The sequence below is a fragment of the Sturnira hondurensis genome, unplaced genomic scaffold, assembly GCF_014824575.4.
Source record: "Sturnira hondurensis isolate 20B ecotype Veracruz unplaced genomic scaffold, ASM1482457v3 Scaffold0014854, whole genome shotgun sequence".
NCBI classification, from domain to species: Eukaryota; Metazoa; Chordata; class Mammalia; order Chiroptera; family Phyllostomidae; genus Sturnira; species Sturnira hondurensis.
Window position 1 is genome coordinate 11,250,457 of NW_028087485.1, and position 128,286 is coordinate 11,378,742.

The following is a 128,286-nucleotide window of genomic DNA, read 5'->3' on the forward strand; positions in this document are numbered from 1 at the left end:
GATGAACAAAATGTGGTCTATACATACAATTAGGTATTATTCAGCCTTTAAAAGGAGTGAAATTCTGATGCCTGCCACAACGTGGATGAACCCTAAAGACATTATGTGAAGTGGAATAAACCAGACATGAAAAGACAAATGTGTGATTCCACTTGTACGGGGGACCTAGAGTAGTCAAATTCACAGAGACAGACAGTAGGACGGCAGTTCCCAGGGCTGGGGCCCAGGGGAGCTGGGGGGTTGCTGTGTAACGGCGCAGAGAGTCGGTTTGGAAAGATGAAAAAGTTCTGCAGAGGATGGTAAGGGTAGTTGCACAACAGCGTGAATGTGCTTAAGCCACTGAACTTAACATGATTAAGATGGTAAATTTCGTTATGTATATTTTAGTGCAATACATTTTTTTTAAGAAAAGTATATATACAAAAGACTATCCAGAAGCCTAGGTAGTAGATTATGGGTGATTTTCTTTTCTTCTTAGTCATCTTCTATTTGGTTTTAAACATCATTTAAAATATGCTTTTAATTACATAAGAATGAGAAAAATACATTCTCCATGGAAAAGAATAAAACATTTCACACAAAGTTAAAATCCCCTTAGACCACCTCCCTCAGTCCCAGATAGATATATATATTTGAACCCACTAAAATTATATAGGATTGTTTTATACATAACACTTTTCAACTTTTATTTTCAGTCGACACTATTTCTTAGACCTGCCTTCATGTCACGCTTTTTCACTTCTGCTCTGTTTAATTATTATTATATATCATTCTATGGCTGGAGGTGCTGTAGTTTATTCAGCCAGTTGCCCACTGATGAACAGTTAGGTGTTTTAATTGCAGGTTTTTGCAGTTAACAACAATGCTGCATGAGCACAATTTGTGTTTTTTTACATTGCTTCTAATCAAATATTTGACATTTATAAAGAGAAAAACTCTTTTATTTTTTTATTTTTTTCACCCCAACCCCCGACAAAAAGTATTTTAAAATATCTGTTGTTTGAATTTGGGCTGGAACAAAGGCGGTGACTTTAATTCACTGTGTGTCCCCAGTTTCCTAGAGGCCAAGGGGGCCCGAGACACACATGTGCCCTCACACCGTGGGTGTGTTCGGGACCAAGTGATAACACTTGGCCTCTATTATTTTTTCCCTCACAGAATTCAGAGCAGTATAATCCATCAACCTACCCTCTCTCCAATTTTCATGATCCATTTGAAAATTGAAAAGACCAAAGCTGCTACAGATAAGAGATTGAATCCATTCCTAAAACCTCAAATCAAAAGAATTGAAACCTGGGGCGAGAGTTTTCAGCCCCTAGCGGGGAGGAGGTGATAAGATAGATATCTCAACCCCTATGGTACATCAAAATTCGTAGGTAGAAATGATATAATTTGGTCCCTTGGATATGTAACCACACTAGCTCCTGTCACCATCTGATCTTCAACTCCTAACCTTGCACTTGGGATGCTGGAGATGCTGGAATTAATGAGGAAATCAGCTAATTCTGAGCACCCCCTACTTAGTCCCATGTCATCTTTAACTGAAGGTGCAACTGAGTGTAAAATAAGCAAAGTTCTTGCTTTTGCTAAATTGAGTTACAACACAAAGGCTCTCTGGTTTAAAAAAAAAAAAAGAAAGAGAAAGAAAAAGGAAAAACTCCCTTTTCTGCAGCCCCCGCCCCCCAAGCCTCTAATCTCATCTGTGAAAAAGAACTGTACTTTACTGTCCACAAAACAGTCTGTTTTCAAAGTGAGGGGAGAATCGCCGGGTGAGGACAGCCATCAGTCACTGTGGTTCACGAATTCCTGCTTGTTTATAGAAAGCAGTGGCTAAGGACAGACACTTTGAAACCACCTGTGAAAGAATTAAAGACCGAGGGGGGCAAAACCCCCATCACAAACAGAATCTCACTGATCAAGTGTGAAAGAAAAGGAAGAAAGAAAAAGCCAAGTAGATCTTTGCAGGCAACCACTAGATGGACATAGAATTCAAAAACATTCTTTAGTGAGATCAAGGATGGCAGGCTTTGAAGCCTGGAGGGCTGGCGAGTCTCAGAAACGGCCTGGCCGTGGCAATCCCCACACTGAAGCATCCACAGTCTTGCACTTGCTGGAGGAAGGCATTTAAATGGGAACAATGTCAAATTTCACAGCTATCTTATGTCCAGTGACCTTACAGGACCCTAAGGGAGAGACAGATAAAAAATGATTGTTCTCAACAAGGTCCTGAAAGCGAAGAAGTCACATAGGCAACCTCGAGAAACAACTTCGAAATGAAAACAAGCACAAATGATTGAAGGCAGGGTGGTAAGCCAACAGCGCTTATTTATTTATTCCTCTATTTATTCTTTTTACTGAGGACTCACAGTGAGGCTTATTCCTTACAGAACACACACAAAGGTAAAGCTCCATCACCACACTATATTAATTCCTGAGGATAAAGTTATTGTGGAAAAGCAGGAGGTCACAACTATCTTAAATTATTTAATCAAACTGTTGTTCTAAGTTGTTGTTCCAAATTGTTGCTCTCATTGTTGTTATAAAGAAAGTGAGACATATCTATTGTCTGACAAAACAGTATCTGCACTTTATGCGAGAGAATAATTTGAGGACAAAGATGAGGTCTCAAACCTCTGCTGCGTTGCTCAGACAAGAATTTCAGTGGCACTTCACATGCCCTAACTACGACTGAGTGAATCATCTTAGCTGAATGTTTCCATCCCCCCTTTTAAAACAAATGAACATTATAGACGCAGCTAAAATTCCCTTTCACCCCAATCTCATTGTCCATCTTCCTTCCCGGAGGCAGCCACCTACTACCATGAGTTGAGATGTATAATTCTGTAAATGTTTGTATTTCTACAGACATGTACATGATCGCTAAAGAATTGATACTGATTTATGTGCTAATTTTTCCTAAATTGTGTCGTGCTATATGTATTGTTCTGAATGTATTTATTTTGTATATTATACTTAACTTTATGTTTTGCCATCTATCCAGATATATGCCATTCCTTTTTTTGGACTTAATGTTTTTAAAGATTTTATTTATTTATTTTTAGAGAGAGGGGAAGGGAGGGAGAAAGAGAAGGAGAGAAATATCATTGCATGGTTGCCTCTCAAGTACAAGCCCCACTGGGGACCTGTCCTGCAACCCAGGCCTGTGCCCTGGCTGGGAATCGAACCGGTGGCCCTTTGGTTCACAGGCTGGTACTCAATCCACTGAGCCACACCAGTCAGTGTGGATTTAATGTTTATTTTTTAAAATCATTCAAAAGTTTTTCAGTTATAGTTGACATAGATTATTATATTAGTTTCAGGCACACCCCCCAGGATTTAATGTTTTAAAGGAAGAAACCTAGGAGGAAGGAAAAGTTTATTCCTACCTGAACAGTTGCATGTTCAGGTACCTGAAACAATACCTAATGTTTCTGCCTGCCTTTGATTGGGAGACTAAAGACAGGAGGCCTTCTTGGAAGAAGGGAGGCCCACATTAAGTTTTTGAAGGAGATGAAGAATGCTTAGTGACAAAGGATGTCACACCTAGGGCATTTCAGAGATACCCCTTCAAGTAATTTCCCAAACTAGATATTGCGAGACTTGCTGTATGATTTTTCCTTCACTGTTTAGAATATAGGTTTTATGGCTAATTAAAAAATCATCTTGGCTAGATGAAGATTTTGACTGTTGAAGATACGTTTAAAAAGGGATGCTATACTAATTAAGTCAAGATCTACTAAAACCAAACCCCAGCAACTGTATAGAACGGTATCATTTAAGTGCAACAGGTGGACACAAACCAATTACAGATGAAGGAATCTTTGATCCGTGGAGTCGTTGGCGTGTGCTGAATAAAACACATTCAAAATGTATTTGCAGAGTGAGATAAAGACACGGAGGTCACAAGAGGTGCTGCTTATGTTAGTCGTTTTAATTTCACCTTGTCAGCACGCCTGTGCACAAAACTTGAGACAGCAAGACTTTGATTTGTTCAGGTTTCCTTAAGGAGGAGTCACAGAATCCTTGAAGCATGATTTGAAAAAGATGGATAAGATATTCCACCCAAAATTCAACATCACCTTTAATCTTGCCCTCTCCTCCTCTAATCCCTAGGTAATGTTTTGTGCTTCTTTTGCAGGAAAGCAATTTTGTTAATCACTTTAGCGCCAATTCTTGCATCCCTGGCAATACTCAGAACTGCTTCTATCCAAGTCTTTGATGTGGGAAAGAAACACACACACTCTTTCGCATGTAATCTGAAAACAATTCACCTCTTGCCAATGAATGCACAGCACTCCACTTTAATAGAGAGCGAGTTCTGTGGAGGTTTCTAATCCTTTCTGCCAAAGAAGAGAAGAGAGAGAATCACTCAGGTAGCCCAACCTCATTCAGGAGTTAAAATCACTTGGAATGTTTTGTGGTGTGTTTGGGGCTTTTAAAAAATATCACTTGTGGAAGATTACGGCTCTCAGGGGAAATCAAAACAACTCAAGATTTTAAAAAATAAATAAATAAAAAATAAAAAGTAAGAAAGCCTCCCCATCCGCAACTCAAACAGGATATTCTTCTCAACTCAGATAACTCTTGATCTGAGTGTATTACAAGAAACCTGCTTTAATCCCTCAAAGCATTGGTGTTACAGATAAGTAGCGGTAACTGAGGTGGCTTAAATTCCAGAAATGTACAAAAGCTTTGGTTGAGAACAAAACTAAGAAAGAAAGAAAGCTCAATCTGCATTGCGGTGACTTGGAGAGGTAAATTTAGAGCAGTAAAAATGCAAAGAATGACCCCTAAAAAAGAAATAGCCATAAAAGTCCAGAATTGTCTGCATAGCCTTACAGGCTTCTCACAGCGTGTGTCTGAAGTTGTATGTGTGCTTTAGGGATGTGTTTGTGTAAGCATTTTAAGAAAGTGAAATTGCTTTACTGATTTTTGGATCTGATGGAGTTCATTTGAAAGTTTACTTATATATTTCACTGTTATATTACAACATTCTGAAGCTTCAGCACACAAATGATTTTTTCCTTTTGCAATTTTTGAGTTCTAGTATTTTCTCCTTTTCACTCTCTTCCCTAACATATCACTACTTACTTAAATGCAATGAGACAGACTTTATTCTTTCTCCCTCTGTCAGTAATGATCATGTTTTCACAGTTTGGGTATCATTTTGATCTGTCTTCTGACACCCTTGCTTGCATATTGTGGAGTTCCCCAGCCCCCTTCCCCACCACACCTCTTTACTGGCAGGTAAGGCAATTTATTTCATGATGGCCTCTTCCATTTACTAAAAATGTGCTCGAAATGCTCTTTTATTTTTCAGAGAGTCCATACTCCTTAAGAAAAAAAAGATAAAGCTTTTTATTTGATAGGTAGTATACACAAATACTTAATAGAAATTCAAAATGAAAAGAAACACTGTCCATCACCCACTCCTTAGAAGCAAACACTGGTACCACCTTTTCATGTGTTTTTCCAGAGATATTCGGCATACAAAAGTCAAAGCACATAAATATAGTTCCCCCTAACAAATGGCAATGTGTTATATGCAGTTATGCATTTTGCTTTGTTCACTTAATGTGTATTAGAGGTCCCTCTATAACAATGTATATGATCTTCCTTGTTTTTTCATAGCTGTTTATTATTGCCTTCTATGGATGTTCCATGACTTGTTTAAACAGTTTAGAATATATTTGTTTCAAACACTTCCATTCTCTTATTTCTTCTCAGGTTGTTTCTATGACTCCACCTTGGATGCTATTGAAGAAGTGTAACATAGAAGGCCCTCAAACAAATTAAAAATTTTTATTTTATAAACTTTAAACATTTAAAAAAATTTTACCCAAAGAACTATGGGTCTATAGCTTTCAAAAGACCAGCATTATGGAAGTTGTGTGATGCCAAGACTTTCAGGTACTTCCCCTTAACCTCATTGTGGATCCCACTGACATGGTGTCATGACCTAATGGCTTAGACATTTAAAATGCCGTTGTTCATTGATTTCTCTATGGGGGTTAGCATAGGGTACTGAACTGATCATTTTCTTTATGAACTTTAATTCTCTTAACCTACGAAATAGCAAGTATTAAATATTGCTTTATACCCCTTTAATTGAACACCAATTCGACATGCCATTGCATACATGACTAAAGACTCAAATCAGGGAAACTGGAACTTCTAGGTGACCCTAGTCTTTTGGAAGAGTGGCGCAAGCCGTGGGCCCTGACCGTTGTGATTTGTGCCCTATGGTCGAGTGGGCCAAGAGATGGAGCTCTTGAGAGACTGTAGATGAAAACTCTGGGGTTATGCCTCACATTCCACCAAGAGTGGTCATGCTTAAGGGATGCATGAGCACCTGGGCAAAATTTCTTTCTGCTTCTTGGAGGCTCCATAGCACTTGGAGGCCCAGGCCCTTGCCAAGTGAGGATTTCAACTTTTAATTCTGTCTTGCCAGGGCTGATATCTGTGCAAGTATTGTTTGGTTCTCCTATTAGACTGATTTTAGTTTAGCTTTCTGATCCATTCATTGTGCTCCTAATTTATGAGTGCCCATCATAGATAGGACATTTAACTTTTCTTTGCTCATTATTTTACTGGGAAACTCTTCTAGTGTAAAGCCTGTATTCTGGGTTTTTAAATATATATTTTATTGATTATTCTATTACAGTTGTCCCATTTCCCGCCCCGTATTCTCCTCCGCTCTGCACACTCCCTCCCAACTGCATTCCCCCACTTTAGTCCATGTCCATGGGTCATACATGTAAGTTCTTTGGCTTCTATATTTCCTATACTATTTTAACCAACCCCCTGTCTATCATCTACCTACCATTCATGCTACTTATTTTCTGTACCTTTTCTGGCTCTTTTCCCACCCACTCCCCCATTGATAACCCTCCATGCAATCTCCATTTCTGTGATTCTGTTCCTGTTCTAGTTGTTTGCTTAGTTTTTGTTTTAGTTTTAGATTTGGTTGTTAATAAATGTGACTTTGTTGTCATTTTACTGTTCATTTTTTTTCTTCTTCTTAGGGAAGTCCTTTTAACATTTTATATAATAAGGGCTTGGTAATGGTGAACTCCTTTAACTTGACCTTATATGGAAAGCACTTGATCTGCCCTTCCATTCTAAATTATAGCTTTGCTGGACAGAGTAATCTTGGAGGTAGATCCTTGCCTTTCATGACTTTGAATGCTTCTTTCCAGCCCCTTCTTGCCTGCAAGGTTTCTTTTGAGAAATCAGCTGATAGTCTTATGGGAACTCCTTTGTAGGTAACTGTCTCCTTTTCTCTTTCTGCTTTTCAGATTCTCTCCTTATCTTTCATCTTGGCTAATGTAATTATGATGTGCCTTGGTGTGTGCTTCCTGGGTCCAACTTGTTTGGGACTCTCTGAGCTTCCTGGACTTCCTGGAATTCTATTTCCTTTGCCAGATTGGGGAAGTTCTCCTTCATTATTTTTTCAAATAAGTTTTCAATTTCTTGCTCTTCCTCTTCTTTTGGCACCCCTATGATTTGGATGTTGGGATGTTTAAAGATGTCCTGGAGGTTCCTAAGCCTCTCCTCATGTTTTTGAATTCTTGTTTCTTCATTCTGTCCTGGTTGAATGTTTCTTTCTTCCTTCTGGTCCACTCTGTTGATTTGAGTCCCAGTTTCCTTCCTTTCACTGTTGTTTCCCTGTATATTTTCCTACATTTCACTTAACATGGCCTTCATTTTTTTCTCTAATTTGAGACCATATTCAACTAATTCTGTGAGCATCCTGATTACCAGTGTTTTGAACTGTGCATCTGATAAGTTGGCTATCTCTCTGTCACTTAATTTTTTGGGGGAGCTCTGATCTGTTCTTTCATTTGGTCCTTTTTTTTTTTTTTTGTCTCAGCACACGTGTTATGTAGTAAGGGGCGGAGCCTTAGGTTTTCCCCAGGGTGGGGTAACCCATGTGGCTGAGTTGTGATGATGTGTGTGGGGGAGGACAGTGCTGCTTCATCTGCTTTCTGCTGGTCTTCAGTCACTTCCCCCACTTTCCACAATCAAATTGGGCCCTTCTGGTGCTGATTTCCGTGTGGATGGGCTTGTGTACATTCTAGCATCTGTGGGTCTCTCCAACAAACTCTCCTGTGAGGCTGGGAGTTTCTCCCGCTGCCTTAACCCCCACAGTTTTCAGTTGGAGGTTTGAGACTTATAGCCCCACTGGAGCCCTGGGTTGTGTGGTCTATCCCAATGCCCAGTCATTCCTCACAGTTTATCTGCACGTGAATGTGGGACCACCTGGTCCTCCAGATGCCGCCTTGCCTCGAGTCCTCTCTGCTGGGCTGCGTGACTCTGCCCCTCCTACTGGTCTGAATGAATATTTCTTCTTTAACTCCTTGGTTGTCAGACGTCCATACAGTTCGATTTTCTGTCAGTTCTGGTTGCTTCTTGTTTCTAAATTGTTGTTGTCCTTCTTTAGGTTGTGTGAGAAGGCACGATGGTTCTACCTGCGCCTCCATCTTTAAAGCCTGTGTGCTGTTGTGAAGGAGAGCTGGTGCGGAAGCAACAGAGTTGGTGGTCCAGTGGTCATTGCCCTACATCAGGAGCAGGTGGCGTCACTAAGCTCCACGTGTTTGAAAACCTTTCTAACCAGTACCTGCCTGTGAAAGGAAGGCGAGCCCAAGCTGTACTCCTTGTTTTCAAGTCAATCTACTGACCCTGGGAAGATCCCCAGGGGCTAGTTTGGACTAACCCCTGCTTTTCTTTACATGGTGGATTTTTAAATGTAGGGAATTTTTCTCATTAATTTCTGCATTTGTGTTTGAAGTAGCTGCTATAAGGGAAGAGAAAGGCACGTTACACTGAATATGTCATTTTTTTTTAGAACCAATGACACAGGTTCTTAAAGGATAACACATTTTGGTCCAAAAGCAATATTGAGCTTTCCTTAGTATATGACTGTGTAGTGGATTAGTGTTTTTTAACTGAGGTAAAACCCCCCCAAACTAAATAAGACTTACCCTTACCCCATTCATACCCAAACTTTTATATTTAACAACTAAACACAACCCCCCCCCATCTGTTCAAAAGAAAGTATTTGAATAATTGAATGATACTCCAGGAAAGTTGCCTTTTGTGTTTTTCACATTTTTAACAGGACTCAAAACCTAGCACAAGAGAAATACATTATACCCTGCAGTTCATTTGGTGTGTAATGAATGTCTTGAAATAAAGATGCACCTGAAGTTAGGCATTCTTAAGTGGCAATATTCATTATAGAATCAGAAATAAGAATTTCATATTTGACCTAGCACTTTCTTCCAGAAGAACTGAAGATAATTAAAGAAATTTTTAACAAGAACAAATCATTCTTTTCTTAGGAAAAAAACTCATTAAGGTTATATTTGCATATAATCCATCTCAGTGGCAACCTTATTTTTATGTATGCATTCATTTAAAGAAATCCTCAGGTAATCATAAAAATTCCATATAATATTGGGGTTCCATTCATCTCCACATTTTATAGCTTCCATCATCTGTTGCTAAATGACTCAGTCTCCTGACAGAGATCAGAAAAATCTGATGCCAATTCATATGCCAGACGGCAACACAGGAATTTATCTTAGATCCCAGGGCTGGTGGCATGCTCTACATTTTGTTCGGAGTCTCTTTGACCACCACCCATTGACATGCAGAAGCCTATTTTAGACTAATAATTGCATCCCTTTGTTGGCAAATCTGGAAATCTGTTTTCTGTACAAACTTACATTTTATATTTTTATCCTGCCCACCCCCTTTCTTGCTGTTCTATCCCTATATCCATAGGATCCTTAAATTTTGAATACATGTGTATATATTTATTGTACTACACATAAATACATATATAATTTATTTAAAAGTGTGCTTGAAAACATCTGTTTCCTCACAGTTGTGAAGTCAGGACAGAATCTGGGGATGATGTCTGACCTCTTGGAAAAAGAATCTTTCTAGTACAGCTGTTAATGTGGGTAACTGGAATCTTACGTGGTGGTGTGCTTTTTGTTGGAGATGACGAGGGTACATTATTTTAACTTTTTTTTTTTGCATCTGGGGAGACAGGACAGAGTTTCAAGATACCATAAATCTTTATGACTCAGGAAACACACTGCCTTCTTTTGCAAAGATTTTCTGTAAAAGTCACAAAAGGCCAAAGTGAACTTTTATAAAAACTTCATTTTGTAGAGCAGATTTAGACTTACAGGAAGAGTGTGAAGCTGCTATAGAGAGGTCCCGCATGTTCCCCGTATCAGCATCTTACATTAGTGCAGTTCATTCATGTCGATCAATAATGGACGGGTCAGGTTTGCTGAGTTTTTACCTGAAGTCCTTTTTCTTTCCTGTTCCAGGATACCACATTGCATGGACTTGTCATGTTTCCTTTGGCTCTTCTTGGCTGTGACAATTTCTCAGACCTTCTTGGTTTTTGATGACCTTGGCCTTTTGGAGGAGGACTAGTCAGGGAGTTCTGTAAAACATGCCTCAGTTGGGATCTGTCTGATGTTTTTCTCATTATCAGGCTGGAATTAAGAGTTTTAGGGAGGAAGACCACAGAGGTAAAGTACCATTTTCATCACTATACCAAGGGTAGATGTTGAACTTGATCACCTGGCTGAACTAGTGTTTGTCAGCCTTCTCCACTGTAAAGTTACTCTCTTCCCCTCTCTGTCCATATTGTACTCTTTGAAAGGAAGTCACTATATTTGCCCTGTTAAGAGTGTGTGGCCCTGGCTGGTGTAGCTCAGCGGATTGAGCGCGGGCCTGTGAACCACACAATTTTGGTTCGATTCCCAGTCAGGGCACATGCCTGGGTTGCAGGCCAGTTCCCAGCAGGGGACTCACAAGAAGCAACCATACATTGATATTTCTTTCCTTCTCTCCTTCCCTTCCTCTCTAAAGATAAATAAAATCTAAAAAAAAAAAAAAGAGTGTGTGGTGGAGTTATGCTCCACCTCCTTGAAGGTGAAGTATAACATGAGTAAATTGGAATTCTTCTGCATGGGAGATTTGTAAAATGAACTTTTAAAATATTAAAATAAACTAGATTAATTACATTAAATTATTTCTTATTTTCTCTAATACTCTAATTTAGGTGTAAACACCTCTTAGGCTTTTTTTTCTTTTTTCAAAACAATGATTATCTATATAATACATGATCACTGCAAAAAATGCAGACAAGTGTAAAGCAATGGCCAAAAGAACTACCCATAATTCCACCTATGATAAGTGTCCATTTCTAACTTTCCATGATATTTCCTTCTAGTCTTTTCAGCATAAAGTAACTATTTTCAAACAGGACATACTTTAAATTGTTTCATACGAAAGAAAAATATTTTATATTTTCAATGTAACAAAGATAGTGGATTCACAGAAAAACAGAGATCTTGATGGTGTTTCTAAGAGATATAACTTCTGAAAATAGCAGTTTAGATCCCCACCATTTATGACTTGCTCAAATGTTTACAGACATGGCGTTCACTGTTGGGCCCCCTATTTCTTCTAATATGCTAACTTGTTCTTTGTTTTACTGTTACATGATACACATTTTAAATGCAGTAAATACAGTGTGAAGAAACTCAGGTGGTTAGGTAAAAACCTTGACAATGGCCTAGGCTGCAGATCTCAAGCTCTCTGTTGCATGGCGTGTTTGGACTGAGGACGATATTATTTTCCTTTTTGAGAGATTTTATTAATTTATAAAGGTGATGTATGCTTCTTACCAAAAAATCAAGCAATGCAAAGCATTACAAAGTAAATCCCAAAATTCTATGACCTGGAAATAGCCATCAAATAATGCACACACAGTAACCATGTGTGCACACACACACACATACAGGCTGGGACAGTGATAAAAAGGGTCACATAATACACACCCTACATTGTTATTTAAATTTAACAGAAGAAACTGAAGCTTAAGCAAAATGAAGGAATTCCTACACTTTAGTTAAATGTTCTTTTGCAAGATAGTTTCTACAAATCTGTGTAAAGATTATGAAAAGCATTAAGAGGTTATAAGTCTACATGGTTTCTGTAAATGTTTAAAGATGGTCAAAAGCATTAAAAGATTATAAGTCGACATGGTTAACTCCTAAAAAGCAATCGAAACAAGAACAGGAGCTAATTTAATTGCTTAGAAACAGCTTTTATTTAGCTACTAGACTGCATGATAGAGGTATAGTATTATTAGGTGTGTCTTTATTATTATAAGGAGTCTTAGAGAACCTGAATTCAACACCTCACTCCATTTTCTGCTGTGTATGACGAAGGCATGGTTTGGAGCACAAGCTTTGGGGTAAGGTTGGAATGAACACCTGCTCTGCATTCCAGAACCATGTGATCATAGGCCACAGTTTTACCTTCTACAAAAAGGTTAACAGTATCTTCCTCACGTGAGTGTTGATAGGAATCAGTGAGACAACACAATGAAAAGCTCTTTATGATAGTGCCTGATATACAGTAAGTGCTCAATGAACATAAGCTATTATTAAAAGAAGAATAACAGTGAGCATCAGAACCAATGTACAATACTGAAAACTGTAGGTCTCAAAATAATCTTTCACTTCATAATAATTCCCGTTAAATCTGAGTATTTTTAAAGGCTGGGGCCTGAGGGCTTAATCACTGGGCATGTGGACGATGGAGTACTAGATATGGGAACGGCTCATATCTGAGATTGTCACCTATGTTTGTAAGAATGGACAGAATACAAAATTCTAGCCTCTTTACAATCCTAGACATATATATATATACTAGAACAGTAATATTCACTACTATGCATGTCATTTATAGGGACATAAACAACAAACTTTGTACTTAAAAATTCTCATTACAAGTATGCTAATACAGTATGTGTTTCTAAATACTCAGTATGAAAACTCACATTGTCTCTAGGTTGGGGCAAAATTAGTTTATTCATATATTATGTATTATTTTATTATTTTCCATATAATTGTGAACCTAATTTTGCTCCATTCTGTATATTATAAATTCCATGTTTTGGGCATCCTAAATTTAAAGTAGTCCAATGTTTTCAGTTTACTTATTAACATGCAAATTTAGAAAACTTTTTAATAAGCCCTGACTGGTGTGGCTCAGTTGTTTGGGCATCATACAGCAAAGAAAACGGTCACTGGTTGGCTTCCAGGTCAGGGCACCTGTCTGGGTTGCGGGCCTGGTCTGCAGCTGGGGGTGTGCGGGAGGCAACCAACTGATGTTTCTCGCCCTCTCTTTCTCCCTCCTTACCCCTCTAAAAATAAATAAATAAAATCTTCAAAAAAATTGTCAAACAGTAGGAAATTACAAATTGTCCAATACAAATCTGAACACAAAATGTAGAAACCGCATACTGTATCTCTGTCTTCCTTCCAGCGTTGTTCACAGTACACACAGGCAGCAAAATCAATAAACGTTGAGTGGATGATGACAGGACCTCAATTTGCAGTTCCTACCTCAACAGTGTTCTAACGGTATGAATAATAAGCGAATTTCTTTACAGTGATCTCAAAGAGATGGTGTAAACTCTTTAGGTGTACTTAAGTGTTGTATCAAGTATTGCTTTTAATAAGTAAACCACTGGCTGAAGTTTGGAACTCTTTTTCTACACAGTGTCTTTTGAGGGGGGGCGGCAGGTAAAGGTATTTTTTTTGTAACAGGATTTGACCTGTAACTATTATTGAGAATTTTCTTAGCGGAGTTCAAAGCATTTTACAGGGATCATCTCATTTATCCCTCGAAAGTAAGGCAGAGGCATTATCTCCGCTACAGACTGAGAACACTAAAAAGCCAAGATAGGCGGGGCTTTTGTTGTTGTTTTGCTAAGATCAAAAAGTAATTCTAGGGCAAAGCCAGATTCCGGTCTGACCTTGTTACATGATGCTTCTGCAGTGCAATGTAGTTGCTTCCTGGGTGTCTCTCTGACTATGCTAAAGTGTTGAATAATTTCCAGAGTTGATTTTTTGTTCACTGTTGCTACTTAAAAACGAGTCTTAAGATGTAAATACAAAATAAAACCCTCAAATCCGTCCTATCAGTATTTGGGGTTCAGGATACACAGACAGGACTAGGTGTTTTCTTCCCTTCCCTCTAAATTTTACTGTCTAGCCTAGTGCTGTACAATGGAAAAATGTGGGCCACAAATGTAAGTCACATGTATAAATTTCAAATTTCCTTAGTCCAATGTATCAAAAATCTTATCACTTCAACATGTAATTAATACAACATTATCGAGATAGTTCACATTCTTTTTTTGCATAAGTTTTCAAAATCCGGTGTGTATTTCACATTTATGGCCCACCTCATTTTGGATTAGCCACATTTCAAATGTCCAGTAGCCACGTGTGACTGGGGGTAGGTGAGTGGGGCACGCCAGCACGTCTGGACTTCAGGTTTTACTTAGCTCTCCCTTCAGACTGGTGCCCTTGTGAATGGAAGGAGTGCTGTGGGGAAGGACTTTTGGGTGATCTTGGAGAAATCACTTGCGTGTGTGTCGTGACTAATAAGTCCTAGCTTTGCCATTTACTGATCCATTGGGGAGTTAGGGATTCAGGATCTGGAGGACTGCAAACCTCCCCAAATACCAGCTCACTGCCAGGACGATGGTTCATACCCTGTACGAGAATCCCGGGCATGCCACCTTAAGGGGGGATGCAATTTGTGGGGCGCTGGTGTGTGGCTTGTGGAAAGGAGGCATCACCCGAAGAAGAGAACACTCAAGCCATCCAAGTGGGTGCTTCTTGAGGGCAGGGGCTCCAACTAGCCGTTCTTGAAGGCGAAAGCTCCCTTTGCGTGCGGCCTGTGGCCAGGCTCTCCGTGGGCCTCACGTGCTAGACGAATGACTGCATGTGCTTGCACCAAACGCTGCGGGAGGTCTAAGGGCTGGGGACCGAGGTCCGCTCTCCCAACAGAACCCCGAAGCTGCTCCGCCGCCGTGGATGTGAGGGGCGGGCCCAGGTTTCGGCCCGCTCCGCCCATGTGACCCGGTCCGACACGGTATCGCCTCCTCCCCGGGCAACGGCGGCCGCTCTGGCTCGCTAGCGTGTCGGGCCGGCCCCGCGGCCGCTCATGAGCGGCCAGGGCCGCTTGGGACCCCCCGGGAACGGCGGGCCGGGCGAGGGCGAGAGCGGGGAGGCGAGGAAACTGCAGGAAGGGAGGGTCGCGAGGAGGAAGCGAAGGAAGGGGAAGGGAAAAGCAGAAGCGAGGCAAGGCGGAAGAGGAAGCGGGGCGGAAGGGCAGCCGGAGCCGCAGCGGGCGAAGGAGTCAGCCGGGCTGGGAGCCGAGGCGGGAGTGAGGGCAGGCCCGGGGGAGGAAGGAGAGGGAGGCGGAAGCGTGGAGGAAGGGGCGAGAAGGATCGTCAGGGGAGATGAGGGGAGCGCAGAGGCAGGGAAGGAGGCCAAAGGAGGAAACGATGGCAACGAGGAATGGAGGGCTAGGACTGGGCGGCGGGAGGATGCAAGGCCCAGCAGAGCACAGGAAGGAGAGGGTGAGGCTTGGGGCCGCTTCGCCCGGACCGGGGCGGCCCTGGCAGTGGAGGTCGAGGGGGAGGCGGCGGCGGCCCGGGAGCCGGCGGGCCGCCCAGCCGCTGGGTCGGCGCTCTGGCGCCTGCCGGAGGAGCTGCTGCTGCTCATCTGCTCCTACCTGGACATGCGGGCCCTCGGCCGCCTGGCTCAGGTGTGCCGCTGGCTGCGGCGCTTCACCAGCTGCGACCTGCTCTGGCGCCGGATAGCGCGGGCCTCGCTCAACTCCGGCTTCACGCGGCTCGGCACCGACCTGTAAGCGCCCGCTCGCCCGCTCGCCCGCCCGCTCCCCGCCCCGGGCCGGCCCGCGTCCCGGGAAAGGGCGGGGCGCCGCGGCCTGGTCAGCCTGGGGCCGTGTCGCACCCCGAATTCTGTGGCCCCGGGCCGGCCTCCGTCGAGACCCCTACCCGAGCACCCGTGTCTTCTCGGAGGTCCCCATCCGAGGAAGCCTCCCAAGAGCATCCCTCAGTCTGCACTGTCCCGTGGGCGGCTCCTCACAATTAGCCATCTTAAGCACTCCCTTCAGCTTTTAATTGTCTTTTCACAGACCTTGACTCGCCGAGCTCCTCAGTCCCAGAGAGCCCGGCTGGTCTGTGGCTTTGGAGGCCTCCTCTGGTCGGGGTCTAGGACTTGCATTCACTGTATTGTCTGTTTGAACGTTCGGGGACCTTCGTCCATTCACCCTCTCTAACAGTTGTTAGGCTTCAGAGCTCAGATCAAGTCGAATATGGAGAAAAGGGCTCAGACCCGAAAAGGAGGCCCTTGGTCCAAGTGTCAACTCTAGTTTATGACTTGATATAGGCTGAACGACACACAGAAGGGTGCCTGCTTGTGGCAGGAGGTTGGGTTAGGTTTAGGCTGTATGGAAGGTGATGGTATTGCAGGTTGGCTTGTTCTTAGCAACTTTTTGAATTACTTAAAGCTATTAAATAAAAGGGAAAAAGTTGTATGGAATTGGAGGAGAAAAAACTTTCAGGTTGCACTCAACTCCATCCGGTTTGAGTTAAAAAAAAAGTAGTTCCAATATAGTGTAACAACATTAAAGAAAGTTGTTTGAAAACATAATGAGATATAATGAAAACTAGAGATATAATGCCACCACCTCTAGACACCAATGGATTTTTAAAAATTTCAGTCTCCCGCTTCTGAGTTGCTATCTTAACTGATCCTAACAGAATAGGTACATAATTAATGTTTGTGAGCTGTACCATAATGAGAGTAAATGTTTATGTTATATCCAGCTTTTTGCTATTACAGATAACAATGAAATGAGTAATCATTTTTGGTAGCAGCTTATTGAAACATAAGTCAAATAGCACCTAATACATATCTCTTTTTGAATTAGTTACTTAGGATAAATTCTCAACATTGGCATTATTGGGTCAAAGGTTATGGCTTGTAAAGGTGTACCAACTCACCGTGGCACCAGCAATGAATGTGAAATTTTTTTAAATCTTTGCTATATTGGGGCATATAATGCTATCTCAAGATTTTGTTATTTTGCATTTTGTTTTACCATTGATCAGGGTAAATATTTTCCCATATGTGTGTTTCACCTGTGAGATTGTCTGTTCTTAGTCTTTGCCCATTTATTATTGGGGTCTTGATGTTTTTCTTGTAAATTTGGAATCCTTGAGGGTTATAGGTATTAGGCTATAGTTAGTAGGCTATAATGCGTCGTGTTTGATAGCAATTATTTTTCCCCAGTTCTTTTTACTTTACTGTTTTTAGCGTATAGAAGTTTTATACTTACATACAGGTGAGCAAAAGTAGGTTTACAGTTGTATGGAAAAATGATACTGTAATTAATGAATAATAATACAAGAATAAACTCTGTGTTGCCTACTCACAACTGTAAACCTACTTTTGAATCTGTCAGTCTTTTGTGATTCATTTATTTTTCCCCCTAAATGTAAGACATTTATAGTTCCTCCATAGGCCTGAAAAATCTTCTCTTTGAATAGCTGCTGGTTTTCTTATTATTTGATTTTTTAGAATAGTTAACACTTTAATCAATATCACATATGTGCAAAGGGTGAGTTCAACTCCTGTTTTCTAAATGGCTACTTGGTTATCACTATACATTTTGTTAAATAACTCCTGTCTTTCCCTTTATTTTAGAAAGCTTATTTTGTCCATTATTAATGAACTCCCTATTTTGTTTTTTTTTAAGTGGAAAACAATTATTTTAAAACTAAATAATCAAAGTATTTTTATAAGAGAAATTTGCTAAGTGTACTCTAGATTTTTAAGCTGCATTAAATAACAAGATGTAGCAGCTAGTCTAATGACTCCCAGAATTTCTTTTTTTTTAAATTTCTTATTCAAGAACAGTTTTCTGTTTTATATTCCCTGCCCTGCCCCCCTCACGTGCTCCCCACCTCCCTCCCATTTCTGCCCCCCACCTTAATTATTGTCCATGTGTCCTTTATACTTATTCATGAGTCCCTCTCCTTTTCCCCTATGATTCTCTCCCCTCTCCTCTCTGGACCCTGTCAGCCTGTTCCATATTTGAATGTCATTGGTCATGTTTTGTTTGCTTGTCTGTTTTGTTATTTAGATTCCTGTTGTGAACTCCCTATTTTGTTCCACTGATATAGTTTTCCATTTCCATACTGTTTTAAATACTGCTTTTTAAAAAATACTGCTTTTTTAAATACTTAGGGTCTAATATCTGTTAGGGTTAGGTGATCCTTGTTGGATTTGTGTGTGTGTGTGTGTATGAGAGAGAAAGAGACAGACAGACAGACATCTCTACTTCCACTTAACCACCCAAGCAAGAAAAAATTCTGTCTGTGCCTTTTCAAAAGTTTTTGTGGTTTTCATGATAAAGTTCCCACATACCTATTGTTTTCCTTATTCTTAAATATGTTATGCATTTTGTTTTTATTATGAATGCAATCTTTTTTAAGTATGTTTTCCAGTTGGGTATTACTGGTATACAAGATTAATTTTTTTTGTGAATTTTGAACCTGATCATTTTGTTTAACTGTGATTAATTCTAATACAATTTTGTTGTCAGTGACAGTGATTCTCTGGGATTTTGGGTGTATGTAGTCCTGTTATCTTTATTTCTTAGAAGAAAAACTTTCAGGGAATATACCAGTTGACTTATAAGAGAAGTTGGCTAAAATGACTGGATTCCAAGCCAGCCAATGAATAGTTTGGCTTTCTCTCTCTCCTGATAGAGATTGAATGGATGAGTGAAAGAATTGGTGTTTATTTTTCTTTTCTTTTTAAGTGCTCTAAAAGAGAGCTAATGGGAATGAGTGTGTGTTCTACAGGCAATAATAACAGTAAAATAAAAATGAGTTTACATGTATAGTATACTCATTTATAGTGCTTTGAGACTGCAAAGTGACATGGCTTTATTATTTATTTGCCACGTGTGTTTTGATTTTTTTGCTTGTGTCCTAGGGTGAGTTGTGTCCAAACTTACTAGGGAAGTTGTTTTATCACAGCACTTGATAAAGAGCAAAGTCACTGTTTGTGTTTTCTGAGTTGAGGGGAGAAGTTATGTGGGTTAGAGCAGGTGGAGACGTGTTTACCAGTGTGGTCTCTTTCTGGACAGCTGCAGAGACGTGATAAGCCATCAAGAGAGGTGGCTGTCAACCCTGGAGGGAGATGGCATGCACCCCATTCCTCTTATAGCATGAGGGTGCCAGGGCCCAAACTTCAGTGAGTGTATGGCTGCTTGGGTAGTGGCAGGGCTGCAGTTCATGCTTTGGGCTAATTAATTGCAGACCGGACAGTGGGATAAGTTTTTGTAAGTATGACACAAAACTCCATTTTATCAGAAGACACACATCTTCACTGCACCAGAGTTTTATCCCCTATAAAGAATAGGAATAACATGTCTCGTAAAATGAGCCTTAAATGTGTAAGTGCTGGCAGAGTGTCCAGCACATAGTAGGCACTCGCTAAATTATAAAACGGAACTTCTTAATTGCTTGGCTTCTCCTGTAGTCTGTCTGCATATAGCAAAAGTGGAGGTGGTTTGACTTGGAGATGCTGCCTAAAGATAGCAGCAGGTGAGGGAAAACACACACCCTGCTTGGTTTCCCTCACCTGCCCAAATGTTTTCAGAAACTTGACAGCAGAACCTGTGAGCTTAGGGTCTGCCCTCCCTGCCGAAGAGCCTCTTGATTCTCAGAAACACAAACTGCTACGGTTTACTGACCTTCCGGCCCAGGGCAAGTCCCATTCAGTTTGGCTGTTCCTAACTGATCATAGCTTTGTTGAGTAAGATGAACTGCTTTGGTTCCTTGTGATTTGCTAATGGTCTTATACTTGTGCTTGAAGGCATTTTGGCCACTTTAAAACCACAAACAAATAATTTGCTTCCCTTTAGGCCTTTTGCTCAAACAGTGAACGCTGGTTGATATCCTGAGGTTTTTGGGTTTTTTTAAAGCAGACACGGAGAGAGTTTGAGTCAGTCACCTGGTTTGGAATCAGTTTTGTTTGAAGGTTTTATAAAGCCTGGGAGAATGGAAATATCTGTAATATAAAAATCAAGGAAATGTTTCATATAGCAACCTTTTAAGTTTTCCCTAGAGTATGGGGAAAACTAACCTAGTTCAGTCTTCAAAGCCAAGACAGTGACATTTGACTCTGGCAGTTTATAATGGAGGCTACATGCAGCAGTTAGTGTGGTAGGCGGAAGAGTGAAGGTGCTATCTGCAAATGTCCTGATACTGGGAATTAACAAGAGCAGAGAATGGAAAGAGAGAAGTGTATCTGTGCTTTTAAAAAAGACTTCTGCCAGTCTTATGTTAAAGAAAGCTTATTACTTCATCCCCTTCCTTCCAAATTAAGTCCTACATGTTTTCAAACTTGAATTTGATTTTAAATATCCTCTGAGCATTACCCGGGTGCCCTTGTGTTTGCCTGTGGTAGATTTGCCTAGAACTCACCATAGGCGTTTAGGGAGTAAGGCGCTTGAAGTGTTTGCCCTGGCATGTACATTCATTCCTCAGACAGGGTCTTGTGGGCTGGGAGCACTTTGAGGCTGGGGAGCTGGGGTATCTATTTCAGTGATGATTAACGTCCAGAGTGGTGAGATGGACACAGATAAGCAGAGTGTGTTTGTTTGTTTTAAAATGATTGCACCTAAGAGCATTTTTTTTTGGCCCAGAAAGCATAAAGTTTCCTTTCCTAGCCCTGAACAGAGAAGGCATCGCTGACTGGTACATTTAAGGTCTAAACAGTGATTTTCCAGAAACAGTGATCAGCTTAAAGTAGCTTTGGCTTTCCCCTTCACCTTTCTGCCTCACCTAGGGAGGAGAGTCACTTGTTCCCCAGTTCACTGCAAGGTTTCATGTATGGATCTTTTTTATCTTCAGTCGTTTTGGAAAGGCTTTATTTTTAATGGTTCTGTGAGTTAGTGCAAGTTGAGTTCAGTTTACATGCTTCAAATAAACAAAACAATAGACCTGTGGGAGCAGGAAATGGTCTAGTGCAGTCAGTACCTCCAAATGCAAACTGGGAGAACGGAAGAGGCCTTTTCCTCCAGGACGGCGAGAGTAGAGAAGCTGCTTGTATACTTCCCAGTCTTGTGCCATTTGACGAGTAGGGGATGCATTCGCCAGCTTTCAAGGCAGAAACAAGGGGAAACCCAAAGTCCTCACAGTCTGGAAGATGAGCAGTTCTTACCGGGATGAGATCTCTGACAATATTTCAGCATGCCATACTTCCTGTTTTCTGTGTCTTGTACCTTCTCCTGGAGTAAAAATCGTGTTTGACCTGCTGGAATCAAACTGATAGTGAGGTTATTGAAGAAACATGCAGATTTAAAAAACCCAAAACTATTTTTGAGTGGTTGACAAGGAAAAGAATTACCTTTGTGTGACAACTTAACCTTAACTCTGGGTCGACTCTGGCACTGGATCAGTTTCTGGTCCATACTTGTAACAACGGGGCAGGGAGAAGTTCAGGTAGACTCTTCCTGAGGCCAGGCCCCAGGAAGTTTTGAAAATTTAAGATGAGCTAAACTATTTGAAAAGATGAGAAAGTTGAGTTTTGAATTTTCAGTGAAAATTGGCATACTCCCCACTTTGATTCTTAGAAACCATTTTTTGCTAAGCTCCAGATTTCACCTCAGGTGTGTGGACCAAATTCAAAGATTTGGTTTTTTCTCCCTACTCAGCAGTCCTGTTCAGAAATGACCAGGATTCGGATGGAGCTTCAGTTGTAACTCTCAGAAGCTAGATGGTTGGGCTAATCGGGAATCCACTTACAAATGCAGACTCATGTGTATGCTTGAACTGCATCTAAAACTGTGAGACTGTCTGGAGAAAAATTTATCTGTTACAGGTTTGCTGCCTTGTCTCAGCTTTGAGTCCGTTCTTCATCATATCCAAACCGTCCACACGGCCCTCCCTGGAAGTCCGGGCCACCCAATGGGCCCCCGTGCCTGCCCCTCTTTAGCCCACAATTAATTGCCAGTACATTCTTTCTTCTTCTCCTTCTTTTTGGTATTTGACATGAGCTCAAATTGCTGAGAAAGGTGACAACTGTGAAATGAAGACAGGGCTTGGAGACACCTTAAAAAATACATGCGAAGGCCACTAAATGACAAGAGCAGACTGCCAGGCTCTTTCAAAACATCACCACGTCTGTTGACTTTCCATTCCTTGTCCGCAGCACAAAATTGGAGGTCAAAGAATCATAGGAGTTAGAGATGGAAAAGACATTTGGGGTCACCCAGTTCAGCCCTCCGCCTTCCCCTGCCCCTGATTCCGAATCATTCCTTACATTATATTTTCTCCCCCAGCTCCAGTACAGTTTTCACGGTCTTCACTCAACCCCGGCTGTCACCTTTGGGGAATGATGCTGGAGGCTCTGTCCAGTTTCTCCTCAGCAAAGAGAGATATTGCTTCTGCCCCCAGTTGACATTTGTGAACTTCTTTGTTGGTGGTCTCAGCTGAGAGGCTGCAGGCTAACTGGAAGTCTCGCTGCTGCCTGGTGATGGGGTTTTTCTGGACGGAAAAGCGCAGTTGGGGTGTGACGATGCTGGAAGCAGGAAAAGGGCTAGGGTGCGGTGTAGCCATTGCTGACTTTGTTCCTAGACTTTCGTTTTTCAAGACTCTTGACCTGAAAAGAGATGTGTGTGTGTGTGTGTCTATAGGAGGTATTGGGAGGTGCATGGAGGTAAGGAAATTACACTGACTAGGAGTTTGATAAGAACCCTACCTTGCAAATGAGTAGGTTAAACAAACAAGTGCTAGTTTGGTGAAGTAGTAGAGGATTGTTTCAAGAAAACACGTTGGGGAAGAAGGAGTGGTGGCTTACTATATAGAAGTTTCACCTTATAGTCAAGTTGAGAGGAATAGATGGGCTGGGGATGAGGATTCTGGACAAGGGTACAGTGTTGCTTTGGGGGGCATCTCTCCTGGTTTAAGTAGTAGAGAAAGAAGTCCTGTTTACTGGCTGCACGGTTTGGCGGGGAGAATGGCCATTTTTAGAGGCAGCTCTGGAAGGTTACCCCCGCTCCCCCTCTTGCTCAGCAGCTGTTGGGAGCAGTCCGAAGGGGGTATTATATTTCTTCTGGTAACTCTGCCAAGAATGAGAGGAAATCCACAATCTGTGGGCTTTTGGGGGAGGGGGAGCGGGGATGGTGGGGTGGTAGGTGATGGGACAGGGAAATTAAATTGTTTTATAGTAAATAGGTTGAAATACTTTTCCTGGAAAGCTATTTCCCTGAAAGGAATGATGTTTCCCCTGCTGACTAGATCTGTAATGGGCTCTTCTAGGACTTTGTTTTCTTTCTTTCCTGTAGCTCCCACATTTCTTTGATTCTTTCCTTTCGAAAGCCCACATTGAAAAGATGAGTCAGTGTTCACATACAGGTGGTGTACATGCTTACACGGCCTTCCTCTAGGAATGAGTTACTAATGGAGAACCTCTCATTCATTACTTGTCTTGGTTGCAGTTTGGCTTCATCATAATGCCTAGGAACTGGAGACATGAAACTCTGGGTGGCGCCTGGTTCCTGTTCTCGCCGGCCCATCATCCAGGCTGGAAGGGCACCAGGGATTTTGGCCACCAGGGCTGAGAATCTGCTTTGGTGATGAATATGGAATGCAGTTATAAGATTAAAAACTGTGAAATAACCCTGAGGAGTAGAGTAGTGTATTCCTCACATTTTGTATGGGGAGCCCAGGGGAAAGTCATTTTGAAGGTATGAGAACAAAGTCCACTTCTGAGTCTGTTAGATGCCAGTTCATGCCTCAGTTAGAAGATGGCCTGTCCTCAAAAAATAGTGGCATCTTTCTTGCTGCTGTTTGTTCTCAGGTAAAGTGCTAGATTAGTCTTGTACTGGGCAACTTTGGAAAAACTGATTCTGACCCAATAAGTGTGGGAAATGCTGCGCTGTACACCCCCTTACCAATGGGGACTCACCATTGATAAACTAAAGGCACTGAGACGTCCTGTGATAGAGAGGCCCATTTAATTCTGTTGCATCCAGCACTGCACAGAATGGTTTGATGATAAAATTCTTTTTTTCACTGCTTAACATTTCTTGACATCTTGTAGAACATGCACACTGGTCAAGTGCCCTGCAAATACAGGACTTGACCAACGGGTGGAAATGAATGTGAATGTGAACGTGACCGAAATTCTAAGCTCACCTCAGGAATCAGGGTTATGCCCAGCTCTTCTGAAACTGCTTTGCACAGCTTTGACGTGTGGGTGCCACCTTAAGATACTTTACCTGCTCGGATTTCTTCCCTGGAGCTTCTCTAGCATAAGAATTTGGAAGTCTTGGTTGAATTCCTGAAGATGTACTGAATTATACATTTTTAGGAAGGGCTGTACATTTTGGGGGCTTGAAGATAGTGTGTCCAGCCTCCTGAAAACCTACAGACATTGTTGAAAGTGTGGCTTGCTAAAGGGAGAACTGTACTTCGAGTGCTCACTTAAGCAGTGTCTATCAAAATACCTGTTCTCCTAGGACCATGGTTCCCACCTTTTGTGTCCAAGGCGTACTTTTGGGTGGTGTTAGAATTTTTGATAGTACGTTAAAGGATTAAAAGCTGAATGTCTTTTTTATTTTTTAAAGCAAATTTCAGAAAGTTGAAAAGCTTGTGCTTATTTACCATCTGCTGTGTTCCTGTTTGGGTAGAACTATTATTGCCCTGGCCTTGTTCTCTTACAACCTACTTTGAGGTAAAGTTTACGTCTGCTCCTCCGAACACCCAGCCTTCCTCTTATTTTGCAGCGACTGTGTCATGAGTCATACCGAGGCTCAGTATCGTGTCTGACAGAAAGCTTTATAAAAGTATGGCTCTTTAGTTGAATGGAAATAAATGCTGTACATTGATTAAAATGTGATGGCATACTTATTCAGGTTTCCTGTTATGCCACTGGTCGAGATCCACTTTTAGAAGTGCTAAGAGGTTGAAGACTTGCCCCTGTGGAATTTATGACTGTATTCGACAAACAAGACATACAGCTGTGAAAAGCTAACAAGCCTAGGTTTATGATAGGTTCTGTCTGCGGGTTCACAAGAGAAGGCAAGGAATGTTTGGAGGAATCAGGGAAGTAGAGGTTTAAGCTGGATCTTGAAGAATGGGTGAGGTTGACCAGGGCCCAGAAGAGGGAAGGAGGCTTTTGTCAAAGACAGTGGTAGGTCAGTGCTGGCATTGTAGGAGAAGGTATGGGTATAGTTATAAATGTAGAAGAGGTGGATTTGGCTGGAGCTCAGTTGCGTAGTGTGGAGTGATAGGAGGTGAGGCTGGATGAATAAGGTGAGTTGTCATTTGGAGGCCTTTCAAAGGAGATGCGGGTCTGCTCCATGCTCCCCTTGTACATGATTCTGTCTTCATGCTGACGTGTTCCCTACAATCTCACTTCCCCCTGCATATTGGTGTTACTTTCTGTTCCCTGGCGGAAAGGGTAAGCAGTGTAACACAATATAATGATTTTTCGTTGATTTTTTTGAACCTTAATTATGGACCTCTGCTGCTGAGGGCCATTGGAGGATTTAGACTAATGCCAAGTATAAACGAAGAGATAGAAGTTTCTGACCTTAGGCTATCTAAGTGCTTGTTCCTAAAGCCAAATTCTTAGTAGTTTTAGTAGAAGAGCTAGTGGGTAGGACACTCTGCAGGGAAATCTGCTTTCTGGAGAGCAAGCAGATCAAAGAAATCAAGAGACAGTATTAATTAAAAATTCCAAGCCCCCAAGCATCCTTTTGCATAGCCCTGTCCCCCTCCTCAGCCCGTTGCCCCTGAGATGGCCTTGATTGTCACTTGTGGACAGACACCCTTCTTTTCTGAATTTCCAAGTCAGCAGGAAGTTGTGCTTACGGTAATCATGCCAATCACACAGGTAGGCAGCTTGGGTGGCATCAGGGGGAATCGAACTACAAGATGAAGCAGGGAGGGACATTGATTTGTGATCCAGGAGTTTTCTGATCTTAGGGACTGTGCAGGTTAAGACCTCTTGATGTATCCATACCTCCCCTTCCCTCACCCCCCAGCCATTTTTCTTCTGACTAGGTTTATTTATTTGCTTTTGGTTTGGGGTGCAGTGAGGAGAGGTGAAATGAAAGGGGAATCTAGATAACTGCCTAGATTAATTTCTGTCCCTCTGGACTGACTTGTTGCCAAGGTTTTAAGGGACTCGATAGCTTACTGTGGGTGCATGTTGTATTGTTTTTGTTTAAAATAGGTCATGTGTCCAAGAATGCAGTCAAACTGTAATGGGGACTAAGTGCCGGAAAGCTGAGAAGGTGGGGGCCCAAGTGGAAAAATGAGCCTGAGGCAAGAGAAGGAAGGCTGGGAAAATGGAAGTTCTAGTAGGCCCACAGGCCGGGTTAGGGATCCCTCCGTGCAAGAGGTTTATTTTCAGGGCGCCAGTCGTTTTTGGAGGGAGTACCCCCACCTTACACTAGTAATCATGCTGGAGAAACAGCCAACCAAACAGCATTTCAAGGGTGGGTTCAAGGGTCCTTATTGGATCCCCACTTCTGCCGCTTTGTTTTACTGACCCCCATTGACTGGGCCATGACAGGTCCCCACAGGGAAGGAGGGATGTCTACTTTCAGAGAAGGAAGGGTTTTTTTTTTATTCCTTCTGATTTTTCAGGTCCTGAAGCTAGTAAAGATATGTTTATGATTTGACCACCGGAGATGACTGAACCAACAAAAGGAATGAAAAAGCCTAGTTGTTTCTTTTAACAAAGTGGTACTCTTCTCAAGTGAAAGCCAAATGGACTGGCTTTAAAGAGATGGAATTTGATGAGAAGGACCAGAGCCCGTATTTTGATTACGGTGTCATCGTGGGAGAGGGGGCCTGCACCTGCTCTTTGGTAGCCGCTTCTAAAGTTCAACTTTGAAAGTTTCTTGCTGCTGTGATCAGGCCCTCAGGGCAGTGCTTTGACCCTTAGTAAAGTGTCACCAAATTGCAGTTAAGTGACCAGGGAGATGAGAGAAGTGTTGTCCTTCTCCCAATTCAGGAAATATATTGATTCTTTCCCTCCTTGTTTCAGTTTTGGTTTCATCTCCACCTATGAACTTAGACCGAACTGAAGAGGAAAGAGGAGAGGTTAGCTGCAGACAATCTCTCCCTTTGTATCTGGGGGGATGTGCAAGTAAGATTTCCCAGGGAGTCTGATCTCTTTCATTGAGAGTGCAGTTCTTGGGCCATCCTGTGGGCTACCTTTTACTGTCCTCAGCTCTCTGTCTTTGGTTTCAGCTCTCTTAATATGCGTACACCCAAAACCTAATCATTCAACCTGAAGGGGACTAAGTTTGACGTGAGAAGTACAGTTTCTACTAGTTATAATTGAGTTAGAAGAAAAACAAATGATTATTGAGTTTGCTTTAAAGATGACACCATTAATGGACATTGATTACTATGTATATTTATGTAATAATAACCATTTTGTAGAGATTAATAACATGCTGTACTTTTAGTTGTCATCTCTAAAACATCACAGTTGTGTGAATACTATCCTCATTTCATAGATGAAGAAATTGACAATTAGAAAAGTTGAATAACCAGCTTTGAATCCCAGTTTCCTCAGTCTGCATTCTGTGCTTTCCCCATAACTTCATTTAATCTACAATTTAGATGTAAATTGAAAGACCTAACTCTTCATGATTATGTGATATATTTTAAAAAATTGCTCACTTCCAAAACTAGCATCTATTTACCTCTTCTGTTATTTATGGAGACGTAATTTGGTGTAGTCTCCTCACCTTCATTTTATAAATTTGGCTTATTTAAAGTTTTTTTATCCTCACCTGAGGACATTTTTTCATTGCTTTTTTAGAGAGAGGGAGGGAGAGAAACATTGATGCAAGAGAGAAGCATCAATTGATTGCCTTCTGTACTGTGTGCGCCCGCACCAGAGATTGTGCCCGTCAGGACCAGGGACCTGGTCTGGTCCCTCAACCCAGACATGTTCCCTGACCAGGAATCGAACCTGCAGCCCTTTGATTACAGGATGATGCTTCAACCAACTGAGCCACACAGGCCCAGGGCTAATTTGACTTAGTTTTAAAATTACTATCCCTTGCCACAGCCATTTGCAGTCCTCACATTTATCATTTCTAGTGGCAATATATTCTTGTGGATTAGTACACCATTCTCCCCCATAGACAGACATTTGGACTATTGCCAGATTTTAGCGCTAATATATAGCTGTAACTGTAAATATCTTTATAAAAATATATTTTTCTTTTGAATTATTTCTTTGTGATGGAGTGCCCAAAGTGGGAATGCTGGGTCAGAGGCTGTCATTTAACAGCTTTTCTCAACAGAATTCTTTTCTGAGCGTCTGCTCCAGCATGCTGCTAGCAGTGTGTAACCAACCCAAACCCTTCTGTCAAACCAAAGCTAGAGCAGATTTCCATCTAATAGATGTGAGGTGGTACTTCAGTAATTGTTTCAGGGTGTTTGTCTGTAAACTGGGGTCATGGGGTGTTCCCCCCCGTGTTTTATCATGCGAGCGCCGGAGGGAGGGGGGGAAGGAGGCCTGTTCTTGTCTGCCGTTGGATGTGGGTGACAGGGTCTTGCAGTCTGGGTGTGTCATCCTGGTAGATCTCCATCAGTCCTTGAAAAATTTTAAGTATGAAACTTGTACCTATGGTATTAATTGTTCATTTTCCCCATTCTGTTGGGGAAATTGCAATCTCTTTTTTTCTCTATGCGGTATTTAAAATTTAAATACTTTAAACTCTTTTGGTTAAAGAGACTATTTTAAATTAATTCTTTCATTTTGGGGGAGTGTATTATATTGTGCTGTGAGATGATAATCTAAATCAGCTTTTTCTTTAGGGACAGCCTGTGGTTCCAGCACTGTTTGTCATCTCTTCTCTGTTAGATTGCTTTGGCTTGACTAGAGACACTTTAAAGGAAAGACTATTCTCCTCGAATTTCTTAGTTATCCTAGTATGGAGAGTAGAGTTTTTCCTTTCTTGTCTCCTAGCCCCTTCACTTATATCCAGAAATGTTCTGGACATTCCCGAGCCCTAATTTGTAAGCCTTTCTCTGGCATTTTCTGTAAGGCATTTTCTCTGGCTGGCAGTGCGTTGTAGTGACTGGACTATCTGTTCTGTCTCGATGCAGGATGGCCAGTGTGCCAGTGAAGGAACGAGTGAAGGTGTCTCAAAACTGGAGGTTGGGGCGCTGCCGAGAGGGAATTCTGCTGAAGTGGAGGTGCAGGTAAGGAGCCTCTTGACTCTGAAAGCTCCCTGGGACAGAAAAGCATGCTGGGAAGTGAAAAATCCGGTCCTAGTTGGGATGCAAATAGCCTGTCTTAGGTGTTATGGTCCTGGTGATCCTTTAAACACCACAAAGGGGGCATTAGAGGGACAACTTTTTTTCACATTACCAAGAGGATTACAGAAACTGTATTTCACTTTAATGAGTTTCATATTTTTTATGATTTTAAAAGTAACAAATGTTTGTTGTAGAAATTTGGAAAAATAGAAAAGTTTAAAGAAGAAAATAAAACTTAACTTGTAAGTTACCACTCAGAGGTAACCACTGTTAATGTATCTCATCAAAAGACATAAATGAAGCCAATATTTCAATGCATCTTGTTTTACAATTATTTTTCTTTAATTCTTCCAGTGTAGGAAGTTAAACCTTCACTCCTGGCTTCCTGTAGTTCTTTCCCTCTGCTTTATTAAAGGGCAGAGTAGAATATAAAGGTTTGGATATATATACGTTCTAGGAGGCAGAGCTTAGGAAAAGTGCCAGCAGATTTAGGTAATGGCTTTGGGGGTGCTCATGCCACAGATTTTATGCTTCACCAATGCTAAATTATTTCAGTCACTGTGTGACTCCCTACAAAAAGAGTGCTCCTTGTTGATTGGTTGGAATGGATAGTGAACGCCATGATTCCTCATTCTTGGTTTACCTGTACCTGTACTGACAGATATAGGCAGGCTTCTTCTTCTGGTGGCCCTTTCTCTCCTGCTTGTGTCCAGTCTGCTGTTTTACTGACATCAGTTGCTGTGAATGATGTGGTGGTGGTGATGGAGAAATGTGGGCTCTTATGATGCAGGACTTTACCCGTAGCTTCCCACTTTTGTCTTTTAATACCAGAAAGTAGAGTTTATTTCTCTATCAAGGTTTTGTCCCTGGCATTTTTTTTTTGGCTGGTTTAAAGCAGTTTGGCAAATAAACACACAAAATAGTTAGCAGGCTGCCCTGGGATTCTCCACTGTTCACCTGGCATGAACCGAGTTTCTTGTCCTAGGCAATGGCTGCCTACCAGGTGGCTCTAAACATGAATTCCAAACCCCTCTGTTTGCTGCCCACTTGGGTGTGCCACGAACTTGTGCAAAGGGATGTTGAAGAGGAATGTGTATAATGAGTGGGAATGAAGGCATCTATACACACTCTACACATGTTGCACATAATATATGCACACACTTGTAAAACCTCATGAGCAGAATGTCGGTTACTACAAAGTCCAAGCTGCATTTAATGGCCCGTCAAGTCAATTTGCAGAACTTTTCCACATTCCCATGACGCTTATATTAAGAAGTCTGGGGAAGAAACACAGCCCAGTTTGCTCAGACGGGCTTGGCAATGAGAGCTGGTGTCTCCATAAATGGGGTAAATCAACTGTCCCTGTGCTTTGCTTGGGCCTGGTAGCTCCAGAATCCCTAGGCAGAGTTGGGCAGGCTGCTGGGATGTCTACCTTAGAGAAAGGGCTTAGTCCCCACCAGAGACCCTTGTGTCTGGCAGAATCTTCTTTCTTAATGCTCACTTCATGCCATGGGACTGGTTTGTGGCTTTTAACCTCTCTTCTTGCTGCCAGATTGTAAAGGGGAATCTTTTACTAAGTGTGGATTTCTTTTATCAGCTACCAATGAGAGCTCTTTCTCTTTAGCCCCTGAATTGTAGTAAACTGCCCTAGGGGCTGTGTTTTTCCATTGCCACTCTTACCCTGTACCTTCTAAGAGAGAAATGCAGGTATCCCTTGTGAAGATCTAGGCATCTAATCAGTACGCTATTAGCATCCCTTCCTAAATGGCTTTATTCCTTTTACTTATAAATGGCCCCTTTTCTCTAGTAGGACAAGGGAATGGAGCTTCCCTGGGACCACTCTTGTCTTTTCTCTATCATACCTAACCAATCTATTAGAAAAGAGGCATGTAAGAGAGTCTTGGAGCCTTGAAATTTGAGCACACACACTTCAAATTAGTGAGGATACAGAATGAAAAAAGATTAGCCCATCAGGGTAGGAGGTTTCTTTTTGGCCCTTCCCACCCTTCAATCGTTGCATTTTCTAAGCTCTGCCTACTCAGTAATTCAAGTCTTAAGCATTCTCCAATTAAAAGTGCTATTTAATTGGCTTTTTAATTCTCACTTTCTCTTGGATAGTCCAGAGATGATAAGGTCACCACAAAGTTCTTTGAAGAAGGGGAGAGTGAGGCATATATAGACTTAGTCTTGCAGGTCATCCTTGCTAAGTTGGGGATCAGTCGGCCTCTCCAAAGATTGAAGTCAGGTTTTCATTTTGTATCTTGATGATCCTTAACTTTTGTGTTTCATCCCTGCAGTCAGATGCCCTGGATGCAGCTAGAGGGTGATTCTCTGTACATATCCCAAGCTAATTTCATCCTGGCCTATCAGTTCCGCCCAGATGGTGCCAGCTTGAACCGTCGGCCCCTGGGAGTCTTTGCTGGGCATGATGAGGACGTTTGCCACTTTGTATTGGCCAACTCACATATTATCAGTGCAGGAGGGTAAGTGCTACAGGTTTCTCCTTCCACCCTCTTTCTTAGGACTCTTCAGGGGCCATCTGCCAGTGTATGACTGTTCTGTCTTACCTCCAAAGGGATGAGGATGGAGACTAGAAGAAGGAGTAATTATTTTGTCTCCACCTGCTTCCGCCCTGCTCCCTCCCCCAATTTAAAGTACAGAGATTTACCAAAGGCTCTTAATAGGGTTAGCTGGGGAAGGAAAACAGGAAGAGCCTGTAATGAAAAGCGAAGCTGGTCTCGATACTCCCAAGGGGGAAATTTGTTGTCTCACAGCTCTGTTCAGTCCAAGTCTGCTGAAGAACTAAAGGTATCTGGAAGGTCAGAACCTTGTTGGACTAAACTGCCTCAAGCTTAGCAAATATGGACATCATTCCAGGCTTGGGCTATTTCTGTGACTTTTTCTCCTCTTACAGAGAGAATAATTGGCTGTTCGGGGTGGGCTCCTTATTTCTCTCCTAGAGATGGAAAGATTGGCGTTCATAAGATTCATAGCACCTTCGCTGTCAAGTACTCGGCTCACGAACAGGAGGTGAACTGTGTGGACTGCAAAGGGGGCATCATTGTGAGTGGCTCCAGGGACAGGACGGCCAAGGTGAGGTGGTCACCCCCTTACATACCGTATTCCCTTCTGTCTATAGGGAGTGGGGTGGAAGAGGGTGGATAGGGCTGCAGTCTTGGGATTGGCTGAAAACATTGGGTGGGGGCGGAGGAAACAACACAATAAAGGACTCACTTATGTGCCTCTGGCATGCAGCTTGCCATGCCAGGTTGTGTCCTTGCCAGCTGGCCTGGGAGAGGAGTGGACAGTGGCTGGGAAGCTTGCCACTCACTTGAAATGTGGCGTGAACTCAAAAACAGAGGGCCTGGCCAGCTTTTCCTCCCTGAGCTGAATTTCCTCAAGTTTGTGGGTTGAGTTCTGACCCCAATATTTTATTTTAAAATCTCCCTCTTTTTACTTGCTCTCTGTTTAGGGAGGTTAATTTTTCACCACCTTGTTTATAAGCAATCAGGCTGATAATTAAAATGTGTTTTTACTGCTTCTCTGGAGAGTGATGTGGTCAGTAAGCAGTAGAAAAATGACAAGAGAAGGGTGTTATTTGTTGCATCACTGCCAAATTGTCTGGTCTACAGTCAGACCCCTGCCAAGACCCAGCAGAATGAGCCTGATAAGTAGTGTGACCCCTGCTTTACGGACTCGGCTCCTCCCATTGGAGTCAAATAGGCTCCCGCCCATGAGAGAGAGAACTTTCTCCTTTTGAGTGTCCAGCTGCCCTAGGCAGGGCCCACATGGGCCTGGTCCTTTCGGGCTGCTGTGGGAACTTTGCTGACAATTCATTTGATGGTGCAGGAGGCTTGATGGCATCTTGCCTGTCTGTTTCTCAGCATCTGGAGACTTTGTAGTGCTAACAGGAGCAAACTCCGTTTTCATGTCTGCAAACAGGCATCTAAGACATGTAGGGAGAGAGGGAGGACTCAGGAGAGGGACGTCTCAGTCTCTACTCACTAACTTTTCTGACTCCATGCACTCTCTGGTGACTACTCCATCATGGAAAAGTGTCACTCATTTATATAAAAAGAGCTAAGTATGTTCTTTTTTGTTTGTGGAAGTTTTTCCTTCCTTTGCTGTCTTCTTCCTCATACTTTGTATTCTGTCGGAGACATGCACACCCACAAACAAATTTTCTGAGAAATCCAGAAAACCTTTGAATGGACGTGGAAACTGAATTTCCTATCTGCTTCCCACTCTCACACCCTATACTTCAGGTTTCTGATCGGCCACTATCTCTGTACCATTCCTTGCAAAGAGACTGGACTTAAGTTTCTCTACCGCTCAGAAGTCAATTTGCACAGAAATCTTTGGTGGCAAAACTAAAACATTTTCTTTGTAAGACTGCTGAGCAAGTGACTTCCCCGAAAGCCCTCTTCCTTCCCCTTCCGGAACCTTAGTTTTAAACTTACTGCAACTTAGCTGGAGTTGCTTCTCTGGGTTTCAGTGGTGCCAGCCGTATTCTGAGATGTGGCAGAATGGTAACTTATGTTCTTGATGGGCCTGGGCTGGAACTGTCCATCCCTTTGTTTCTTCCTCTTTCTCTGTTTCATTCATTGTGATATGTGCCTACACAAGGCACCCAGGGCTCTTCAAAGGGGAGGAAGATACAGCCTCACTCCTTAAGGGGAGCCGAGACCTGCATGCACTGTGAAGGGGATTGGAAACGGCCAGAGACGGAGGTGTAAAGCTCTCGGGAAAGGGCCAGAAGGTTCGGAGGGTGGAGGGATCACATCTGGCTCGGAAGGGGAGAGTTTCTGTAGAGGGTACATTTGAACTTATTTTTTTTCTTTCAGTTATTTTTCAGTGCATATATTTCCTTGTTTGATTTATAACCGTATAGAATGTAACCAGGCACTATGCTAAGCCCTTTGCATTTATTTATCTTTTTCATTTTATCTTTTAGGATAATTTTATGCTGCATAATATGCTTACAATATATTTTAGCTATCCAGTGTACACGGCTGTATTGACTTTATAAGGTTTTCTAGTGTTATTACAAATTATTTGTTAGTGTCATTTTTAATGGCTTCACAATGGACTTGCCATAATTTAGTCACTGTTTTTCCTCTTGGTAATGTTTGTATGTAGTTTTTTTCCTATGGTATTAAGAACCATTATTATTGATGCCTAATACCTACCAAATTCTGTTGCCTACTGTGCTGGGTAATTTATAGGTATGTATCCTCACTTTTCCGCACTGTGACCCTGAAAGATAGGTATTCCTTCCCATTTTACACATGAGGAATCTGAGGCTAAGGAGTTATGAAACATCAGTAAGACCAGGGACGATACATAACAAAGAGGGTTCAGCCCGGATTTGTCTGGTTCTAAAGCCCTTTCTGTGACTGCAGCCTTTTGGGAATATTTTCATCATGTAGTTTTTTTGTTTTAGGTTTATATTCTCAAACTAGGGTCTCAGCAATAGAACGACTAAGTCAAAGGCTTTGATAATTTAATTTTCTTTTTCTTTTATTGATTCTAGAGAGAGGGAAGGGAGGGAGAGAGAGAGGGAAGAAACATCGGTTATCTCTTGCACATGCCCCAACTGGGGACCTGGCCCACAACTCGGGCATGTGCCCTGGCAGGGAATTAAACCCGTGACCTTCGGTTTTCAGGCTGACACCCAACCAATGGAGCCACAGCAGCCAGGGCAAAGACTTTGGTGATTTTAGAGGTCTTGGTACATACAGCCAGTTGCTTTTTAGAAGGACTGTATAAAAGTCTACTCCCCCTGGGTTACATCTCCAGGGATGGGTCTTCTTTGTATTTGACCACTAAAGGTGAAGGTGTCTTCAGCAGACTCATGTTTCTGTAGATGGGGCGCTGCTGGGGAGGGTTAGGAGGCCCACATTCCCGAAATGATGCTCGGAATTGGCCGCATGCTCCCCAAGCCACTCCTGGAGACCAGGAACCTTGTTCTGTGGCTTGTACGATCTGGGAATCCACTGGCCTGTGTCCTGGAGGCACCAGTGAATTCAGGCCTAGGCTGTCCCAAAAGATTTTGTAATCAGAGTCCTTAGCGACTTCCTACCACCCGTGCAAGAACATGTCTTCTGGGGGCTTGCTTGCGTCAGGGAGGAGGCAAACCTCCCTTCCCATATGGGGCCATCTAAGAGGACATTGGAAGTGCATCTAGTTACTACCCAAGTGGCCTGACTGTAGATCCAGAAGAGTGGGCTGGAATCGTGGCGCGCCGAGAAATTTGTGGTATTGACCTTTGTTTTCTGCCCCTCCTCATTCAGGATCTTCTTGTTAGATTTGTTTCTTTTCCCTATGTTGAGAGAAGTAACTCATGCCCACTGCCCCACCACACACACAAAATCTGAAACACTTTCTCCTTTTATAGGGAAGAGATATCATGTGACCCCAAGGAGACTGGACTACCCCCACTCCATTACTTACCCCTTAAACTCAAGGAATGTTTCCTGAAAGTTCTTCCATCTAAGGTGCTGACTGACCTGTGTGTTCCCCTTATAGCACTGCAGGGACCTCGAGAGGTCATTGACCCATCGGCCGTCCCAGGGTCCCTCCTTGGCTGCTGTCTGGGGACAGCCCTGTATATTCGAGGTTTCCTTTCTGTTTAGTTAGAGGCTTCTATCCCTGTGTGTGTCATCTAGGGTAGGGTGAGGTGGGGGGCCTCGTGCTTAATGGGAGATTGCTAAATGCACTGACTGCTGAGAGGGCTCCATGAGTGTTGATTAGAGTTAAGCCCAGAGTGGCTGCTAATGTACATTCCTGACTGATAGGGACCAGATAATGTGCTCCAGGCAATATTTTTAACCTGTAGGAGATATGGGAGCTTAAAAGAGTTAAGCTTTTCTGCTACTTTTGGTGACACTAGGTGCTAAATTCCGTGTCGACAACGTGAATAGCATTGGATCCTGGGCGTTGTCAACAAACAAACAACAACACACCATCTTGCTACTTAGAGTTTTCTCTTCTTCTTCCATTCTTTCCTTCTCTTGTATCTCTCTTTTTACTCCTCTCTCTAATTCTGTCTCTTTCCTCCTGCACTGTGCCTTGATCTTCCTCCCTCCCCCCTACCTCCCCAAAGTGAAATCTTGGTGAGAGATAGGAGAAAGGAAAATCCACAAACAGGGGAGGTTGCTAAGAGAGGTGAGCCCCACGGCTCACTTGTCTTAGTCAGGCCTCAGCTGAGGAATGTGAAACTTCTGATTCCCTGGTAGAAAATCAGCTGGGAAGTAAGAGCCATTGGGTAGAGGTGAAAGGGTGGTTAGGACTGGGAGCCAGGGTCTATTTGGGTGGTAGGCTGTCTGGAAGCTGAGAGGCCCCTCTGCCAGCACCCTGTGCTCTGTGTATACAGGATGGAAAGGGTCTCCACCACCACCACCACCACCACCACCATCACCATCACCACCCCCTGGACAGTCACCCCCACCCTGTGCATCTTTCTGTTACCCCACGTCCATCCAGGCACTGCCAACGAGAGCATCTCCTCTCCTGTTTCCAGGTTTGGTCTTTGGCCTCAGGCCGGCTTGGGCAGTGCTTACACACCATCCAGACTGAAGACCGAGTCTGGTCCATTGCTATCAGTCCGTTACTCAGGTAAGGGAGATATTTTTGGATATGCTTATGTCCCATGTGATAATGCTTTTATTTTACAAGGTCAGGTGGGCTAGAAAATCTTCTACCTGTATATTCTAGGTTGCTTGCTTTAAGTTACTCTCCTGGAGGTTTTGGGAATCCTCCAGAGACTTGAGGTCTGCAGCCCACTGCCTATATGCATAGGCTTGAGATTATCTTCCAGGAACCAGCTTCCTAAGCACCAGACCCAGGAATGTGATGGAAAAGGTGCTATGTTAGAATATAACTGAGTCCAGCTATGACAACAGTGTCCTGTCTGAAATAGATGCCCTTCGGGCTGTTATTAAAGCAGAGGCCTCTCAGCACCCTGGGGAGGGGACAGTACCAGCGAGCCTGCTCCCACAGCTTTCACGTCAGTGGTGTGTTCCCTTGGAAAATGTCTCCCGGAGAAGCCCCTACAGAGTTGAGGCGTCAGGAGAGGCATGAGGCCTGTGGGCCATTGGGCTTTCATCCAAAGACGTGTACGTGGAGTAGATCTATTGACCATTGTAGCAGAAGTGCCAGACTTTTGATGATGGCTCTACCCTACCCTTTGGCCTGACTGGTATTTCTCTAGCTTTCTCCATCCTGACTTCTGCTTTCTAGGCTCTCGTGGACTAAGGCAGAGCCTCTCTCCTCCCCAGCAGCGTACAATGATGCCCTCTCCTATACCTGCTCTGTCACAGTGTTTGCCTTGGGTCTTCCCCACTTCCTCTGTCCCTCCCTCCCGATCCAGATGATCAGTAGGAAAGCGGTAGGGCCGCCACCCTCCAAAACTGAGTTTGAGTCAGTCGTTTGTTTTATGGGAGAGTCAGTTCCCCCCTTTGCTCAGCCCCCTTTCCTCCTCTTCACCCCAAGGAGCTTGCACCCCTCCTCCTGCCCCCTTCCACAATTCCCTTTCAAATTTTTTTCTTCCTAAAGAATTAGAGCCGATTAGCCACGTCATTAATTCTTCAATTTGACGGCTGATATAGCAGGACCTGAAACACATTGCTGACCCCAGAGAATGGAGACCCCATTCCTTAGCATATTGACGATGGGAGAAGTTAATTAAAATTCCACAGAGCGGAGGTGTCGGCTAACCTATAAACCTGTCGCTGTTTGGAACAAATCATTCTAGCCATCCTAGGGAAGAGGGAAGGAAAGATCAGCAGGGAGTAGAGAGGCCTAAGTGTGTGGGAGCGGAGGGTGGAAAATGGAGCCAGTGAGCTTCGGCCCCTGCTCAGTTTCTTCCTCATGCTACCCCTGTTTCAGCCAGCGAGCCAGGGTTCAGGGTCTGTGGGCTGGATCTGTGTGAGGATCGAAGGAAGGTGGGACAGTCTGTGGGGGATGACAGGTATGCTGGTGACTGTCTTGGTGGTTCCCTGTGGACGTCTGCTGGCTTCAGGGGACTAGGGTGGGTTGGGGTGGGTGGTAGAGGGAAGTTCTTCTGGGCTGGAGATAGTCCACGTGCTTCCTGCCCGTGGGTTTAGACCAAAGAACACAGACAGACCCTCCCAGCACCCCCACGCCATATTCTTCTACTCCCGCCGCCTCTTCTGGACTGTGCCAGGCCCCCTGTTAACAGGATGGAGCGCAGCAGCTGTTGAAGATGGTGCCAATAAGAAGTTGAGGACAGAGTCTGCCCTCACCGCTAGGTAGCAGTTTAGATTACAACTAAGAGAGTTTGCGGGGTTTGGCTACAACTTGGAGACCGGCTTTGAGGAAGGACCTAGCTTTCTGTTACGAGTATGCCCTCCGACTGCTACCGCTGCTGGCAGCCAGCCCTGGTTAGTCATGAGCTCCTTGCCAGACCCTCTGCTGTGGCCTTGATGTGCTTCATCTTTGGTGAAAACCTGAGTCTTACGTTCTCTTCACATTCTCCTTCAGAGACTTCTTGGTGTACTTTCTTGACCCTGGGATGAGTCTTTCACTCACTGTTGGCTGGCTGTTCAGCTCCTGACCCAGAGTTATTTGAGATGACCTTTCCCCTAACTCCACAGGTGGCATATCTTAGTCTCTAAAAATAGTTTGCGGCTTTATTCCAGAAGTATCTTTTTGAGGTAGTGCATGGGTTAGTGGTCTCTTTTTTTTAAAGATTTTATTTATTTACTTGTAGGGAGAGGGGAAGGGAGGCAGAAGAGAGCGAGAGAAACATCGCTGTGTGGTTGCCTCTGGAACGCCCCCTACTGGGGAACTGGCCCACAACCTAGGTATGTGTCCCAGGCATGTGGAAATCAGACTGGTGACCCCCTGGTTCATGGGCCCACACTCAATCCACTGAGCCACACCAGCCAGGGCAGTTAGTGTGGGCTTTTGTCAGCTTCCACCATGGCATACTGTGGCCAAGGCCAAAGAGTGCAGAAGGTGATGGTGCAGCCCATCAGCAACCTTATCTTCAGGTACTTGCAGGACAGATCTTGGATTCAGGTGTGGCTTTATGAGCAGGGGAATGTGTGAATAGAGGGCTGTGTCATTGGTTTTGATGAATACATGAACCTCGTACCAGATGGTGCAGAAGAGATGCACTCTAAAACAAAGTCAAGAAGACAACTAGGTCGGAGCATGCTCAAAGGAGGTACTACTCTGCTCCACAGGGTCTCTAACTAGAAATGACGGACAAAGTGAGAAGCTGTTGAGAAGCAGTACCGTTTGTGTTCTTTGTTGTAGGTCGTCCTTGAACATTTATTCATATTATTTTGATTACCTTTTTGTTATTATTAGATGACAATAAATGCTATGTGATTGTTTTTATTTTAAAGAAATTGTTTGCTTTTGGAATTCTGTCATTGCACTAGGAGACCAGGGTGTGTGCCGGTGTTATCTCTGCCCCTTTTCTCGTACCCAGAACTATTCTGGGATAGGGGCCTTTTCGTCTTGTCGTTAGATCAGTTTCATCTCTCTCTGTCCATGGGTTTGAACTTTTCAACAAACTTATCCATTTATCCCAATCTGGGAGACACTGCCTCCCAGCCTTGGGGTCTGTTCTGGGAGACCGGAGTTCTGCTTTGCCACCAGCCAACAGAATGGTCTCAGGTAAGTAGTTCCCTTCTCTGAGCCTCATTTTCCTCATCTATTCAATATAAATATTTTTCCCTTTATAGACCTTTCTAGATTATCATGACTATGACCTGCAGTAATGAATAAGAAAACACTCAGCAAAGCTAGAAGGGCTGTAATGTGATGTCCACCAGAATCTCTCCTCTCTGGTGTAGCGTTCGTTCCATGGCCTCGTGTCTCCACTCTTGCCCTGGGCTTTGGCTGGCCCTGGTGGAGTTCATTGCTCTTTTGCAGTCTTCTTGAGGTGGGCACTCAGCAGGAATCTCTCTTTCCTTTCCTTTTCCTCCTGTAATGTTCCGGCTGCCTTCTGTTCCCCTTCCTGCCACCTTCCTATGAACTATGGTCAGCAGTGTCACTAATGTGATGAGACCCTGAATTCCTCATGAGGAACATGGTGGGGATGGAGGGGCAGCTGTCCTCCTCTAGGGCAGGTACTCCTGGTTTTACCTGATTTCTTCTTTTTTAAAAGATTTTATTTATTTTTAGAGAGAGGGGAAGGGAGGGAGAAAGAGAGGGAAATATCAATCTGGTTGCCTCTCCTGCACCCCCCACCGGGGACCTGGCCCACAACCCAGGCACGTGCCCTGACTGGGATTTGAACTGGCAACCGTTTCGTTCACAGGCCAACACTCAATTCATTGAGCCACACCAGCCAGGGTGGTTTACCTGGCAATTTCTCAGGCCCCCACAGCTCCCTTACACAGAAGGAACCTGGACAGTTAGGAGATCTGGCACATTGTTTCTCTTAATCTCTTTCTTCAATTTCAAATAATATGTCAGAGCTATTTATCATATTTATCTGATGCTGGGGCTTTTCTGCTTTTTTTGCTTATGTGTTAACTTAGACACTTATAGTGTGAAACCTGAAACCTCAAGCCCTAGGCTTGTTTTGAGGTGCTCATGACTGAAAGAAAGCAGGTACTCTTTCCTGTGTCCAGATGTCACCTTTCCTTCCTTCCATGACCTTGAGTTCTTGATTCGTAAACAGGCATGGAAGATGATACTTCACACCAGTTACGTGCTTCGAGCACTCAGAAAACACAGGAGGGAAACCAGTTGTCTCCACAGCAGGGTGGCAGGCAAGGACCTTTCACTCTGCGTCTTACCCTCTTCTTGCCCTAATAGCGATAGTTCTGTTTTTAAGATTCTTGGCTTGTGGATGAGGCCCTCCCCCCGTAGAGGAGGCCCAGCCTGGCGCTGTTAATGAGCGGTGGGTTCAGGTGGAATAGCAGTGAGATACTAAGGCCTGCCGGGGTGGCAGGCAGTGTCTGGGTGCATTTGTGGGGCTGGGTGTGTTCAGCCCAGCTGGTCTCACAGATCCAACCTCCTGAGGTCGTGTTGGATTCCAAGCACTTTTCCATGAGTAACATGGAAAAGCAGAGTTTTTAAAATGTGAAATACGTTTTGTTGCCATCTAAAATTGTTGACAGCTGAATAAAGTTAGGAAATGCTCAAGAATGAGGAAATGCAGAACCGTTGAAGACTTACTTTCATTCCCGTCTGCTTTTCACCTTTTCCTTTCCCACCCCCTTTCTCCTCCTTCCCGTGTACTGACCGAACACGTGCTATGAGGCAGCTCCCCCAGAAGTCCTATTCATAGGTGGGGATAAGATGGGTGCATAATTGTGATGGTCACCACGTGATACTAAGTGCCTGAAAGTAGGCTGTCTTTGAGGGGGAAGAGGGGTGCCATTCGGGCAGAGGGAGAAATCGAGGCTTAGAGAACCTCAAGGTGGGGCGCATGTGGGGTGGAGTAGAAGAGGCAGCAGTTGGTGCTCCGGTCTTCAGCCTGTTGCCACATCCTGTGGGCTCAGGGAGGACCACGAGGCAGGCCCCAGGTCTTCGCTATGCTTCTACCACTGGCGTCTTGGATAGTAGCTGTGGCCCTTGAAGGACTCTGTGGGGACTGGGGCCAGAGTAGAGAGAGAGAGGTGTGGCAGAAGGCAGTGTGTAGTCGAGGCCTGGGCTCACTCAGGTAGCTGTAAATGCCTGCCCCAGTCTGGGAGTGCGGGTCCTTGTAGATCTTCAGTCTGCAGGACCCCCTCCGAGCCAGCCAGCCAGCCAGCCAGCCATGGGGGCCCTGATGGTGGAATCAATTTGTAGGCCTGCTTGCCCTGTTTTCCTGGGAGGGGAAGAGAGAGAAACCCACAGCTCCTCCTTCCTCTTCATACACCATAGTTATTACCCTCAGGAGAAAGGAGGTGCCCGAAAGAATCCATCCCCCATCCCAGAACAACGCTTGCTATCATGAGAGTGCTTGTGGTCAGGACGGCTTCCCAGGACACTTGGGTTTTAATCCCTTCTCTCTTGTTTCTGTCATTAGGGAAATATATGAGCGGTATAGGTGCAGAAACTTGACTTACCCGTGTTATTAAATATACAATATAATTTTGTGTTACTTTGCTCACTGTGGTGGCCTGTTTGTTTTTTGGGGGATTAGTCCAAGTCTGCATGAAATGTACCGATTCAAATTTGTAAAGTGAGTTGTGGCCTCTGGGGGGTTTTGACAGAGCAGCTGCCCCTTCTTGCTTCACTCCTCCCAGAGGTGAGGGGGAGTCTGGAAGGGAAGCAGGCACTGTGTACTGTTTGGTAAGGGGGTGGGTTTCTTGGGAGAGCAGGGTGTTTGTTCCAGTGGCTACAGGGTTTACTGTGTGTTGCGTGGGGGGGTAGATGCATATTCACTAGCCTCTTGAAATGCACCTTTCTTTAGTGAAAAGTAATTGCATGTGGAGTTTTCCCTGACGGAGAGGTTTGAAAGATTGGAAAAAGGAGCAGCCAACTTTTGGTTTGGATTCTTTTGGTTCCCAGTGGTTCAGCAATCCTTTGGCCCTAGGCTTCATAACTCGCTTGGTGCTTTGAGGAGGAGCCGAATCAAAAGGAAAGGTTGTGCCTCTGAGTTTTGCCTTTTCTGGTTGGCAGTGGAGAGCTGGTTCTTGAAGAGGATCCCTAAGCTTGATAACCTGAAAGAATATTCCAATGGATGGCTTGGTCAGGCCTCCCATTGTAGCTGGTTCTCCTGGTGGCTTGGCCCCTGGCCAACTCGACGACCTCTCTGTTCTCCCTTCCCAGGCCTAAGGCAAGAGGGCAGCTTCCTCTCGGGCCTGTCTAGGGAAAAGATACCTTGCTAAGGCAAGAACTGGCCCGGCATTCCCCTTTGCCAGGCTGCAGAGCACACAGAAGGGAGCTTCCTGCATGTGGTGCCCCTAGATGAGAGGATCAGAGGCACAGAGGCACCATGGAGGGACCAGGGGCTGGTATGGCCGGAAGGGGAGGCATGATACCTGGAGAAAGAAGGAAGCTCTGGGTAATGCTAGGTGGGCCCCTCGGTCTAGCCTGAAACGACCGAAAATTGGAAAAGGATTAGGGTAAGGATACAGCTGAATCAGAGTCTGGTCCTGCTGAGTCTCAGGGCAGTGCCCGCCACCCTAGAGTTCATTGCCTGTGTAAGCCAAGCCTCTCTGGCGGGTACGTCCATCAGTAGCAAGGATGAAATGCCACAGGGACAGGGGTGGGTTTCATTTCCTCAAGACTCTGGCTATCTGCCACTAGCCAGGGCAGGATGGGCACAGGGAGGCTCATGTGCTAAGCTGCTGGCCTGAGACCAGTAACCCAACCAGTCCGGGCTGGCCCAGAACCCATTTGTGGGAGCGACTCTTTCCCTGGCCAGCAAGGTTGGCTCTGTTGTCAAGAGCTGACAAATAAAATACCACAGAGAGAAACAGAGGCCACTGTAGAAGGCTAGAGACAGAGCCCATGCATGGAGACCCTGCCCCTGCTGATGGGTACCTTTCGGCCCCTCAGTCGCAGTGTCTCAATTCTTCATCCATCTTTGTCTCTCCCGCTTGCCATCTGCCCCCCGTTCTCTCTCTGTCTCTGTCCAGGTACTTAAGCATTACAGTACCATGTGCTAGACCCTGGGGAAACAGCAGTGAACTAGGCAGCGGGTCTGGTGGAGAGACAGACCAATCAAATGGGTGACCTGCATGCTGAGTTCTCAGGTGGGGGAACGAAGCACTTTGGAGGGGTCAGAGTTTTCTCTCCCCTCTTTCCGCTCCGGTCCCCGCCTGCACTACCGTGTCTTCTCTTCCTCTACCGTGTAGGGGAGAGAGAAGATCATTTTCCTGCCACAGCTGTGGCTGACTTTTCTGGGTTGTGTGTGCGCCGTGCCTGTGTTTTTCCACCTTTGATCACTGTTCTGCCCACAGATAATTTAGCAATCACATCCCAAGGTGGAAGCATGGAGTTAATGTTAAAATTAGTTGTTTTTTTTTACTCTTTAAACTTCAGTGGGTGATGAGGCAGAGAGGGAGGCGGGAGGGTGAAGGGGAGCCATAAATTCTGTGGCTGGTGTAGCTGTTCTCTGAGCAGCCGGGAAGCCTCTGATGTCTCCACAGCACTTTCATTAACATTTAAATTAAGGGTTTGTTTTCCAGTCTGTTTTATAGGCAGGGACCTTTCATGGCCTGTCACATGTGGCACCCCCCCACGCCCCTTCTTCCAAGCAAGTGTGTGATTGTAGCCACTGCTCTGCCCTAACTCTGGTTGCAGCTGGAGTTCAAAGGGGACTCCTGGAGATGGAGCTCTGGAGGTACAAGGGGCAGCCGTCAGGATGTGGGTGTTCCTCCCCGAATGAAGGCACCGTGCAGGAGTTCCTTGTGCTCTTACCTGGCCTGTGCTTTTCTCAGCTCTTTCAAGGGACACCCTGACCCCTCCCCACCCTCCCTCCCCTGGGGCCACAGGGCCTGCCGGGGCGGGGTGGGCGGTGCATCCACGAGTGGCTTCTCCTTGTAGCGCAGGTTAGGGCCTGGGACAGGTTGTTCTAAGGTACGGTCTTCATGTTTATCTTCCTCCTTTAGATTTTTTTTCTTTTTTGAGCCTCAAGAGTACTTCCTTCTACTCCACTTACAGAAGCAACAATATAAACGAGATTACCGTCTGTGAGGAATTTGTAATATAATAGGGTCCTTTGGTTCTGAAAAGTGCATTCTAGACCGGATAGATGTGTGCCCACACACCATACCTAGTTGCCAGCTCTGAGTGGATGGAGTCTGAAGTAGCGTGCTGATGTAGGTGGTCACTGAAGAAACTCTTTTCCAAGGACTTGGTGTTCCTAGGGGGCTCTCCCACACCCCACAGAATGGACCCGTTTCTAAGCTTCCTTTTGTACTAGCATATCTAGCAGCATTTGGGGGTGTTTTGAAAAGGTACGCCTGCCCTGCTCTCTCTCCTCATCAGCTTCCTGAAGATCCATGGATGGTGGGAAAGTATACCAGACACTCACAGAGCGCCTCATTAGTTCATGACCTCTGAGGGCTTAGTTCCCCCACTGCTGGTCTAGAGCTAGCTTTTCTTTCCAGAGCGGGGCTTCGGGCCTTTTCCTCCTTTTCTTCAGAGGCTCAGAATAGTTTTTCTCTTGGAGCCTCGACTTTACTGCTTGAGTCACCGCCTTTCCTCCTTCCTTCGCTGTCCACTCAACAGTTTCTGACTTATCTGCAGAATTGGAAATGGCTGAGTGTCCTGCCCTCCCATTCCAGCAGGTGGACACCCTCATGCCCTAGAGTCCCGCTCAAGGGGCGTGCAGGAGGGGCCAGGGTGACCCGGGTGCAGGTGCTGCTGGGCTCAGATTGCAGCCCAGTGTCCAGGCCCTGCCTGGTGGTGATTAATCTGGGACACAGGCCGGCAGAGGCCCGGCCAGGGCAGCTTTGGTCCCTCACTGTGAAGACCTTTGGCTCAGAGACTGAACTGATCTCTGCTGCCTGCATCGGCTTGAGTTTGATCTGTCAAGGCTGAAGAGGAACCTGGTGGCGGGGCGGAAACTTCTAGTCCTGTCTGACTTACAGCACTGATCCGTCCCAGTGGCCCTGTCATGACAGTGCTCGTATATTTAAGGCTTCCCCACCTGTTAGCTGTGGTACTCAGACCAATCAGAAGAGGGGTTTTCATGAAGTGTCTGTGGTTTTAGTTTCTTGAGCCAACGGAGCTTATTCTTGTAAGTTGACTGGGGGTTGAGTAGACCTGAGTGAAAAAGGCAGTGATGGGGATGTGGCTGATCAGTAGCATGAATATACGTTTGTGTACTGGGGGGTCATGTCTGAGGTAGGAGGGTCACGCTACCCTCCTGCAAATAGGTAGCTGTCAGGCAGTTTGGGGCAGATTTCAGTATTTTATTTTGGAGTCATCTTAAATTCCTTGTTTTTCTATTTATTTCAAGCCAGATTTTTTGAAAATGTGCTTCCCGCCCTGGCTGGTGTGGCTCAGTGAATTGAGTGACGCCACGTGAACTAGGGCGTCATGGGTTCAGTTCCTGGTTGGGGTGTGTGCCTGGGTTGTGGGCTGGGTCCCCAGTAAGGGGCACTCAGGGGGCAGCCGCACATTGATGTTTCTCTCCCTTTCTTTCTCCTCACCTCCTTTCTCTAAAAATAAAATCAGATCTTTAAAAAAGAAAGAAAGGAAGGAAGGAAGGAAGGAAGGAAGGAAGGAAGGAAGGAAATGTACCTCCCCCTTTCCATCTATGAGCATCCTCGTCCCCGAATCACTAGGTGGCAGTCCATCGTGTCAGCTGTATTTTGTCTCCACATTCGGGACAGTCATGTGTGGCTCTACTCAGTCATGGGCTTAAGACCTAAGGACAGGAATTCTGCTGCCCATGACCCCTGTTTCAGTGAGTTTCAGTAAGTTTCTTTATTATAGTTCCATTTTGGGGGTTAGGAGATTGGAACCCAAGAGCTGGAACGGCCCTGGCTGGTTTAGTGCAGTGGATTGAGCAGGGGGTCACTGGTTCAGTTCCCAGTCGGGGCACGTGCCTGGGTTGCAGGCCAGGTCCCCAGTGGGGGACACATTAGAGGCAACCACGCATTGATGTTTCTCTCCCACTCTTTCTCCTTCCCTTTCCCTCTGTCTAAAAATAAATAAAAAAATATTTTTAAAAAAAAGCTGGAACGTTTTCCTCACACCAGGAAAGAGCATAGACGTTGTGTGTGCCACCAGCAGTAGCGCATGTTGGCACTGTTGTTGGTGTGGGAGGCTGGCTGTACAAATGCTGTGATTCACAAAGGTCAGCGCCGACTCTGAATTCTGCTGTGCTGATTAGAGTTTCTATGTATGATGGCCATAGAGGATGCATTTATGCTTAAGCAAGCCAGCAAATGTATTTTGCTCTTCCTTCAGACCAGAAGATCTCTGGCTTTGTGGATTGGACAGGGGCTAACCCTTGTGCCTCTCTTAACAGCTTTTTGAACAGGACTCTTAAAGTTGAAGATCCAGAACTTTGGGAGCAGGGTTTTTATTTGCCGTCTTCTGTGAGAGTTGTGTACCTGGGTGCTACCCCCATGTCCCTGGGGTGGCCTATTAAGCTGACTACCCAGGATCCTTGCCCCTTTTCCCAACTGGCTCTTGCTCCTCTCTCTGGCCAGGGCGCTTTCACAGCAAGTAGTTTGTGACATGGTCTGTAGCGCCCTGTCAGATGGACTCGGCTTAAGCAGAAGTTGCTGGCACAGGAGGGAGGATTGGAGAGAGGAAGGAGGCGAGGACGTGCATGCAGAAGCCATGGTAATTGCAAAGGGAATATTAGTCCAAGAGCTGCTGGCCCAGGAAATTGCTTTCTGCAGAAGCTTTCCTTTTTCATAGTTTGCAATGCAAATTTAAAACATGGATGGGGAACAAAAAAAGTATAGGAGGGGCAGGGGGAGTGTTGGGATATGATAACATCCAAAATCTTCAGCAGGGTCTTAATTTGCAAATGGGAATTACAATAATGAGAGTGAACCTTTTAGGAGATTTAAATAATTATAAATCATATTTGGCTGTGACCCGCATCCCACATGCACTCTTTCTATATTCCTGTGTTCAGATTTGTCTCTGGCCCTGCTCAGCTGGCCCTGCTGTCTTCTCTGCTGCTCCTTCCTACAGCAAAGCCATAATCCAGCTTCTGGAACAAGGGCCATGGTGGTCATGGTGTAGGATTTTGATTTTCACAGCAGGCTGGAAATAGCAGTCCCCTCCAAAGTCAGTACACTTTAGAAAATGTGCACAGTGGCCCTGGGGGCTGGAGCCTCTGTGTACAGGCTGGAGAGCTTGCATCTGGAGGCAGGAGCTTGCTTGCCTACCGAAGGCATGAAAGCCAAGGTTCTCATTGTATGCTCTCTCCGATCCTCTCAACACCGTAGGTAGGCTTGATGAAGCAGAATGTGGGGCCAGCAGGCCTTTTTCCATTCTCAATTTCCCAGGCTTCACCGGTCCCATCTAGAGAGGTGTCGCTTTCTGCTCACAGGCTGGACACATGTCTGTGTTGCCTCTGGTGGTGATAGAGGTGGGGATACGTAGGGGAAGGCCACTGCTTTCATTATGCTGGCATAGTAAGTAGTCAGGTGAGGAGCTTCTGACCGGCTTCTTTGTAGGAGCTGAACTAGATAGGAAGACACAAAGGCTAGAAGGAAGAGCTTTTCAAGCATAAATGTGCCTCAGTAGTAGAGGCCCTGGGCAGCTGTGAGGACTATATCTGCTCTTTTAGTGTGGCTCTGTTGCACATGTGATGTGCACTGACTGAACACACAGGGAAGGAAAGGCTTGAGATGTACGGGGTAAACTGATATGAACCCTTGCTGCCCCTGGCCACCGTGCGTGTCCCTCCCTTCCTTCTTCACTGATTGGGGCATTTTGAAAGAGAGATTAGTGTGAGTCCTGCCTTGGGGTAGTCCTGTGGTGCATAGTCCAAACTCTGGAGACTCAGGAGCACAGTCTCCCTCTTAGGATGCTGTCCACATTCGATGGCCATCACTTAGCACGTGCTTCACATCCAGAACTCACTGCGCAGTGGCCTGCAGGGCTGCAGGGAGGGTACAGCTCAGAGTACATGACCTGCTGTCTCTTTCTCCTGAGGACTCTACTCTTATAGGCCAGTGCTTTCTCTAGTCATTTTCTGTCTTGTTGCAGCTGTAGCGTTAGCTGTCCTGGCAAAGCCTAGGCCCCTTCCCTCCTGGGCCTGAATGGGAGGAGACCGAGTGAGTGATTGGGGTGGGGTCCCGTGGTAAATAAGCCACAGGAAGGGTCAGATGGGCATGAGGGTGAGACTTGTAACATTTGGCAAAGAGAGAGGGACATGTCAGTTGATGTGTTTGGAGCACTCTACTTTCTTGACCAGTTTGAATCTCCCTAGTATCCAGGGTGAGCTGCGGTTGAGAATCAAAACCAAAAAAATAACATGAAAATGTAAGTTGTTCAAAGGGTTCTTCCACTTGTTAGAGGTCAGTGGGCAGGGAAATCCTTCTTTGTGGGCAGTAACGGTGGGCTATCTGCAGGAAGGAAGGGAGAAGTTAGGGGTTTACACTTGCGTTAGTTTGGTAGTGAGTATCAAAATGAAAGTGTGAAAACTTCTTGATACATAAATTTTATTTCTAGGGATTTATCCTAAGGCAATAACCAGACAAGTGTACAAGATGTACATATAAAGACTTGTATTAAGAACACATATATGTCCATTAATAGGGGTCTGGTTAAATATTTTATGGTATGTTCATTCAACAGAGTTCTACATAGTCATTAAAGGGATGATATAGATGTGTGCTAATTGATCCCAAAAGATGTCATAATTTCATGAAGTGAAAAAAGGTCACAGAACAGTGAGAGTCACTTATCTGACTCTAATAACTCATTAGAGTTATTTCTTATATGGTGGATTTCTCTGACATTTACTTTCTTTTTACTTTTGTTGTATTTAAATTTTTTATAATGAGCCTATTTTTATAATTAGAAAAAACATAAATTGTATTTAAATGTCTATTTTAGTATCAGGCAGCTATATAGAGAATCCTTCCTCTTTACAGTTAGTTAAATTAAGGGTGCATGCACCTACATTTACTTTTTTATTTTAAACAGTTTTATTGAAGTATAATTTATATATCATAAAATTCACCCACTTTAAGTGTACACTTTAAGTGCACAATTCTATGATTTTTAGCAAATTTACAGAGCTGTGCAACCATCACCACAATCCACTTTAGCATATTTCTGTCACCCTGAAAAGATCCTTCCTTATGTTTACTTTTATAGCATTAAACACAGTTTCGCACTTGGGACCTTTTGTGGGCAAAGAACTCAGTTAAAATATTGGAATTTGTTTAAAAAGACAATGTACACTCAGAAACATTTTTCTGTGTGTAATGCATATTCCTGAGCACCTGCCTTACAGATGTGTTGAGAATGCTATAATGTGTAAGGTCACACGTGGGGAATATGAAGTAACACAAGAGACAGTTTTTACCATCCAGGGGCTTATAGTCTAATCAGTCTGCACGTCCTCAGATTTACTCCACTATATATGCAGTGTGAGAGCCATCAACTATCAGGGTTATTGACAGGGAATCAGAGGAAAGCAGTAACCTTTTTTTATTAAATCAGAGGAGCTTCTGGGTGACATGGAATTTGAAGTAGGACTTCAAGAATGGCACTCCTTAAGTTGCGTGAGAAAATTTGAGGTAAGGGGACAGATATGAACAAAGATATAAGGGATGTCTAAATGTAGGTTTGGGCATTCAAAGCAGACAAGTTTGGCTGCCTGGGGAGGAAGGTTTGTGTAAAGATGTGGTGGGCAAGGAGGCTGGAGTGGAAGTTTGGGGCCTGGTTTAGAAAGGGCTTTGAAGAGCAGAGTTTGAATTTAACTTGAGGATAATAGGAAACCATAGAATATTTTTGGCCAGATTGAAGCCACTAAATGATTTACCGGGTGGTACAGTGTATGGGATACTTTGGAGGAAGATAGAGTGAGGCTGTTTGTGGGCTCTTCTGGGAGTACACTTTGTTAGCAGTGAGGGGCTAGATTCCTTGGACTGTGGGAAGGTACCCTGGGTTCAGGAGAAGCAGAGGACACGACCTGTGGGCAGTCATGACTGAACTTGGGGCAGAGGGGCGGAGACCTGCGTGAGTTCCTCCAGGAGCCTGAAGGTTAAAGGGGACCCTGGTTTTGAGAAGGCGGAGTTCTGTTTGAGACGTGTTGACTTGAGTAGGGGATGGCAAAGTCAGGTAACCATGGCCAGAGACAGCCAGGGAGGTGGTCTGGAGCTCGGACCTGGGGTCAGGATGCAGAAGGCATCAGTACAGAGATAATAGTTGAAATAACATGAGGGATTAGCACCAGAGGAAAGCTCAGAAAGACATAGACATCTGGGCAAGGAGAAACCAAGAGGCAGAAAGTACCATCAGAAAGAGCAGAGCATCCAGTAAGGCTAGACTTTGGGCAATTTCCTTGCATTCACTTATCACTAGCTTGCTTTGTTAGGTCTCCTCCTTATCTAAGTGATGGTAAGAGATAAAATCGAAGACACAGCCTTGATAATGATGCGTGGAAATTTTCAAGCATTTTATTCTCCTTGCTTGATTTAAACATTGTGTACTTTTCAAACTACAATAAATTCCAAGTTTTGCTCTCTCTCAAGTTCTTTCCTCTGGCTCTTGTTCTTTATTGTTCTACCCTATGGTTATTTTTTTCCCAAGTGTTGCCCACTTTGGGCTTGGTAATTTTTTTCTCCTCTGCTCACAAAATCACTTAGGGTACACTGGGTTGTGGAGGGTCAGCCGCTGAACTGGAGATGCCAAGTGACTTAGAAGCATTAACCCTTGTACTTTTCTCCATGCACAGTGGCATCGGGGAAATGAAGAGAGGCCGGTTTAGGTAAGAGAAAAAAGCCAACTGACCACTTGGCTGTTTGGAGAGATGCGGCCCCAGGGGCCGCTCAGGTTCTGGGCTTGCTTGGGCAACTGTCCCTGTCTGAGAACTTTTTATTTAAAGAGAATTAAATAGAAACTTTCAAACCTCCTTGGGTTTTGGGGGTAGTAATTCCATGAGCCTGTCATTTGTGTTTGAAGCTAGTGGTGAGGAGGGCGGAGTAAGGAGAAGCGAGGGGGTGGAGATGGGAAGTGGAGAAGGAATCAGAGAGAGAAATTTTATTGAGGGAGAGTTTGCTGGGTTTATGGGAGGGAATCTCTCCCCTCCTCCCCATTCGGATTTGAAAGGGCCGGTGAATCTTTGATTAGGTGCAGGTCAAAAGAATTTACACATTGTGACCTTAATAACTAGAGGTGATTGGCAGGCGGGCTCTGGGGAGGGGGCCGCGGGCCCCTTTCATCTCACTTAGCACAGAGGAGAGACAATGGGCCAGCCGATTTTCCTTGTTGTCCCTTGTTTGAAAAGGTCTGGTGTCTCTACTAGGTACCTGTGACATGGGGGTCTTGATTGGGGTCTCATAAAGGCCCCTGTCAGTATGTCCAAAGGCCAAGAGTACAAAGGCAAGCAGTGGGTGGGGGTCTCAGCTGACCACTGAAGAAGGGAGGGGAGGGTCCCGGAGGCAGTGGAGGGAGAAGCAACCCCCTATGGGAGCCCTTACAGAAGGAGGGGAGGAGGGGGGCAGAAAGGGGCCATTTTTGTCCCTAACTCATCAAGCACATCTGCAGAATTGTCCAAGCTGCTGCCTCCTGGTTTCAAAAGAAAAAAATGATTGTTTGATAAACCGTCCCCGATTCACCACTTTCTCACAAGGGTGGGAGACCCAGCCCTGACCTCTGTATGATTTCACATCAGGACCAGGCTTTCTCTCCTCCACCCCCAAATTGCTAGAGAAACTTTGAAATGTATCCTGTGGCTTTCTCTCTCCCTTCTTCACCCCCCCCCATTTCCCACCCTCTCCACCCCACTGGCCTCTGTTTTTTTCCCTGGCTGGGCGCTCCAGAGTGTAGGCGAGTAATTAGTCCCCTCTTTCTGGGGCACAATGAAGCCAGGGTGTTTGGCGGGCCCCTTCCCACCACTCATGGAGCCGGGGGCCTAGGGGGAAGGACCAGGTGGCATGTGCAGTGTGCTGCAGGCCTGCACAATCGCTGGGGCATGGGGCTGGGGGCTCAGGGACTGGTGTGCTGCTTCTTCTCGAAGGAATGTGCAGAGGCGCATGCATTAATGGTCCCCACACAATGCTCGCATTTTTTTCCAGGCAGAGGCATCTTCCTTGTGAAAAGGCTGCCGAACCTGGAGCCCAGGCGGGAGCTTTGGCCTCCACGATGGCGTTATTTCCCACCCTGCGCTTAGTCACTTGGAGCTAACATGGGAGACCGACAGGCCGCGTCTCCCGAGAGCCCGATCTTTGTATCTGATGTGTGCTCCCCCTCTGCCCTGTCAGTTTTGTGTGTTCACGGAGTGTTGATTTTAATGCGGGCCTGTGTCGGGCTGGGAGGCCTGGCTGGTGGGGTGGGGGGTGGCTGAGGTCTTTGTCTTTCAGGGCCTCTTCTTCTTGGAGGGTCTTCGGCCCTGGAGGCTAGTGGCAGATTTGAGAGGTAGGGTGAGGTGCCAATTCTGGCTGGCAGAGGGTTCCCCCGTCCAGGCGTCTGTCACGGACCACGCGGGGTGCCCAGAAAACAAGAGCACCTTGGGATGCACAGGCACACGCTTGCCGGCCTCCACCCCCGCCCCTTGAGGAGGGGCAGTTAGTTCTACCACACAGGGCTGCCAGCTCGAAGTGAGTGCTACCCCTCTTGTGACTGAGTCTGGCAGGAGCACAGATTGTGAGCTTCAGGGAGCCAGGGCAGGGCCTTGTCTGCAGGGGTTCAGAGCGGGTGGGGACAGGCGGGAGGGGTGCTGGGGGAGCACCAGTCTGCTGCTGACAACTCCCCAGCAACTGGTAAGGGTCAGGAGAGAACAGAACCAGAGAGAAAAGGGGCACGAGCCTAGGGGAGCATCTGCAAATCTCTAATGCTTCTCTCCAGCCGTTGAGGGAAGAGTCCTTAGAAACTAGGGGCGAATGGGAGGCATTTTCCCCAGTGAGGAAAACTGGGGCCTCATCACAGGTAGACACTCTAGGGACTGTCCAACAGGATGACTTCTGCCTTTATCATCTGCCTTGCTGCTGTGTAGCGTCCTGCTGGGAGCCGAGGGAAAGGGCCATTACCCATTCTGGGCCCCTAGTCTTGCTGAGAGAGAAGATACATAGCTTGACTTGAGGACAGGGAGACTCAGAGCATCAGCCTGGTTGTGGCTCTGCTTCTGGGGAGAGGGAAACCCAGGGGTACTCCTGAGGCAAGGAGCTAGTGGTGATGACCTGCCTACTGCTGCATGCGGCCAGGTCCCCGCATCCAGTGGTGCTGGGAGTGAGGCCCTCCCCCGAGGGATCAGGTTGTTAGAAAGGAGCTGTGTCTTCACTTTCCATGTGATCAGAAGGCGGAGATGCAAGCTGGCCACTGAGATGAGGTGGCCCTGGAGAGGCATCCCGCCAGGTTCCCCGAGCACAGCAGCTCCTCTGTGCTGCTTTTGGCATCCTTCAGACTGTCTCAGGAACCAGTGCCAGTCACCCTGCTGGGCCTGCAGAGGGAGAAGAAGCCAGAGCCCCAGGGCCTGCGAGGGGCCTGCACCCCAAAGTGGCCTACTAGTCAGGAGTGGCTCCTGCTTTGGGCCACTTTAGGGCCGAGAACATTTCTCTCATTGAGAAATAGGCACTCCCAGCAATACTCAGCGCCTCCCCTTTTCCTTCTACTGTTCTTTTCCCTTAATTTTTCCAAATGCTATGTCTTCCCACCCTTCTCTTCCATTCTGTGGACAGCTAATAACCCGAAAGAGTCAGAGCTTCTGTGTATGGATGTGATAGTGGAGGGAAGGGGTGTCAAGGGTGGTCATGCTGGGGCTCCAAGAAAACACTGTTGCTCCCCAGGCTATCCTGCCTGGCCTGGGGGGCACCAACAGATCGTAACCTTTAAATGCAGACTTGGTGGAGGAAAGAGATGGAATCGTGGAAACAAATTAGATACATCTATGGGGGGTGTTCAGCTGGAGAAAATGAGCATTTCTTACTAATTAGAGTGCAGGGCGTTTCATTATTGAGCTCATTACAAGGGGGAAGAGTGCAGCAGGCCTCCCTGGGGGTTCTCTGGACTGTCTTTTTCCCTTTAAAGTATAGTTATAAATATAGTTATGTTTAGTTGTGGGGAAAGTCAGGAGTTGCTCTTGGTAACCTTTCGGAGCACCCAAGAATTAAAAGGAGAGTTTGGAGCCAGGTAGAGAGAGGAAGCGATGGACCAGTGGGAGGGAGCTTGGAGGTGCTCCCTCATTCACTGTCAATGACACAGAAGTAGAGAAGCCCAAGTGGTGGTGGGCGGGGTAGGGGGCTCACCTCTTTGACAGACAATAAAAATGCTGATCAGAAACCCTGCCTCCCTGCCGGATTTCACCTGTGGGGCCCGGCCTTCAACTGAGCTGGGTGCGTATGAACTCTGATCTAGGCAAGGGCCTGGTCCTGTCTGTGGAATATCATCAGAGTCAGGTGTTGTCAGCTTTAAACTTCCGACTCCCTTCCCTGCTGCTGCCATCCTAGGGCTCATGTTTCAAGTCCAGCCATGTTTCCAGTCCCTAGGAAAACTCCGATTCAGAGTGTAGCTGGTATTCATTGTTCTCGGGGAAGCTGGACTGATTTGTCATGGGAGGGTTTCTCCCGTGACTGGGGTCCCAGGAGCAGGGTTATGGAATCTCATTTAGAATCAGTGCTTGCCAGATTTCATCAAGGTCCTAGAGTTTTTGCTTCCTCTCACACAAACCGTCCTTTACTTTTACCACGAGTCCCTGCTTAGCTCAACCTCCCTGAGGTTCCTGGGACTTTAAATACACAGGATATCTTTCTGTGGGTGGTAGGCCTAATTCCTAGTGGAGGCCTAATCCCATTCTTCGTTCTTCAGCTTGGGACCTCCCCAGTGATTGGGTGAACCCGCAGTTTGAGTTTACTGAGCACCTGTAGGAGGCAGCTTCTTTCATCTGCCTTTCCTCCTTTTTACCCCATTCCTCCCCATGAAGAGGGAAAAGTTTACTTTGTGCAATTTTACTTCCCCAAGAAAAGGAGAAGAGATGATCAGAGGAAATGATTAGCACCTCATGAAAACTGGCTGCGTGATAGATAGCCAGTGCTATTTATTTTATTTTATTTTCAGGCACAGGTACTGTGCCCTTCTCCTCCTAGCCCGGTGTGTGTACCTTCACCTGTCGCAGAGCCTGTGCTTCTGTGTGCGTCCGGTGACAGGCAGGTTCCTCGGTCTCTGGGAGCCCTCCCCCTAAGCACAAACACCCTCTCCCGAGATGACCCACGTGGGATGCTGCCTTTCACCTTCAGTACTCTGTTGATGTCACTGCTTCTCCTAGGACAGAGTGACCTCAAGAAGGCATCTCAGCATAAGTGGGTGTGCATGTGTGTGGATTCTTACAGCCACTGGGCCCTCGTTTCCTTTTCCCCAGAGCATGGAAGAGGACCTAGGAATCTAGTTACTGAGTTTCTGGCTATCACCATGTTTCCTAAAGTCCTTTTATTCTCTAGATTATCTTCCCCAGCCTTCCCCATGGGGCTCTCCTTCCCCGTAATTTTGCTCCTGTCGCCGGTGGAGTGCAAGGACACCTTTTCTGAAAGACTGGGTGGTTGTGGCCCCAGGGGAAAACGCAGACCCTGAGTGAGGGTGGGCACTGGTGAGTTGGTGGAGGGCCCAGGCCTGTGAGGTGGCAGAGTCCAGCACTTGGCACAGGTGCTGTGTAGTGACGAAGTCTGAATCGGGCTGGGCCACCCAGCCAGTGAATCAGGAACCCACCCGTGCCGAGTGTGTTTGTGGATTTGTGTCTTGTCTTTTCACTCTTCTGAAAGGTTTGATTCCATCCCAAGTGGCTTAGAGGGAAAGAAAGGAAACTTCCAATCAAATGACCTTGTTGGTATTCTAAGGTTTTTCCAGAGAGACCCATAGTTTTTATAGTTTTCAAAACTGAATAACAAAAACGTGCCACCAGAACAAATCTGTTCTAAAGCAAGGACTGGGGATGTGGGGGAGTGGCAGGGCTGACCTTGAGGAAATGGGCCAGAAGGACGGGCAGTTGCCTCGGGAAGAGGTTCCCACGTCCAGCACCGCCCAAAGTCCTAGGTAGAAGACCCCTTATACGTCAGAAGCCTGGTGAGAACAATCCCTCCCCTCTCTTCTCTGGGTGGTGGGACCACAGCCGGCCTGGAGTCAGGGCTCTGGGGCCCAGTAGAAGGGAGCCAGTGGAGCAGAGGGACCTGCGGGTGGGGGCTCCATTTCCGGAATTAATGAAGGAGACAGGCAAGTTAAGATTATCATTGGAACCCCTCGGCCCATGGCAGGCGGCCTTGGCCAGGCCTGGGGCCAGGGAACATGGTTCTTGGGAAGAAGTGGGCTCTGGCAGCCTCCGGCGTCAAGCCTCTGTTTGGAAAGCCATGCAGACCCGTGATTAGTGGGACTGCACGGGTCTGTGGAGACCTGGGGAGCAGGAAGCCCCAGAATTTTGTGGTCAGGCTGACTAAAGCCATGCTTGTGCCCCATCCTTACCGCCATCACCAAGAGGCAGGAAAATTCCTGCCAGGCCTCTTGGGACAACTCTGACTCCACTGGGACTTCGAGTCTCAGAAGAGGGGTAGTAGGTGTGAGACACTGCGGGATCTTCGTTGGCTGTTTATGATCTGAATCCTGGGTTTGAAATTAATTGGATTGCAGAAACAACTTCTTTTTATTATCTTTTCAAACCACCTAAATACCCCCAAACCAAATTTAAAAGCTCCCAAACCTTTCATCCTTCTCCCTCCCCCTGTGGCTGTATTTGCTGGGCAGTGAAAAGTGCTTCCCCAGCCTCCTTCGTTCAGGCTGCTGTGCTGGACACAGTGAGAAACCCAGGGACGGAGAAAGGTGGTGCCAGAAGGCCTTGCCGCTGCCCACCGTCCCCTCCCCCTGAAACGAGCTCTGAGCCCCCCAGCCTGCCCAAGCCGCCTAGCTGTCTGGGCTGCGGCCCAGACAAGCAAAGGCGCCTTGACCGACAACAAGCCTCAGTTGTGTTGAGCCTGTGGGGGAAATGCTTTCTGGAGCCCAGGCATCTCCTCTGAGAACACCTGTGCCTCCTGCGCTCCCGTCTGGCCTGGGCCTTTTGGCACAGGGGCCGCTGCATTCCAGCCAGCAGGCTGAGGGGTAGAGTGGGGGGTGCGAGGGGGCTGAGGGGGCTGTGGTCACTTTAAGGGGCACGGACTCCAGTCTGCCCCTTTAAGGCCCCGAGTTGACTCAGGGTCTCCCACGGCCTGGCCAGGTTAAATTTGCCCTGACAGGAGCTTTCTGAAGTGGTCTGCAGAAGTGGGACAGGGAACCCATGGTCTCTCTTCTTACCTGGTTCTCGATGCTTCAGGAGGGGGACAGTATGGGTTTCTCTTACGGGGTCAGTTCTCGATCATGAGTCCCCACTGTCTGTCGATTGCCTAGCCATTGATGGTGATGACGGTGAGAATGAGGATGCCGGACACTTACGGAGTGCCAGCTACGTGCCAAGCACTATGCTGAACCCTTGCATTAAGATCTCCTTTAATCTTCCCAAATAGGTACTGTCACCACCTTGACTTACAAGTAAGGAAACAGAGGGGTGGTCAGTCCTAGAGCGGGAGCTTCTTGCTGACACAGGGCTGACGCAGGGACAACAGAAGCTGAGAAGACAAAGTCCAGGCCATATGTGACTAGAGCTGAGCCAGCTGTTTTGAGTGGACAGGCCTGCTTGTCCCCCGTGGGCTATGGTCTGGGCCACTCCCAGAGGAAGGGGCAGTGCAGTGTGAGGAGAGGGTCTGCTTTCCTGCCTCCGAACGGAGGGTGTTTGGACTAGCCACTCTTCCCTTCGTAGACCCTCCTTAGAGAGTCACTTAGAATCTCTTGGTAGTCTTGAGCTGGGGAAGGGGGGGGGGAGTGGACAGAACTTTCCAGCAACTGGTCCAGGCTGGTGTAGGAGTGGGGTGGGGTAGCACACCATATTGCAGTCATTTTTGTGGCTAGATCTCATCACTGGATAAGCAGGCAAAAGGTTTGACCTGACAGCCGGCTACAAGCCAGATGCCAGATTGCTCCAACTGGCCCGGCCGCGGTGGCCCCTGCATATAATTCAGAGACACCATCGTGTTGGGTGTGGTTTTGATGACAAGCGGAAGTGCCGTCCCACTTCTGTCACTGCGAGTTGAGGGCAGCTGGGAGGCAGGGTGGGTGAAGAGTGGCCTGTGGCGTGGGAAGCCCAGTTTTGCCCCTTTTCATCATCCCCACTTCTGCTGGGTCATCGTGTTAGTGGTGGAGTAGCCCTGGGGAATATCTGGCTCCGGAGTCTCCAGGCGGAGCTCCAGAGGTCTGCGTGGAAGGCAGAGGGTTGGAGGCCACAGGGCTCAGCCCCCCAGCGTCGTCTTACCTCTGCTCTACTGGAACAGCTCCCCTGGCTCTTGTTTTATAAATCTATTAGAGATTTAACTCATAAGTTTTCTGTGGCTGTTTTTAAAGGTTAGAAAACATTGTTCTAGAGTATCTGTTTCCCATTTTACAGACAAGAAATGTGAGGCTGCAGGAGGGCACAGGCTACAGGCTTGCCCAAGGTTAGACAGCTCATGAGCAGCTCGTCCGGTCTGGAATGCTGGCCTGCCGGCCGGGCCCTGGACCTTCCTAGTGGTGCGGCCCTGGTCTGCACCTGTGTTCCCGCTTGGTGGCATCTCAGCTCCTCATTCTGCCTCTCACCCAGGCATAGCTGTTTGTCCCCCAGCCCCTCTGGTTTTGGTTTTAACCTTTTCATTCCTTCCAGAGGGTCTGCTTCCCTCTCTTTCCTGGGTCTGGGTCGGGCCCATCCTGGGGTGGCTGTGGGAGGCTGGCAGTAAGCACATTACTTCCACTACTCGAGCCCACATTCTGGCCCGTGGACACCTCAGCCCTGACCCCAGATAAGCCACACGCTGCTTTCACCCCATTGCCTCCCTTGCCTCAAAGCCATCCCTAACCAGAGGACTCCCTTTCCTCTGCTGGTGGTAACAGCAGGTTTGGAGCCCCGGGTCCCCTTGTCTCCACACCCCCAGGAGAGTCTCTTTCCCTAAAGCTTTGGGGGTGTCTATGAAGGTCCATAGTGTTGTGCAAGCTATAGCCCTGTGGCGTGGTGTGGCCCTCTGGTCCCCACCTCAACCTGCCCCAGCTCAGTCCCACCACCCGTTCCCTGTTTGCTTCAGACATGCAGAGCTGCGGTGCTAGGTACAAGCCAAGTGCCTTGCATGCCCCTGTGTTGCAGAAAGCTGTTTGGGGCCCCTGGCCTTGATTAGAAGATGCAGATTGGGTGGGTGATGCTATGGGTCCTCCTTCAGGCCCCAGCTGCCCCCGCCAGCCCTGGTCTGGCTCACCACGGGACCCAATTCAGAGGCCTCTTTTGTGTGACTCGCACAGAGCAGCCCAGCTCACCGTTCCCACATGCCGAAGTTTCCCTGCCATTCACTGGGAAGGCTGAAAAGCCCTCAGCTAATTGCGTTGGGCTGAAAATTACCACTTCCCTGCATGCGTTCCCCTGCTGCTGGGGACATTTGTGTCACTGCTGTATTTAGGGGGAACAAAGGCCCCCTGTGGGGAGAGCCCAGGTACGAATGTGGGGTGGGGGGAGTAATTGCAGACTCTCCAGGTGAAAGCCCCTGTTAAACTTCAGTAAGTCAATTAGGCTGTGGGGGGAGGGCCAGGACCCCACAATAAACTGTTCCCACTAAGCAATTAAAGAAAATCATTTTAGCTTTGAGGAGAGAAACTGCTTATTAGAAATTTTGTGGGTCCCCCTTCTTCCCTACCTCAACTCCCTCCCCTTGGGGATGAAACAACAAAACGCCTTCCTCAATAGAAGTGTTTCTCCTCCTCCCACTCATTGTGTGGCCTGAAAGCACGCACTGTGGGAGGGCAGAGGGAGGGCCAGAGACAGGCCGAAGCGGGGAAAATGGCAGGGGCTGAACACCTGGGCTGACTAGACATCACCACTGCCCAGGAAGGTTGGGGAGAGGGACTCCGTGGGTGTGGAGCCCCCCTCAGCAGTGCTGAGGGCACAGGGCATGGGTGTGTATGTGTAGGGTGCACATGTGCCCAGGGAACTGCTTTCCTCTGCTCCTGGGGCAGCAGGGGTGTACCTGCGTGAGTATGTGTGCACCATCCTGGCTGCTCCCTCACCAAAAGGAACAAACACAGGCTCTGTATGTGTACCTGCTTCCACGTGTCTTCTCAGCACAGGATGGCAAGGCCAAGACTGCCCTGCTGGCCGTGCCCCTCTTCCCAAGGCTGTGACTGAGCCCATGTTCTCTTTCCTCCGGGAGCCAAATACCAGTACCTGGGGCTGAGCCACAGCATAGCTTTCCGCTTGCGACCTTCAACAACTGAGGGCTGGATGGCCAGCAGCCGCCTGCCGGCCCTGGGCTGGGAAGGGGCTGGGGGGAGGACTGAATGGACATGCTGATCTCCTGTGTTCTTCCTCCTGTTGCTTGGGTGGGGGTGAGGTGCGGAGACTCATTGGAAATCAGTGGCCTGGGATGCTTTCTTGATGTGCAGCTTGGCTGAAAGGGCTTATGGTGGGAGTCTCCAGGTGACACCAACTGCCCCGCCCCGCCCCCTCTCTGTGGGCAGCGCAGGTTGGAAAGATGGGTTGATCTTATCTGGGGAGGGTGATGGGGAGGGAGGTAGACCTACACATCCAAAGTCTATAATTTGGTTAGTTATAGACTCATGCGCACACGTGCACCACAGGTCACAGGCAGCGTAAGTGCCACACTCAGCTGCCCCCAGCCTTGGTACTTTAGGAGAGGACCTGGTGGCGCTGATGGTGGGCATGGCGGAGAGTCAGGTACCGCCCTGGCCCCAGTGCTTCCCTCTGGCTTATGATGTGTTTGGCTTTCACTCCAATGTTCCAGAAAGGTGAAATCAAACATCAAGGGGTTGACTTTTCCCAGAAAACAAATATGTCGAGTTATTTGCCTAGCAAGGGGCCTTAGGAGGTAGAAGTTGGTGCCTACAGGCTGCCAGTGGGAGGCAAGGGCTGTTGACAAAGTCCTGAGCAGGACTGTGGAGGTAAGGGTTTATGGGGGCGAACACTGGTTAGCATTTGGGGGTCTTGGGGTGTGTGGAGTAGCTCAGAGAGGAGCGAGAATGGGCTCCACATGGTGGCTTCCTATAAAGAGGTGGGTTTTCGGAGGAACCTGAAGCTCAAATACTGGTCATGTTTTGCTTCAGTTTTTTATATGTACGTATCCATACCTGTATTCGAATGTAGCTATAGATATAGATACATACACATAAGTGTCTATTTATGTAATATATAGTGCTACATTTATAGAGTTTTTATATGACATGATATCATTTATTATTTTATGTTCCAGAATGTGGTTTACCATGTATGGGTGGGCCTTGGTTTCCTCACACCTAATTTCTGATTTATGACTTCGATGTCTTTCTGACCTAGGCCAACTCCATTAAAAAAAGGGAGTAAGAGGCTCTTTTCGGACTGCTTTAGGTTGTGTGGGGCTCTTTGATTTTTTTGTTTTCAAGAAAAACAGAATGTTACGTGCCGTGTGTGAGTTTTCTGTTTGGCCCTCCTGCACGTGTGTGTGTGTGTGTGTCACTGAATCACTGGAGGGCCTCAGCAGTGGAATATTCGAGTTTGCTCATTGGCCACATTTACTTTTCCCTTGGCTTTTGGGTCGTTGGCCTTGGGGTGGGGTAGGAGAGGGATAAAAGAAGTTGCAACAAAGGAGTTGCTTGGGGTTAAGTTTTAACTGTGTGCACATAGTTTTAAACTTTTAATTCTGGAAAATTTCAAATGTACACAGAGAAACATGGTAAAATTAAGTTTTCATCCCTAGTTTAATTATTCTGTTTGTCCTTAATTCAAACTAGATAAATACCTGGAAAGTATCTTTAAGTTGCTCATGTCTCAGGTGCCTGGCACTATCGTTGCTGAAATAGAAGGGTCTGAGAGCAGACCAGACTCCTTCCCACCACAGTGAGCCTCTCGGTTTCCAGCAGAACTTTCACTTTCATCCGTCTGTAGAAAAGGATCCAGGAGGCTGGCTCCCTGAAGACCAAGGCCTTCTCACTGAGAAATGGTCATCCCACTCCTCTAACAGCCTCGTTATCTGCTGTTGTGTGGACCATGTCCTCGCCGACTGCTGGGAGTGGGAGAAGAGATTTTTTCCCTGGTCCAGGTGTAAGAACACACTCCAGCTTGTACTGCCCTGTTTTAACTGTTCTCCTAGTAGACCCACCAGCTATTGATTTCATGGTTGGGGGGATCTCTTCTTAGCCAGGCCTCAAGGTGTCCAATAGGTGTCCGACAAAGCCCTTTGCTCATCCATCAGTGGGGACATTCATATGGGTGAGAAACCCATCAGCTACTGAATGAGGCATTGGAGTAGTCAGGACAAATTGGTCGTAAGTGACAGAAACCAAATTCACATTTACTTAAATAAAACTGGAAATGTTTGGCTAATGAAATCCAAGGGCAGAGCGGAGCAACCAAGTCAGAGAAAGCACAAGTACAGCTGGGCCCAGTGGAAACTGGCCTCAGAAGCCACAGTGCTGCCAGGACTTCCTATTTCTGGGGCATTCATCTTTCTTTCTTCCTGCATCTTAGCTTCCTTCTCCCAACTGACCAGCTTATTGCTTAAGTCATGGAAAGTGATGGGCATCCAAGAATCTCAGGGCAGAGGCCCATTGGCCCAGCTTGGGTCAGCTGCCCACCCTTTGATCAATTAACTGTGGCCAGAGGATGGAGAATGTGTAAGAACAGGGGAAGTCTCTCATGAATCACATGTATGGAGGGATGGTGTAGGGCAGCAGAGCAATAGGGCTTACTATTTTTATAGAGGCCAGATTGCTCCAGGTCATCCAGTCCCAAAGTGTCTCTGTGGATGGTACTGCCTTTAATCTCTGCTTCCTCACTTCATTACTGGTCTGCTGATCAGAGATTCTTCCTTTATCAACTGTTGATGGTGTCCTTAGAAAAACCTGCCACTTTCCTAGTAGGACATGTACAGGAGAAAGACCCTGAGTGTGAAGGGGGTCTTTTGTACAGGGGAAAAGACATGTGAAGCTGAACAAGTGAGCACCCTCCCTTTGGGATAGACAGAGACCGGAGCCAAGTCCTGATCTGGCCGGTCCTCCTCCAGAGGCAAATGACCAGCACGCAGCCTCAGGTAGACTCTACGGGCACAGTTTACCTCGAGGAGCTGGATGGGAGATAGAGCCTCCTGCCTCTCCCCTCCTTAGTGCCATTGTCAAGAGGGCAGGAAATCTTGGGGAGGAACAGAGTTCAAGGTCATAATTCCTGGTGCTGCTAACTAATCTGGAAATCAGGAAGTTCCTCAGATCTTCATCTTCCTGAAGAGCCCTGTGGTGGAAGTCTTGCGTAAAAGGACATCAGCACCCTCACTTTTATACTCTCTCCAGCCTCGTAGCTTTTCCATTTCCCCATGTGGTGGAAGTCTCCCTCTGTGTGGCCACCATGAGGACTCTGGGGCCCTTGTCATCTCCCATCACAGGGAAGGAGTTCACACAAGAGTTTTTTTTCTTTAAAAAATTGTATTTATTTTTTAGAGAGAGGGAAAGGGAGGAAGAAAGGGACAGAAACATTGATATGTAAGAGACATTTTGGTTCACAGACCTGTGCTCAATCCACTAAACCAAACCAGCCAGGGCAACGTAAGAGTTATTGGTTGGATTTGCACACCAAGGTATGGTGCTGGCTCTCCTCTACAATGAACACCTTTTTTTCTTGAGGAATAGGTTTTACTTACACACAGTCCCTCTCTTTTCTGCCTGTCACGGATCATACATCTGTAACCCTGTTGTGTGTGATTCATGTTGCGTAGAAGCCCTATAGGTCTACCAACTCTCCATGACACCTCTTCCCTCTCCTTAACATCCTTCACTCTTGGGCAGTAGCCTTCAGGGTAATGGTGGAAAATGCAGCAGTAATCAGACCAGGGTGAGGAGTGTAGAACTTCACCTTTCCTTCCCCTTCCTCTGTCGTAATGGGAGAGAAGTGGTCCAGGGATAGACGGAGGTGGTGAACCTGTAAGTCATAAGTCAACACTCACGCCCTCTGCCTCCCTTTTTTTTCCAGCTTGCTGGATGTCACTGTGAGACTCCTTTTCATTGGTGGGTCATCAGGGCCTCTCTTACTTTAAGCCTGGCAAGAGTTAGGAGGCCAGTGGATGAGAAAGGCCGGTGGAAGCCAGTACACTTTGATGCTTGCTCCACGCTGGTGCATATGGAACACTGAGAATAAAAATCAGTGGACCAATGTCTAGGGACTCCATTGCTGGTCTAAATGTTGCACCGGGTCAGGGACGTAGGATCCGTGGATCATAGGTCACGCAGATTTCTCTTTGACCTGTTTCATCTCCTCTGCCCTATTTCTCCTGCCCAAGTCTGGATTGAGTCTGAGTCTCAGCGTTCCTCTGTGGTTTGTTAGTGTGGGTATGTTTAAAAGAGTCAGACTTGAAAATAAATCTGTCGTCTTGGTGTCCTGACTCTCTGTGTGGCTTGCTGGTCAAGCTCTACTTTCCTCTCTGCAGAGCCGTAGTCGATCCTAATGGTTCTCATCGTCCTTCCATCTCATGCCTTTATCCAAGTGACAGCCACTTATGGTACATTCATTAGCAAATCTGAAAAAAACACCAGAGTGTCTGGCCTTAGTCTTCCCAGTAATCACCAGACCACGTGAGCTGCCCGTGCCCAGTAGAAGACATTAGTAGCATGGTAGCCCAAGTCTTGGGCTGGCCACTACCCTGATGTCAAAATTGACCACCTAAAAGGAAAAGTGATTTGTTTTGAAGCTGGAAATACATATTTTGTGCTTCAGGCCGAGGTAGCCATAGCTGCGACAGTCATTGAGTACCCAGTACACACAGGCACTGTTGTGAGGTACGCCGTCATCTCTGCCTCTGTTGGGCTCCCAGGGGAGTTCAGAAGCCCACCTGTTTAAAGAAGCTTGTTGTTCACCCCTTTACAGAAAGAGTAGTTATGAAGCAGAAGTTTAGGGGGGAAGTACTCTAAGGACAGGGTGAAATCTGTGAAATTCTCAGAGGCAACTGTTTCTTAACCACTTGGAAGCCCTCCAGGTGCAGGGTCTATGTCAAGGCTGTGAGCCGGGTTCAAGATGGAGCCAACCGACTCCTTGGTTTGTGTGATATTATTCCTAAACTAAACTTGGGTATTCAGCATTCAGTGTACTGCCAGTATGCGACCCTTCTTTCAGGCAACTTCAAAATGAATATTATTATTACTATCTTTCTTTTAATTTCTCATTTTCTATTTTGTTTTACTTTTTACCTAAGTAATATATAAATATGTTCAATTGTACAAAGTTCAAGCAGCTTAAAGTACACAGACTATAAAGTAAAACTCCACTTCAGTTTCCTGCGCCCCCTCACCACACTGCTCTTGTAGGAAGCCCGGTATGTGTCACTCTGGACCTTGTAATGTGAAGCAAATATCAGACACATACAGCTTCACAAATATGGCGTATGTACATTCACACACAAGTGTAGGGTTCTGCTTTGTTTTCGGCTCACGTTATGCATTTGTTGTGCAACTTGAATTCTTCCCCTACCCGTGTGGTGCAGAGGTCCAGTGCTGTCAGAACACGCATCTCGGCCACATCCCTTTTACTGCTGCATTCTGGTTCGGAGAAGGTGGGCGCACCGCTGTTTACTTAGCCATCCAACTACTGATGGGCACTTAGGTTGTTTCTGGCGGTTTGCTATCATAAACAGCGCCATAGGACAAGCCTGTGTATTTGCCTGTTTGTGCATGTAATCAGATATTTTTTGAGGAAAGATACTGAGAAAAGACTTGCTGGATTGAGGGATAAGTGCATTTAAAAGAAGCTTTTAGATGCTGCCAAATTGCCACCCAGTGGGACTGTATCAGGTTATATGCCTACCTATAAACCGTGTCTACAAGTACCTATTTTCTCTTACACTTATCAGCCCTCTGTGTGATATCAGTTAAAAAATTTTTTGCTCTTCTAAAGGGTAAAAAAATGATACCTCATTTGGGAACTATGTATAAAATATAATTACAAGCTGAATTCTGCAGCCTAAGTGGCTGAGATCAAACCATGAGTCCTCCCACCTACTAGCTGTGTGACCTTGATGAGTTACTTGACCACTCTGTTCCTCAGTTTCCTCATGGAAATTTTATCATGGGAAATTTAAGCCCTGGCTGATGTGGTTCAGTGGATTGAGAGCTGGCATGCAAACCAAAAGGTCTCCAGTTCGATTCCCAGTCAGGCCACATGCCTGAGTTTCGAGCTGGGTCCCCAGTTGGGGGGCGTGCGAGAGGCAACCCATTGATGTTTCATTCCCACATCAATGTCTTTCTTTCTCCCTTCCACGCTATCTAAAAGTAAATAATAAAATATTTTTATAAAATTTTAAAATGTACTCAAGTAAGTGATCCTCTTGTAGTTCATAAGTGTGCTGACTGGGTGTTCACACTGTGGTGTGACAAACCTTGTTATGGCATTAGCCCATGACCCATCTGACATGAAAAAAAATGTACCAAAGTAGGATAAGTATCAATTTTTTGCCATTTGCTTCAATTCTGCCCACATAACTTTCCTTTTCCATATTATTTTATAGCAAATACCAGACATATAAATAAGTATTTCACTGTATATTCCAAAAGACAGTGATGCTTTTAAAATGTACTTATAAATCCTATTATCATACTTAGAAAAATATCAGCTCTGGCTGGTGTGGCTCAGTGGACTGAGTGCTGCTGGGAACTGAGAGGTTGCCAGTTCGATTCCCCATCAGGGCACGTGCCTGGGTTGTGGGCCGGGCCCCTGGTTGGGGGCACGTGGCAGGCAACTGACTGATGTATCTCTCACACATCAGTGTTTCCCTGCCTCTCTCTCTCCCTCCCTTCCCCTCTCTCTGAAAATAAATAAATAAGATATTTTTTAAAATACCAAATTTGTAGGAATGTTTTATTATTAAATGAGTTAATCCGTGTGAAGTGTTTAAACGGTACTAGGAAGTTTAACATTACTGCATATGTTTTTCTGGCCATTTATACTTGTTTCTATAAATTACTTATTGGAATTTTTTCTCATCTACTTTTTCGTTGTTATTTATAAGATCTTTTTATATGTTCTCAGTATCAACCTTTTAACTGTGATATATGTATTCGATTGTTCCTCTCAGCTTGTTCACAGTGTCCCCTGTTACACGGGAGTTTTTTTATCATTTGGAGGCTAGTTCTGTCATCTTTACCTTCGTGGCTTCAAAGTTTTGTCTGGGCTTAACAACCTCTTTCCTACTCCCGGATTATAAATATTTTCCTATATTGTCTTCTAATACTTTAATGTTTTTGTGTAGTTTTAAAAATGTTTATGTTTTTAATCCATCTGGAATTGGTGTCTACTGTGAGGCAGGGCTTCAATTTTAGTTTATTTTCCAAATGTGTGTCCTGTGGTCTCTATACCATTTACTGATTAATTCAGTATTCATCCACTGTCTTTAAAGGCCACATTTAGGATCTACTAATTTCCCACAAATACATGAATACAGCTTTGGATTCTTTATTCTGATCCGTTGATCTATTTGTTTCTTCCAGCATGAATTTCATAATATAGCTTCATAGTATGTTTGATATCGAGCAACTTCTTTCTCATTGTTCTTTTAAAAATATTTTTGCTTATTCTTATGTATTTCCTCTTCAAGATGAATTTTATGGTCAATTGATTAAGTAGAATCTGGCGTGGATGGGACTCTGGTGGATTTGTAGACCAGTAAGGGGAGAGCCGACGGTTCTGTTGTCTCGGGCCTCACACCCAGGAACATGGCGAGTCTCTCTGCTTGGCCAGCAGCTCTGTCTCCGTGTGTAAAGCTTCACAGTTTTTACAGTGGGGCTGTTTTTGTTTTGTTAGGGTTATTCTTTGCTATTTACAGTTTCTTCATTCTTTTGTGTGTGTGTGTGTGTGTGTGTGAATAGATTTCTAATTACCTTTTGATCAGGGATTGCTGGTGTATAATAATGGCTAACATCTGTGGGTATTTGCTGTGTTCTGTACACTGTTTTGAGCATCTATCTTATCTCATATAATTTTTTCTTATATAATTTTTACAACAAGCTTATGCATAAGTCCTCTTATTATTTCTCCTTTACAGATAAATAAGCTGGGCCTTAGAGAGGCTAAAGAACTCCCGAGACCACTAGGCAGCAGAGCCAGCAGCCCCGAGCCCGCACTGGTTTCCACTGCCCAGCACAGCACGCCGACTGCTCAGCCAACCCTGGTTTTTGTTGTAATAGAGTTTCAGTTGAGTCTTTTGGATTTTTAGGTAGATGATTATATTGTCTGTAAATAAGGACCATTTTTATGTCTTCTTTTTCCATGCCTCTTGTCGGATACCTAGTTTTGTGAATATCATCTCATCAGTTCCCAGGAAGTCTGACCCAGTCCATTTCGCCTTTGGCACTGGAACACATTGCCATTTCTTTCTCTAGGGAGTGGATGAAGCAGTGTTTAGAGGCCACGTGCATGGAAAATAGAGGATAGAAACTCTTCTCCTTGCGGCCCAACACATTTCTTGTTAAGTTCAATAGATTGAATGAATGCGTATGTTATTCCATTGTACCGTGAATGTTTGTTTTTGATGTACATGATTTTTTTTCCTATTAATTTTGGTCTTCCATTGCTCAAGTTCCTAAGTTTCTGTTTCTTGAGTGGAGTAGGTGCATTGGGGCAGAACATCCTCCTCTTATCTAGCCTGAGCCTCGGACTTCAAGGGCCAGGCTGACCTTTTACCACTGGTGACAGTGGAGAAGAACCATTTTGTGTTTCTGTGGAGGCGTCTGCCAGCTGCAGGGCTGCTCTCCTCCATGGGGAAGCAGAAGTCCTGTTTTGGTGGCCCTCGTTCATTAGAGCTGCTGTGTGCGGGTAGGCATCAGGAACCTCGGCCTGGGGGGGTGTCGCTGTGTGTGAGAGAGAGACAGAGAGATGTGACTGGGAGAGATGACATGTGAGAAGAGCCTCTGCCCGCTGAGGGTCCCGAGTCAGTCCTGCCCCCTCTTGGCCAGTGCCTCATTGGGAGAAAGAGGCCAGGAGAGCCCTTCGCTTCTGATCCGGGGCTTTCTGTCTGTCCCAAAGCTTCAGCCCAAGGGGTGCCAGGGCCACCTTTGCTGACACGTTCTCCAGCAGGCAGCTCACTGTTGGGCTCACCTGCTCTTGGCCATGGGCCAGCAGACAAGAGTGCCTGGTTTTGTAGTTTTCTCCTACAGGACGTAAATAATGTTTTTCCCTTAAAAAAGTAGCACACGCTTATTAATGAAGATTTGGAAAATAAAGAAAATTTAAGAGAAGGAAGAATTGCTAATCACTCTGTTGCCCCAACACAATCACTTCTAGCATTTTAGTATGTCTCCTTTCACTCTTCCCTCTTCTGTGTGCAGGCTGTTTTTTTTATTGTATTGGTTTCAGGTGTATGAAATAATGATTTGGTATCTGTGCACACTATAAAATGCTGACCACAATAAGTCTAGTTACCAGTTGTCACCATACATAGTTACAATTTTTTCTTCTGATAAGAACTTGTAAGGTTTACTTTCTTTTTTAAAAAATACATTTTATTGATTATGCCATTACAGTTGTTCTATTCCCCCCTTCATTCCCCTCTACCCTGCACACCCCTCCCCCACCATTCTCCCCCCCCTTAGTTTATAACCACGTGTCTCAAGTTCTTTAGATTCTATATTTCCCCTACTATTCTTGCCCCCCTATTTTCTACCTACTCTCTATGCTATTTATTTTCTGTACTTTCTCCCCCCTTCTCCTCCTCATGTCCCTGTTACTAACCCTCCATGTGATCTTCATTTCTATGGTTCTGCTCCTAATCTAGCTGTCCTCTTAGTTAATTTTAGGCGTGGTTGTTAATAACTGTGAGTTTGCTGTCCTTTCACTGTTCATATTTTTTATCTTCTTTTTCTTAGATAAGTCCCTTTAACATTTCATATAATAAGGGCTTGGTGATGATGAACTCCTTTAACTTGACCTTATCTGAGAAGCACTTTATCTGCCCTTCCATTCTAAATGAAAGCTTTGCTGGATAGAGCAATCTTGGCTGTAGGTCTTTGGATTTCATGACTTGGAATACTTCTTTCCAGCTCCTTCTTGCCTGTAAGGTCTCTTTTGAGAAATCAGCTGACAGTCTGATGGGCTCTCCTTTGTAGGTGACTGTCCCCTTATCTCTTGCTGCTTCTAGAATTCTCTCCTTCATTTTAATCTTGGCTAATGTAATTATGATGTGCCTTGGTGTGTTCCTTCTTGGCTCCAACTTCTTTGGGACTCTCTGAGCTTGCTGGATTTCCTGGAAGTCTATTTCCTTTGCCAGATTGGAGAAGTTCTCCTTTATTATTTGTTCAGATAAGTTTTCCACTCGTGGCTGTACCTCTTCCCCTTCTGGTACCCCTATAATTCGGATGTTGGAGTGTATAAAGATGTTTTGGAGTTTCCTAAGCCTCTCCTCATTTTTTTGAATTCTTATTTCTTCATATTTTTCTGTTTGGTCATGTTTTTCTTCCTCTGGTCCACTCCCTTGATTTGAGTCCCAGTTTCCTTTCCATCACTATTGGCTTCCTGTGTATTTTCCTTCATTTCAATTAGTTTAACCTTCATCCGTTCCTCTAATTTGTGACTAAAATCAACCAGTTCTGTGAGCATCCTGATCACCAGTATTTTGAACTGTGCATCTGATAGGTTGGCTATTTCTTGGTTGCTTAGAGTTATTGGCTCTGGGGCTTTGAGTTCTTCTTGAGCCATATTTTGGACTGTTCGTGCCTGTTACATATGAGGAGCGGAGCCCTAGGAGTTCATCAGGGCGGGGCAACTCAGTCTCTGGGTTGTGATGCTGTATGTGGGGGCAGGGTCAGAGAGGGGCAATGGCTCTCCCCTCTGCTGCTTCCCCTCCGCTGGGGCCTGCACGCCGCCTTGCACCCTCACTGGGTCCGCCCCTTGCTACCCCACACCTGGGATCCACCAACAGCTGCCTGCACGCCTGAGTTGGTCCAGGGGATCTTTCCTGCCCAACCTGCTCCACCTCTGGCTCCACCCCTCTTACCAGTCTGGCTGAATGGTTCATTGTTGTCGAACTTCCGTATAGTTCAATTTTCTGTGTTTTGGGTGCGTTTTTGTTACTAAAACTTTGTTGTCTTTAAATTTGGTTGTGTGAGGAGGCACAGTGTTTTCACCCATGCCTCCATCTTGGCAGAAGTCTAAGATTTACTTTCTTAGCAGCTTTCAAATGTACAGTGTGCTATTATTTACTACAGTCTCCGTGCTACACCTTACAGGCCTGTGACTTAGTTCTTTTAAAGCTGCGAATTTGTATCTTTGACACCGTTCACTCCAACCCCCTCCCCTTGGGCAGCCACCAATTGATTCTCTGAATTTATGAGTTTGTTTTTTGTCTTGTTTTGATTTGTTTGGTTTTTAAATTTATAATATTAATTTCAAAACCTACCATAGTTCTAAGACATCATCATTTCGTATTTTAATACAACATGCATAAGCTAACATTTTTTAAAAAATTTCACTTAGCATGATGCCCTCAAGATCTATCCATGCCATCACAAACAGTGAGGTTCCATTCTTTTTATGACTGAGTGGTACTCCACTTGTACATGGACCAGACTCCTTTGTCCAATCATCTGCTGGTGGGCACTTGGGCTGTTTCCCTGACTTGGCCCTTGTGAATAATGCTGCAGTGAGCGTCGGGCTGCAGGTATCTTTTTGAAAGTGTTTTTGATTTCTTCAGATAAATAACCAGAAATAGTTGCTAAGTCATATGGCAATTCTATTTGTAATTTTTTAGGAACTTCCGTGTTTCCCACAGTGGCTGCACAAATTTACATGCCCACCAACTGTGTGTGAATGTTCCCTTCTCTCCACCCCCTTGTCCAGGGCCTGTTCTTTCTCATCTCTGTGATACCGTCCAGCCATTCTAACAGGTGTGAGGTGGTAGCGCACTGTGGTTGTGATCTGAAGTGCCTGATGATTTGTGGTGCGGAGAATCTTTCCACGTGCCTGCTGTCCATCTGTACGTCCTCTTTCAGACAGCGTCCGCTCAGGTCCTCTGCCCGTTTTTTAATCAGATCATTGTTGGGTTTTGTTTTGTTTAGTTTTGTTTTTTGCTGTTGAATCACATGAGTTCTTCATGTGTTTGGGGTATCTACTCCTTATCAGGTACATGATTTGCAGATACTTTTTCATTTATTGGGTTGCCTTTGCATTTTTGTTGATTGTTTCCTTCGCTGCACAGAAGCTTTGTAGTTTAATGTAGTCTCACTTGTTTATTTGTTTTTTTGTTGCCTTTGTTTTTGGAGTCAGATCCAAAAAAATTATTGCCAAGATCAATGTCAAGGAGCTTACTAACACTTGTGTTTCTTCCAGGAGTTTTATGGTTTCAGGTCTTATATTCAAGTTTTTAATCTATTGTGAGTTAATTTTTATGTGTGGTGTAAGGTAGCAGTCCAGTCTCATTCTTTTGCGTGGTGCTGTCCAGTTTCCCCAGTACCACTGGTTGAAGAGACTGCCCTTTCCCAATTGTATATCCTCGCCTCCCGCCTCCTTTGTTGTTTAAAAAAAAAAAGCCTTCTTATCTTTTAGTTTGATGAAGACGGATGTGTTCACCTTTCCCTCCCTGGTCTTACAGCTTTAGTTCTTGGGTATCCCACCTTATAAGCAGGGCTGCCGTGGGTAGCAGGCCCCACAAGCGAGCGCCCATTCAGGCGGGTGTTACCCCAGCTTCAAGGAGAGATAATAAGGAGAGATTATTGTTGGAGACAATAATTTTGGGCCTCTCTTTTCTTCCCTTCCTAAGTACATCTATTTCCTCCCATCTCCTTGGGCAGCTCAGGGTGCCCTGTTGGCCGGACCTTGGTTGGAAACTGGCCACGTCACCCTTTCACCGGCCCCGGCCTCTGTCTCTCTTCTTCCTGACTTCTCTTGACCTCCTGTTCGCGCTCTGCTGGTCCCTCCCTCACGGTACTGCCACTGCACTGCTGCCCCTGGCTCCCCTCGTGAGTGAGTTCGTGTGACCTTCGTGCCGCACTCTTGCTTCGGGACTTAGCTGCTGTAATGATGTCAGTGGCGCAGGTTAGCAGATGGCGGAGGCAGCAATGAGACCTGACATGTTCTAATGACTCCCTCCTTCCCGCCCTTGCTGGCCGAGCCGATGGAGGGGCAGGGGTTTCCTTGAAGCATTTTAGGAGTGGGCCGAGGGAAACTGGGGAGGGGTGCTCCCAGGTGCCGATGAGGCCTGTGACCTTTGCTGCTATAATATCAGTGTTTCACCAGCGGGGCAGTTTAGGAGCCCACTTGCAGCCCATCAAAAATTGATTTAATTGCAATTTTTTCTCCAATTAGGAGCACTGGAGCCTGACTAATTGGAGTAATAGAGAGTAATAAGGCTCAGATAAAAAGCCTTCCTCGGCGGCCTTTGTATCTCGTGTCAGCGCCTGTCAGAGGTCAGAGAGCTTGCATATTCTATTAGGCAGCCCAGCCTTCATTTGTACAAATTAGTTTACCCAACAGTAATTAAAATGCCAATGCGGGTTGAAGAGAACTGAATACACTTGATGGGCATGTTGGTGAATGATGTGACAGCTCTGGTGGCCTCCCTTGCCAAAGTGTGTCAGCCCCGGCTCAGAGGCGGCTGGGGCCTGGGCCAGCTGGGTGGCTCTGGGCCAGCCACGGGGCACAGCTGCCGAGCACGCCACTTCTGCTGTCCCACCTCAGAGCCGCTCCGTCTCTCTTTTCTTCCGGGCGGAGTCACTGTGGTCATTTGTCCACTTGTTTGTTGCACAAGCATTTCAGTGTGTGTCAGGTATTACACTAGGTGCTGGGCAGAGCTTTTCGGGCCAAGGGGTCTAAAATCACTTGGGCTCTGGAATTAAGATCGGCTGGGTTCGAATTCCAGTCCTCCTGCTTGCTCCCTGTGTGAGCGCTAGCAATGTCCATTACCGCTCTGTGTCTCAGTTTTTTTGTCTGTAGAATAGGGAGAGTAGAACCTCCTGCACGGGGTTATGAAGACTAGATAGAATAATGCTTTTGAAACACTTGCTTGGAACTTGGCACCTAGTAAGTGCTCAATAAATCACTCATGTAATTAAAAGGGCCTCAAATAAGCAGAGGCAGCAAGAATCTACCTTCTTTTCACTCCGCCCACACCCAGCTAATTTACCTTCTTACCTTCCACTCTTTTCTGCAATTTGTTGTTTTCTCTTCCTCAACTTGAGTACCAGAGCCCCTAGTTCTCCTGCTGTGTCTCTCTCTGATGTGAGGGCTCCTATGTCTACTGCCGGAGCCTGACAAGCTCTGTGACGCCAGGTTTGCCCGAGCTGGGCCAGTGAGGTAGGTGGGGGCCCTGGGCACAGAGTGAGAAACGGTAAAAGGCTGGCTTTTGGCAGGGGCTTTCTTGTCCAAAAAGAGTCGAGTTTATGAAGTCAGAATGACTTCTAGACCCTCAGGCTTCAAGAGTCTCCCATGTTGTGTGCATGTGGCAGTTTGGATGCTACTTTTTAGGTGGTTTTTCACACCTACTCTGGTTGTGGTGCTCAGGAGGGACTTCACAGCAATGACGTATGACGGTGCCGTGTGTCTTTTGGGTCTCAGTTTGCTGATTGGGGAATTTAAGAAGCAGAGGGACCCCCCTCACAGCCCATATGACCAGCTTCTCAGCCTATTTGGTTGCGAGCTCTGGAAGCCCCTCTCAGTTCAAGTCCACGGATTTGTCCTGAGCGCCCCTTCTGGGCCAGGTACTATGCGGGCACTGGAGTACACGAGAGCCACCAGATGGCTCGTGATCTCAAGGGGAACATGGGAAGATAACCCTCCAGATACCATTTGTCCCAGGAAGGGGAGATCAGAGTGTGGGAGGGAGTCAGGAGGGACAGTTAGGCCACCCGAGTTACAAGCTCCTGTTCCTGCCTGTTTGGCGCAGGTCTGCTACCCCTGTCCCCAGCAGTCCCCGTGGTTTGGGTCTGAGTCCTTATGAGTGTCCCCAGGGGAACCTGGTTCCAAATCTGCTTGAGTGCTGTTTATATGGGTATTTTTTGCCGAGTGTCTAGTTTGGCTAAACTCGCAGGTCTTCATTAATGCCAGGGGGACTCTCTACTTTCCCTCCTCTTCCTCCCTACATCCCATGGTGAAGCGAGGGGAAAAAGAGTTCGTGGAAGGAAACATTCATGGGTGTCATGTCCAGGCAGTTAAGAAAGGCCTTTGTGGGGTATAGGTGAGAGGCACCTCTCCTGCTGGCAGATGGACAGGGCTTGGCGGGGTGCATGAGCAGGGTTAGAGGAGCCTGGGGTCCGGGGGAAGGCACTACCGTCTCCACGGAAGCCCGCTGGGCGTCAGCTGGGGGAGGGGCAGGCATTCAGGTCCCAGGTGCCTGCCATCTCTCTCTCCATTTGACTTTCCCTGATGCTAACTCAGGCCCGTGGCAGATCAGAGGCCTGCCTCTCACCTGGGTCCAAATCCTCAAACATCTGGAGAGCCCAATTGCCTGCTCAAATGATTTCCAAGTGGCCATTATTTTTCCAGCCCAAGGTCATTGGCTTTACCAGTTATTAAAGAATTGCCCTCAAGAGGAAAATGTTGGGGGGAGGTGAGGACAGCACCTCCTGGCTTTGTAGTTGGGAGCTTCACTGCTGAGTGGCCACTTCCCAGGCTGGAGGTCATTGGGATGCGACAGAGTGGCGGCCTTGGCACACCACTCCAGTTGAGTGGCTGCTGGCACGCCTGTGGGTTGAGAGGAAGCTAGGATGACGGAGCACGTCCCCAGAGGAAGTCTTGGCTTGAAAGATGGAAGCCACAGGGTGGCTCACGTGGCCATTTTGTTAGTCTGGGTTGAAAAGCAGACACCTGCCCTGCAATTTGGATTGTAAATCAGTGGCTTGGCCAATGCCTGCCCTAACATCTCCCCAGTCGGTAACTCTCGGGCCAACTCCCCTCCTCCCTGCCTCCAGCCAAAGCCACTGGCTTCTTCAGAGCCCTCTCTTCAGAAATCCATCTCCCCACTGACACGCTCGGGATCAGAGAACCACAGGTGCTGGGCAGGGCCAGGGCGGAGGGGCTGCTGCCCCGAATTGCTAACATGTCATTAGTATGTCCAGTCCCCCTCCCCCCATGCTTGACATGTAGGGACATGGCCCTTCCCTGCCCCAGGCTGCTGAGTGACACAACTGCTTTCAGCTCTGTTGCTTGCAGTTTAGGTTTTCAAACCCTGGGTTGCTGTAGGCTTCCCCTCCCCACCCTGCCAAATCCTCTAACAAAGGAGCAGACTGGCTCATAGGTTCAAGTTCTAGTCCTAGCATTACAGCCAACCTGGCTCATTGCATGGACCCTTCTCCCTGCCTGCACTTAACAAGAAACTCTGCAGATTGTACTGGTTGAACTTTTTAAGGTTATGACACACTCTGGGAAATGTGGTAGGAGTGTTCCTTCTCACCTGCCTCTTGGCAGTGTCTGACAGCCCTGGCTGCTGGCCCCTCACATTTCCTACTTGCTCACCTTCATATACTAGCATTTCTCCCATTTCATCTTTCCATATTCTTACTCACCTTTAGTCATTATCTTTTTCACAGATTGGTGCCTTTACATCTGCCCTGTGCTCATGCCATATTACCTGATTCCCTGAGTTCTTAGAACCTCTAGGAACATCCCTACCCACCCTCCGCTCTGACCAGGGCATCACCTTCCAGCAGCCCACAGCCATTCCCAGGAGACCATTTCTGTGCCATGGCTCTGTGGACTTCATACAGCTGAAGCCCAGCAGGCACGCTCTCCCTTGGCCTCAGAGTTGCGCCCCCAGAGATCTGTTTCTTATGGCAGGCAGAGGCCACACAGCTGGGTCTGAGCGGCGGGCTCAGCTGTCGAACCTGTGGCTCCTCTGGCCAGCTGTCTGTGAGTCGCAGCCCTCACCATGCTTCCAGGGTCTTCCCGCCACGGCTCTGGTGGCGCTCCTGGCTGCTTCTCTCATCCTGGCTTAACCCCAGAACCCACGGAGAGTGAGCACTGTGCCTTCAATTGTGCAGCCGTTTCCCCGCAAGTTCTGACAAGCCAGCTCTGACTCTGCTCTCCTTTTGTTTGGCAGCTCTTTTGTGACGGGGACAGCTTGTTGTGGGCACTTCTCACCCCTAAGAATCTGGGACCTCAACAGGTAAGAGAGTCCTGAGCCCACCATGGCTTGCAGTGGGGGGGCGGGGCAGAGCTGCCAGGGAGGTAGCAGAGAGAGCTGGCTGCCCCGGCCCCGGCTTCAGTGGGCTGCTGGGTGGTCCAGGAGGAGGCTGGGAAGGACCCCTGCCCCGCAACCCACTGACCGCCTCTGCTGCAGCACCTTCTCCCGAGGAGTCCACAGTCCTCGAGCCTGCGTCGACTGTGGAAGTAATTTATCCACTGAGCCACACCAGCCAGGGTAGAAGTAATTTATCACTGGTAAATACTTTCAGGTAAAATCTATGGGAACAACAGTTTGGACTTATAATACTTTTTCTCTGAGAAGTGCCTGGCTGTGTGGCACTATCTTCAGAGATGGGTTTTCTAAAATAAAGAAATTCTGGAAGTAGCCTACAGATCCGTAAAAAGAATTATGCAGAACAGTTAACGTACATCCAGGTTTTATTTATAATTCTCTGCCTTGGCAGGCTTGACACATTCCCATCTGATTATCTGCCATACTATTGTCTTTTTTAAAAGACTTTTAAAAAAAGATTTTATTTATTTACTTATTTTTAGAGAGAGGGGAAAGGAAGGAGAAAGAGAGCGGGAGGCCGCATCCCGCACACCCCCCACTGGGGACCTATCCTGCAACCCAGGCGTGTGCCCTAGACCAAGAATCGAACCTGTGACCCCTTGGTTCACTGGCCTACACTCAATCCACTGTGCTGTACCAGCCAAGGCAGACTTTTTATTCTGAAAGAATTACAGATACACAGGAAGCTACAGAAATAGGGCAGCGAGGGTGCCTGTGTAACACCGTACACAGCGTTACATCAACACCAGGAGACGGGTGCAGGTGAGGTCCAAAGCCCTCGACTCAGGGTCCAGGCGCGTCTGCCCATGCGCGCGTGCTTGGGTGCAGCTCTTTGCAGTTTTATCACGTGTGTTCATTCGAGAGAACGCTGCCACGTCAGCACAGAGATCCCTCATGTGTCCTGCACAATCGTGCCTACCCTCCGCATCCTCAGTGGCATTTAGTATTGTCTCTACTTTTTTCTTTTGCATCAAGTCTAAGAACTCTTCACCTCGCCCAGGCACCTGCTACCTCCCGCTTTCCAGCGCTGGTCAGCCATGGGGGTGTGCTCGTCTCGCCTTTCTCCGGCCTCGGTTGCTCTAGCTTGCCTTCCCCTTTTCTCCCCATCTCCCCAGGAAAGTATTAGCCATACCTTTTTTTACCTTTTTAAAAAAATATCCATTATGTTGTCAGTCTTTCCAAATGATTTTTGTGTAACACATGAGCTATTTTAATTAATGCCTTTAATGCTCATCCAAGTGCGGGAATAGGAAAACCGTGACTTCACCAAATGCTGCATTACCTCATTGGGCAGCTCTGAGAGTTAGGACACCGACCCTCCGCTGCAGGTCCAGTGAGGACAGGCCTTTAGGTTTCAGAAAACTCTGGTCTGTGAAAATGCTCACCGTGGCTCATTCTGCCCAACTCCTGCTGTGGGCAACACCTTTCATCTGAATGGGGCAGAGGAGGAAGGAGCCCCCCACCCCCCGTGTGATGGGGGTGCTGTGGGGAGCGACTGAGGACGCACAGGCTGTGGAGTCAGACACACCTGGGTTCCAGAGCTGACTCTGCTGCTTATTATTTCTGTGACCTGGAGGCCTCTCTGGGCCTCAGTTTCCACATTTGTAAATGGGCTTTAATTCTCCCTGTGTAACAGAACCAGTGTGGCAAAAGCAGCCACGCAGCGCCTGCTACCTCGGGGGTGGTCACCCACTGCAAGCTGCCCCCTCCCTCTCCTCTTCCCTGCCCACAGCCTCTGCCACGTGGGTGCTGTGCAGTTGGTGGAGGCTCCCCTTTCAGTCTTCTCGGTGTTCGTGGCCTGTGACCAGTGGAGCAGGTGAACCTGCTGACTTCATGGCGTAGACCAGGCTCCCGACAGAAAGGGGGTATAAGTGACAAAGACGGTGTTTCCGCTGAAGGCCGGTTTGACTTACTCATATAGCTGGACCTGGCCTGGGCCCAGGATGGTGGACAGGCCGGTGGGTGGGGGTGAACTGCTGTGGCCCAGCTTTGTCTCAAAGGTGGAGTAGTGTTGAAGTTCCTCTTTGCCTGTGGTTGCCTAGGTAGGAGGTGTGCCTGGGTACAGATTTAGGGCCAGGATGGTGTTCTAAGTCCCCCGTGAACGGCATTCTCTTCTGAGATCCTTTGCCCGCACTGACCCCAAACGCTGGGTTTTTACAGGACCCAAAAAGAACCCACGTGAGAGTGCATACAAAGTGGTGGGTACAGTCCTCTGTGGGGCAGACGAGAAACAGCACAGCCCCCTCTGGCCACCCTGTGGTAGGGCCGCCCTGGGAGTCCCTAGACATTGCCATCTCGCTAGCCTCCTGACTCCCCTCCTCACCACTGAGAGGAGCCAGGCTTTGTTTAAACGTCCCTCCTGTCCCCAGGGGAGCTTGGAGGACCAAGCAGTGCAGGGACCACAGGGAAGATGCCCTGGTGGAGGCGTCTCCTTTTGGTGGGAGGAAATGGATGGACAGGACGACTGTCCTTCGCTGTCTTTCCCAGGGAAGCCAGTGCAGATAATAAAGCCATGTAGAAAATAGGATTAAGGTAATGAACAGGCAGGACAGAGTTTGATCTTTCAATAACGCCAAAGCCTGACTGACAGGCCAATCTGGAAGGTGGAGCGACATCGCCGGCAGGACTCGGCAGCAGGGCTGTGTGCGGTGCTGGGTGGATTCTTTTGCTTTTAACCTGTCACTGCTGAAACTTGAGGAGCACTGGGATTTTCTTTTATGTGTGCAGGGACCTGGGGAGGGGGTACTGAGGGGCGGTTTTGCCCCCAGCATCACTCCTCCAGGGGCCGCCCTGAGGAGGAGGGGTGGGGCTGGGATGGAGCCCGGAAGTGTAGGCGCCCTGCTGAGTGTCCGCGCTTCCTCAGCCCTGTGTCCCTCAGTGCCTGTCCTCAGGCAGCCTGGGCCACTCACAGCACCTGGGACTCCTTTCAAGGTCACCATGGCTCCCTCAGCCCTTCACTCTCTCAGCACTCCTGGACACTGTTCTCCTGGGGGGCTAAGCAAGGGGATCTCTGGCTGGAGGGCAGAGGGTAGCTGTGGCACACAACCGTTGCCTAGATGTCAAGGAACTTGGCCCTCCCCAGCCCTCCTCCTCTTCTGCCTTTCTCTCTCCTAGAGCTGGGGGCCATGGGCTGGGCCCAAGGATGGGATTTCCAACCTGTCTAACCAAGCAGAGAGAAAGATGGAGTCCTTCCTCCAACCTGGAGGTGCTGGTGTGGTTCTGCTTCCGAGGGTGGATGTTCTTCAGGACCAGTCCCCAGCCCTCAAGGGCTCCATTTGGACAGGCAGTGCCAGTAGCCAGCCACTGAGGTGTCCTTAGCTAGGCCCTCGGGTCCCATTGTGCCCTGAGGTGCCATGCCAAAGCCATCCTGTTCCTGAGCCCGAGGTGTAGAGGAACCAAGGCCCATCTGTGTCCTCTGCCTGCCTGTGAGCAGACCCCGGCTGGGTCTGGGTGGCTGTTGTCTGCGTGGGGACTGCCTCCTACCTGCTGACCAGCCAGACACGGCACACCCCTCCTCTAGGATGTGTTCTCGCTGTGGGTTATACTTTACTGCCAAGGGGCTTTGAGCTGGGCCCGGCATTGGTGCCCCAAGAGCAGGGCACCATGGTCACCCTGCGGGTGGTGGGCAGCCAGGCAGTGTGACGAAGGGACTTGAGATCCCAGACCCAGAGGTGTCACCGTGGGTCTAGCCATAGCTCTAAGCCAGCCTGGGGGCTGTCAGGTGGGGAAGCGGGTAGCAGTGGGCTTCGGTGACCTGGCTGGTCTAGGGACTGAGAGTTCGAGCCCTTGGCTAGGGACTGTGCTGTGTGTGTATGCGACCTGTGGGTATGGCCCTGCTCACATCCCCTCATCTCCCCTCCCCCTCCCCCTCCAACCAGGACCATCCGAGTTCCCATTCCCCCTCCATTTCCACCCTAAAGCCCCTACGTCTACTTTCACAATGAAGTCTGGGCAGGTGGGCTTCTCAGACATTCTGACAGGCACCCTCTGCTTTTCCCCATGGAGCCTTTGCTCACCTGACCCCTGTGTCCGGGTTAACCCTTCTCTGCCTCCTGAAACCTGGAGGTGCTGTTTCTGCTCACACCGCAGCAGAAACAGCACCTCCATCACAAAGCCCATCCTGATCCTGACCCCTGTGGCTGGAGTTGGTGTCTCTTAGAGAACTCACAGGGCCACCTCATCGGCCACCATGTGCCCTGTCATAGTTCCCCCTTGGGCTGGGAACTTATCTCGGGACCCTGGACTGAGCATGGGAGCTGAATATCAAGTCATCTACTGGCATTTGGGATGGCAAGGGTGCCTGGCTGCAGCCTGTTGAACTGTCTGATGTGGGGCCTGGTGTCCTGCGTGCAGGCTGGGCCGCTCTGAGGGCACCGTGAGTGCCCACCCCACCCAGGTGTGGCTTTGTCTCTGCCCCAGGGCCTCTGCCTCCGCTGGGCAGGGGGTCCAGCCCTCAGTCAGGCTGATTAAGGGAATTGCCCCTCTTTAAGTACCTGCCTTCTCCTTTGAAAGTATTACTGACAGCGTTTTTCATTTTCTTTTTTCTTTACCTCTTTAAGGAACCCTGTAATTTCTTTCTCTTTCTTTCTTTCTCCCCCCTCTTTTCTTTTTCTTTCTTGTCCCCTCTGTCCCCCTGAACTCTTTGAAATTGGCTCTCTGCCTACTGACACCAAACTGATACTTTGCGTTTCACTTCTCCTTATCCCTTTATGGCAACAGATGTTGAAATTTTGTATCCTTTTATCTGCCCGGCTGCCCCTTCCTGTAATTACGGCCCCTTGTTAGCAGCACAGAGTGGGCTGCCTAGCCTTTGAGCCATTGTGTCTGAACACGTGTGCTCAGGCGGGCACTGGGGGCCGTGCAGGCAGACACACACGCATGTGAGAGGCTGTGTGTCCAGCGAGGGTCCTTCCCTCTCTCCTGGCGGGGCCAGGGCAGGTGAAGCTTTTATGGGCTTCTCGTCTCCACCACTTCGTGGCTGGGACCTAGCTTCCTCCATTCTCTTGCTCTCCCTACTGGGGGGCTGGACTAGCACAACCCCCCTGCTCAAAAGCCTCACAGCTCCCTGCCACTCGTGGAGTTCCGCCAGCTGAGCACCGTGTCCACCACAGTCTGGGAGCCGGGTCACGCCAACTTGCTCCCCTCACAGACCCAAGCCTCCGAGTACACCAGATTGCCCACCAGCTGCCCTAGCTCCGCGCTTCTGCTGAGGCCAGTCTTTTACCTGGGCCATCCCCTCTTTCCTGTCATTGCCTGTCATAGTCCAGTCGCTCACTGAAGAATCACTCTATACCCATAGCCAGGAGTGTTCTCTGTGCCCTGTGATGCTTTCTTTCATCTCCCTTTGGGTGCCCACAGGGTTGTGCCTTGCATTGCTAGGTGGACACATGACAGACACCTCTCCCTTACTGGACCGGAAACTCCTTGAGGACAGGCATGGCGCCCTTCAGAGTCACGGTCCGCATCTCCCTGCAGTTTCTCTTGAGCACATTGCCCTGTGTGCAGAGGAGCTCAATAAATGGTCCCTGGTCAAAGAAAGGGAGAGGGAAGGAGGTGGAGGCAGAAGGGAGGGAGGGAGAGACCTCCCACTTTCTTCCTGATGTGTTGGGCCCAGCTTCTCCCTTCAGGCCGTCTGTCTCCTGGGAGCCAAAGAGATCTAGAGAGGGGAACAGTTTGCCACCCTCCCTTCTACCCCCTCTCCCAAAAGCCGTTGTTGCATTTTGGGGTAGCACGTGCACAGTGGGGTGTCCGCACACCCAAGCAGATGCAGGAACGAGCAACCGCAGGGTCTCCTGGGAGCGCCGTCTGGAACTCAGTATGTTGACAGTGGCTGGAACATGGCGGGGCCACAGGCATTCTTCAAGGTGGGTGGGGAAGTGGGCACCAGGAGTGTCTCAGGGCACCTTCACGCAGGACGACTCTCTGGGCCATGGCTGTGGTGGGGGCACAAGCAGGCCAGGCAGGGGAGAGAGGACTCGGGAGGGAGGGCGAAGAGAAGGGAGGGGAGCAGGACACCAGGCTTCCAGGCTCCTCAGGGCCAGGCCGGGGAGGGGCAGGGGCTCTTCCTGCCAGGGACTACCCCATGCTGCTGGACTCTAGCCTGGAACTCAGGGCCTTTCAGATCAGACGTCCGGGTCTTCGGGGCCAGCACCTACCATCTGTCAGCTTTCCCTATAAAAATGGTCATGGGGATGGGGTGGGGTCAGTGTCTTAAATGTCCCTCCTCCTTGACTGTCAGGAAGTTCTCTCCTCTCTCACTTCCCTCCAGTGTGAGTGGGGTGACCTGGGCAGCAGGGTGGTTGGGCCAGGGGGACCTGTTCCCTCACCTGATTCCCTCTCCAAGGCTCCCTGGGATGAGGCCCCAGGGAGCTGGCTGCAGGAGCACCCCTCCTGCAGGCTGCCTCCGGGCCTGGCCACATTCATCAGGCTCACAGGGGCAGCCCCAGCTGTCTTTCTCTCTCCCTGGGTGGGGAGAGAATTGCTGGAGTCCCCCTTAGGGGAGGCTGGTGTGGACTCCCACAGCCCGCAGCGGCTCCTGGAGGCCTGGCTTTGTGCGCAGGAGTTGGGAGGGAATGGACTTTTTGTCTGGCCTTCTATAGTGACAGACCGGCCCTTGCTGCTGCCTTGGCCAGGGGCCGTGAGCCACAGCCCTGTTCCCACACAGGTTGTCCCGGCAGCCAAGGCAGTGCACCCCCCGCTCACCCCTACAGTGGCAGGCGGAGAAGCATTCTTAGCATTCTTTCCAGAGAAAAGGGGTGAAACGTCTGAATTTGGGGGTCACCATGTTATACAAATTGCAATCTAATCGTTTTTTACAAGAATACACTTGCACTAAGAAAAGCAGCTCGGAGGAGGGGCTGAGGAGACAGCTTGTTTTGTCCCCCTTACCCCCAAAGTTTGGGGCTATTGTTGGCCAGTCTCTGTCTCCCCACCACAACAGTTGAGCTAGAGTTTTCTAGTTAAATTGGTCCTGGGTGGGGGCCACAAAGGGCCTGCGGAGCCACTTCTGTTTGTTTTCCCAAATCAAAACCCCAGCAGGGCTCTGAGGACACCGCTGGCCGCCATTGGAAGAGCCCGGTCGGTTCCCAGAGCGCCATGTGTCAGCTTACACTCCGAACTTAGCCTCACACACCCCACAGCAGAGCCTCACGGATGCTGGGCCAGAGGCCAGGGAAATTGTATCTTTTTATTGACCTATTTAAAGTGTGTGTGGCCACTTCAGAGTGTCAGAGACAGCGTGGCAGAAAGAAAATTGCGACCCCTGGCCGGGCTAGGCTGGCAGTCGAGGGCCTTCGAGACGTGTCCTGGCCCTGGGGCTGGTGCTCACTCATGCCTTCTGGTTCCCCCCAGAGAGGAGAGGCCAGTGTTTCTCACTGCAGACGTCGCAGCGGGACACCTTCCAGCGGTGACGCAGACTCTGGGGCACAGGTCCAGGTTGGCCACTTGGTCTGGGTGTGGCCCTTATGCTGCTGACACTGCTGAGCCAGGATGCCCGGCTCTCCTTCCCCCGAACCCCGGGACCAGGGTGGGCAGGTACAGCCATGCTGGGCTTCACGCCCCCAGTCCCGCTGCCTTTCATCTTCTATTTCAAACAGACAAACATGAAATTACTTCTATAGATTAAAGGGGAGAGCTCCTCAGTCATTCCTGAAGGCCTCACTAATGGAGGGGCAGGGCCCCCAATCTGGAAGGAGAGGGGGACTGTGGGGTAGCAGCCCTACCTGATGCGCACAAATGTGCGTGTGGACCTGTGAGGGACAGGGAGAGACCGGCTACTTCCAGGGCTCTGGCCCGCCCAGTGTGGCTGAATTGTGGCCCATCGGGCAAGGCAGGGCTTCCTGGGAGCCCAGGTCAGTGATCTCGAGGAGATGTGGACCTAGACAGAGGGCTTTCTGCCTGATCCTCCTCAGGACTCACCTAGTGTCGCCCTTCCCCCCATGGGTTTGCCACGTTTGACCCCAAGAGGAAGAAAAGCGCCTCCCCAGAAAGGCGGCTGGGGTGCGGGTGCTGCCTTAGGACCTGACCCCCACCAGACAGCAGCAGTGCTCCTTGCTGGGGGTCACCTCACTGTCCAGGGCTCGAGGGGAAAGGCTGAGTGGGCAGGAAGGGACCGCAGCCGCCTCCTTTCCTCCTTCAGTCTTCAGGGGAGACAGCATCCCGCTGGGGAGAAGGGAGGCTGAGGGTCAGCATGTGTGTGAGGGGGAAGGACTGGTGCTGAGGGCCGCGTTCACACACGTGACTGGCAGCCTCATCTGCCTTAAGCCCTTTGGTGGCCACTGTGTGGGCCACACCTGGGCTGGTGTGACCATGAAGTCCTCCCCACTCCATGCCCCGGCCTCTTACCTGTGTGTCCCTGTGAAGTGTCCAGGGCCTTGTTTCTCTAGTCTTGTCCTGTAGGAGAGCCCAGCATCTCTGGGTGAAGCTGGAGAATGGGGCCTGGGGGGTGCCCCTCTTCTCTTTCACTCCCCCATCCATTCTGCAGACTCACTGCTTCCACCCGCCCCCTAGGCACAGGGATTAGCGGGTGCACTTGATGTTGAGGGGCAGTTGCTAGGGCCAGGGGGCCCCCCTACATGGTTGCTAGGGGTCTGGCATCGGGCGAGGGGTCTGCCCACTGCCGCGGTCACGGAGGGAATTACACAGTCACAAAGAAATTGTTCTTCTCAGTAATCTGCTCTCGGCCACCGGGAGGGGCGGGGATGGGGGAGCAAGCTGGAGCCCAGCAGGCCGGGGGCTGTGATCACAGAGGCGTGCTCGCCCCGGGCTGGGGGCCAGCCTGGCCAGGAACACCAGGGACCAGCCTGCTAAGCTGCTTTCTCAGCGATTTTGCTCCCCAGACACAAAGGTGTTTACTTGTTTTAACATCTCCTGGGACTCCCCTTCTCCCTTTGTGTGGTCTTTATCCCCACTGAGGTTTGAGCCCCAGATTACAGGCGGGAATTAAGGCATTGGACTCAGGCAGCTCAGAATGGCATGACCTGCAGATCAAGGAGTATAAAGTAACCAAATGTGTGTGCATGTGTGTGTGTGTGTGCATGCACACGACCCCTTCAGCAAGGCCCATTCATTGTCCCGAGGAGGAGAGGCTAGGTGGTGGGTGGCCGGCATGCAGGTGTGATGCAGGGACCGCAGGCGGTGATGGAGGTGTTTGGTTACGGAGAGGGGCTGGGGCATCTCCCCTCTGGATGCCCCCTTCTAAGGGAGTCTAATTCTAGCTCCGGGAGGAGAGCCGCATTTCCTCAGGGGCAGATGCCATTTAGAGGTTCGAAGAGTCTGTTTGGCCCAAGGTGGGACAGTGGCTCATCTTCTGCCCCTCCTCTCCCCACAGTGGGCAGCTGATGACGCATCTGGGCAGTGACTTTCCCCCAGGGGCTGGGGTGCTGGACCTCATGTACGAGTCCCCTTCCACACTGCTGTCCTGTGGCTATGACACCTACGTTCGATACTGGGACCTCCGAGCCAGTGTCAGGTGAGTGTGCCGGGCAGGAGGACAGGTGGTGGGAATCCTGGGAGGAGGAGGTGCAGAAACTCCATGTCAGGGAGCAGCCAGCAGGGTCAGGTCAAGCTTACACTCCTCACCTTGGGCAGCCCTGGCCTTGGGACCTGGGAGACAGTAGCCACCAGGCCCTGATCAGAGCCCTGGGAGCTGTCAGCGTGCTGCATTCTGTCCCAGCCTTTCTCCAGGCCTTTCTCCTCCCTGGGGCCTTATCAAGCCTGTGAGGTAGTCAGCTGGGTGAAACACAAACGGGGCCTAATCTACCCTGGGGGCTGGGGCTTGGTGAGGAAGAGGCCTTTACTGAGGAGGCTTTTCCCCAGTAAGGCTGGTTTTAAGAGAATGTGGTGATTCAGCTTCTCCCTCCTAGTCAGCATGGGAGGTGGAGGGTACCCTGAAGCCCCCCGAATCTCCTCTTTCTGGACAGGAAGTGTGTCATGGAGTGGGAGGAGCCCCACGACAGCACCCTGTACTGCTTGCAGACAGATGGGAACCACTTGCTGGCCACAGGTTCCTCCTACTACGGCGTCGTGCGACTGTGGGACCGGCGTCAAAGGGCCTGCCTGCATGTAAGCATCCCGCCCTCCTCATACCTCCCAGAAGCCAGGACTCACTTTTACTGGCTGCATCTGAGAGTGGGTGTGCCCAGAGACAGTGGGTGGGAGCCTACACTGGCACCGGGCCCATTGCACTGGGCCTGGGAATCCTGGTTTGGGGCTCCCCCACCTCCACTTGGGCCACTCCTACCAGTCTTGTGCCCTCCCTTGCAGGCCTTCCCGCTGACGTCGACACCCCAGAGCAGTCCTGTGTACTGCCTGCGCTTCACCACCAAGCATCTCTATGCTGCACTGGCTTACAACCTCCACATCCTGGACTTTCAAAACCCATGACAGTCAGGGCCACCCACCCCAGCCCATGGGCCAGGAAAGCCAGCTACTCAGGGACCTATCCTGCTTGCAGGGTGTAGTGATAACTCCTTCCCACCCCCATACCTGTGCTCCCAGACCTGCGACCACAATGCTCAGGCCCTTAAGCTAAAGGCTGCTGACCTCTGGGGAGCTGGGGTTACCCAGGGGCACCGTCCCTCCCAGGAACCAGTTGGAAAGAAGAGACCCACTGTTTTGGGAGAGTGAAGTTGAACCCACTGGGCCTTGCTCTCCTGTTGGCCAGAGCAAGGGTCTGGCCTAGAGAGGTATCCCCCATACCCAGGATAGCTTCGAGTGAGGTGAGGTGCTCCAGCCTTTCCTGTGGTCCTTTCCTTTCCCTGGAAGGAGGGGTGAGGCCACCAATACCCCTGCTGGCACCAGCACCCCCCTCCTCAGTCAGACCCCATCCTGGATCAAGCTGAAGACTTGGGGCTGAAGACTCATTCCTGGGGCACTGTGGCCTGGTCTCCCTTTGCAACCAAGAAAGGACAAAGGGAACCCAGCAGCTTTGAGTTCTAAGCCATCCCAGCCTCAGGCCATGCTACAATGTTCATTTTTGTAAAAATAAAGCTTAACTGTTCACAGATATGGCTCCTCACTGGCTGGGAACTCCTGGGAGACCCCAAGGAAAGGGGACAATGGATTCAAATTGAGGGATGTGCACGCTGGGGAAATGGTGAGACCAGCCTCATGGCTCTGGGTCCCAAACAACAAAGGTTTCTTTTTTTCTTCAGGAAAGCCCCTCATTGACCATCTACCCTTTTGGCCCTGGTGGTGGGGCGGGTGTCACCTGGAGGGTATGGAGAGGGGACCACCAGCAGCTAGGCTGCTGTCCATCTGTGGTGCACCTTCCTCATCCCAACCCAGCATGCACACGCTCTTCAAAAGGCTACCTGCAGTGCTACCCTGACTCTCCACCCACAGTGTCTTTGCCTCCTGGACTCTGTATGCGAGGCTTCTGCATTTTTAAATAAAAGCTCTTCCCTCACCCACCCTTACCTTAGGGAGTTCCTCTGGGCCACATCTGCAAGCCTAGTTGTCTTCTGAGTTCATGCAAACAGGCTGGGGAAGATGTAGCCCTCCCCAGCTTGGGTCAGGGTTCCCCCACCCACTTGGCCACTTTGCACACACCTCCCTTTATAGGGAAGGTTTATGTGCAAGGTCCCTAGGAAAGAGAAGGGGATGCCACCACCAGCACCCTCCCCAGGAATAGAGGCACACAGAAGTGGACAGTGACTCACAATGACTTTACTCAGGAGATAAGGCAAGACTGGGGCCAGGAGTGCCCTGTGGTCCAGCTTTTGCAGAGCTTGGACGAAAAGAGGCCGCCCCTGTGTAGGAAAGGCCTGGGCTGCAAAGTCTTGCCTGCTGGTGGAAAGAGCCTCCCCCACTTCACACCAGAGGTGCAGGCTCAGGGGTCCACTACTGGGTCTTACAGTCCCCGTCACTGCTGTGGGCCATCTTTACCTTCTTCAGCATCTCTTGCAGCTCCGCCTCGGCCACCAAGACCTCCTTTGGCTTCTGGTACTGTAGATGGAGCCAGGACGAGGACATAATTCAGTCACTTCTCCCCATTCTCTCTCTCTCTCTCTCTCTCACACACACACACACACACACACACACACACACTCAGGGCCCCTTCTGATCCCTTTATTCAAAAATGGGGAAATTGAAGCCTATAGGGTTAAATGATTTTCTCAAGGTCACAAGGCTGGGTAGGAATAGGCCTTGAACCAGAACCCCAGTCCCGTGATTTCCACCCCTCACCCTCACCCTCTATCCTCTTCTAGCTCTGAGCCCCACCCTGCTCTCTCCAGCTGAAGTAGTGATGCCTGTTCTGTAGCAAGTACACTGCAGGGGTTAGTAGGGCTAGAACTGGGGACTCATGGACTGACAAGTGGGCAGGGGAAGAGGGAGCCCCTCCCTGATGCAGTGGCCTCGGTGACTCTTACAGAGATGATCAGGGTGCAGTTGGCATAAGCAAAGCTCAGCGAAGAATCGTCCAGCGGCAGCTGGTGTCTGTCCAGGTCAGGAACAGAGAACTTCTTGTAGTACCTGTGGGGACACGAAGGGGCCACTGGGACCTCCAACGAGGCTACCCCAACCGTGGGGCATCAGGCCTTGTGCTGCCAAACCTCCACATGGTCCTCTCACACCTGTGGGAGAGGAAGAGCGGAAGCCAGGTCAGACACCGGCGTTTTGGAGTTTAGGGGCCCTGCCATGATGAAAGGCCTCTGGCCAGTCTGGGGATGAAAGAGCAGAACTGGTTGTGATTCCTTGACTGACCAGGGGTCAGAGGGACTCACATTGCAGGCTGAGGACGACTAAAGACATGGAGAGGAGACACGGGATACACAGTGCGCAGGCAGGCCAGACCTCTGTACCCTGGGAAAACGGGACATGCGCACAAACGAGACAGAATAAGGGCTTTCCCCCAAAGGTGGGGACCGACAGTTGCCATGTACATGGATTTCCACTGCCTCAACTCCCTTTTCCTCTGCTGGGGTCTCTCAAGGCCTCATTGGCTTGTGGGCCAGGAAAGTAGGGGAAGTAGACAGGGAAGTACATCCACAGGAGAAAGCTGCCAGAGGGGACAACCATGCGACTCATTGAGGAGGCCAGACCGCTCTGTGGGCCCTGAGACAGCACTCCTCTCTCTCCACACCCCACACACACCACGGCCATCTGCAGGCGCCAGTCTGGAGATCAGCGATCACTTTTAGCAAAGAAACAAACAAAACACAAAAACCAAGGTAGCAACACCCAGTCCACAGTGTGTGCAACTGTACTTCGTTTTGCAGGAAATCTGACCTCCTTTACCAAAGAGGAAGCCTGGGCTCTGAGAAGTGAGTTATCTCGCCTGGTTTCAAAGCCGAGTGTCAGCGGACTCAGGACTGAAATTCCCTGCTCCTGGGCTGCTGCTCGTCACTCCAGAGCACAAAGAATGGCCCACTCGTCTGCAGCAGTCGGCCCATTTGGCACGTTCCCTAGTGGAGGTGCAGCGAGGCTCTGTCAATGGCTGCCAGACCTGTCACCCGGGCACAGCATCACTGCTGCTGCCGAGGATGTGTGGGTTGGGAAGGGAAACGCCGCAGGCAGGTACAAACAAACTCAAGTGAGGGGCCTGGAGAGGATGGGGCTTTTAATACTTCAGAGGAGCCTGGTCCTTGTGGTGACAGCTACCTCGAGTCCACTTCAAAAGCCCTGATGCCCTGGGGACTCAGAGAGCTGACATCAATGCGGTCCTCTGGCCCTGCTCTCCCTGCCCAAATCCCTCAGTTCAGCAGAGGCTCTCCTCCCAGGTTCCCCACTCCCCGCCAAGGTGCGGGGACCATGGCAGGAAAAGAATGTTTACTTAAAGGCTGACAGTTCAAAAGGAGTGGGGGCTGGGAGGCCCTAATGGCACCACGGGTTTGCTTTATTTTCCAAAGCTCTGCCCCAGGGGAAGGCGATCCATCTGCCTGCACACTGGGGTGGAATGCCGACTTCATCCTCTTCCTCCTCAACCCAGGCTGAGGTCTTTTCCTGGGGCCCTTGGTCTGACCAGCAAAGGTGGCAGACACTGATAATGGGGGGTGTCAAAGGTTAAACAGAAAAGATTAGATGAACACAAAGGCTTGTTAGGAAGTGTTAACATCTTCCTTGCAAATATACACAAGGAACTGAACTGGGAGAGACGCAGCCCAGGCACATGTGGCCCAGCCAAACCCCAGGGGCCTGTGTAAAGGCCTTGCCCTACAGAGCGTGGGGGGCATCCTTTCTACTGGCCTGGCCTGTGTGTCGGTGGGACAGGGACACACCTGTGCGCCCTCAGAGGGGCACTCTCAAGCCACATGTCTCAGGCTGGAGCATTGGGACTAGAAGAATAATTCCGGAGCTTGGCCTCAACAGCAATGGCGGCAACAACCTCAAAGAGAACTTGAGATGCATGGCTCGCCCCCTTCCCTTTCCTACACCACCTCCTCTCACGAGGCTAAGGGAATGGAGGCAGTGCGTCTGGAGACTCGGCTGTGCTCTGAGTCTGTTCTAATGGGTTTACTTTATTGGTCAAGGTTAAACAATTTTCCTCAGAAGCTCCTAACAAGGCAGTGTTCAAGAGTCCCACATGGGGCATCCCTTCCCATGGGGCCGCCCTGGGGTTTCTCGCCAGCACCTGGACTAGAGACAGGCAGCCCTAGGAAGGCAACGAGCATTTCCTAGGCATCGACTGTGTCCCAGGCCTTGAGCTGTGAGCCTCAGGATTTAAGGACGAAGAAGCAGCAAGGCCGTATCTCTGTCATGGGGGACCGTGCTGTTAAAAGCATGGGGGACTTTTCTGCTAAAAGTTAAACTCTTAGAGCAGGTGGTCCCTGGGCTCTCTGCAGACACCCCAACACACCCCCACTTCCATCCCCCTTCACCGTTCCCAGTCTCAGTCACACAGTGCGAGGTGACATTTATTAACACGTATTCTGTGCCAGGCACCGTCTATACACACTGAATCCTCAAAACAACCCTCTCAGGTCAGTTACTTCTATTACCTCCTTTTACAGAGGAGGAAACTGAGGCACAGAAAAGTTAGGCATCTTGACCAAGTCACAAAAGTGGTACACAGAGATGCTCTAATAACAAATGGTAACTCCCAAGTTTCCCAACCCTCCGTCGCCCTGCAGCCCCAATTCTATGTAACAGACACTGGTCTAAACTCCCTGCGTCTGCCCAAGGACAGGGCAGATACGGGAATGGGCCTCCCCGGGAGCCAGCCACCCTGCTGGTCCCCACAGCGCTCTAACACACAGTGGTCTTTCTTTCTGAACCTCAAAAGCGTTCAGAAGACGCATGAGGAAGCAAAGGTTCTCAGAAGGACTCCTGGCCCTGCCCTGTGACCCTGGGAAGACCCTTTTGCGTGTGGGCCTCAGTTTCCTCCTCAAATAAAGGAAATATCTTAGATAAACTTCAAGTCTGCTGGCCCATTGGGCCAGAATAGGCCAACCTTCCTCAACATGTGCCGAAAGGACAGCTCCTTTATTTTGGCCACTTCAGAAATGACCTGCCAGCCCTGGTTAGTGGCTCAGCTGGTTGGAGCATTATCTCGCACACCGGAAGGCTGTGGGTTCCATCTCCAGTCAGGGTGCACACCTGGGCTGCAGGTTCGATCCCCAGTCGGAATGCACATGGGAGGCAACTGATCAATGTTTTTCTGTCTCTGTCTCTCTCTCTCCCTTCCCCTCTCTCTCTAAAACTCGATAAACATATCCTCAAGTGAGGACTATTAAAAATAGAAGAAGAAATGGTGGACCACACCCCATCGCCCTCTTCCCACTGTACTTCCTTCCCAACCCCCAGCCCTTTCCCAAACCATTTTCCCTTCAGTAGGCGCAGTGAGCTGGGAAAATGAGCCAGGTCTTCAGGGAGAGACACTGGAGGACAGGCTGAGAGTGGGGCAGGGCCGCTGGAGACAGTCACACGGGCCAGGCTGCACGCACCTCCGGGGGCGTCTGGTACACTGCACATGGGATGGGCCAGAGAAGCCTCCAGCCAGTCCAGCCCTGAGCAAATCTTCCTCCTTTCTCAAACGCCAAGGCCCGGGCACACTGCCTGCCCCTGCCTATGGAAGCGGCCCGGAGAGTCATGTGCACACCCACATACTGAAGGCTCTCAGAAGCCCTACCAAAGGAAAACTTGTTTAACCCAGAGTTTCTTAAACTTATTTCAGCATAGGATCCTTTTTTCTTGCAAAGTCTATTAATACCTCCTGTAGTGTCAGTATCACCGATGCCAAAGCAGCCAAGCTCCCTTCATACTACAATCTCCAAGGAACTGCTGAGGACCTGCTTGTGGCCGGCCGTGGTGCTGGGCTTTGGTGCAGATGTGATGCCATCAAACTCCCCAACCTATGAGGAAGGTAGGAGTGGTCTCCTGTGACGGACAGGGAAACCCTGCATAAAAAACAATGACTAATGTGTGCCAAGGGCCGCAATGAAGCTGCCATCTTCCCACTCCAGCTCCAGCTCATTCCACTTACCGCTGCGAGCTTCTAGGCTGACACTAAGAACCTTCTTTTTGCACAAACCCTCTTAACAGGGACAGATGGTGCCACACTGGGATCCTGGAAAAGCATGTTCTTCCTTCCCTCACTAATACCTGGGGCCAAGGATGTGATACACTGGATTCGATTCCTTCAAGAACAGTAGCCGGCCCCGCCCTGGCCAGGTAGCTCAGTTGGTCACAGCATCATCCCGATGCACCAAGGTTGTGAGCTCAGTCCTCCATCGGGGAACACACAAGGAGGGACCAGTGAGTGCAGAAGTAAGTGGAAGGACGAGTCACTGTCTCTCTTTCTCCCTCCCCCGTCTCCACCCTTCCTTCTCTAAAATCAATACATAAAAATTTTAAAAAGAAAAATGTAGCCAGCCCAGTTCTCCAGGGTCAAGGCAGGTCTGGACAAAGGAAATACAGCTTTCAGAGTAACCACATGGCAGAACATTAGAACTGGGGCAGGCGTGGAACCCTGAGGTGAACAAAGAAGGCAAATCAGAGAGAGAGGCTGTGGCGCCGTGGAAACTGCAGGTGCCCAGGCCTCAACACCACTACCGACTTTACCTTTGGCAAGGCAGTTCATCGTGCTGACTGTATGACACACTCCAACTGCTGTTAACATATCACAGAATGAAAACAGGTCCCCTGCCCACCTCCGGAGGGCTTGATAATCAGAAAACAGATTTTTTAAGTATTCTGAGAAAGTTAACCATTGCTCAGAGGAAAGGCCATTCAGTTCTGTTTAATTAGTGGTAGTAAAGGAACAGGACACATTACTGCTCCAGGTAGAAGATGAAAATGCCACTAAACTCAGGACTAAGGGTGTAGTGACCCCTCTCGCCTACCTCCCTGTGGAGGGACCTGAGGAAGGCCGAGCTGGGCCAGACTGGGCTGAGCCAGGCTGGGCCACTGGACCAGCTGTGTAGTGCCGGCTCCAACGTGGGCACTGACAAACTCCTCTCCCCTCCGGTCTCTGCCCCTGTCCCCTCTGGAGGCTCTACTCCCATCCCACCTGGCCTCACCCATCAGTTCAAAAATGTACCCTCAGGCCCTTGGGCGCAGGCCTCCAGCCACGGAGCTCCTGGCCAACAGCGCCACCTATGGCTGAATACGTGCAGGAGATGGGACCCAGAGGATATGCCCTCAGATGAATTTTTTGGTGAGCTAGCTTGCTTCTCTTCTCTCACTCCCTGGTAATCACATTTCTGCCTGATATCTGTATTCGACAGTGACCTCTGGGGGACAAAAGGGAGGCAGCAGCCAGCTCCACAAACTGCTGGGCTGCAGATTCAAGTGCTATCAGAAGCACTTTTGTTCCCAGTTTGGACCCAAGGCCTCTTACGCCAGGGAATGCTTGCTGAAGTACGGAGTTTGTTTTCCTAAAGGCAATTTCTCAGTTGTCTGAAATTGCTAAATCCCACTTTAGGCACTGACTCCTGTTAATGATGAGAACAATAACGGGAATAAAGTGCCTTTTGTCTGAGGGCTTCAAAGTGCTTTATAAACGCAAACCCTTATTACTATGACTCTATATTTATGGGCAAGGCCCACTGCAGGGGCTACTGGCTGGCTGCATGTACAGCAATAATCCTGAAATTAATTCATTCATCTCCATCCCTTCCCAGTCTCCTTAACCTTGCCAAAGTGATGGGGGCGGGTGGGCGGGGAGATCCTAAGAAGTGGGCAGGACCNCCCCCCCCCCCCCCCCCCCCCCCCCCCCCCCAGATCCTAAGAAGTGGGCAGGACCCAGCGCTGAGCTTGGGGAGCCTGGCACCACACCATCTGNAGGCCCACTGCAGGGGCTACTGGCTGGCTGCATGTACAGCAATAATCCTGAAATTAATTCATTCATCTCCATCCCTTCCCAGTCTCCTTAACCTTGCCAAAGTGATGGGGGCGGGTGGGCGGGGAGATCCTAAGAAGTGGGCAGGACCCAGGGCTGAGCTTGGGGAGCCTGGCACCACACCATCTGAGAAGATGCACGAAGAGCTGGGTCTTCCTTAACGCACAGAAACCAGCACGGTTAGCTAAATTAGGCTGAGCACCCCAAGATGCGTGTTGGGTGGCTTCAAAACCTGCAGGCCAATAACTCCTAAAACCCTCCACTTCGATGCTCCAAATCTGTGTCACGGGAGTTGACCCCACACAGCAGTCCCCTGTCCCGCCATGAGACTGGCTCATGACAGGGCTCTTCCTTCTGTGATCAGAGCTCCAGAAACCCGAACAGAATCAATACATTTCCAAGACAGTCAGCCCAGCAGCAGCTCTGCCAGGATCAAATGTCCACCTCGGCCACCTCTGTCCCCTCAACTCCACATGTTGCCTCCCTCTAGCAGACCACAAGGAAAAGAGCAAAGGGAAGTCGAGTACCCCTTTTGAAATACAATGTGAGAGACTTTTAAGAGGCCCAAGCGTCTGCCCACTGTCCCTCAATTCAGGGAGCAGTGAGGTTTACTGCTCCTAGGCCAACACTTCAAAGTCCTGTAACTGCCACCTCAGACAGGTGTGCCTCCCAGGCCCCAGCTCCCTTCCAGGCCAGCTCTGTGATATTACCAGGCCAAGTTCACTGGGCTGGGTCCAGCCAGAGGCCAAGGTCACAATGACCTTACAACAGAAGCACCTAAGATCCCTCATCCTCTTCATTCATTCAGAAAATACTTATTGAGCCCTAGTAGATACCAGGTATTAGGCCAGACGCTTGCTCAAATTTCCTCACCCAAATGAGGATGATCACATGACCATCACTGGTCCTGCAGGGAGGAAGCCCTTCAGTGTTCATTGCCTTCTGGGGTTTTAGAGCAGCCCTCCTCCCTTCCTCCCTCAGAGCTGGAAGAAAAGGCTTCTCTGCCCCAGCACCCCCACCTACCGCACCCCCCCACCTATGGTAGAAAGCCCTCTGAGCCCTAAGCCAGGTCAACCCCACCCACATCCTGCTGACATACAGGCAGGCTGCTGTTGACCATGCTACTTACTTTTTGTTGGTTGTTCTGACGATGATGCAGCGCTCCTTCCGGTCCACAGAGACACTATAGACGTCCTTAGGATAGGGGAGGTTTCGAATCCGCCACTGGAAACACACCTTGGTGTCCTTACGCATGAAGATGGGCTGCGGAAGGCAAATCCAGCTCCAGGACTGTCCTTGGGGAGGGGCAGGAAGGGATGGCTCCCCTCCACAAATGCCAGCCCTTGGGCACAGTGGGGGACCCTCGGCTCTTCTTAGCTCCCTCTGATGCTTCCATTGCTGTGACGTTCCAGGCCTAGAGCCCTCACCCTGGGATGCCCAGGCCCAAAACCCTGTGGCTGCTCATTCAGGCAAACATTGCTACAGCTCTCTGTCCCGGGGGGGGGGGGGCGGGCAGGGGGGCATGCTGGAAACGGAGAGAGTAACAAGACATGGCCTCTGTCCTCAAGCACTGGCAGCCCCCTCCCCACTCTGCCCGCCTCCCCAAGACACCTGACAGATAAACATACATTGGCATTGCTTTCCTTGATGAGTTCAGGCCCCAGGTTCCCTGCTCCGTGGGGTGCTGGCTCTCCCACCTCAATCTGCCACTGGCCCAAGGCTCCCAGGGCACTTTTTACACGCCATTTTCTTACTGGGGAGAGAAAGAAGCAACAGGATTACAGGAAAGAAAGGGGATCTGCTCTTCTCTGCCGAGTCATTGACATCACATTAGGTAAGTGGAACAGGAAAAGTGGGAGCTACAGGCCCGTTTGCACTGACTGTCCATCTGAGCACAGCTCTACAAGAAGCCAAGTGGAGATAAGAACCACCGCCTCCCCCCACCCCCCCCAGGTAGTGGCTGCCAGCAAGGGGAAAATGTGAGTTAGGAAAAGGTAGCTACTGATACTGTGAAGATTTGGATCCCAAAGTGAGTGAGTTGACATGCATTTTTTTCCCCTCTGAAAATGTGCAAAGGAAAAATGAATTAAGAGGGTGAAAGCTGATAGGCAGACTTGTCTCATGATTCAGAAAGTCAAATGTAGAAATTCACTCATTTCCAGTATACCTGAACAAAATCAGGCACACACCATAGCTTAAATTCATTATTTATATAGGATCTAATGTTTTCTTGTGAAGAATTATCCTTTTATAATGCAAACAACTATCTCTATGTTACCTTGTGTTGTAAGCCAGATGTTTGGCTTATAAAAAAAATAAAGCTTTTTTTCCTTCAAGTAAAGAACATCCATTATGGAAACTATAAGCGAAGAAACAAGTTTGGTGGACGTTACCTGACAAGCCCTGCTCGGAAGGCCGCTAGGCCACGCCGCCAGGACGGCAGGCACGGGGCAGCCCGTCATGCAGGGTACCCTGTGGGCCCGTAACCCCTCTGCTCCTTCCCCATCCTGCCGCACTGGCGGGGCACTCCAGCCTGGGCAGCCCAGAAGTCAGTCGCTGGAGGCCAGCAGCTTTCCTGACACTGCTGTGGGCAGCCAAACAACCCAAACAGGGCAGGGAGCCTGCGGCAGCAGCGAGCCACTCTGCTCTCCCTGGGCTGGGGGCAGAGGAGAGCTGCAGTCTGATTCCCTGGACGAGGGAGCGTGCGTTTCCCTGAGACGTTGGAGCAGCTGCGCCAAACCCCGACACCCTTGCTGCTCGAAGTGAGGCACGCAAGCTGAACACCAAAGTGTGCCATAAAATTAGAATTTCCCCTTGAATGTGTGCTTTTACAAGGTCTGCTGCATTCTGCAGCGTGGTTTTATTACGTCTTAGGGCCAAAAATTCTCCCTAGAAACACATTTCCAAGTTTATAATGAAAATTAATATGGAAGAGTAAAACCTGGAAATATGCTTTATAGGCAACTTTTTTCCCCCACAAATACTTCTACTCTTTTAAGTGAATGGACTGTGACCAGGAGTATATCCAAATCTGTTCACGTAATACAGCACCTCGCTTAACTGGAACCCCAGCACCCCAGCCTTCTGGGGGCCTCTGTCACAGCCACAAACTCAGAAGTGACAAGCGCCCCCAAGCAGCAGCTTATTGTGACAAGACCCACACACCTCACCCTGCACCGTGGGAGAGACCACTCCGGGATGCTCGCCGGACCATGTGTGTGCAATGCGACGTGTGCAGCACGGCAGGACATTCATTGTTTTCCCAGGCACACGGGCAATAGCATGAGGGGACAGCTCGCCTCAGAGGGCAGTGTGGGAACTACTAAGCACAAGGGACCATTTAGTGTGAGGGCAAGTGAGTGCCCTCAGGGCCTGAAGGGAGGGCTACATAATGAAATACAGTCATCACAGAGCGTAAGGGGGGAGGTTCCCTCAGAAAGCCTCGGTGCAATGCCTGTGTTCTTAAATGAGAAATAGCATTTCTTCCCTCGCCACCACTCTGCGTGTGGGGGGGCAGAGTGAGGGATTATCAAGGCGCAGAGGTAAACTCATTTGCAAAGGCCACAGTTAACATCAGGTCTCTTAACTCCAAGTCCAGCTTTTGAGTCATTAATAAAAGGCTAAATTATATCCTATAAATATTTGATAAGCATGTATGATATTTAGAAAGGTTTCTATGTTTTTAAGTAGCTCTACTTCTCTTTTTATATTATCACTTAAAGGAAAAACTTGATTATTTGAGAACACAATTTATGAGGCGCACCTGACCAGCCGGGGCCAGGCAGCGCGGTGCTCCTCCAACCGCGGGACTTGGGAAACCCTGTGTCCTGCAGCTGGACCCCAGTGCGGCTGCGAGTGGCAATTCTGACCCCAGAGTTTCCTGTCTTTTCTTTCACTCCAAGGAAATGTTGGGTTTTGCACCTAAGCCTTCCCAAGGAGCACACTGAGGAGGAGGAAAATTAGTTATTTCTTTACTACTGACCTTAAAAGCTGTTCAGGTTACAGGAACCTGGCACCTCTGGCTGTTTCAGCTCTTAAAAAAAATAGTAACTTGGGATTAAATTTTTGTTGGAATGCAGAAAAAAGTGTCCCTGCTCATTCCCTCATGAGATCCAATAACTGGTTTTGGTGAAGTCCCTGTTGTCCCTGTTGTCCCACGGACATGGCCATGAATGCACATGTGCAAACACATTCTGTTTCTCATCCTGTCTTTGTCCTGAACTCAAGGACAGCTCCTGTGGCAACAGAAGACTGTTTCCACCTGCTGTCACTCTGATTTGATTATATGTTAAACCCAAACTGGGTGTGCAAGGCAGCTCCCTGGGACGCTGTCATACCTTCCTGGCCGAGCCAGGCCCAGTCCTTGGAAAGGAGACTTTCAATAACCCTATAAAGGGTCTGATGGGGAATATAGGAAGGAAGCAGTGCCTGGGGCTTTCTCCTGAGTCCGCAGGAAGCAGGCTGATGTCCCAGGCTGCTAGGTGAAAGGAGGCCCCATCTTTCAGGTGGGCTGGTAAGTAGAGGTCCTAAAGGCCTCCTTCCCCAAAGCCCCAAGCCCTGGCCCACTTCCAAAGTGGATAATTACATTCCCCCTTCCTAAATACTCCCTGCAGCTCACACTGGATGCAGGATTCTTCTTTTCTGCCCTAAAACACTGCAGCATCGCTATGTGGCTATTAAACAGCTGCCACGTCCCATCCCTGAGGAGGCTGAAGGGAATCGAGTGGGTCATTTATAAAGCTGGTGAAGTGCTTGGGGATGAAAGTGCTCCACATCCTCCAAATGTGGCCTGGGGTGGGTAGGCTGGCGGTCAAATACCAAAGCAGATTAAGCCGATAATCCGAATGTAATCGCTGGGGGTTGGCCTGCCCTTCAGCCTCTGCCCCTGGCCATGCTGTGTTCCACTGGGGCTGGTTTGATGTTCCGATCATTGTTATGGGGCCCTCAGTTCCTTCCTCCACGAATACAGAGTGCCTTCCTGGTGGGGGGTGGGAATGAATAGCGCTGATAGGGTGGCGAAAAAAATATGACACCCCTGTGCTTATTAACAGAGTGGAAGAACTCCGTCCCAGACAGATGCGCTGTGGGCAATCCTTCCCCTGGAAATCACTGTCTGTTTTTCTACCAGAATACCAGTTTGGCCAATTATCAAATTTATATAATCAGCTTCAAAAAATGGAAATTATTCCCATTTACAGCCACAAAAACCCTGTCCACATTTTACTTCATAGGATGCACAAGTAAAAATCAGCTTTGGCCCTGGGAATAATTATATTTAAAAGTTTATAATGAACAGTATTTTTCCAGGGCAGCTGCTGGGGGTGTTTTGGAGGGGTGGTTAGAAATGGGTAAGAGAAGGATCAGCTGCTCAGGGATCCGGTGGGGGTCTCTACCCGTCGATGTCCTGCTGTCTCCAGCCCCTACTCAGGTCATTCTGAGGACAGCACCATTTAGGAAGGAGAAAATAAAGCAGGATTAAATACTCTCAACTCCCACCAGTATAGTATGCTGGGGTGGACCACCGCACGGGCTCTTAATTGGACAGACCTAGGTTTAAGTCCTAGGAACGTGAGTCTCAAGAAGGTGCTTAACCTCTCGGAACTCCCTCTTTATTTTTTAACTGTAATATGGGGACAGCAGACCTGCCTCACTGGGCTGCAATGAGGGTGATGACATGAGATAATTCACCCAGAGCACTCAGTATGGTGCCCAATAGAAGTTATGATATTAACATCATCCTTAGGTGAACTTTAGACGAACAATGTTCTCCTATGAACCTCCATTTCTGCTTTTAAGAAAAAGGAGTTTCACCGGTCCTTGCCGTTTGGCTAAGATCAAGTGTGGAAACCGTGTTTGGAGGTCTCTATTTCCCACCCGCGGAGAGAAGTGACACATTAACATGGGATGCTACAGATGAAGGAATATGGACTTTTTTCATTTTAATTTCATGTCCAAGCACAACGAAGAGGCCTGGGTTTTGTTTGTTTGTTTGTTTTTATAGACACAGCAGCTAAGGCTGTTCAATTTGCTCTGGGTGGAGGAGAGAGGCGGTGGTGCTGGGGGTTAGGGGAGTGGAGCTGCAACTAGGCTCCGCCGTGATGGCGGTGGTTAGCCCACGTGACCTGTGCTTTCATAAGCTCGCCCCTGTTAGGCATTCCAAGGCTGTCACCCCCTGGGAGCGCTATAAATTACAATGCATTGTGAGGATATTACTACTGTATTGGTTTCCACCAAATCAGTGTCATATGCTAAACACATCAAGATTTTTAATAGCACCAGACTAAACCAATTGGGACTGGAGCCCAAGCAGCTCATAATAAGGAGGGATCAACACTTCACTCTGTGACTGAACATGCGCAGGACATGCACTTTAAGACTGGAGACTAAGAGAATGCAAACCAGTGTAATCTGTGTTGTCGGTTCTGGACATTTATGAGCTGTCAGAAAAAGGGAAAAAGAAATTCCCTCACCAATGCTACCTGTCGATCAGACCCAGGAAGAAATTAAAGTCAAGAATAATGACAAGAAAATAACCCAGTCCATGATTCCATCACTGGCCTTAGCATTTCAGGTAGAACTTAATAAAGAGACTAACTTCCATTGCTGACAGCCTCAGGCCCTGGGTCAAAGAACCAGCCACCTAGCTCTGGGAAGTCAGTTAATGCTGATGTGCAGCCCTGGGAACAGAGAATGGACAAATCAAATAATTCCCAGAAACCTGCGCTGGAGCCCCTATTCACGAGCCTATTTTCAGAGGGAAAGAGCTGCAGGAACTCAAATGATAATGCCACAAAATCACCATTTCTAGCCCCTACTCCCTTTGATTCAGACAGTCTCTAAGATAAGGGTCAATATTTAGCGGTGCTGCCTCGGAGACATGGTCAGGCTGCCTCTGACACATGCTTGTTCCTACAGTGGTTTCAAAAAGTAAGGCACAAGACAAGCAAAACAGAACAAAAACTCCCCCCCAAAACCACAGCCCTGCAGTGGAAAGTCTGCTCTTACCACTACTCAGCCTACAAGGCTCACTTCCAATTCCACCTTCTTGGTAAACCTTTTCCCAATGGACGCTCTCCGTTCTCATTCCGACCTTAGAAAAATCACTCACTCTCTCATTTGTTTGGGGGTAGGGTGGGATTCAATGGTCAAACCAACTCCCACCCACCTCTGGCGCCCAGCCCTGCCCTCAGATTATTCTCAGGAACAGCCATGCCACAAAGACCTCTGTCCCCGCCCCCACAACGTTCACGTCTGGCGCTGGGCTCCTCCCTCAAGCCTCTGGCAGGGAGTGTGCTTAGGTCACCCCAATGTTCCTAAGGGCCTGTGGGAGCCCATCACTTACCGAGGAGTTCCTTCGTCTTCTCATTATATTCTTCAGCCATTTCCTTCCCATCTGGGAACAAATAATGCACCTTCCTTCTCCCTGCGCACAAAGCAAAGAGTGCCTTAACCCTGAGCCTCCTCTTGCCTTGGGCCTTCCCTACCCATCAAGGGGTCTATCTACCTGGGAAACACCAGCGGCCTTAGGCGTGCTGAGAAACCCTCCCAGAGCCTACCGCTGCTTGCCAACCCACTATTACTTTAAGACCTGTCTTGGGACTCTCTTCCTCTGAAGCTTTTGTTCAACACACCTTGCTCTGCTGTTTCCTCTATCAGCAATAGCTCCATACTTCTTTCCATCTGTTGAACTCCTCCTTACCCTTCAAAACCCAGCTCAAATATCACTTCCACTAGGATGTCTTCCTAAACTATCACCCCCAGCCAACCACCTTGGCAAAGTTTACTTCCTTGTTTGTGCCTCTCTAACACTTTATTCAGGGAGCATTTACCACAGAGTATGATACTTTTAAAGGCACCTATCTCTTAGGGAATGGTATATTTGTCTTTCTCTTCCCAGTTCCTAAAGCAAGCTTACGTTCTCGGGATATTAAACTGGCTTTCCCAACGAAGTGCTCCCTCTACCCATGCCATCGTTCTGCCTTCTGCACAACTCCAGGCCACTCCTATCACAGAGCCACACGGTATGAGCCCCCATGTTTTCTTCATGGCATTTACCTTGGTTATTATTTTACATTTGTATGACTGATTACTGCCTGCCTCTTCTACTTTTAAATAGGAGGGGTTTTATCTCCCCTGCCTATGATTTTCCTAACACCAAGCATAGTACCTGGCATACATTAGGAACTCAACTGAATTCTGATTGAGAATGAACACTGATTCATCTTTCACTGAAAGAATGAAAGAACCCAGGGGAATACCCTAGCCCATCTCTTCCATCGATGCAGTGTAATCATAAGCATTTTTGTAAAAGTGGCTATGCCATTTCCCCTATTTTTAGGTAAGTGGATATAGGTAGGCTCCTTGGTGAGACCAATAACAGAGGACTAATGCCCAGCAGGCAGACCCAACATACATTTGATGAATACAAGCCCCCACTAACCAAACCCTGCAACTTTACCCTACTACCAAGCCTTTTTCCTGTCCAAGTCACTCCCCTGGGACATCGTTTTCTAGAGTTGTTCCTAATATATCAGGAACTCACCCCCCGAATTTGCATGTCTCTCAGCAGTCCCCTAGGTCACAACATCCTTAATCATTTGGATAGCTCAGAGCTGGAAGGGGTTTTTCTGTCAGGAGTGGGGTACAGGTGTTACCTGGGAGTAGCTGAGGGTATCTGGTCTGACCCTCTTCTCCCCCTGGAGTCCAGTCTTGAGTTCAGGCAGGAGGCAATGCTTACTATTGACATTGACAATGCTTACTACTGGTACTTTATATGTCTCATTGCATGTAATTCTCATAATAATCCTATGTTGTAGGGGACCGGTTTGTTTTGGTCTGCCAAATGTGACTCAGCTCTGTATGGAAAACCTACAGAAGTGAAGTGGTGGGCAGGAGCTGGACCTTCAAACCGAGTTATCCCATGGGAATCAGGCCTAGAAAATGCACAGACTGTTGTAGCTTGCTCTTGCTAAAACTCCATCACCCTGATTTAAAACAACAAATGCGTATTGTCTATCTTCAAGGTAATTTCCAAAGTCTGTATGAGTTCTCCCAAGGGCAGAGCTAATGAGCTCATTGCCATTCCCCTCTGCATGTTATTTTCATTTTCTTGATTGTACCTAAAATGTAGACAATAATATTCTATGTAATGGATAATAAATCTTTCTCTGATGTAAGACCCCAGGAAAACAATAAAAGCCTGTCTAGGCAAGGGTCGAGGTGCTCCCCTCTTGAGGGAGTGGCCGAGGCACCCACAGACACTCTCCCATTGAGAGAGTAGCCGTGCCGTTCTCTTTTCCCCCACAGGATGGTTGTTGCCTGTGCATTCATTCTCGTCGTCCGCCACACTATGTGCCCCCTTCACAAATGAGGAAAATTGAAGCTTAAGGGTCATACAATTTGCCCAAGGTCACAAAGCCAGGACACGATGAGCCCAGTGCTAAACTCACTTGAGGCCCAAGCCCATGCTCTAATACCCATACCAGCATAATCTGCATGGCCAAGATATTTGTAAGGTTGACGCTGTCCCATGGGTTTCCCCGTCCCGTTTCTAGTGAATTACCTGTGTAGGCCTGAGCCGGTTCTACTTGGGTGCTCATGCTTTTCTTACTAATCTGAGCTTTGGGTTTATTAACCATGTGTCATATATATTGCAAATATTGTTTCAATATAAGTTTGACAAGAATATTGTCAAATATAAGTTCATTTAAAGTGAGTTTTCCCAAATATTTCATTTTTATACAGTCAACTGTTTTTCCCTTTGTGGTTTTTACCCAGTTGTACTTAGAATATTCTCCCTTACCCAAAGATTATATATTTATCTACAGTTTACTCTAACACATATTTGTTATATAGGTAAGTACATATGTATGTGAATATAAAAAATTTTAAGTATATTGGTATGATATTTTGTTTAAAATATGTATAAGTGTACATGCAGAGAAAAAATAGTTTATGTATGAAAGTGTAAATTATGGTTATCTCTGGATGGTAGGGCTATGGTTGGCTTATTTTTCATATTTCTACAATGAACATAAATTATTTCAGGAAAAAATATAAAGTGTATTGGGTTCTCATTACTAATAGCAGTGATTCTCCGTGGGAAGGGGGGGGGGGGGNGAAAAAATATAAAGTGTATTGGGTTCTCATTACTAATAGCAGTGATTCTCCGTGGGAAGTCCCGCCCCCCCCCCCCAACACACACACACGCCAGGCGGGTAAATCTACAGGAGGGGTTTGACAAGGTGTATCCATGTATTTAATAATCGTTTGTTTGTTGTCTTTTTCTCTCTGCTCTAGTACACAGCTTGGCACACAGTAAAGCCTCCCTAAATGCTGTTTATAAATGAGCAGAAGACTTTAACTTCCAGGCTTCCCTGATTGGCCTCTGCCTGCAGTTGTGAAACTCTGGGGGTGAATGTAATTTCAACTCCTTCCCAGTTAAGGAGTAGGTACATGTATATAGTCCTAAAATTATTTTGGCCTTTGAAGGCAACCGCAAGGCTGATGTGGACCCCAGTGAAAATCAGTTTGACACCCCTGCCCTAGCAGGTATCCTAAAAACTACAGAAATTAAGACCGAATTCATTCTGGCAGCCAAGTGGGTCCAAGAAGGGACCTTTAAGTTTGGGGGTGGGAGGGCTGGCTACACCCAACAATCCTAGAGCGAAAGTCAGGATTCCACATCGTTGTGCCATCGCTCCCAGGCACAGCCCCGGGCCCTTGCTCCGTCTCCCCTAAGGACCCACGGAACATTTCAGAAGTTCACTTACACACATTACCTCTGGAAAGGACCTCATAGATAACAGGGAGACCACCCAGCTCATTTTACAGATGAGGAAAGTGAGGTCCAAACAAGTACAGGGGCTGACTGGAGAGCCCGTGAATTAACGGCAGAGTCGTAAGTAGAAGTCCCTCCACTTTCCATGACACCAGGTCCCTTCCGAGGTCCCTCCACTTTCCATGACACCAGGCTGCCTTCAGTAATGGAACCCCAAGACTGAGGTTCCTGGGATCCCGGGTCGAGATGCAGTTGTACCACTGACTGGTTGGGGCTCTAGGGCTGATCAAAGACCTTCTTGGATCAGTTTTTCTTCTGTTAAATGGAGTAGAAAATTAACAGCCTTTTGGGACAGCGGTGAGGAGCAAATGACATAATGAGTGTGAAAAGAACTATGTATTATTTATTAGTAACAGAACTCCGAGGAGCCAGGTGGTGTACAGGAAACTAGGGGTTGTCCAGAGATGCGTGTTCCAGTTATGTCATCTCTCTGGGCCTCAGTTTCCTCATCTGCAAAAGCAGGACCTGGCTTGGGTGGGGACCGCGACCCTTCCAGCTCTGCCATCCGAGGCTCTGAGACCCTTTCCGGAGGCGCCAGCGCGGAAGGCCGGAGCTTAGGGTAAAGATCAGGGAAACTCGCGGGGGACTTCGAGTTACCATCTTGCAGCAGGGCTGTCTTCTCGGCATCCCGCAGGCTCTCCAACCACCCAGTCACCGCCATCTTCCCTCCGCCCAGTTGTGCGCCCGGCCAGTACCATGGCGACCGTTTCGCCTGGGGGGGGTCACTTCCGGCTGACCCGGAAATTGTTCTGGTCTTTTTTCCCTCTCCCCCCTCCCCCCCGCCCCTTTCTCACTTCATCCGCTCTCATTGGCTACTCGGGTAAGTAAGTAGCAATTTACTCTTGCCCACCCTTCGGGTGGCCTGCTGGGCCTGGAGTTGACCCTGCCCCGGAGAGAATCTTCAGGGCAGGGTCCGGACTCGCCATCACTGTTCTGGCTCCCCAGCTGGGAGTCGCGAGCACGCTCCAGCTGTGTGCCGCGGCAGATGCCCCACACCTGCTGGAGTCTTTTCTACCCCCAGCTGTGAGGCCGAGACTCCCCCAGTCCCGGAAGGCTCTGCACACCTGCTGTGGCGGTGCCCCGTCTTCCCGCAGCTGCGGGGCTGAGCGCCCCCATGCCGCGAGGCCTGCAACTAGGGCAGGTACAGGGTTTTCCGCCCCTCTCCTTAGCTGCCCACACCACCAAATTTTCCTCTGCGGGTCCGTCATGGGGTAGAGAAAGATTGGGTGGAGTTTGCGCAGATTCACCCAGTCGCTACGCCTCTTTGGAAACCAAGTCCTAAAGAGTTAGCTCTATTTTCTAACTTGGCATCCCCTCTTGGTAGACCCTTTTGGGATGCAGCAGGGCAGATACCGCACTGAATCTTTAGAATAACCCTTCTGACCAGTGATACCGTTTGGTACCCTTCAGAAGTTCCCCAAGTAAGTCTGTTCTTCCCTTCATTTCCCCCAATACTCTGTCTTTGAAAGGCTGGTGAGTGTAGAGCAAAGCTGAACCACTGAAGTTCACGTGGGTTTTGGGAGGCTCTGGAGAGCTGTGCTACTGGCCCCAAAGCCTGGTCGGTAGAGAGCATACCGCCATAGGGAATGGGGTTGGTGAGCCTCAATTCTGGGTTTCTTCATGACAGCGGCCCTGATCACCCCTCACAAGAAAGGCCAGGGTCCGGCCATACCTCCATGGACCCCAGGGGGATCTTGAAGGCATTTCCTAAGCGGAAGAAAATTCATGCAGATTCATCATCAAAAGCACTTGCAAAGATTCCCAAGAAGGAAGACAGTGAAGGAGCAAGAGGTGAGCAGACCCAATCTCAGAACCTTCATGTGCTCAGACCTTTAGACTTTCTACATTGTTCATGGCCAGAATCGGATATTAGAGCTGACCCTGCCACCCAGGGCCTGCAGGTCGGTTTATACCTGCCTTGTGCTAGGCTTGGTCCCAGGGCTTTGACAGGCCACTTGCTGTGTTATCTTCTGCCCCATCCTGAGACCTCCATCAGTCAGAAAATACTCCCTGGTCCCTAAGGAAATGAATGACCAGCAGACTCCTTGGCTCTCCAGGAGGTTGCCAGCAATGGGGGATGAGAGAGCCCAGAAATCCATCTTAGGTTCCCAGAGTTATAAGATATTTTGTAGCCAAATTGACAAATAGATGGCAGAAGCTTATATTGGGTGGGAAGGGAGAATCTGTTAGACTGTGAGGCCTATAATTGTAAGACATGTGTGCTTTGAGCCTGGTGTACAGTAGGTATCTATTAATACTTGTTGAATGAATAAATGAGCAAATTGATTTATAGGATGCCTACAGTGTGCTGGACACTGCTCTAGTTTCTCCGAATGAACAGGACTTCCCAAAATCCTTGGCCCTCACATCAAGTGATGGCCCATGAGGAAATTAACTGTGTGCTTGGATGGAGCCCCCAGAAGGTGGAGCCTGGGTGGGAAGAACGTGACTGGGAATAGGGGACTCTAGTGGGATCGTCTGGACCATGTCTGAAAGCTGTGACAGGAGGCATCTGGATATCCCCTCCACAGAGTGGTTGAGCTCCCTACGGGCCCATGTGGTGCCCACAGGCATTGGGCGAGCCCGGGCAGAACTCTTCGAGAAGCAGATCGTCCAACATGGCGGCCAGATACACCCTGCCCAGGCCCCAGGGGTCACTCACATTGTGGTGGATGATGGCATGGACTGTGAGCGAGTCCTCCGCCTCCTCAGACTGCCCCGACTTCCCATGGGTGCTCAGCTGGTAAAGTCAGCCTGGCTGAGCTTGTGCCTGCAGGAGAGAAGATTGGTGGACACAGCAGAATTCAGTATCTTCATCCCCGACAGGTGGGCTGGTCCCAGACTTTTCTGAAATGTTTTCTGACAGCATCTTGGATTCTTTCCTTAGGTTATTAAAAACAACTCTCATTGTCTTAATTGAGTACATTAGAAGGCCAAGGTTTCCAAGTAGAGAAGGACTGGGAGCAGAGATGGGATAAGACCTTCGGTGTCTTATCTTTCCATCCCCATTCCTGCAGGTACCTGGCCCAACCACAGCTCAGTAAAGCAGACCAGGACTCTGCTACTGTTGGAGCCTGTGAGGCTCCTCTCAGGACAGCCTGCTCTCCTCCCCCTACTCCCACTAGACCTGTATCTCCTCCCCAGAGAACAGAAGAAGCTCCAAGCACCCAAGCCCAGGTAAGGAGCCTTTCGGCCCCCGCAGCTCCTTTCTGTGGGAACCAGATCACAGAAACATGAAGGGCCTGGTGGTTGTTCAGAAAGGCCAGGGCCTGGAGAGAGGAGGGCTGTCTGTATTGTGAGAGAGAGAGAGCGCGCCAAATCCTAACCACTAGACCACCAGGGAACTTAGTATTGTGGTGCCATGTAGATCTTCCCAACACTCTTCACTCCTGTATTTGCCCAGATCACATCTACCACATGCCACTGGGCATGCTAGGGCTGGGACCGAGGAAGTTAAATAGAGCATGGCCCCACACTTTAGGACACCCAAGGCATCAGAAGACCCAGCCTAACTCTTGGGTCTAACCAGAAGACTTAAGCCCCACCTTTGGGGAGCGTTCATGGATTTATTGTCTATTCTCCTTCCTTACCTCAAGCCCGGCTCTGATGATGGAAACAGTGACGGGGAAGAGACCCAGGTTAGCACAGCTGATTTGGAAGCCCTGATTAGTGGCCGATACCCCATCCCCCTTGAGGGAGATGGGGAGCCCAGCCCAGCCCCTGAGGGCCTGGGTAAGTGGGTCTGTGCACAGCCCTCAAGCCAGAAGGCGACCAACCACAACGCCCACATCACAGAAAAGCTGGAAGTGCTGGCCAAAGCCTACAGTGTTCAGGGGGACAAGTGGAGGGCCCTGGGCTACGCCAAGGCCATCAACGCCCTCAAGAGCTTCCACAAGCCTGTTGCCTCCTACCAGGTACCCGGGGGCCAGGGCAGGGTGTACAGAGGGGTTGGGTGTGGTCTCCTCTTTACTGGCCGGAGGCTGGTGGAGGCTCAGGTCACAAGCGGGGATCAGGCGGAGTGGTTAAGAATTTTTGATTCTGGGACTTGCACAAAAAGAAAAAATGGGGAGGTTGATGAAACAGATTGGAAGAATTTTGATAATTATAGTAGCTGGTTAATAGTAAGAAGCATGTTACACTGTTCTGTGTACTTTGGAATTTTTCCCATAACAAAGTTTTTAAAACATTTAGACTCTGGAGGCCAGCAGACCAGGGTTTGAATTCTGGTTCCATCAGTTGCTAATTGTGTGACTTTAGGCAAATTACTTAAACCCTTTGAGTGTCAGGTTCCTCACCGGTAAAAAGGGACTAAGAATAGCACAGACTCGGTGTCCGTGAGGGCTGAGCTGGGTGTGCTGTGCTGCGCATGACCTGCCATGTGGGGCAGCCTCCGTCGATCGATGCTAGCTCTCACTGCTGTGACGCGATGGTGCCTGGGGTTCCTACTTCCTGTGCCCGTGGACATCCCTCCAAACACCAAAAGACAAGCTACCCAGCCCATTCCACACGGACATCCCATCTTTAGCTGTGCCCAAGCTTTACACAGCCGCCAGTGGCCAAGTGGCCAGGCTGGCTTTTCCTCAGATATCTGCTGAAGGAGTGGGCTCCCCCGCCCCTCGGGCTCCACCCCTCCCATCTTCTCACTCTTCTTTCTTGCCTCGTCCAAACCCTCTTCTAGGAGGCCTGCAGTATCCCCGGGATTGGGAGACGGATGGCCGAGAAGATTGTAGAGATCCTAGAGAGTGGACATCTGCGGAAGCTGGACCACATCAGTGACAGCGTGCCTATCTTGGAACTCTTCTCTAACATTTGGGGAGCTGGAACCAAGACTGCCCACATGTGGTACCATCAGGTCACACCTTATCCCCACCCCTGCTCAGTTTTGCTGTGTTCCAGAGCTCCTGACCTACAGTTCTCGTACCCTATGCTCTGATGGGAATGAACCCAGACTAGAGGGAGACCATTTTCCAAAGGGCCCATCTTTAGACGCCTGCCCTAGCTCCAGAACTGCCCTGTACCTGGGGTACTTGAGGCATTCATCTGTGGCAGAGGCAAGAAGCATGTTTCTCTGTCTCAGACCAGCAAGGGCCTTTGAAGAGACCATGCCTCAGGGCCAAGTACCCAGAGCCCAGATGGAATCACGAGCCAGGGCTGAACTGGGGCTTGTCTTCCAGGAGCCCTGCCTTTTCCAAGCTCCACTGATTACAGACGCAACTGCTCCTGGGGGTGGTCCTATCTCAGGTCTTCCTTGGAGTCTGGGGGTGACAGAAGCCTGGTGTGCATGCTCATTCACTGCCTCTTCCCTGGTCCTGGGTCCTCATGGTGCCCCCACTGGTTTCTTCCTCCAGGGCTTCCGGACCCTAGAAGACATCCGCACCCAGGCCTCCCTGACCGCCCAGCAGGCCATCGGCCTGAAGCATTACGATGACTTTCTGGAGCGCATTCCCAGGGAGGAGGCCACAGAGATTGAGCAGATAGTAAGCAGGTGTCTCACAGTAGGAGGAGAGCCAGGCCCTGCCTTGAGGCTCGGGCCTGGCCTGGAACCAAGAGCTCCTGCCCTCAACTGGAGAGCTGAGCAGGCGGAGGCAGCCATGGGCCACCAGAGGCTGGGACCAGGGAGTAAGGAGCAAGTGGAGACCAGCTCTGAGCCCAGAAGAGGGGTGGGTGGCTGTGGTTGGGGAGGGCTGCAGAACCAGCTCCTTGGATTAGGGTTCTCAGTGGTCAGGCAGAGTGAGCGTTGGCTTACATGCTAGAATGGTGTTGGGACTGGTTCATGTTAGGGTTAGATGTGAGGTGGGTCATAGTCAGAACTACTTAAGGATGTTGTTGTTTGAACTGAGCTAAGTTAGGGTGGGTCAGGGCAGAGGTTCTTAACATTTTTTGATTCACAAACTTCTTTGAGAGAACCTGGCAAGAACTGTGAACTCTTTCTCTCCAGAAGTTGTACAAATGTGCAGAGTTGTATATCTTTTTTCTACACATATGGACTTTCTGAAGCCCACCTTGGGGTTAGAACTGGTGAAGAAGCCCAGTGCTAGTAGGATCGGGTTTAGTTTAGGGCATTTAGTAGGATATTTAGTTTAGAAGAAAACTAAATCAAGAGGTGAGTTAAGGTTAGGCCTGAATTAGGAGTAGGGTTTTTTTTGTGTCAGGTGCTTTTAGTTAAGATTTGTGGTTGAAAACCTAGATTACAGAGAGACTAGGGTGGATTCAGGGTGAGGTGTNAACTTCTTTGAGAGAACCTGGCAAGAACTGTGAACTCTTTCTCTCCAGAAGTTGTACAAATGTGCAGAGTTGTATATCTTTTTTCTACACATATGGACTTTCTGAAGCCCACCTTGGGGTTAGAACTGGTGAAGAAGCCCAGTGCTAGTAGGATCGGGTTTAGTTTAGGGCATTTAGTAGGATATTTAGTTTAGAAGAAAACTAAATCAAGAGGTGAGTTAAGGTTAGGCCTGAATTAGGAGTAGGGTTTTTTTGTGTCAGGTGCTTTTAGTTAAGATTTGTGGTTGACCTAGAAATAAGGTTTGGCCAAGATTAGGTTTTCATTTAGCGTTGGGTTAGGGATCAAGTTCACATAAAACCTAGATTACAGAGAGACTAGGGTGCATTCAGGGTGAGGTGTACCATGTGTTCAGTTGGCGTCGGGGTCAGGGGCCGGTTGCCGTGGGCAGGGCTTGCTCTCTGTGGTCGAGGACTCTGAGCGGGTCAGACTCTGGACAGCTCAGTTGAAATTAGCCTTTGGCTCTTCTCCGGGCCACTGGCACAGGATGGATGACAGGCCCCTTTGTTCACCTGTCACCAGGCCTTGGTGTTAGTGATGACACCGTCACTCAGCCACGGTGTCCAGGCGAGGAGAATGCCCCGTGAGCCTCTGGGCCCCCTGCCCACCTGGCCTGCTCCACCCCCCCATTGAAGGGTCCAGCCTTAGGGGGTTTTGATGGGATTACTCTCCCCAGGCCTCCTCCTGTCCCCTCGGAGGCTGGAGAAGGGAGTGAGGGGATTAGCAGAACTGCCTGTCCTGAGAATCGAGGCGTCATGGTTGAGGGTATCCAAGATCCCAGAAGTCTCAGTGTCCTGGGGTGAAGGCGGGAGGCCATCTGCATGTGAAAGGCCAGTGTCTGTGGGGTAGGGGCTAACGAGCTCATCCCTCTCCGTGAGGGATGACCCTGCACTGACAGCCTGCTCTGTCACAGCTCCGTCCTCACCCAGCTCCATTCCTCGGACACTGGCTCAGAATTGCCCCTCTCCCCTCCCTACCCCTCCTCTCCCTCTTTCCCCACCGCAGGTATGGTTATATTTCTGGGCTCCATTCTCCCCGAGACCTGGGCCCAGGGCACCCTGCCAGCCACCTGTTCAGGCTTCAAACCCCAAGTCACACGCTCTGTCTGTTGCCCTGAATCCATGGACACCCGGGGCTGTAGAGACCTGGCCGAGGGCTTTCAGGAACCTAGCCCTTTGTCCTGAGTGGAGTTCCATGGACACGGCATGTGGGTTGGGCAGGGCCAAGAGAAGATGTGTCTCTGCTTTGGAGGGGCCCTAGAGGGAAAGATCAGCGCTTTCCCTCCACTCCGAGTGTACTTCTGTTCTCTCTCCCTAGGCCGCCCCCCACGGTATGAGCAGTGTCCTTCCCTTCTGTCCCCGTGACCTTAGAGAGCTGCTGCCCCAGGGTGGATTTCTGGCCTCTGTTCCCTGCTCTTGTTTCCTCGTTTCCTCCAGGGCTGGGGGCGGGCCCCTGGGTCAGGGGAAGGCCCCTGCTGACAGAGAGGAGCCCCTTGAAATGCTAAGGCCCACAGCCCCTCACCCCCTGCCACTCTTTCCCAGGTGCGGGGGTCAGCCCAGGCCCTCAACCCTGGGCTGCTCTGTGTGGCTTGTGGTTCCTACCGCCGGGGGAAGGCGACCTGTGGCGATGTTGACGTGCTGCTCACTCACCCTGACGGCCGGTCTCACCAGGGTGTCTTCAGTCGCCTCCTTGACAGCCTTCGGCAGCGAGGTATAAGCTCCACCTCTGGGTGAGCGGGTCGGCAGGGGGCAGGGCAGGGCTAGGTGGCCCCCGGGAAGGAGAGCCTCAGAGTTGCAGTCACTGGGCAGGACCGCAGGGGAAGGTTGTTTCATGAGTATCAGTCCTGGTGGCCAGAGCTGTTTTAGGGAAGAGATGAAACAGCCCCACACCACACCGGTGCTCAGTACTACCTGCAGGCTGACACTGTGGGGGATGGGAGGGATGCTTATGCACATTTTACAAGTAGGGAGACAGCAGGCTCAGAGAAGGCAAGGTTACCCAGCAAGGAAACCAGTGACCTGGGACCAGAGGACCCAGGATGACCAGCAGACGCTGGGAGGGTGGGACGGCCTACGCAGGGCCTGGTCTGCGCCCTCCCAGCAGCCCTCCTGTTCAGGGTTCCTGACGGATGACTTGGTGAGCCAGGAGGAGAATGGCCAGCAGCAGAAGTACCTGGGAGTGTGCCGGCTCCCAGGGCCGGGGCGCCGGCACCGACGCCTGGACATCATCGTTGTGCCCTACAGCGAGTTTGCCTGCGCCCTGCTCTACTTCACCGGCTCTGCCCACTTCAACCGCTCCATGCGGGCTCTGGCCAAGACCAAGGGCATGAGCTTGTCAGAGCACGCCCTCAGCACGGCTGTGGTACGGGACACCCGAGGTCTCAAGGTGGGGTCCGGCCGAGTGCTTCCCACCCCCACCGAGAAGGATGTCTTCAGGCTCCTAGGCCTCCCCTACCGAGAGCCAGCCGAGCGGGACTGGTGACGCGTGGCTGGGGCGGAGGGTACACCCTCCGCCATGGGTGGACCAGCTGCCCACCCAGCTGTCCACTATGTCCTTCTAGCCTCCTCTGACTGAACCTCACCACTTCCAACACCAGCTCCCTGGGCCTGAGGGAAAGGGCCAGCCTGGCTCCCAGGGTCTGCCCACCCTCCCCCGACAAGAGCAGGCTGCTCTCCCCTCCGCTACAAAACTGCCCTGGTAGAGTTGTACGCAGGCCCCTGTGCCCTGTTCTAAGCAGGAACAGGTGGCTGGTTTGAAGCCAGCTTCCTGTGCTGAAGGCCCAGGCATCCCCCTTCCCTGCGCTGAGGGGGGTCTAGCTGCTGGAGGTGGGATGGGGACCGCAGCGGGAGAGGCAAGCAGCTGTGGCCCAGCATTACCCGTGACCCTTTGGAGCAGGAGAATGAGCCTCTCCGAGTACTCCCTCCACCCACCCCGCTTCCTGTGCAGCTGGAGGCGTTGGGAGGCGTGCCCCAGGCTCCGTGAGGACAGCATGTGGAGGCCCAGGGGCCCAGTAAAGTGCTCTTGACATTCAACCTGCTTGGTGTCTGTGAGCTGCGGCAGCCCCTGCCTGCCTTCTTTCATCCAGGTGGGGATGGAGATGGGAGCTGAGTGGGAGCCCAGAAAGCCAGGTTAACTGCTCTTCAGACGCCAGGCCTGAGTCGGCTCCTGAACTAGACGGGACTGGTGGACATGAATAGGGAGGGCTCATGGAGTCAAGACTTTCAGGAGTTCTCGTCTCGCTGTCAGCATCTCCTGTGGGCCCTGCCCTGGAACCCACTGTCTGGGAGTATGAATAAAAGTGGCAAGGCCTGATTGGGAACAACTGAGTGGTGACCTGGGTACCACTGTCAGGGCTGAGGTAGGCAAGGAAGGCTGCTTGGAGGAGGAGAGGGGCAGGCCAGCAGTGAAATAGCCTGTCTGAGAGGTGTAAGCAGGCTCTGGGCACAACTAAGGAACCCGCTTCAGAGGGGCTGCAATGCGCTGGGAGATGGGAGAAGGCCGGGCTGGCGGAGGACTGAGTCACCTGAGGGGCTTCGTTAGAGCAGGTGGGAGTGGCTAGTGGCATCCAGATTGTTTTCAGAGGCTGTACCTTGCAGGATGGGGAATTTGGTGAGGGATGTGGAGAGAGAGCAGGGAAGGTGTGGGTGCCCCAAGTATGAAGAGTAATGGACACAGAGGCAGGAGAAGGGGGCTGTGCTGGAGCAGCAGCCAGGAGCCTCGAGAGGCCGGGTGCCACGGGGGATTTTGAGGCGGAGCATGTAGGGAGCTCCGGAGGTGGGGGTGGGCTCAGCCCCCAGTGCACTGGCTCTGAGGCGGAGTGGGGTCAGTCGCCCAGTCCTTCGCCTCTGCCAGTGACCTGCAGGATCTGGCACTGGTCCTTGTTTTCCTGGTTTCAGTCAGGGGGCCCCAGCAGCTTTAGAACAGGCCCCCCAACTCTAGTTCAGAGCCCCGGCAGCTTTAGAACAGGCCCCCCAACTCTAGTTCAGAGCCCCGAAGTCAGCCACAGGGCTTTTGTCTGCGTGGGTTATGTAGGGAAGGAACCAAAAGCCCATGGGTCCCGAGTGCCTCTTGCACACAGCCCAGTGCCAGCCAGAAGCAGCTGCGTCAGAGGCCCCAAAACCTCTGTGAGGGCTGAGCGTCTTCCCCGAGGGAGGTGGGGCTGCCAGGGCCTGGAGTCGGCAAGAGAAGCAGGGAGGCCCCTGGGCCCCCAGGTGCTAGGGCTGCTTTTGTTTCCACCCCAGGTCTGCGAACTCTGCTCAGGACTGGGCCTTCATGCCTGTCCCGTCACCAGCAAGGTCAGAGTTGGCAGAAGCCCAAAGCCTGGGGCGTTGGGGTCCAAATGTGGCCACTGCCCCTCCACTCCTTTTTCTCCCCACCTCAGCACTCCTAGTCTACACAGCGGCCCCTCCCGCCCAGGGGACCTGGGCCCCCAGGGCTAGGAACAGAGGGAGTAAACCCCTTTCTACACACAAGGAACCCCCAGAACCGTGGGGAGGGAGGGTGCTGACTTCTGTGTCTGAAACTGGGGTGCCCCTCCTGCCACCCCAGTCCCATCTGGAGACCACCCGCAGACCAAACAGATTCCTGGTCCCACCTGGCAAGGGTGACAGGAAATCGTGGGCTGTGAAGGGCAAGTGCTCCCGTCTGGGGGGGGCCCATCCTGAGGGCGGTATCCTCTTGGCTGCGCAGTCTGACACAGGAGCCCAAGACAAGAGCTGATGGAGGGGTTTCCGAGTCTCGGGAAAGGGTGCCTGGTTTGAGGGAGGGGGGGTCTCTGTGTCCAAGCGAGGCACAGTGATGGCGGGGGGCGGGGGGGCGGTGTCCCAGCCACTTTGGAGCCTGAGCCTGGTTGTCAGCCTGTGCCGTCCTGCTGGAAAGGGAGACAAACACAGAGAACGATGGGAACCGGCGTTCTGTCCAGCAACTGAGCACTCCCAAGTCACCACCCAGGCACTCCCGGGCTAGAGTAGGACACAGGTGCTCCAGGCTCACGCCCTGCCCCGAGCCCAGCCATTGTCATGCTATTCCTGAGCCAGAGTTGTCCCTGGTCAGGCCACACATATGGTAGACAGGAGAGTGGTCGGTCCCCCACAGAAGGGCCTCGCAGGTGGACTTCCAGTTGACTGAGATGAGATTACACGGGTTATCCAGTGGGCCCAGTCTGGTCAGGAATCCTTGGAAGTGGAGAGCATTTCCTGGCTACAGTCAAGGAGAGCTGCGGTGAGGGAAGGAAGCTCAGAGAGATGCGGCATTTCTGGTTTGGGTGATGGGGGAAGGGGCCACCAGCTAAGGCGTGTGGGTGGCCTCTAGAAGCTGGAGGTGGCGAGGAAACAGACTCCACTGTGGAACCTCCATTGAAGGCAGTGGGGTGTGGAAGGGGAGGTGGCCTCACAGGTTTGGGACAGGGGAGGGTCAGGGGAGGCAAAGCCCTGGGACCCAGTGATTTGGGACTGGCTGCCACTTGTTCAGTCTGAGCCTCCCTTCATGTCAGTTTCCCTTTCACACTTTGTGTCCGACACACAATCCTCTCTGGGTTGCTCTGCCCCTGCCCTACCAAACTGGGAGCCTCATCTTTTCCCAAGGCCTGGGATGATGACATTGACCTTGACCCAAGACTTGCCCTGAAAGGAGAGCAAGATAATTCCCAAGTTTACTCCTGGGTTCTGGCTGCTCCTGAGGAAGCAGCTGTGGGGACGTGGACAGGGGCCTCCCAGACCTGGTGTGGACACGGCAAGGCCAGCCCAGCCATGTTCTGCCCTCTGGGATCTATGGGCCGGGAGTGGAACACCCGGGCCTTTTGTCCTGCTTCTCCGGGGGAGTTATGGAATCCCTGTCCCTTTAAATGACATGGGATGCCTCTTGCCAGCAATAGGAACTATAACTTGGAGCAGACCCCAGCCTTACTGTCTTCACTCGCCAACAAAAGAGCATCTTTCACTTCTGGCCAAGATGGAAGCATAGGTAGACACATTGTGCCTCCTTGCACAACCAAAAGAAAAACAACAAATTTAAACACAGAAAACAAACAGAACTGACAGAAAATTTAACTGTATGGAAGACTGACAACCAAGAAGTTAAAGAAGAAACATTCATCTGGTAGGAGGGGTGGAACTGGGCAGCTGGGGGGAGAGGACTTGTGGCAAGACGGCAGCTGGAGGACGGGGGTAGAGGAGGTGGCGGCTGGCAGATCCAGCAGTCCCACATTTGCAGGCAGATAAACCAGGAGGAACGACTGGGGAGTGAGACAGACCATGCAACCCAGGGTCCCAGCAAGGAGATGAAGCCTCAAACCTCTGATTGAAAACACCTGTGGGGGTTGAGGCAGTGGGAGAAACTCCCAGCCTCACAGGAGAGAGTTCGTTGGAGAGACTCACAGGGTCCTAGAATGTACAGAAGCCCACCCACCAGGGAATCAGTACTAGAAAGGCCCAATTTGCTTGTGGGTATTAGGGGAAGTGACTGAAAACCGTCAAAGAGTGGAGCAAGGGGCACTGTTCCCTCTCAGACCCCTCCCCCACACACAGTGTCACAATGCAGCCATGTGGGTTGCCCTGCCCTGGTGAACACCTGAGGCTCCGTCCTTTACTATGTAACAGGTGTGCCGAGGGGGAAAAAAATGTCCCAAGTGAAAGAAGGACAAAGCTCCATAAAAAATACAACTAAGCAACAAAGAGACAGCTAACCTATCAGATGCACAGTTCGAAACACTGGTTATCAGGATGCTCACAGAATTGGTTGAGTATGGTCACAAACTAGATGAAAAAATGAAGGCTATGCTGAGTGAAATCGAGGAAAATGTACAGGGAACCAACAGTGACAGGAAGGTAACTGGGACTCAAATCAATGGTTTGGACCAGAAAGAAGAAAGAAACATCCAGCCAGAACAGAATGAAGAAACAAGAACTCAAAAACATGAGGAGAGGCTTAGGAACCTCCAGGACATCTTTAAACATTCCAACATCCAAATCATAGGGGTATCAGAAAGAGAAGAAGAAGAACAAGAAATTGAAAACATATTTGAAAAAATAATGAAGAACTTCCCCAATCTAGCAAAGGAAACAGACATCCAGGAAGCTCAGAGAGTCCCAAAGAAGTTGGACCCAAGGAAGCACACACCAAGGCACATCATAATTATATTACCCAAGATGAAAGATAAGGAGAGAATCTTAAAAGCAGCAAGAGAAAAGGAGACAGTTGCCTACAAAGGACTGCCCATAAGACTGTCAGCTGATTTCTCAAAAGAAACCTTATAGGCAAGAAGGGACTGGAAACAAGTATTCCAAGTCATGAAAGACAAGGAACTCCATCCAAGATCATTCTATCCAGCAAAGCTTTCACTTAGAATAGAAGGGCAGATAAAGTGCTTCTCAGATAGGGTCAAGTTCAAGGAGTTTATCATCACCCAGACCTTATTATATGAAATGTTAAAGGGACTTATCTAAGAAAAAGAAGATAAAAAATATAAACAGTAAAATGACAACAAACTCACAGTTATTAACAACCGAACCTAAAGCAAAAACAAAGACAAACTAAGCAAACAACTAAAACAGGAACAGAACCACAGAAATGGAGATCACATGGAGGGTTAGCAACAGGGGAGTGGGAGGAGGAGAGGGGGGGAAAGGTACAGAGAATAAGTAGCATAGACGGTAGGTAGAAAATAGATAGGGGGAGGTTAAGAATAGTGTGGGAAATGTAGAAGCCAAAGAACTAATATGTACGACCATGGACATGAACTAAAGGGGGGGAATGCGGGTGGGAGAGAGTGTGCAGGGTGGAGGAGAATAAAAGGGAGAAAATGGGACGACTGTAATAGTATAATGGATAAAATATCTTTAAAAAATACACAAAAAACAAAGCACCTTCCCAGGCCCTCCTTCCCATCTCAGATCAACTTCACAGAAACTACAGCTGTTGGGGCCCCTACTGCTACCCAGACTATGGACACGCAGGCAGGCGCTCCCCCACCACCTCAACCCCAAGATCTTGAGCCTCATGTCTACTCTGCCCTTTGGTCAAGGTGCTAGCCAGCTAGTTTGCCAGAACCCCTAGGCCATTGGGCAATCCTGTTTCTGAGCTCTGGAACAGGGGGACTCCCAGGTCAAAGCCCCAAAGCTGGCCTGAGGCCGGCCAGACCTGATGCCCATCATCTGAACTGGGGGCTCTGCAAGCCCTGGCCCTCCACACTGGAGGCCAGCACAGGCCAGAAAAGACCTAGAGGGAACGTTCCTGAAAAAGGCGGGAAGACGAGGCGAGGACACGGGGGTTAGGGACTGTGGGGAGGCCCCTGAAAGTGCCATGGGAGGACAGTATGGCTGGCCCTCTACATCTGCCCACTTTGTATCTGCAGATTTAACCAACTGCAGATGGAAAAAAATTAAGTTACGTTGTTGCCCTGGCTTGTGTGGCTCACTGGGCCGAGTGCCAGCCTTCATGCTGAAAGGTCCCCAGTTCGATTCCCATTCAGGGCACGTGCCTGGGTTTGGGGCCAGGTCACTAGGTGGCAACTGTATCTCTCGCACATTGATGTTTTGATGTTTCTCTGCCCTTCTCCCTCCCTTCCCCCCTCTCTAAAAGTAAATAATCTTTAAAAAAAGAAAATTGAAAAAGTTCCATTGTAGCCAGTGTGTACTGGGTCATCAGGCCTGTAATGGCTGGGCCTGTACTGAATATGTACAGACCTTTCCTGGTCATTATTCCCTAAACACAGTCTAACAAGTATTCACAAAATATTCCACTGTGCTGGGTACTCAGTATAAGCAATCTAGAGGTGGTCTGAAATGCCCCGTTGGATGTGTACGGGTTATGTGCAGACGCCACACCGTTTCACAGGGACTCAAGCATCTGCAGCTTTTGATGTCCACAGCGGGCGTCCTAGAACCATCCCCCACGGACGCTGCGGGACCCGGTATGGACACCGGGTGAGGGACCACTGCTCACTGCTTGAGTGGCAGTGGAACCTCTGCCCGGCCATTTGCTCCCCTGGATGACGCAGGCCTGGCCCTGATGGAGTGGGCCCAGGGCCCAGAAGTGTGTTCCTCCCATAGTGACCCATTGTCTTAACGCAAGCAGGCTCCGGTCCCCTCAGCTGGGCTGTCACTGTGCTTGAGTCTGTCTATTTGCTTGTGTGCTAATGGGCTTTCCCAGGCCCTGTGTGTGCTGTATACTCAGGACTTTGTGTCTGCCTACGCGTGTGGGTGACTGGCCATGTGTTAGTATGTCTGTCTAAAGCTCTGTGTGTGTGCCCATGTGTTGTTAAGGGCTGGGGAGGCCTGGGGGCTGAAAGTAGTCCCCCTGGGGTGCCAGGCAGGGACTGCGGAAGGTGGTGGAGCCCTGGCTGGGCTCTGGATTCTGGGTCCTCATGTCCATGGAGGCGGCCGCAGGGCGGGCAGCCTGCGTCAGCCTTGAGCGGCCATCAATAGCATGCGGTTAATTAATTTGATGGGAACAGCAGGGACCGCCGTTTGCATTTAGTGAAGTTCCAGGAACTTCCAACCTCATCTTCATAATTGGCCTCATAAATTGTAAGAAAGAGAGAGATCAGCAAAGCGGGAGGGAGGAGGGGCTGCCCGTCCGTCCTTATTTAATTTTATTGCTGAAATTCATCTTTTTAGCCTCCTCCGGAATCGGCTCTCCCTGCCGGATTTGCCTAATCATGATAAATTAATATTCATTTCCCCACCTCTTACCCAGCTCCCGCGCTCCTATGGAGCTGGGGAGGGTCTCCTTTCAGACCCTCTGCCAGGCCTTGGTGAGAGCTTAGGGGGTGGGACCCTGACAGGGAGCTTGCAAGCAGGACAGGAAGTGGAGCCTGAGGAGGGCTGAGGAGAGCCTGGGAGAAGGGGTGGCTGTCACCCAGGGGGGTGAAAGTGAGGGTGATGGACTCGAGCTCCCAGATGACAGGCTCCTGAGGCCCTTGTCTCTCCTGGGCAGGGTCAGCCCAACAGGTCCAGGGTGCTGCCCAGCTAGGGCTGGGGGAAGAAAGGTCAGGAAGAGCCCGAGAGGGCTCTTCTGGAGACCCAGAGGCTGGGACTGGGGGCAGACAGGATGGATTTGGGAGAAGCATTGTGAAGGCCAGCTGAAGTTGAGAGGTGTGGGGAGGGGAGTTGGCTTCTCCCTGACCTGGTCTTTGCCCCGCTACCCGACCAACTGAGTGAGTGCAGGCCACCTTGCCCTCTGCAGACTCCGGGGAGGGGGACCCATCCTCATCCTTGGGACCTCATTGGCACCCATGGTCTTGGACCAACAGAAGGGGCCTCTCTGCTTCCCCACAGCCCAGCCCAGCTGGGAGACGGGGCCCCTTACACCTGGAACCTCAGCTGTGCTACGCCATCTGCGTGTCCTTAGTGAGGCTTCTCCAGAGGCCTGCAGGGGGTGCTGCCCGGAGGGTAACGAGCCCTACCCTCCTCTGGGCAGTGTGCCCACGAAGTCCAAAAGATCAAAATTCTCTGTCTTCTGGCATCACGATTAGTGTGTGAGACCTAGAAGGTCTCATTTTAGATTTCATCCAGCCCCTTGTCCCATTTTACAGATGAGGAAACTGAGGACCAGGGATGGGAGGTGACTGGTCCAAGTCTCACAAAAGTCAGGGGTGCTGAGGCCAGGAGTGAAAGATGCTTCCACCCCACCTTGGAAGCTGGGGTGGTGGGCAGGATTCTAAGATCCCAAGCGACCCTTGCTCTTGTAGGACTGCCCCTCCTTTCCTCTTGAGTGTGAGTAAGAGCCTTTCAACTATGATGAGGCATTACTCCCGTGGTTATGTCACCGTATATGGCAAAAGGGAAGTTATCTGAGCAGGCCTCCTCTAATCACAGAAGCACTTTAAAAGCAGAGCTTTTGCTGGCCAGTAGCAGAAGGAGCAATCAGGGAGATTCAAAGCATGAGGAGGACCTGCCCTGCCTTTGCTGGCTTGCGGATGGAGGGCCTGTGTGCCGGGACCAGGGAGAGTCCCCAAGGAATGGAGAGCACTGCCCAGCTGACAGCCAGCAAGGAGAATGGTGGGGGGGGGGGGGCTTGGTCCTACCACCACACTGAATTGTATTCTGCCACCATGGAGAACGGGGTTGGAAGCCAGTCTTCCCAGGAGCTCCCAGATAGGAGCTCACAGGAAAGGGTCCGTGACAGGAGGAATTTCCATGGAATTAGGTTGGGCAGAGCCTTCTAGGGTGTGGGCGCTACGGGCCAGCTGACAATTTGGTGCCCTTTTGAAGCAGAGTTCAGAACAATTGCTCAGGAGGGTACTGGTAGAAGATGCTTTGATGGCCACTGGAGAGCACCGACTTCTCTGGAGGATGGAGAACCCCAACTGACATTTTGCAAGTTATGGGAAGAGTCTCCTGTGAGGAGACCTGGGTTGGCTGAACCAGATTTCTGGTTTATTTCAGGGAGGTTTCAGCTGTGTCATTGATCGACTCCTGGGCCTGGCCGGCCACCCTTAACCCAGTCCTGAGCATGGGTTATAGCTTGTCACCTTCCCCACAGCCCTATGGGCAGTCGTGATATACCCATTTTGCAAATGAGGAAAGTGAGGCCCATGGATGTTCATTCGCTAAATCACACAGTGCACGAGGAACAGAGCTGGTTTTCACCTTAGATGGCTGTTTTCCTTGGCTCACCTCCGGGAGTGTCTCTAGTGCAGATCTAACCAGGTTTTCTCTCCTAACCTCACTCCCTCCTCTCACGTATCCAAAGCAAGAGTCCCTGAGCTTTTCAGTCTGTGGTGAGTTCCTTATGTGGACATTGAAGGACACGGTCCCTGGCCCTGAAACCTGAGGATGTAAGTCAACAAATGCCCACTTGCCCCGACCTCCTGCCTCTATTAGGGAATTAGTGGTGTGTGTGTTGGGGGGGGGCACAGATTCCTAAGCTCCAGCCCTAGCGGAGGCAGAGGTCCTGGTTCTATAGCTTACATATATCCCCCTACATGCCTCGCTGTGACTCCCATGCCCCCCATGTGTCCTGCATGTGCTTGGCCCCTCCCTCACTTGTTGCCACATGGACCCCACACAGAGTCTGAGTGGTCCTGGCCTGGCTGAGGACATCCCCTCCCCCAGGCTCCAGGCTTCCCCTGAGGAATCATCTCTGTGATCACCACAACCTTGGACCCGCACTGTATGGGAGCAGTTGGGGACCAGTTTGACAAGGGCCTCCAGTCAGGCAACCCTACCTGCCTGTCAGACCAGACGCCTTTTGGGAAAGGAATCATTCCCTGCCTGCTCCCCTTTGTCTCAAGCTTCCGAATGCGGAGAACACCCAGGCTCCTCAGGGTCTGGACCCAGGAGTGAGGACCCAGAGGCCAAGCCTTTCCCCTCTCTGCCAGAGAACAGTCCTGGATCTCTGGGCAGTCCCAGCTTCCCACCTCAGGGGCCAAGGACGGCAGTCCCCACCTCAGAACTTCTGAGAACCAATGTCCCCCACCCTCAGGGCCTCCCTGAGCCTCTCCCAACCTAGTCCCTGTGGAAGCCGCAGGCCCACGTGGTGGAGGAGGGCCCCGGGGAGATGGCCTGGGGAAACCCACCTGCCGCCCTGAGAAGTCAATTCTCAGACAGCAGATTCCCCTCCGGAACCAGCTTCATGGCAAGAAAAACGCTCCCTCCACTCCACGCTTCAAGTTGTCTTTCTGGACATCGCTCCCTCCACCCGACAGGGAAGAATAAATGGGCCTCTCTGGTACCTGGAGTGGGGATGGCTGCTCCCTAGCAGGGTGATGGCAAGTCAGGGGAACGCTCCAGGGTGTGACCTCGGGTGCAGGGGCGTGGCCGCTAAAGGGTATGGGGAGGGTGGGCGGAGACTCGGGGTGGGCAGTGGCCGCCAGGCGTGTCCCACAGGCGGTGGTTGGGGGGCGGGGGGGTTGTTGAGGCCAGCAAGTGCACTTTCCTGAAGTCGCCAGCAGAGGGCGCGCGAGGACAGACGAAGAGGAGCCGGGCCGGGATGGGGTGTGGCAGGTGCCTCGGAGGAACCTTCCGGGCGGGGCGGGGGGGGGCTTTCTCTAAGAGCTCAGTGTGTAGGGAGGGGCCTGGAAGAGACCGGACTACGCTGCCGCCCGGCGGCCTCTCACTCTGGAGGAGGCGGCGGCGGCGGCAGATGGAGATGCAGCGCAGCGCGCCCCGCCAAGGGTGGGTTGACTCTCCCATCACCTGGCAGGGAAGAGGTCTGGCGATGCGAATGCTGAGTCGCGTGGGACCCCTTTTCCAGACTCGCCTCTGGTCGGGACTCTGTGCGTCAGTTTCCCCCTGAGTGACTTCTGTGCTTGCTCCTGGAAGCTCTAAACTGAGAGACCAGGTGGAGTGAAACGCCCAGTGAGAGAGTACCAGCCTCTCCTCGGTGCCCCTCCCCCCAGTCCACCTCGTGAGCTCGGTCGGCGGTAGAGAGAGCATGGGCGGGGAGAAAAAAAGTGAGCGTTGGAGCGAGAGGGGGCCTGGAGGAGCAAATGGAAGGGGAGCGTGGAGGGGGAGGGAGGGGAGCAGGTGGGGTGAGTGGGCAAGAAGAGGGGCCCAGCCCCTTCAGGGAGGCCCTCTTGAGGCTGGGGCCACCCGAGCCTCCTCTAGGCTGTGCTGGGGGTCAGCTCTCCACTGCATCCTGGGAAGCATCGCTTTGCCCAGAGACCCCTCCAGCGCCGTGATTTATGGCTGGGCCAGGCCTGGCGACCTTGGACGGATAACTAATGACGGGTCAATAACGCTACAGAAAAAGTGAACTGGTGAGGGAGGAGGAATGAGGCCCATTAGCCGGCTGTCCCTTTCCTCCCGGCGTCTTCTTTGCAGTCTGGCTGCCTCTCGTTGCAGTCCCCTTGCTGGCGGGGCGGGGCGGAGGGGGGAGCGGTTCCTGAGGGCTCTTAGCAGGTCTGTGAGGTGATAGTAGACATAGCTACAATAGTTGAGGGAGGAGGCAGGGACCAGAACATACTGGAAGGACCCAAAGTGGGTCACATGGGGGTGAGGGAGACAGGTGGAGAGGGGGGGTCTGGGCCTTCTCCCTCCTCTTCTCCCTCCCTTTCATAGGGGCAGGAGAAGGTCACGTGTGGGGAGCCAAAGTTAGCAGGTGGAGTCCGTTTCAGGCAAATGGAGAGAAATAGGGGGAACCATAGTGTCCTCTACCCTCCTCCCTGCCCCTTCAACCGGGCTTCCTCCCCCAGTCCACACCAGGCCACATCTCTGGAGGTGTCCTCTGTCTACCCCTGCCTCTAACTATGCAGCCAGAATGTTTACTTCAGTCGTGGGCACTTTCATATTTGCCCTGTGTCCCTCCTGGCAGGTGGGTTGTGGGTGGTGAGGGGCCTGAGTCTCAACTGCTGGAGCATCTGGCTCTACTGAGAGTGGACCACAGCCTCCTCATCGTAGGTCCACCAGCTCCCCTTCCTCTGTTTGAGTTCACTTGGGTGGTCCCCAGGGTCCCCGGTCTATTTTCAAGGCCCCAGGAACCCAGAGTCGAGGGCGGGGAAGCAGCTGTCTCCATACCTGCTTTAATGAATATCTCTCAGTCCCGTTGTGTGGGTGAAGTTGAAGTTCAATGAACAGTCAGCAGAGGGATGAGCCGAGACTTGAACTCAGATCCTCTGGCTCCAAACTACAGGCTGTCCAGCCCCATCACCCTGGGCTGGTGGGCTGCTTCCTCTGCAGGCTCCTTAACTCACGCCCAGCTTGGTCTGCAAAGGAGACACCCGGTGTGGGGGCCACCCAGGCAAGGGCATTCTTACCTCAACGTGGACACTGGGTGGCAGAGCGACCCCGGAGGCAGGAGTGGGCCGTGGATGTGGGCTAGAGCAGCGACGTTCAACCTTTTTCATCTCCTGTTACATGTAAACTAATTGCTGAAATTCGGCAGCACACCAAAGAATATATTTTTTCG

At 49.2% G+C, this 128,286-nt stretch overlaps 3 protein-coding genes and 2 pseudogenes across 7 annotated transcripts; 4 read left to right on the forward strand and 1 right to left on the reverse strand.

The window, feature by feature from the left end:
• Nucleotides 1-14,985: 14,985 nt before the first annotated feature.
• FBXW4 (F-box and WD repeat domain containing 4) lies at nucleotides 14,986-89,039 on the forward strand. Of its 2 annotated transcripts, XM_037064099.1 has the most exons (9): nucleotides 14,987-15,767; nucleotides 29,090-29,185; nucleotides 31,540-31,725; nucleotides 32,203-32,335; nucleotides 36,765-36,859; nucleotides 77,878-77,943; nucleotides 87,365-87,505; nucleotides 87,957-88,098; nucleotides 88,300-89,039. In XM_037064099.1, exons 1-9 carry the CDS (start codon nucleotides 15,061-15,063, stop codon nucleotides 88,417-88,419), a joined length of 1,686 nt encoding a protein of 561 aa, XP_036919994.1. In that variant the 5' UTR covers nucleotides 14,987-15,060; the 3' UTR covers nucleotides 88,420-89,039. The 2 variants fall into 2 exon arrangements, with proteins under 2 accessions (XP_036919995.1, XP_036919994.1); XM_037064100.1 differs by lacking the exon at nucleotides 77,878-77,943 and having other exon boundaries at nucleotides 14,986-15,767.
• Nucleotides 39,023-39,466, forward strand: LOC118999493 (small nuclear ribonucleoprotein E-like; annotated as a pseudogene).
• Nucleotides 67,180-67,270, forward strand: LOC118999562 (uncharacterized; annotated as a pseudogene).
• Nucleotides 89,040-89,685: 646 nt separating the features above from the next.
• Nucleotides 89,686-107,879, reverse strand: DPCD (deleted in primary ciliary dyskinesia homolog (mouse)). Its single transcript, XM_037064106.1, has 6 exons — nucleotides 107,754-107,879; nucleotides 103,659-103,739; nucleotides 97,945-98,069; nucleotides 97,446-97,579; nucleotides 90,408-90,510; nucleotides 89,686-89,982 (listed from the first exon to the last, which is right to left on the reverse strand). The coding sequence occupies exons 1-6, from the start codon at nucleotides 107,815-107,817 to the stop codon at nucleotides 89,878-89,880; spliced, it is 612 nt and encodes a 203-aa protein (XP_036920001.1). The 5' UTR covers nucleotides 107,818-107,879; the 3' UTR covers nucleotides 89,686-89,877.
• POLL (DNA polymerase lambda) lies at nucleotides 90,194-116,471 on the forward strand. Of its 4 annotated transcripts, XM_037064103.1 has the most exons (10): nucleotides 90,194-90,204; nucleotides 108,053-108,297; nucleotides 108,784-108,947; nucleotides 109,688-109,982; nucleotides 110,174-110,333; nucleotides 110,753-111,070; nucleotides 111,835-112,008; nucleotides 112,505-112,633; nucleotides 114,981-115,149; nucleotides 115,556-116,471. In XM_037064103.1, exons 3-10 carry the CDS (start codon nucleotides 108,833-108,835, stop codon nucleotides 115,918-115,920), a joined length of 1,725 nt encoding a protein of 574 aa, XP_036919998.1. In that variant the 5' UTR covers nucleotides 90,194-90,204; nucleotides 108,053-108,297; nucleotides 108,784-108,832; the 3' UTR covers nucleotides 115,921-116,471. The 4 variants fall into 4 exon arrangements, with proteins under 4 accessions (XP_036919998.1, XP_036919999.1, XP_036919997.1 ...); XM_037064104.1 differs by lacking the exons at nucleotides 90,194-90,204; nucleotides 108,053-108,297 and adding an exon at nucleotides 107,935-107,976; XM_037064102.1 differs by lacking the exon at nucleotides 90,194-90,204 and having other exon boundaries at nucleotides 107,986-108,297.
• Nucleotides 116,472-128,286: the final 11,815 nt, after the last annotated feature.

Excerpts from the sequence above, each read along its gene's own strand:
- FBXW4 (XM_037064099.1), top strand. The coding sequence starts at position 15,061 with ATGAGCGGCCAGGGCCGCTTGGGACCCCCCGGGAACGGCGGGCCGGGC. Across the intron at positions 31,726-32,202 it reads CATATTATCAGTGCAGGAGG|AGATGGAAAGATTGGCGTTC; the intron begins GTAAGTGCTACA and ends TTTCTCTCCTAG. Across the intron at positions 32,336-36,764 it reads CCAGGGACAGGACGGCCAAG|GTTTGGTCTTTGGCCTCAGG; the intron begins GTGAGGTGGTCA and ends TCCTGTTTCCAG.
- DPCD (XM_037064106.1), bottom strand. The coding sequence starts at position 107,817 with ATGGCGGTGACTGGGTGGTTGGAGAGCCTGCGGGATGCCGAGAAGACA. Across the intron at positions 98,070-103,658 it reads GAAGACGAAGGAACTCCTCG|TAAGAAAATGGCGTGTAAAA; the intron begins GTAAGTGATGGG and ends TTCTCTCCCCAG. Across the intron at positions 89,983-90,407 it reads ACTGCACCCTGATCATCTCT|TACCAGAAGCCAAAGGAGGT; the intron begins GTAAGAGTCACC and ends CTCCATCTACAG.
- POLL (XM_037064103.1), top strand. The coding sequence starts at position 108,833 with ATGGACCCCAGGGGGATCTTGAAGGCATTTCCTAAGCGGAAGAAAATT. Across the intron at positions 109,983-110,173 it reads AGTATCTTCATCCCCGACAG|GTACCTGGCCCAACCACAGC; the intron begins GTGGGCTGGTCC and ends CCATTCCTGCAG. Across the intron at positions 112,634-114,980 it reads CCACAGAGATTGAGCAGATA|GTGCGGGGGTCAGCCCAGGC; the intron begins GTAAGCAGGTGT and ends ACTCTTTCCCAG.